This window comes from Periophthalmus magnuspinnatus, chromosome 1 (assembly GCF_009829125.3).
Source record: "Periophthalmus magnuspinnatus isolate fPerMag1 chromosome 1, fPerMag1.2.pri, whole genome shotgun sequence".
Lineage (NCBI taxonomy): Eukaryota > Metazoa > Chordata > Actinopteri > Gobiiformes > Gobiidae > Periophthalmus > Periophthalmus magnuspinnatus.
Window position 1 is genome coordinate 30,511,162 of NC_047126.1, and position 121,896 is coordinate 30,633,057.

At 40.5% G+C, this 121,896-nt stretch overlaps 6 protein-coding genes across 8 annotated transcripts; 3 read left to right on the plus strand and 3 right to left on the minus strand.

Annotated features, from left to right (window-relative positions):
* Positions 1 to 2,877: 2,877 nt before the first annotated feature.
* Positions 2,878 to 19,125, minus strand: dkk2 (dickkopf WNT signaling pathway inhibitor 2). The gene is made up of 4 exons (XM_033969720.2): positions 18,717 to 19,125; positions 4,985 to 5,135; positions 4,782 to 4,904; positions 2,878 to 3,614 (listed from the first exon to the last, which is right to left on the minus strand). Exons 1-4 carry the CDS (start codon positions 18,912 to 18,914, stop codon positions 3,364 to 3,366), a joined length of 723 nt encoding a protein of 240 aa, XP_033825611.1. The 5' UTR covers positions 18,915 to 19,125; the 3' UTR covers positions 2,878 to 3,363.
* A 23,459-nt stretch (positions 19,126 to 42,584) lies between these two features.
* On the minus strand, positions 42,585 to 56,267 carry papss1 (3'-phosphoadenosine 5'-phosphosulfate synthase 1). Its single transcript, XM_033967160.2, has 12 exons — positions 56,025 to 56,267; positions 54,891 to 55,005; positions 54,069 to 54,304; positions 53,846 to 53,984; positions 53,096 to 53,214; positions 52,811 to 52,924; positions 52,625 to 52,736; positions 51,258 to 51,463; positions 47,242 to 47,377; positions 45,999 to 46,267; positions 45,437 to 45,666; positions 42,585 to 43,482 (listed from the first exon to the last, which is right to left on the minus strand). Exons 1-12 carry the CDS (start codon positions 56,082 to 56,084, stop codon positions 43,341 to 43,343), a joined length of 1,878 nt encoding a protein of 625 aa, XP_033823051.1. The 5' UTR covers positions 56,085 to 56,267; the 3' UTR covers positions 42,585 to 43,340.
* A 697-nt stretch (positions 56,268 to 56,964) lies between these two features.
* On the plus strand, positions 56,965 to 68,906 carry sgms2a (sphingomyelin synthase 2a). The gene is made up of 6 exons (XM_033967171.2): positions 56,965 to 57,166; positions 61,985 to 62,482; positions 63,575 to 63,692; positions 64,350 to 64,503; positions 66,885 to 67,051; positions 68,207 to 68,906. Exons 2-6 carry the CDS (start codon positions 62,037 to 62,039, stop codon positions 68,390 to 68,392), a joined length of 1,071 nt encoding a protein of 356 aa, XP_033823062.1. The 5' UTR covers positions 56,965 to 57,166; positions 61,985 to 62,036; the 3' UTR covers positions 68,393 to 68,906.
* A 1,540-nt stretch (positions 68,907 to 70,446) lies between these two features.
* LOC117377785 (cytochrome P450 2U1) lies at positions 70,447 to 76,111 on the plus strand. The gene is made up of 5 exons (XM_033974284.2): positions 70,447 to 70,987; positions 74,402 to 75,052; positions 75,262 to 75,423; positions 75,503 to 75,670; positions 75,739 to 76,111. Exons 1-5 carry the CDS (start codon positions 70,567 to 70,569, stop codon positions 75,924 to 75,926), a joined length of 1,590 nt encoding a protein of 529 aa, XP_033830175.1. The 5' UTR covers positions 70,447 to 70,566; the 3' UTR covers positions 75,927 to 76,111.
* A 175-nt stretch (positions 76,112 to 76,286) lies between these two features.
* Positions 76,287 to 79,855, plus strand: hadh (hydroxyacyl-CoA dehydrogenase). The gene is made up of 8 exons (XM_033966753.2): positions 76,287 to 76,478; positions 76,868 to 76,996; positions 77,074 to 77,231; positions 77,349 to 77,475; positions 77,556 to 77,645; positions 77,722 to 77,794; positions 78,471 to 78,587; positions 78,685 to 79,855. The coding sequence occupies exons 1-8, from the start codon at positions 76,365 to 76,367 to the stop codon at positions 78,801 to 78,803; spliced, it is 927 nt and encodes a 308-aa protein (XP_033822644.1). The 5' UTR covers positions 76,287 to 76,364; the 3' UTR covers positions 78,804 to 79,855.
* On the minus strand, positions 79,589 to 121,283 carry lef1 (lymphoid enhancer-binding factor 1). 3 transcript variants are annotated; one of them, XM_033966715.2, is made up of 11 exons: positions 120,468 to 121,283; positions 118,787 to 118,853; positions 117,267 to 117,391; positions 99,213 to 99,336; positions 96,096 to 96,186; positions 94,673 to 94,792; positions 92,426 to 92,588; positions 91,623 to 91,730; positions 90,057 to 90,105; positions 89,601 to 89,642; positions 79,589 to 80,928 (listed from the first exon to the last, which is right to left on the minus strand). In XM_033966715.2, the coding sequence occupies exons 1-10, from the start codon at positions 120,660 to 120,662 to the stop codon at positions 89,608 to 89,610; spliced, it is 1,077 nt and encodes a 358-aa protein (XP_033822606.1). In that variant the 5' UTR covers positions 120,663 to 121,283; the 3' UTR covers positions 79,589 to 80,928; positions 89,601 to 89,607. The 3 variants fall into 3 exon arrangements, with proteins under 3 accessions (XP_033822606.1, XP_055080664.1, XP_033822623.1); XM_055224689.1 differs by having other exon boundaries at positions 90,057 to 90,096; positions 120,468 to 121,272; XM_033966732.2 differs by having other exon boundaries at positions 90,057 to 90,099; positions 120,468 to 121,272.
* Positions 121,284 to 121,896: the final 613 nt, after the last annotated feature.

Genomic DNA, 121,896 nt, shown 5'->3' on the forward strand with positions numbered 1-121,896 from the left:
AATACGGAAAATTCCTAGATATGTGCTAAGCTTTTAAACAGACTAGACAGTTGAAATGAAAATAAAAGAGGACTGAAGCTATTAAGTGGTGATATGTCAACACAATCATCATAAAAAAATACATTAAAAAAACCAAACAACTTAATTTTACTGCAATTGAGTGGTCCTTGATCATAAAGATATCAACATCTGCAAATATTTGACACAGTCAGGCAAATATTGTATGTTACAGGCTGGAATAAAATCCATATTTTGAAGGTCAGATTTCATAAACTCTGGGTGCTAGGAGGTGTGTTACTTCTTAAGAAAAGTTGATACACTTGATTTTGCAAGTCATGAACAGCATGATAAGCATAATCATATGTTAAAAATTTAGACATTTAAATCAGCAGTTAAACACTAGTCCAGCACCAATAAAGTGCCCAGCTCCTTAGATCTCACTGCAGAGGTTATTTGCAGTGCTCTACCCTTCACATCACACATTAGAGTCTACGGCTTCATTCCCCACCAGATTTTCCAACTCTTCAACTGTGAATGATATGAGCCATGCAAACCCGAATTACGTTGATTTACACGGTGCCAACACAGGCACCAAATCAAAGTGTTTTACGGAATACATTTGCGTATTTACTTAGCTGGCAGAGTAACAGGCAGTCAGGGCTGTCTCACTTGGGCTGGAAAGTGCCACGCCAATAACACTCTCTCATTAAGGAAGAGACTGTGTGTGGCCCGTCGCCATAGAGATGCTCTATGCAGCTTTTCTGTTCACACTGATTAAAATGACATCAACTGTTTCAACAAACAGAAAATAAACCAAAATAAAGAATGTGATGGAAATACCTTTTAATGAAGGGCACAAGGAAACACAGTAAATGACAAAATGTGTGTTCTGCTAAAACAGAGTCTCTGTACATCCATTTGGACTGTTTGTTTGGGCATTTCACCTTTGGCTTCAGTCCAAACCACAATGCTGCCCTGGTCCCTGAAGGAGCCACTTGCAATGGCAATGGACCAAGTCACATTTCCCATTTCTTTCAAAAATTGATGAATGTTGTGATTCTTTACTTGATCAGTTTCAATATTTCACTGAATGTTCTACCTCATCCTCTTCACTTACAGCAAGAGCAATCCCACATACACAGAGCTCCACTCAGAGCTTTCAAATTTAAGTACTCAAGTAAATGTGACATTCTTCCTGCTTGACTGAGAACAGTACCTTATAAAGTAGTGTCCTTTTGTAGAACTGGTGAGTTCTGGTTTTCACTGTAAAATAATGAGAGATTTTGTGCCCCTCATGGCTCCTGTAAAAACAGTTTCTTCCCGTGATGTGGATTGAAAACATGACATGAGTTGATAACAGTTACTGCAGGGTGCAACAAGATATTTCTTAAAAAATAATGACTTTTAACGTCTGGGGAACACATTTAAATAGGAAGAGATCCATTGTAAAGTTCTAATTGGAGAAAATGTTGTATCTGTACTTTAATATTACAGCGTTATAAACTATTATGATGAACAGATGTTGGATGACTAGACATTCATACTTTTGAAGGTGTATTAAAGTCGGGGATGTCTTATCTGTGCTGGTCATTTCATAAAGGGAAACAGACTGTGATAACTGCTTCTCCTGATATCATGGCGCCAAGCCATATGAGCTTTATAGATAATAAAAAGATAGTAGTATGGTATGGTGGTTTATTATGGGAAGAATAATGAATATGGAGGACTGTCCTTTGGTGCGATTGGTCTGACAGACGTAAACTGTCCAAACTCTGCCCCACAGCCAGGTGTCTATAATGATGTCCAATCAGTGCAGAAGTATGTGATGTCACAGGCGTCTTTCAGTGTCATTTTTTTCAACTTTATTGGCTCAGTTTTAGACTGTTTCAGACAATTAAGCTAGACATTTACTTTTGCACTGGAATTATAAAGTACAAAGTTTGGAAAGAATTCAAACTTCCTGAACTCAGTGCCCAGAAGTTTTTGATTGAATGTTAAGATATAGGCAAGTTCGCACAGATAAACATACAAACAAAAAAGAAATGATACAAAATACATTCTTTTATTTGTCCATCACTGTAAATACACAAAATCATATTATTCACACAATATTGAATAGTGCTATAAATCTTCACTCCATTTATGACATGGCACTGGACATACATCTATGGTCCACTGTCATGTCAACTACACCACTGTCCCCCCGCCGGCCCTCATTAAAACTCTATATCTCCAGTATGTAGGATTTATACTTTATCATATGTACATGATATACAAAGACTTTAAATACACTGTTCCATCTATTTACAATAGAAAAGCTTATTGGTATTTTATTGGTTACAAAATATATATTGGTCTAAAACACACAGTGTGTGCAGATGTGATATTGCATTGATGTTTGTCATTTATTTGTAGAATTGACAACATAAGTAACAGTAATGTCATGTCAGAGGGGGCTTTTAGAGTAAACAGGCGCATGCTTGAAACGTTGACTGAAACTAACATCTTTGAAAACTCTTTGTCATTAAAATAAATATTCTTTCGTCTCACATCTCAAACTGGCTGCAGAAATGGAAAAGTCTGCATTGGCATTTCCACTGCAACCTTGAATCCTGTTTCTGTGATTTGGAAAACAGTTTTCAGTCTGCTGATGGAGTATGCAGCAGAGCAACACCTTTCCTCAACACAATCCATCTCACAGATCAAACAAGACTTTCACACTGTACCGTATTCACGCTTTTGTGGCTAAATACAGCCAGTGCATTAAATCACAAAAAATGTTCTTTTTCTTTGGTTTCAAAGTATTCTGTTATAATTGTCTCACCAAAAGCTCTGGAATAATGAGTAAATGTATAAATGGTACCCTGATGATGTGAACTCCATGTCCTGGCTGATGTCTCATGGACACTGCATAGCACTGGTGGCTGTCTGAATGCACTTGATGAAAGACAGACTCTGTTGGATTCTTTACACAATCATACATAAATAACATGGCTTTTTGTTCACAGGATCATCTCATAATTATTATTTACATGTTTTGGCATGCTGTAAGTTTCCCCGTCTAAAGGAAAACCCTATACAGTTCCCAGCTTCTACTTTCTAAAGTTATGATTCCCTGAAAGTCCTAGAGTGTATAGAACATAACTGAAGGCATATTTGTGAGTGACACAGCCCAGCAGTGAGAAGTGTCCTGGGGTGTTCAGGAGCAGGCCGCACCCTGGCTGCCAACACAGTTCAACATCTCCCTCTTTCTCAGCACTTTGACCCACACGTGTGAGCTGTCTCTGTTAGTCAGTTTGTTTTTTGCAGCTACGATTCGTCCTTTTGTAAAGAGTTCTCTGGCACCAGAGCGGAGCCTGTGCCTCAGTTCTTCTGGCACATGTGGAGGCGGGACTTGGACGAGGAGGTGGCATCTTTCCACACCTTACAGGAGAGGCCTTTGGCGCAATCACAGCGCTGGAAGATCTCCAGACCATGAGAGCCTTTCTTCCTCTGCTTGGTGCACACCTCTCCCAGCCGCAGCACCGGTTTGCAGATCTTGGTCCAGAAGTGCCGTGCACAGCAGTATCCATCTGAACAGTCGGACGAGCGCAGGCAGGGGTCACCCTCATGACCTGTTATAAAAAGGCAAAGGCATTAACTGTAGTGAGAGCCTCTGAGTCAAAACCCACACGGAATAAACTTACATCAGGCGATGCAAAGGAAATAATCACTGCTCATTAAGCCGTTATGCTTTCCATATGCACAAGTTTATGCAGGACTTTCATCACATTTAAATCAAAGTGTTCTGTGTGGTCATGTCACATACAACAAATGTCTTACAACATCAGGCTGAGACAGGATTCTGTAGTCTACTACTTTTGATGATAGAAAAATCTAAGACAATGGTATGTATTTGTCAAACTATACTGTCTACTGGCTACTTCTGTGCAGATGTGCAGACTAAATCATTTCTGTAATAGAATCTATATACACCTAAGTAATATTAAAGCTAGCAGTCCGACTTTATTGGTCACTGTCTGCAGGGTGCACTCACAGTTTAAACTTATAGTAGTCACAGTAGGCTATTACACCGTACCATAAACTTAAACTTTGACATTAGCACTGACGAGGGGGCTCATGGGCCATATAGTAACACTAAAGCTGCATTTTGTGGTTTTACCTTATGTTTCACACAATGCCCAAGTGTTTGTCTGGCTTAACCCAGGTTCATGAACAGCAGGGACCATGTGGTTTATGCTCAGAGCTGTGCTTTATGCTCAGCTGCAGTATTTTAAGTGTAGTCAGTAGTGTTACACACACCAGTGGTATAGCCAACATCAGTGGTGTTATATACACTGTCAGTGGTGTTATAGATGCGATCAGAGGTGTTATATACACTGTCAGTGGTGTTATATACACTGTCAGTGGTGTTATAGATACTCTCAGTTGTGTTATAGATGCAGGCAGTGGTGTTATAGATATTGACAGTAGTGCTATATACGCTGTCAGTGGTGTTACAGACACTCTCAGTTGTGTTATAGATGCGGTCAGTGGTGTTATACACACTGTCAGTGGTGTTATACACGCTGTCAGTGGTGTTATAGATGCTGTCAGTGGTGTTATACACACTGTCAGTGGTGTTATACACAGTGTCAGTGGTGTTATACACACTGTCAGTGGTGTTATACACACTGTCAGTGGTGTTATAGATGCTGTCAGTGGTGTTATACACACTGTCAGTGGTGTTATACACACTGTCAGTGGCATTTCAGACATGATGTGGATTGTTGCTCACGTACCTTTGAGTTTACTGTGTGATTTGCTGTTCTTCCTCCAGTTGTGATCTTTGTTGGACACTTTGTGTTCATCGAATGGTGAGATGTGATGTGAGAGGACACTCTCAGAAATAGCCACGCAGATGTCTAAGACGCACCAGATACGTTTTTGTCATTATTCACAAATACAAACTAAACCTAAATCATCAGTTGTGTGTGTCACATACAGTTACTGCAGCGGTTGCCAGGGCAGCACATGGCGTCTCTATGGCAACGCTTCTTCCTCCTGCGGCAGGTGAGGCAGCGAGAGGGTGAATGCTGAGGGCTGTGGCAGTAGCTGCCCAGGGTGCACTCCTTGTCATTGCTGCATGGATACACCTGTTGGAACAAGACAGCTCTTTACTGACTAAGATATATGAATTAACATGTCAATTTTAGCAACCTCATTATGTTTAAATTGGGTAATGATGAAATAGAAACAAAGAACCCTACACATACTGTGATGCAGTAACCACCTGTAATTGTTATACAACATTGGATAGCCAAACAAGTAATCATTAAGAAAAGAAGTTGCCTTAAACATAAGCCTGATGATATAGTGTGTGTATCACAGAAAGAACCTTATTCAAGAATCAAGCTACTTAAGTGAATATATTTTTATCTTGACTTGAAAAATACTGCTGTAGAGTTTCCAAGCACTAAGTCTCTGCGGTAGGTAGCCCTCAAACCAAGAATGACCCTAAAGTGCACAACTAAATATCTCTAAGTAGGAAAATGAGTGCGATGTTTGTCTTGGAGGACTTTAAGACGTGGTCCCAGTGCGGCTGGTTAGAAGTGGGCCCAGTGTTGCAGCCAGAAGTTCAAGTCTAATTTTTTTTTTCATGTTTTTCAGGCTTCTACATAGTGGGAATTTCAAATGATTCTTACCAAGGAAAACAGTGCGTTTGAGTTTCAGGAGCATTCAAGGGCTTAATGAGTCTACAGGCATAATGAGAGGGCAATTACTGCTGCTAATCATACAGCTCTGGAGCCTGCCTTTATTATGTCTATGGTTTACAATGAGTGGTCCAGACATGTCGCTGTTGCGTGGCCTAGCACTCAATGTCTGAGAATGTCCTTACAGTAAGCAAATGGTCCTGTCCACTCAAAGAAATAAAACCGCGTAAACAAGCACGGGTGTGGATCTTTACTGGAAGCTTCATCTCAAATCCATTCCAATTACACATTCCTCACATAACGAATGTAATGGTTGGTCAAACTGTTTGGATGCTTAAGTGTTGTAAATGTGTCCCAAGCAATAAACTGGACCGCTAGTCAAAAATCTAAACAGCCATTCTCTCACATAGGAGTAAAAGAGGTTCTTTTTCTTCCTTCTGGATCATGGCGACTACTACTACTACCATACCCACGATATATGTATGTATAAAATGTGTATAGTTTCACTGCAATTATATGAGCAACATAAAATTACTTCTAGAAAAATTAGGGTGACCAGATTTTCAAAATTCTAAACTGGGACACACCCGGGTTGGGATGGTTGGTATAAATGAAACTGTGACATGAGTGCGTAACATTGTCCATTCTCGACTCGCACATATATATATATATATATATATATATATATATATATATATATATATATATATATATATATATATATATATATATATATATATATATATATATATATATATATATATATATATAAATGGACGTAGCTAGCCTGCTAGTCGCCATGTTCCAAATAGGAAGTGAGCATGAGCCTTGTCATTTTGCTTTTAAAATGTTCATATTAACCCGCTCTACACGATCCTGGTATTTTTATTTTGCTATTGTGTCCATAAAGGATATGAACATTAATAGCAGACGAATCAGGCGCCCTCTTCCCCCCAGAGTCTCTCCCACTAGTGTTAGCAACAGGTTTGATTGACAGCGTTGCTAAGTGTCTGCTCTGACCTAAACCTCGATGAGCTTTGATGAGCTTTGATGAGCTTTATTTGGCTGGAGCTGAACGCTATGGTGGCATCTTACTCCCTTTGTCCACTTCTTTATACACTTTAGGTTTGTGACTCATCTGAGGGACATCTGTCGGTGTATTTCTTTACTTTATGGTCATTTTCAAGCACAATTTTCTGTATTTTAGCTGAACAAATGACAATATATTCCTTGCGTTACTGTTGGCAGGTATCAAATTGATCAAAATAGGGACACCTGGAGTATTTCTTGTATAAAACTGGGACAAAACCTGGGACTGTCCCAATATAAGAAAACCTATGTGAAAAAATTTTAGAGATCTTGTGCACCCTGCAAACGGCTATTCACTAACTTAAGCCTCTGATCACTGATTTGAGGGAGGAACTAATGTATCTAAAGAGATTTCACAGGGAGGACATGACGTCTTATTACAGAAAAATAAACAAAAGGAACAAAGAGCTTTCTTTGTGGCAGTTCCTATAGAGTAGTTTGGGATCAAATGTCAACTGGCCAGATTTGAATATACACAGACATGCATTAGCAAACACAATATAAAAAGTAAACAAAAGAGCCTTGAAACATCAGAATAAGCTGCTGAGTCACTACTGGTATTTATTAGTGATATGACATGAACAAGTCGGCTCTTTTGAAAGTTTCCTTAACATAATTTGTATGCATTTTTTTACTGATTAACACAGCGCAGGCAACATAAGTAAGAGGTTTTTACTATTATTATTACCACAGTGCAACGTTTTACTTTACATTTCAGTGGCTAAACACATTCACACTGTCACTTTGAACTATTTTAAACAGATCTGTGATTAGTTTGTTGTTAAAATTTGTTCTCACCTTTGCCTCTGTCATATAAATAAAAAGAGAAAATCTTTTGAATGGCTCATGAAAGTGAACAGATCCAAAAGATTCAGATCTCATAAAAGAGCCGAAAGTCCCATGACTAGTATTCATTACTCTATAATTTCAAAATACTTTTGCATGAACACTGAGTTTAGTATTTAGCTTTTTAAAGTCTTCACTGGCACATTAGGCTAACTGTTAACTCTATTACTGCACTGAGACCACAGCATCAGGGGCTTTGGGTTCACATGTGAAGTCTATGGAGGACACGGGTCTATGTGGGACACGGGTCTATGAATGACACGGGTCTATGTGGGACACGGGTCTATGGGGGACGCGGGTCTATGTGGGACACGGATCTATGGGGGACACGGGTCTATGTGGGACACGGGTCTATGAAGGACACGGGTCTATGTGGGACACGGGTCTATGGGGGACGCGGGTCTATGTGGGACACGGATCTATGGGGGACACGGGTCTATGTGGGACACGGGTCTATGAAGGACACGGGTCTATGTGGGACACGGGTCTATGTGGGACACGGGTCTATGAAGGACGCGGGTCTATGTGGGACACGGGTCTATGAAGGACGCGGGTCTATGAAGGACGCGGGTCTATGTGGGACACGGGTCTATGGAGGACGCGGGTCTATGTGGGACACGGGTCTATGGGGGACGCGGGTCTATGGAGGACACGGGTCTATGGGGGACGCGGGTCTATGGAGGACACGGGTCTATGTGGGACGCGGGTCTATGGGGGACACGGGTCTATGTGGGATGCAGGTCTATGTGGGACACGGGTCTATGGAGGACACAGGTCTATGTGGGACACAGGTCTATGTGGGACACGGGTCTATGGAGGACACGGGTCTATGTGGGACACGGGTCTATGGGGGACACGGGTCTATGTGGGATGCAGGTCTATGTGGGACACAGGTCTATGGAGGACACGGGTCTATGTGGGACACGGGTCTATGGAGGACACGGGTCTATGTGGGACACGGGTCTATGTGGGACACGGGTCTATGGAGGACACGGGTCCATGTGGGACACGGGTCTATGGGGGACACGGGTCTATGGGGGACATGGGTCTATGGGGGACACAAGTCTATGTGGGACATGGGTCTATGGGGGACACAAGTCTATGTGGGACACGGGTCTATTGGGACACGGGTCTATGGAGGACACAGGTCTATGGGGACACAAGTCTATGTGGGACACGGGTCTATGGAGGACACGGGTCTATGTGGGACACGGATCTGTGGGGACATGAGTCTACGGGGACACAGGTCTATGGAGGACACTGGTCTATGGAGGACACAAGTCTATGTGGGACATGGGTCTATGGAGGACACAGGTCTCTGTGGGACACGGGTCTATGGGGACACAGGTCTATGGAGGACACAGGTCTATGGGGGACACAAGTCTATGTGGGACATGGGTGTATGGTGATACAAGTTTGTGAGGGACACAGGTCTATGGGGACACGGGTCTATGGGGGACATGGGTGTATGGTGATACAAGTTTGTGAGGGACATGGGTCTATGTGAGATATGTGTCTGTGGGGAACATGGGTCTATGGGGACACAGGTCTATGAGGGACATGGGTCTATGGGGGACACGGGTTTATGGGGACACAGGTCTATGAGGGACATGGGTCTATGTGGGATACGAGTCTATGGGGGACATGGGTCTATGAGGGACAGGGGTCTAGACTAGTCCAACGTTTCCGCAGCGCATTTTAAGCACTGATTTTTCTGCAAAATTCGCCACATGTCAACATGTTTCACGTATCTGTCCTCAAATGCAAAGGCGTCCAATGAGAGACATTTGGCACGATTACATATGAGGTGTGATGATATAAACCCGAGCTCTCTAATGTGGCCCATAAAAGAAAGCATCTGTATCTCACCATTCTGCTAGTGTATATAATGTAAACTCAATAAGTTTATTTGGAGTTTTACATGAACAACTAAAAGTGGGTAATCACTTAATAAACCTGGGGTACTTGATTTTCACACCGAGGAAGGAGCAGGTACGTTTTAAATCTAACATCTCTACAAGCTCTCACAAACTCTTCGGCACATTGTTAATATCCACATGCATTAATATTCAGTTGCTTAAGAACAGTGAAACAAGTGAAACTGGGTGGACCACCAAAGAAAATCGAAAAAATACTTTATTATTAGATACAGACAGCACACAGTGGTCTCATTTTGTCACAAAGTGCTGCTTTTACAATACAGTGGTCCCTCGATTATCGCGGGGGTTATGTTCTAAAAATAACCAGCAATAGGCGAAATCTGTGAAGCTTTATTTTTTATAGTTATTCTCTATGTTTTGCAGCAGTAAAACCCCTCACCACACACTTTATACACTTTTCTCACACAGGCATTAACATTTTCTCACATTTCTCTCTTGTTTAAACTCTCTCAAAGTTCAAACCTTCGTAGGCGCCTTTGTCGGTGCAGAACGTTTCATCAACATTGTGGGTTTTGTCGGGGAGAAAACTTGCAAACATACAGCACTTCAGAGTCACACTGCGATCCAACATTTATGTAAATTTGTCTGAACACATTCTGTACTGTACAGGAGACACGGCACGGAGGAGACTGATGGACAATGGTCTACAGTCCCTTAGCCAATCAGGACGCACAACACGCACAACATGCACGCTCATACTCTATAAAAAAGCGTGTAAAATTGCACAATCTATCAATCCTCAGACGTTTATCGAAACTTTCAAGAGAATCCTTTGTAAGTAGGCCCCATCTTCCTCACAACAGATGGCAACAGGAAGTCCTTAATATAAATAATAATGGACAAAGGAGCATGATATTGAAAGCGGCTGGCTACATAATGCCCATTTCAGAATGACATTGGAACAACATGTTTAGTTGGCAAACCACCACGGCACCACAGGCACACTGGGCCGGCACTGCACTGACAGATCAGTTTTAGTGTGGTGTACCGCTGACAAACACTCAACAATTAACATGAGGGCCTACATGAAAGAGGGTGAAATCATTACGGCCACAATAAACAACAAAACTGCAGTGGGGGACAGGGTCAGATGCGCGGAGGAGGCAGCGGCAGCGGCGGCATCTGGGAGAACGGCAACATTCCAACCACGGGTGCACGCCACATGTTAAATCAAGCCTAGAGAATATCAATATTTCAGCACATTACACGTTGTTGTTGGATGGGCCTGTGCCATGAAAGTGAACAAGATTACAGAGCTTGGACCAATGCCACGCTTATACTTTCTCAAGCAGGGAACACATGGATACAATGATACAGCCGTAGTGAAGGATTAGTCTGCCCGCATCTATCACTATGACAGTTTATGTGTGATATGTGATGATGAACACGGTCATGATCTGAAAAATGTATCATAACCAAGATCGGTATATGTAAGGGTCTGTAAATTATTTTTAAACAGGCATAAACCTAAACTGTAGACAAATCCAGTTGCACAAATGTATCAAAAAGTACAAAGTGTGCACTGCAGATTGTCTAGGGTTAGGTTACAACGTACTGTACATAATATAATGCACCATGAGTAGAGTGAACAGACCTTCAAAATTCAAAACTGGAGCACACCTGGGTTGCGATGGTTCGTATAAATAAAATTCAGCTAAACAAATGTAGCATATTTCCCCACTTTACTCTTGGCAGGTATCAAATTGGTCAAAAATAGATACACCTGTGATATGTCTTGTATAAAACTGGGACAGAACAATGGTTTTGGTTAAATCTACTGGGACAGGAGACACAAGGTTCAAAACTGGAACTGTCCCGGGTAAATAGGGACAGGGTCTGGTCACGGTAACCATGAATGAATAAAATGAATTCAGACAGAAATGGTCTAAATACATTACCTGCAGAGTCTGTGTAAGACTGGTGTACACCTGACTCATTCCCTAGAGTCAGGAATCACAGTATTCCTCACAGTTCGATCCAATACTCGATGTGATAATATGCATTATGGTGATACATGCAATAATCCATATACTCTACACTACACTAAATATTTTATTATATGTGACTCTTTTCAAAGGATCACATTTCTATTTCTTTGTTAAACTACTACATGCTACTACAACTACTACTACTACAAAATATATTTAATTAATAACTAATTAAAGCTCTCAATTTACTGGTCAATCTACATTCCTGCCCTCACCTATGGTCATGAGCTCTGGGTAATGACCGAAAGGACAAGATCACAGATACAAGCGGCCGAAATTGGTTTCCTCCGTAGGGTGGCCAGGCGTACCCTTAGGGATAGGGTGAGGAGCTCGGTCACACAGGAGGAGCTCAGAGTAGAGCCGCTGCTCCTACACGTGCAGCTGAGGTGGCTCGGGCATCTGTTCAGGATGCCTCCTGGATGCCTCCCTGGGGAGGTGTTTCAGGCATAATGGCTTGGGGTTCCACTGGAGGAGCTGGAGGACCTGTCTGGGGTGAGGGAAGTCTAGAAATCCCTGCTTAGACTGCTGCCCCCGCAACCCGACCCCGGATAAGTAGAAGAAAATGGATGGATAACTAATTCAATGAATATGCCAATTGCTCTCCAGAAACATGTTTGTTTTATTGAAATAAGGAACACAACTGTAGAGCTGCCTCAACTTAGTTTTGTGAAATGAACCTAAAATGCTCATGGCACTAGGTCAACACAGTATCTTCTTTCAGTATTATATCATCAAATGAAATATCATGACATATAGATTTTTGGCACAACCCTACTCAACTAACTACTAACTTTAAAACCTAATTTGGCTAATGCCTTATGGCGGTAAAGTTCCAGTGTAACACCACTTGTTTAAGACCAGTTACAGCCAAAACACTGTGGGACTAGTTCTGTTGATCTGCTGATGCGCTCATGTGAAAAATAAGAACACTTGCCTATGCTGAAGGGGCTGTTTCATAGACTAGAAACCTGAGCTGTTACCCCAGAATGAAGACTAATAGATGTGACCTCATTCTACCTGCCCTGAAACCCACTCGTGTCCAAATTGGCCTGGACTGATGACAGAAGTTGCCCATATGGAGAAAAAGCAACGGGTCTCACCTCTTCCATCAAAACCCTTATACCACATGATGGCTATAATACCTTACAAAACCCAGTTCCTGCCAATCTTCTCTGATAATCTTGTCTTAACTTGTCATGTTTTTGAACGCCTCATTGGCAAATTCTGAAGGATGGGGCATCGTTTTTGGAAGTCTCTGATTCATCTCATGTTGCTCCCTTATTTTTGCTCTTGACAGGCTTTGGGAACATTAAAGCCATGCCTGCGTTTGGTGTGCAGGAAGTGGGATGGAGACAGTGTACTTTAGCGTATGCTGGTGAGATGATACAGGCAGAGACGGTCACATAAGAGGGGCATAAGGAGGCCCGCGGAGCTGCCTCGTGCTGCTCTCGTGCTGGTAAGCCTGCTTTTCTTTGAAGATGGAGCGGAGATGGGCACTAGACAATCTACAAGGGATTTACTACAGGATATAGAGGCTTTACATTCTTCCTCCAGTCTGCCCGGGTCCCTGTTTATCCCTCTATATATCCTCCGAGTCCAAAGGGGTGATATCATCATGAATTATAAATATTTCTCTATATAGTTTGAGCTCATCATGTTTGTTTAAATTCAAGCCTCACCACAATGTTTACGCCGGAAAATAGTCTAAAGTTGTTTTTTTGGGGTTTTTTTTTCATCTGCTCTTTGCATTAGCGAGTGGACTTGCAACTCCACAAATCTGACTCTTGCTCAGTCCTTGTCTCCATGGCGATGTTGTTCCTTTCGCTATATTCCATAATATAGCACAAAATGTATCTATTTCCATGGAGAATGTTGTATTCCAGTTAATGGTTTTAACTTATATTTTTATGGAATTGTGCAGGTGACATCCCACTTCTAGATAAAATGTTTTCTTTATCTTTGTAAAAAAAAAAAGCATTACGCGTTTCTGTAATGCTGGATATTAAGTCAGTCTCAGTTTCCCATGCTCAAAACTGTCTGTACTGCATCTCACTGGTCTAAAAAGTTGTATAATACCATCTCACTGTCCTGTTCATTTCAGTGCTTAACCTCCATTGGTCAATTAAGTTTCGATTGCAATACCTGCCATTGTTCAATCTTGACAGACAGAGTTTAACTTTTCAAATTCACCAGCAGATGCAGTCCTAGCGCCCTTTGAATGTAATCTTGTGCCAACGAGGTTTGAGGTATTTCCAAGACACCTAATTATTCAACAGACAGGAGTATAAGGTGTCCTAATAATGCATAGACTGTATTATGGTCATCTTTAAATGGAAAGTAATTCTATCATAAGATGGAAAATATGCAATTTTTTAAAATAATTATAGCAGGGGCTGTTGATTTTTCAGTGGTTCTTGTTCTTTTTGTAGGGACAACTTTTAAGTTAGCAGAAAGTCAGTGCCAAAGAACAGTATAACTCACTCAAACACCCATAAAATTAAAAAATAAGTGTTATAAAATGCAGCTCCTGTTATGTTATGATGAAATAATGTCATAATGGGTTATATGTCTCTTTTAAAGCTCAAAGACTCCACTTTCACACTTATTATCCATCTAGATTGAACTTGGCCTTCAGAGATTAACTATGCAACCCAAAACCGTGAATGGTGTAAATGAGTGGCAGGGGCCCTACTAACTCAAATAAACTATGTCACTGAACAAACAAATGTCCCATTGGCCTAAAAGACATATTGAATGACATGGGCCATAGCCAGGTCCAAGGGTTGAACTATCCATAGCCTACAGCCTGTTCCTTCAACTCTTTCATCACTCAAAACATATGTGTTTAGAGCTACGTTCAAAACCCCCTAGACTCTTGTCTCAAGCTGGGCCGCCTTCCCTTAAGTTAAATACACATTCTTAGTTGATCTCATTCGTCCAACTGAAGGAAAAGGAAACTATTAGAGAGACTAAGACTGCTCGCTTCAAAGCAGGGGTGTCAAAAGTCAAGAACTGAAAAAAAGGATCAAAACTAGACACTCGGTTGAGCAAGTATCAATACTACAAGAAATCTAATTAACAGGATAAAATCTGACCTTTATGCAGCAGTTTTAGAAGTATCTCGAGCTAGTGTCAGGCGGCATGGTAACATAAATAAAACACTATTATTTTTTGTTATAAATGTGTCTATTTTATTTTATTTTTTATTATCATTGTGCCAAATTAGTCTTGCGTATTGAACCTATGATAGTCTAAATATCAAAATCAACTTTACGCTACTTACAAAGACGTTGAAAGTTTGGAACATTTTAATCTACGAAGCCCCTACCCAAAAAAAAAAAAAAAAAAAAGGTCTAATCCTGCTCTAGTTCTGCTCTCTCATTAACAGCTCCAATTACAGTAAAGAGGTCTCCGGTGCGCCCCTCATGGCTCCAGCGCCGGGCCCTTGTATAGCACCCAAGGGACCAACTGCCAACTAAAAACCCAAGGACAAGGAGAGCTGGAGACTCAACGTGGCCGGGCTGACAAGCTAACAAGCTTTCACACCTCAGACTGCCTTTTCTCCCTCTTTCTCAGCTCATTAGGGTCAGTAAACAGTCATTTCGGGGCACCGACAGGACACAGTGTCTCTGAGATCGCTTGTAAAAGTCATCTGAAATAAAAAGAAACTATAGTTAAAGTGGTGGGACCAGGGTTGGCTGCGGTATCCAGTAACAGTGCCACCTACGAGTGCTGGGCCCCAAGATGTAGACGTTTTGTGGGAAACATAAACAACACAAAAGTAGACGAAATGTTATATGATTTGCAACTGATTAATGGAGATCAGCAAAATCAAATGCTGCTGTTACAATCTGACAAGGGTTTTTTTTATTTTTTATCAACAAACTACAGCCTGTCTTTTACAGCAAACATAACTGAGAGACTGTACACTGGAGCAGACAAGTTGCAATTGTGCATTGTCTAACTTTTTAAATTGTTGCATTTAACAAATTCAGACTATAATTACATGCAAATCCCATAAATGGTCAAATGAGTTCAGGTGTGCCAGTTTCCAGCCCCAGCAGTTTATTCTTGATCTGTTTTAATGTAGTTATACCCAATTTTTGTCCATGTAGTTGAGCTAAATTTGTCATATTATTTGTAAAAGCAGCTCTTAAAGAAGAAATGAGATCTCTGTGTGCTGTCTGCATTGAATTATAAAGTATTTTATCCTTCAAAAAACAAGAAAGTACGCTGTTTTTGCATTGTTAAAAAAGTACACGCTGTCTGAAAATTGAAACTTTGTACTTCTGCAAACCATTTTAAATTTAAAGTTTTTGGTTTTTCATTTTTTAAATACAGTAAAATGTGGTTCTAGTGCCTTTAATGGTACTTCTTGGATGATTCATTGTGGTCGCCCATTGTTCAAAGTTGTCACAGCAGCAGTGGTTTAAGGATGTGTCAAAGGCAGTGAACCAGTGTCTCTGTAGGGAACAATAAGGACCAAAGTATAACTTAACTCGAACAAAACTCACTGCATGATGTGAACGTTGATGAAGTGATAACCCTAAGTCCTAAAAGCTCTTTTTAAATTCTCATAACTCATAACAAATGTACACCCTTATTCCAAACCTAAGGCACATAAAACTGTTCTTTGGCTTTACATTTTGCTCCTAAATGCTCACTATATGATAAAACTACAGAGGGAAGCATGCGCCGCTCTGCACCATCAACTCTCATGTATGCCAAGGCCAGGCTGTGGCTGCTATTTCACAACTCGGGGAAAATCTGGCAGCCAGAACATGACACATTCACACACAATAAGTGAAATTAGCCATCTTCAACTGGCCACCACGAGCATACACAGTGGCTTCTCACATTATAACCGTGCGTGGTCTATGTGCATTATGTTTCCTTCAGCCCAAAACCGCTGTAGATTATAATTGGAGTTATGTGTAGCTGCGCTGGGGTCTGGCAGTGTGTCTGAGGTTGGGCTGGCGGAGGAGAGGAAGACGCTCTCCATCATTATTGACGTTTCAGCTCCGTGTTAGAACGCAATTCACACTTCTCACAGCCTTCTGACACCATCGTGACCACATACACAGGAAACATGCGGTTGACACGAGATATATACTTTATTATAGGGAGAAGACATTGCTCGGACAACTTTTGGGCATGAGGAAAATGACGGAGTGAAATAAAAAACATAAATAAACGTTCAAATGTGTCTTTTTAAAGTATATACACAGGTTGTTCGAAAGTCTCCCTGTATTCATGGGTTTGAAATTTCGATTATAGCCACCATTTTGAGGACTTTGGACCATTTTAAGCATAGAACAGAGTATTGAGTTTTTAATTGTACATTACTTTGGCAATAGCCCATTTTTTCATCACTCTGAAACACACGGATACTGTAGTTGTGTTGTTAAGTAAGACAATTCGCTTATCCATATAACTTTTTTTTTACATTTTTATGCTGGATGCCCTTCCCGTAACTGCACAGAGTTACTAAAGTATGGACAGTAAGCGAAGTGTGTCACTCTGAATGCAACACTCTGCACTAAGATGAGGTTTAAACTGGTCAGCCTACGGTTAACTGTTCACTGTTTCTCCACGGGATCTAAAGGCACACTCGCTAACCCTGCATGTCCCGCAATATATGACATTAAACGTATATTTCCATGGAGACAAACAGTTGGCAGAGGCACCACCAAGCAAAGTGACACGTCAGATCTATGCTAAATAAATCTAATGTCATACTGGACCACTTAAACGACCCATATTTGGCTATTTTCTGATCTGTTTTATAATGTTGTCTCCTTATCAAAAAACATATCTGGAGTTGTGTTTTGTTTCATTCACACATGTTTAACACATAAACCCCGCATATTTAAGCTGAGTCCTTCTCTCAAACTGAAAACACTCTGTTCCGCATTGTGATAAAGTAAAACGAGCTGTTAACTTGAAAACTACCACTTTATGACATCACAAGGTGGAACTGAGCATTTTGAGCTTTGGAGATGTACAGACTTATAATAAAATGTTACTCAAACATGTGTGAATGGAACAAAACACAACTCCCAGTATGTTTTTGAGGAGTTAACAGCATGGAGTAAAGTTCAGAAGAGTGATTTTTTGAGTAGTGTCTCTATGGGACAAGCTGGAGAAAAGGTAGTACACCTACATACAAAACAGTATTATATGGGTAATATTAAGTGGGGAATAGAGTCAAAGCTATATTTTATTTTACCCACCTCACTCTCCAAACACTTCTAAATAATCACAACTGTCAGAGCCCATGTTTGATGTCAAAACCAGGCCGTGGTGCAAGTGTTGTAACAGCAGGGATTCATAAGCGCTTGAGTGGTATTAAGTGGTTGGTAAAAGTATCCCTCCACTGAAAGCCTCTCGTAATCCGGGCTAACGTCTGGTCCTCTTTAATGACACTAAGAACCAGACAGAAAATTACCCAGACTAGTGTTAACTTTCTCTCGCGTTGCTGCCTGGTATTAATGATTTAGTGCGGTGGAAGTGTGCTGCGCCCCGGTGTGGCGTCAGCTCTGAGAGGCAATTAGGGCTTTATGAGGGGGCACCAATCCCTGCAATTGCCAATAACCTTTCGCATGTGAAATGAGGGGCTTTTAAATGGCAAAATGGTGCTACTTGTTCACCTCAAGACACTCCTACAAAAGTGCAAATGTGGGGTTAGGCGCGATTCGCAGTTATTAACAGCTGAGTCGTTACGCACACTTTTGTCTGACTTGCTGCGAGGCCTGTGTATAATTATGATGTCTCAAAACAAGCTTGTGCTATTTTGAGTCGTTAAAACACAATTAGCACTCCAAATAAATGAGGGCACTTTACATAGCTGGGAGTATTTTCAGCTAATTCGCAGGCTGGAGAGCAGAATGTATAATTATAATCAGGATAAAAGGTGTGTTTTTGATATGATAATTTGAGCCATTTTGTGTTGTATGATTATAATATGACTTTAATTTAGACTGATTGTTTGTTGTCTGGCTAAATAGAGCGAACAGTAGTGTCATCAAGGAGCTATTACGCATCTAATCAAGTGTATCAGACACAGCCTTTTATCCTGGTTGAAGTCAGTGCGCTAATAGAATACTGAGCTGACATCTATGATCTCCCCAAAAATGACCAAATAAATGCTGTAAAGTGACCTGTGCCAGAATGTTGTGTTTCTTTGGGATGGTCCCGTGCGCAGAAGCGGAGTGGTTGGTGGCAGGAGCGGCCGTCTCCCCGAGCTGTCCCGGTTTGATGGAGTTTGCCTTGGGTCGCGCCGCTGACACCTGGTGCGTCCTCAGCGAAGCGACGAGAAAAAACATCACACAGCAACTATTCCACTGTAACGCGAGCATCCTGGAGGGGCGAATGCGGAAATAATCACCTGAGTTTATGAAGTGTCTTTGGAAATATCCTGCTAAAGTGTGGTTGGTCAGAGCGCGCTCACAGTGTCCATGTGGTGCGCGCCGGTCTGTCAGAGTGTGGTGATGGGGCGCACAGAGGCTCTGGATGGCTGCAGCGCATAGAGTGACTGAGGATGGGACTTAACTAGAGCTCTCCCTCTGTGTGTCGGGCTGTGAGTGAACGCTCAGCTCAGAAGCCCGCGGTTTTATTATCTCGGATTGAGGTTTTTTTTTTTTTTTTTCTCCAAGATCATAATGAGTGCGCTTCCTCCGCCCTTTCTTACATCTGACAAAGACTGAAACTGATCTGTCCGCAGTCCTGCTGTTGTCTCCAGCCCGGCTCCAGGAGCTCCATTGGGAAAAGCTTATAAAATTATACACTGTGTGTTTTAACTGGGCGCTTGAACCTTTTACTGGCAGCCGCTTGGATGAGTGTGGAAAAGGTCTGGGAGTGCGTAAAACTTACGCACCATTCTGCATGTCGCACCAATTTATATCATTCTCTACCTGCTAAATATTTGCACATGAATTCATGGTTTTAACCTAATTTCATCATGTTGACTGTTTATTTTTCCTTTTATTTTGATTAATTGATCTCTTCTTATGTCAAATGCTGGGTCCAAGGGTAAAATGTGGCCAGTTTCGCACTGATTTTGGTCCCAAATTTAAAACCAGCATTTAACAACTGTCTTTGCTTATTTATTTATGAAAATACTGTAGACTCTTACTTAAGTTATATGTTGGCATATAACGTTTCGATATCTGTATATAATAATGATTCATATGCTCTTTTAAATAATTGTGATATATTCACATGTTGCCATGTGTCATTTAAATAAGCAGGGTTAGTCATCCATGCAGCATTCCTGAATAAGTTATAATGCAAACTATCTGATAAGCATTGTTTCCTCTCTGTGGGAATGGCATCCCTCATGATGCAAGGAATGCCACGGGCGATAAAGTTAGTGATACCAGTATTATAGAGGCTTCTTTGTGTCTCGATGGCATATATACAGTATCTAGATAAGTTATATTCATGTTGGTTAGATAATACATGCAGTGATACAAAGAGTCTTTCACTCAGGTGAAGCCTCTCATTTGACAATATATTTAGCCAATTATTCATGGCTGTTATCAGTGTGTGTCTCAAACTGCATTGTTACTTCTCTCTACAGTCAAGTTGTGGTTAAAATTTTTCTTTTTTCTCTCAGATTAATGTAGATCATATATAATGCAACAAAAGGTGTGTTATCAGTCTAGCGGTCAGTCACTCACCATTTCCCACAAAGGCTCTATGGCTCTACACACCTCCATAGTTTTCACATAGAGGGACTGACTGGGCTGGGATGAAACCAGAACACCGGCAAAGGCTTCTGACCTCAAAGCGATCCATCACTGCCTCCAATTCAGCGTGTCAAGTTCTTTTGTCTCAAACAATAGGCAACCAACTGAACTGGGGAGTGGGAGGAAGTATTGGACTTGTTTGATGTAACTGTAGATGCTTCGAGGTGATACTATTTTAGCCTTTGTCGCTCCAGGCTATAGTCATTTACTTTGAAAGTCTGCAATCAGACAGTAGTTTCTTTCAATGTGTTTCCTCTTCACAAGTGATCCTGACACGAGGATTGTGATTCACAATGGTGCGTTCACTTCAATAGGTTCTTATGTCGTAGTTTTGACTGAATTGGTTAAACTAAAGAGCAATTATGCTTTGTGTCCATCAAATAATATGAACAATATCAACATTTTTTGTGATTTAAAGACCAAGTTTTATCAGCTTTTTTAAGTTACAAATCATAAACTTCCTATAACAATGACACCTACAGAGGCAGTGTCTGTGCAGAAGGAGACACAAAACTCTCTTTAGACAAAACAAGATGAGGCTGTGAAATGTAAGATGATGTAATTCCTATTGGATAAGTTTTTTAAACAGTGTCTTAATTGATTTAAGATCAAGATTTATTTTTTTATTGTCAACTACTTGCAGGAAACTATTTGAACTTATTAAGATTAAATAAAAAGTTCTTCATTTTCCCTTTCCCAGATTTAAGTAGCCCTAGGCTGAGTTCTCCTGTGACGCAAATATTTTAATTTTAAAAAGTTAAGGTTGGGTAAGATAACGGGAAATGAACAGCAGATAACATTCAAATGAAATGTTTTCACTCATAATAATGGACATGAAAGCTTGTGTAGAAATGACTGCACCAAAGCAAAGAGGGACAAGAAGATGATTTATTGTTTGTCAAAGTCCGGATGATGCCCAGCTGTGTTCTGTCTTGTGGCGGAGCTGCTGATTAAACTGTCCCTGAGGAGAGGGTGAAAGTGGACTGTGGAGCCTGCTCCTTCCAACTCATTTATCAGTGTAAGCCGTGCGCACAAAGGAGAGGAAGCAGCATGTGGATGAGCTGCTGTTGATAAGTGCAGAGATGTGCAGAGATGTGCATAGATGTGCAGAGATGTGCAGAGATGTGCAGAGATGTGCAGAGATGTGCAGAGATGTGCAGAGATGTGCAGAGATGTGCAGAGATGTGCAGAGATGTTGGGATTAACCACAAAGGATCAGATGTGACAGGTCTGTTTAAGTCATGATGTAGTACCTCCAGCAGGGACAGTGATGACAGTGATGACAGAGCTGCTGCATATTTAAATAGAGTCACTCAAAGATCTAAACACGGTAACACTGAAGCCGACTATCGTCACAGTAACACTGATTCAACACTGAAGCAGACTGTTGTTACAGTAACAGTGGAGCAGACTGTCATCTCCGCGTCACATCTGAGCTTATTTAGTTTGTGCATTGACTGACATTGATTTGGCATCAAACATTTGTGCCTGATGCACTTTCTGTTGCAACCTTTAACAAATCTCCAGGGTTGGCATCAACACAATCACCACATTGTCATGTGATCACATACAGCTGGAATTACTGAACTAGAAGAACACAAGTAGGATTGTACATAATAAAAGTAAATGTTCTTTATTATGTCCATCACTTTGCCTGTTGTAAAATAAGTAAAGCTAAAATACAATACTTTGTTCATTTGCCCATTTGAGTGTCACAGCACAGAAACAAGAGATAAAATACAAAAGAATGTCTCTGCCAAGAGCACTGATGACTTTCTTGACAAACTGTACTGGAAATCACACTCCAGGCTGTGAGACATCTTAGGACCTTTCTTTTAGCTGTGTTCATGTGTATTTGTGTGTATTGGTCTTTGTGTTCATTTTGATTTCATTTATTAATGAAGATGTGGGAGTTAGACTCAATCAGCACAGTGTGTCATGTGTATTATTGTGAGAACATTTTGAACTTTGTTGAGGGTTTGGTTCAACTGACATAAAAAGGTTATAAGTGAGTTCTCAAAGACAAGGTGGGTGAAGTGCATTGCTCAAGGACAGTATGACCTGATTGGTCAAATGTGTCAATACACTTGAACTTAATTCCACATTGAACTTTGGAATACAATGTAGAATTTCATTCACATATTTCACTGCCTGCTCCATGGCACATAACCATATAACGTATACTTCAGAACATCCACCCACACAGCTTCAGCTGACCTCCTGCGTGCAGTGAAGGTCTCCACTTGGACAAAGATGGCCTCTGCTTGGCCTCAGACAGCAGTGTGACAGATGTTAGCTGAACTCACAGTGACCTGTGACGAAGATCACACACACAATTATATAGCAGCAGTTTTTACTTAACATACAAAGTGTAGCTTCTTTACAGTGCAGCTACATACATAATACATGTCCACGCAATCAGGGACGCTGAAACGGCTGGGGGCACTGCAGTGGTCCACATGCATTCCTACCCAGCAGTGAATACTATAATAGTTTTCAGTTCACTTAAGAGTTTTTTTTGTTGTGCTGGACAGAGGGCTGAGAGATGTGAACAACTGCTCCCAACATGAGAATTGAACCAGAGATTTCCAGCTTGTCACAAATTTGTCGCCAATCATAGGTTCAAGGTCACTGAAGCAGCTCCAAATAGTAAATAAAGTACAGCTGCCGTCATGGTAACACATGGAGAAGCAACTAAACATAAGCTAACAGCATGAAGGTGAGCTATCGCAACAAAGCATCTTTAACCATGTAATAATCTGTGAGATCATTCAAAGCTGACTTTGATTCCTGGACCGTGTGGGTCCAATTTTCTGCACCAACCTTTCAAATAACATGCCTCGTAAGCGAATCCTCCGGCTAGGTACTACTGACTTAACTTAGCATAAGATGAATGGGCCTGAGTGAACAGACACAATCTTGTTGTGAATTAAAGTCCTTTTTACCTTAATATAAAACAGATGACTGTTTTTTATTTATTTGTGGCCTCCCAGTACCAAACTAGGCCCTACAGTGCTTAGATTCTGGATCAGACAAGATCAGACATTTTCAATGGATCAAGACCCAGAAGAAAGAAACTCACAGAAACTGTGCAGTTGTGACAGAGTTGTGTATGTATTTGAAATATACAAATAAATGTATGCTTGTGAAGAAAGGAGATGTGCGCAGTGGTTTTTGAGTGCTTTAGACGTTGGGATTTACGCCAATAGTTAATCAACTCAGCTTCCTCTGTCAAGGGCTGAAACATGAGGAATTTGCTTATGGAGCTTCATTGTAGGGGGTACCTTTATTTGAACTGTCTTAAAAACGTGACAAACAGAACTATTTCATTTTAACAGTTTGTAGTAGCCCAAACTTATTCTTCACCTTGTTGATGCATTCAGCGTGTTGAGTTTATAAGCACTTTTCACAACTTTCATGGACCTGAGCAGACCTTTGCCATCACGGTAATGCTAAAACAACTAGCATGCTTACTGCTCACCAGCTTCCTTTATAATTATAAACTGTAATCATAAAAACACTTTATAATTGATGTAGACAACCAGTTTTAGAAGGTAACAAAGTGCAAATAGTAAAGTACTTGAATGAACTGATTTTTCAGGTATCTGTATACTTTTTACTTTTACTTCATTCATTAATTTGAGAGCAGGTGTCTGTACTTTCTACTCCACTACACTTCTGAACTGGACTTCAGTAAAAAAAATACTTTTCATATGATTTATGGGTTATTTTTATCATGTTTGTGGTAACATCCAGACTTAAGTTTTGGAGCTCAGCTTTGAGCAAACAAAAATAAATACACAAAATTCATAAGAGAAATTAAGACATTGATTTGTATTGCTACTGTTGATTTGTATTGCTACTGTTCACAAAATACAATATCACTACATTTAACACAATTGAAACTAACAATAACAAATTAACAACTATTGAAATACTTTTTTTTTACTTGTGTAGATTTTTTGTGTGACACATTTACTTGTACTTTGTACCTCTGTATCTGTACTTAAGTAACTGAAGTAACAAAACTGAGTACTTCATCCACCACTGCAGACAGCACACAGTAATCTCATTTTGACTGTAAAAGTTGATTGTACAACATTTTGTACAAGGGTAAAACTCTCTTTTACTTTATTACTTAAAAAAAGGGTATGGAGGAGGTGAAACATAGACCACAGCATTTGCCTCACGCAGGACGGGTCTGTGGGCTGATGTGTTTTTGCCTGGTGTGGGTGTTGTCCATATGCATGTTCTGGAGTCACATCAAAGTGGCACAGGGACAGGCCTCCACAACAGTCTGATTTACAGACATGTTGCCGGTTCATCACTGCGTGGAGCCTTGGTGCACTTAGCATAAACAGCCCCCCCGGATCAAAGGTGCGCTCGGGTGGGCTTGGGGTGGGCTCGGGGTGGGCTTCGGGTGGGCTCGGGGTGGGCTCAGTGTGTACTCGGGATGGGCTCGGGGTGGGCTGCTTGGCGAGATGCTCTGATTCTATAGCTGCGGGTGGTCAACATGGAGGGCTCGCAACATGTCCTCCTGCTATTAATGAGAAACAGTCTGACCACGTTTCATTCTCACTGAGGCAAAATATTTTCAATCTCGGTCTTTTAGACAGCTCACGCGACGGGGAGGTTGCGCCGTGTCTTTCTGTCCCTGCAATTCATGGACTGGTTAACGTGTGGAATTCACTGGTGCGGAATTTACAACTCCATCAGTGAAACAACATGTATGGAAGTTCATTTGCAAGTTTTGTCACGTGTGTTTCATTGTTTTCAAGCGACTTCTGTGACTTTTGCAATGTCGTTAAAGAAGAAATAAGGCTTTTGTCTTGTTCTGATTTGAATTTAACAAGGGTTAGAATGAGATCCATGTTGCACGATAGACATGAGGTATAGGCTGCGGTGCACATGCCAGGCTCTGTGTCAGGCTCAGTGTCATGATTTAGATTCACTGACTGTCTCTCCCACTCTTCACCTTCATTTCATGCTTAAAACTGTTATTTTAATAAAAGCCTGCATGACAAAATAGGATTCAAGTTGCACTATGTAACATTTCTGGTAGGAGGTCGGTCATTTGCTTGTCTCCATGGAGATATTTTTGCTCTACCTGGAATAATTTCTTGTATAATCTTTTATCATTTATTCAATCACATGTTTTTATTGCTCAAAAATCCCTTGAAAAACCTGTTTCCACCTGTACAGTTGCATAGTTCACCTTCAAATTAGATCTCAAGTGAGGGAACCCTGAGTTGAATTCTCGGAGCGTGTGGAGCGTGGGTGGAGTTTGCTTGTTCTGCCTGTGTCTGACTCGGTGTCAGACACAGGCAGAACATGTACAGTAAGCTCATCTGTTATCCAGGCTTAAATCTAATTAATATAGAGATTACCGTATAGAGATTTGCCAAAAATCTTTACAAACTTGGCCATATCGAAATGTTGAGAGACACAGAGTTAGTGAAGCTGCTATGATTAATTGAAATAGGGCAAAAAAAAAAGGGGAAAATTGTTTGTAAGGAATCTGAAATAGCAACAGGAGATGCACATAGGGACTGAATGGTGTTTGAATATGTGAGTTTTACAATCTTAAAAATGTGAAAAACAGAACTAGCACATTTTAAACAGTTTGAAGAGGCCCAAATTGCATTCCAATCATCCTAATTATTCACCACGGTGAGTTTCCGAACACTTTTCACAACTTTTACAGACAAGAACGGAGTTTTGCCATCACGGTAAAGATAACAACAACTAGCATGCCAACACACACTTCTTGTTTATTGCACAATCAGATGCAGACAGCAGGCAGAGGACTCAGAGCTGTTGACACATCTGCACTGGGACAAGACATATTTTGATCAAATACATGGGGAAAATCAGACTATATTGGATTATGTGAGTCATTAGAATGATGTAAAAGGATGAAATGATCAAACTCCAGCCTTTGATGTGACTCATGGAGAACATCTCTACAGGAAACACCCACACTCAATGATAAACACATATATCTTGTCTGTACTTTTTGCTTACGTTCTTGGTTAACCCCAAGAACTATGAGCCAAATGCACAATTTCTAAAGAAGAACTTGTCATTACACTTTGGCAGGAAGTAGTGTGGACTGAACAAGCAGATTAGTGTCCTTATTTTTTATGACTAGAGATTTTCAGATGACATTGATGATGGATTATGTGGAAATCGGGGCTCATTAAAAGTCCCTAAACAACAGGATTAGTTTTTGCTCGTTATATTGGCTAACTCCTCATAAAGTCTAACCTAATTATTATGATGTCTGGACACTATCCACAGTTTCTCTTTCAGCACCTGCTCTGGCCTTTCAACCCTGTCCAAAGACATTAATAAATCAAACATTCATCACATGTGTTTGGAATAGACGCTCAAATTGAGATGTTATGATCAAGGGAATGCGGTGGGGGCATAATGGGTAGCATAGAGTTTATGTGGTCTCACCGTGTTACTTTGTGTTCACTCATAGTTTTGCCTGGGTCTTCAATAGGTCAATGTGAATTTATATGAGTAGAGCAGAGATAAATCCTTTTATCTCTGCTATAAAGTCAAGCCAGTGAATATCAGATTTTATATCACATTTGAACCACATGAAGCTAAAACTACGGCACCTGACGACTTGGACGGAGCAGATGGACAAGGTGAGCTTCTTTTACAACCACAAATCAGACACACACGCTGCTTAAAATGTTGTTTATTATAATTTAATTAATTTAAAGAAGACCCCAGGAGGACCAGCTGCAACAATAGACAACACAACAGTTACTATACTTCAAAGTCTGCGTGTCTATACTTCAAATTTGACTTGCGCTTTTACTATTTAAAGATTCGCTACAACCTCTCTGGTCGCAGTGCGTTTTGTCTGCTTTTCTTCATAGAGATTTTATTTCTTTGCCTGGAAAGTTAACCTAGCATTTATTCAGTTACAGAATTCTTATTGCTAGTGCTGTGAGCAGGGTCACCTCTCCACAGATCTTACCATAAATACACTTGTCTCAGTGGAGATGGATTATAAAACGATCTTTCCGTTAGAGGGCATAGCTTTGCCACTGTGTCCATACGGTTGCAAATACTGTCACACTTTTTGCAATGCTTCTCAAAAGTATGGTTCATTAGTAATTGTAATTGAATTCTTCCTCCCCTGACCTGCTCTTGTGTTTTACAGTGGCACTTGAGTCTTTGAATAACTGTGTTCTTCCACTCTTCTTACTGCTCTGATGTGCCTCATTAGGAAAGCTACTTTAATCAACAAGTCCATCTCTGCTTTCCTTAGATCCCCACCATGGCACATTCCAATGAGGAGAACTGGAGGAGGGACGGACTAAAAGTTGCTGGCCTGTTAATTGTTCCTATCCTCTCATTTGCCCAGAAGATGGATTAGGCCATTTCCAAAGACATGAATGCTCCCTCTCTCTGCCCTTAACTGACTCAGATTATTTAATCGATAGCAGTGACCCTCCGACCACATCAAAGCAGCCATGGTTCTGGTAATCAACAGCTCACAAGGCCAGTCCTGCATCCTGGAAATCAAAGATGGCCTCTCTGCCTTTGGGGCTGTGGTGAATGGGATGTACAGAGGCGCACTGTCACTGCTGCTTCTGGTATTTGGGGTTATGGATGTGGCTGTTTGTCAGTTAGTCCTGAGGTTTCACTACAGAGACCACTGCTTTGAAAACAAGGCATTCCAGCATTATGTCTCACACAGGAGTGGTTTGTGGGTCACAGTCTGGAGCTGGGACTGAGTGTGTAAGGTAACTCTGATAACACAGGCTGGGCTCAAGTTAAAGGTGCACCATGAAACCTTTTAGTGAAAGGTTCACCACCTGCTTCTCTCGCTGGAGATGTAATTGCTTTGTGTGGAATGTTCCACTGTACATGTTTTTTTCAATGTGTGTTTTGATATTTGTTGGAAACTATTATGTATTTTTAGTTGTGATATTTTATTGTATTTTACTAATGTTGCTGATGAGCTAAGTTAGTATTGTGTGTGTGTGTGGGGGGGGGGGTGCACGCGCGTGTGTGGGGGGGTGCGTGCATGAGTGTGTGTGTGTGTGTGTGTGTGTGTGTGTGTGTACAGGCTCTGCAAATGGAAAGTAGCAGTGGATAAGTACAGTACAGATCTTTTCTTTCATAAGATGAATCCATGAGTACATGATCCCTAAACTAAACAAAGTCTCCACAGATCTGACCTTTAACTTGGCCTGGGGGAGTCACCTGCTTGTTTCCATGGAGACAGATGCTACCACACTGTGGAGCATTCCAGGTAGAGCAATAACATCTTCATAACAAGCAGGTGGCAGATCATGTGAGACATTTGTACATTTAAAGAAGCACACATCATCCATCACTCACAGACTCTTTCAGTGAGTGATCTTTTCTGTAGACAAATAGACTTGTGTACTGTGAGTCTGTGGATGGAGTGAGGAGGGTGTGTTTCTGCACTGACTGAGAGAAGCCAAGTTCAGGCAGGACATAATATTTAGTGAAAAACATTGTATTCTGTGGTTGGGACGGAACTGAAGCAGGTATCCTGCAGAGCAGCAGATTGGGGCAGCTTGTGGCTCACTCAAATGAGATTTATGATGTGCTTGACCAATACAGCCTATAAATACCCTGTTCTCATGATATACTGTGATTTTCAAAATATTCCATTGAATCAAAATGGTCAACCAGAAAATGAGATAATACCCTGTGTGGGACTTTAATGGCATAGTTAGAGCAGGGCCGTGCATGGAGAGCACAGATAAATGTAAGCTTAATTACTGCTGCAGAGGTCCCCTGCAGGAGTGTTGATTAGTTTTGACAGTAATAGTGTTTTAATTGAAGCCAGGCCTGGCCACACTCATGTGAGTCTGCTGGTATACATAGTGTGTCTGGCTCACGCATGCACTCAGCAGTTTAGCCTAAAGTGCAGCTTTAAAATGTCCCCAGTAATTACAATGCAGTCCTCTTTTAGCCCTGTCTGTGTGCTCCACTTCACTGTCAGTTTGTGCAGAGCCTGAAGCCAGCAGCTCTCTCAGTCATGTGAGTACACTCTAAAGTGCAGTACAGACGGAAAAGTTCAAACTAATTTATATTTTTGTTATTGTACTCCTTATGTGATATAATACTACATTATGGATCCTCACCACAAACCACCGGAATATGTGCAGTTGAAATCCACAGTAGATGTTTGCATAGGGTCATTTCAGAGCAGCAGTGTCTCCTGCTTTACGTTTTACTTACCCCTCAATCACAACTGAATTTAGTGAAATCACTTTAATTTGTTGTTCCAAACCTCTGAACAAGGAAATTTCAATTTTAGGATGAACAAAATCAGTCAAAATTATTGTCAATTTCCCAGAATCAGTCTTGTAGAACTGCAAAAGCTGGTTTGGCCTTTGGGTCCGTCAAATAGTCCACAAAAGTACATATATTTGTATCAGGGGTACTATCAGTGAAGGTCAATCACAACCAATAATTAGAATAGCCAAGAAATTCTACAGTTATTTTTAATGCGTGACCCAGAAGCCGGTGAAATCACGTTTGAGCGTTCAGGCACTCTGCAGCCTGGCCTTGTGTACAGTACATGCTCAGAGACACTGAGCCCATAATGCTGTGTAATCAGTGCTCGTGTTATTCAGACCTGCACTTCCCCTCCAGCTCTAATCTGATGTAGATGTGTCCGTCCCGAGGCGCTCTTTGTAGTCACTATACGCAGCTGTAGTGACATCATCCTCCGGCTCCGTCCTATGTCCTAGCACTGTTACTGAGCGGGCTGGATAGAATGACACAAACACAATGCCTCTTTGTGCCTCAACCTGTGATGTCGCTGCACAGGAAACGCGGAGGTGAAGCCTTTGTGCATTTCAAACAGGATTCCCTCTTGTCTCTTTGAGTATTATATTTAAGGGTCTGAATTTGAGTAAATCTTTATTATGTCTGTCTACATCTCCAAAGCTCAAAATGCTCTGTTCCACGTTGTGATGTCATGAAGTAGTAGTTTTCAAGTTAGCAGCAACCTTTTACCTTTTGTTCTGTACAGATTTGACATTCTAGGGCTGAAATGATCCAAATTATTCTAGTGAAGTTGTATGGAGTTTAAAAACGCAGGGGAGCACTTCCTGTATTGCCACATGACATCACAAAGTGGAGTGTTTTCTGTTAAACTCAGCCTAAATACGCAGAGTTTGTGTATTAAACATGTGTCAATGAAACAAAACACAACTTTAAGTGTGTTTTTGATGAGGAAACAACATTATATCATAGATCAGATCAGAAATGGAATGCTATGGGCCCTTTAAGTTTGAATAAATGAAATATATGCAACACAAAAATAGACATGGACCACTCCCGGATGAACAAGGGATTACATGACTATTCTCAGTAAACTGCTGCAACTAGACACTTACGAATTACCATTTATGTATGCAGGAATTACTAGTTTAAGTACTTATTATTTATGCAGTAAGTACCTTAGAATAATCAGGAATTGCCACTGCACTTTAAACATAATAGTTAGCGGTAATTACTTAGTTAGTGACTGGGAACTACTGCTGTAAGACAAACACCAAACATTACTTTCGCAAAATGTAATAACTAACCTTTATTTACTTCTGTAAGTACGAATAATATTAATAATACACTGGCTTTATATAGCGCGTCTCAAGACAGCCAGAGTGCTTTCCAGTACATTACTCATTCACTCCAGATTCTGCGGTGGTAAGCTATTGTGTTGCTATTGTGGCCGCAGCTTCCTCGGGGCAGACTGACAGAAGCGGGACTGCCAATCTGCACCCTCCGAAGACTACGACCACCACCACCACCACGACCAGCAGCAACCACACCCTGCTTTCCACACTGGGCAAAGGTGGGTTGACGCTCAAACACGCTAACGCCCCAGCAACATGTTCCCCAGTGCAAGCAATCACTCCATAGAGTTACAATACGGCGACACTACTGACATGACACTGATTCAGTTTGAGGCTTTCAGTAAACAACACACTTATTTGAATATCTCTCCCCTCTCCTGCTGATCGACCGCAGCATCACAACCATCTGCCACCCCTCCCTCTCCTCGAAGATTCTTTGTGGTTCACTCATGGACCACTCCGATGTCCTCAGAGCTGGAATGCTTCTGATTAGGACAAGGGTGAATATGGTGTTTAGTCATTCTCCCCGAAATTATTTGTGCATGCAGTTATTTCACACAACTGGAATAATACATTTTCAAAGTGTTTTGTTTTTTTTTTGCTTTTGCTGTGCTGTCAAGGAGCAAAAATAAAACACATAAAAACACAACTCAAGATAAGTTTGAAGGATAAAACGATGCTTCCAAAAGTACAACGCTGATCAGTCCTGTCGTAATCATAATAACTTAAGGTTCGGTTTGCTGCTTCTGCATTTAATTTAGTAACGTATGTAGTCCAGATATGCTGCATTCTCTCCACTAGAGGCCTCAGACACACATGTTTGACAGTACGCTTTAAGGAGAAGTCTTTGTTTTTATGTCATTCACTTGTCTCATGCAGAATAGCGTTGTACTTGGCACGGATCGCTTCAGAAAGTGGAAACAGATAAAGAGAAGGCATTGAACATCTTAGGGGCTGTCAACAAGACTATGTTGCTTTAATAGAGAACAAAAATGCACTTCTGTTTGTGTGGGAAAAAATCCTGTAATGATTTTAAATGATTGTGATTTTCTTGGCTTTAATAACGATCCAGATCACATTCTCAAGGTTCGGGGACTCAAAGTTGGGACGCTCCTGCTGTGAGGTGTGAGTGTCCAAAGTTATTCAAGCCAATGCAACAGTAAAGAACTTTTGACTTATAAGTAAAAGTATTTAAGTCAGGTAGGCCACAATAATAAAACTGTTAATACAAAATACCAAAATGGAGTAGAATTCTTACAGCTAAGTTTAATAGCACCAGGAGATATTTTTAATTTTACTTAAGTAGTGAATCTTTTTTGAAATAACATTTTATTGAAAGCAGATATTTAGACAAGCCCACTGAGCATCTGAAGCAGCAAAGGTGAAAGTGCATGTGCCTGAGTGCGCAAAGAAACATGGCAGACCCCTTTGATGGACTATACCATTTCTGCAAACACCCACTTGTATTTATTCAATAATCCAGGTGGAATTTGTCTCCAGCCATGGGCCTCTTCCATTGTCACAACCTTTCACCTCTTTATGGCATGGCCAATATCCTGGAGTCTACACACAAATCTGCCAGGTCGACCCTCAGACGCCTGACAGGGAAGAGTCCCAGAGCTATACATTAGACTGAGTTATAGGAGCACTTTTATTACTGTCCTGGTCATGCTGCCTTTACTGGGCTCGTGTCAGAGATCCAGATGCCTCTAAGTGTTGAGTGTCCATTTAGATAAGTAGAGATGGAGTAGTCGTGGTAGTAGTAGTGGCAGTAGTAATAGAAGTTAGTAATAGTTACAAGTAGTAGTGACCTCAAATATCTTAAGTAATAGAGTAAACCTAATGAACAATTTCAAAATAGTAATTATATGAAATTGTGAACCAATAACAAACCTCTCCCACTTTCCTTCTCTCTAAAAATAACATAACTTTACTGTCTGGAGAAATACAAAATGAAGTTTTGTTTAGGTTTTTTGTGATACCATTTTTATTATTGTTTTTATTATTATTATTTTTAGGTTACAACAAAATGGTCATTGGAAAAATAAAATAAAATCTTCAGTAAAAATGCAGACATGTAAATACGCAAAAGTACATAGTAAAAAAAAAATAAACAAACATAATGATAAATAAATCAACCAACAGAATATAACAAGAAAACTACATTTTTCTGGACCTGGGGCATTGTACATAAACAACCCGCACAATTAGCACAGGCTTATCTCTGCAGCATGACCTCAGCTCACTGTAATGAGGCTTTATAAGGTGTGTAATCACTGCTTTGTGCTCAGATCAACTACCATTCTTTTCTTCCACTTTGTGTACAAGATGTTCCTGTCTACTTGTGTGCGTCATAAGTTCATTTGGTGTAACTGTATGCAGAGTACATTTAAGCAAAAGTACATTTAGGATTGTAAATGTTCTTGGAACATTTGACATCTTAGCCTTGTATTATTTTTTCCTGTAGTGTAACTCTGTATGTGTCTGTAAAATACTCCAGGCCTTTGTTTTCTATTGTGCTGCAGGAGTAAGGCTAAACTGCTCTTAAAAATCCATGTATTTGTGCACAGTTGACTGGAGCACGGGTTAAGTTCTTGCCTAAGGACACAACAACAGTTTGTATCAGAGCCGCTGCCATCACTGTGGTCCCCTCTTATTCCCAGAGATGTTTCTACTAAATACTAACCATCAGAGACTGGACATGCACAAGGTGCTATGGCCACAAATATATAGAATAAATCAATGCAAACAAGCACGATTCCTACTGTTTTTAGGTAGCATGAGAAGTGACACTATAACACAAGCTGACACAATAAACAGCTGCAGCTGCCACAATTTCACAGCAAGCGAGGCACGATTGGGTACATGTTTTTATCTTCTTTGGCTTTGGTTGAAGGCACGACGTGGCAAAACACCAATTGAGTTCCATTGTTTTATAAGTCATTTTCTTCTTCATCTGCTTCTCTTTCCATCTCTCAGCCTTTAAGTGGACTAACAAAGACCAGTTGTTTGTGGTCTAGTGAAAAGTGTGATGAAGACAGTATATTTATGAAGTCCATATAAAAGTCATCACCCTCTCCATCAAACGGCTGCATGTGTATGCAGTGTCTGCTGAGGCCCTGACATACTGTGATGTAGTGTCTGTTATGTCCGTCATGCTCTTCTGAGTTTTCAATACTGATCAGATTCTATAAGCTACTCTACAACTTTGAAACATGAAGTCATCTCTCTGGAGTCCTTTTATTTAAGTAATTGAAATGCAAAATATAAGGGAAAAAAAAGAAAAGAATGAAGACTAGCTCATAATAACTCATAAAACCTTTGAAACTATTTCTGAGGGAACTAATACAGCATCATCACCAACACATCAACACATTTAATCACAACTTGACTCAGGCACGAGAGTAGACACACACAACTAAGGAGATATTATAATATTTATTATTGCAATAATCAATACATCATACATAAACAGTTTTTTTCATATTAGGTTATACATTTGCCATGATTTATTCTTGGTTTTGAGGCGCTTGTGTTAAAAAGTCTACTGAAATGTCTCCAATACAGACAGTTCATGCCAATTTATGTCACACAGACACTTTACAGATTTCAAAAGTATTTAAACTCTTAATCTCTAATAATGTATTTTTGACACTTACGTTTCAGTTGCTAGAAGACAATGCTATTCATTATTTAACCTGCACCTGATGCTGCTGCTCGCTGTAGGTGATGCGGGTCCTCCCTGGCCTCTCTATCGTGTGGAATGCCCCAAGGGTCAGTTCTCAGGCCTCTACTTTTAGCTTTAGGTATGAGTTCATTTTTATGCAGATGACTGCCTTTTGTACTTGCCACTGAACCAGTCCAAACCTTTTGTTGAGTGTTTGGATGAGGTCAAAGGATGGATGACCTCTAATGTCCTGCACTTCAATGAGAAAACAATGAGGAAGTGTTGTTTTCTCCCAGTCACTCTGCTGCGGCTGCTCCTACAGAGTGGAACTCCTTAAAGAGTTGTTGTTTTATTCCAATGTTTATAGATGTTATTCATGCATATTTGAGGGAAGCAAGGTTGAGGGGGACTCAGAGCGTCAACAATGAAAGTAAAACTTATAAAACGTGCTAATATTTTTGGTAAATATAGCATTTTCAAAACAATTAAAGGTAACATGTTGATCTATGTTATGTGTTAGCAGTCAATACCTCATAGAAATAAAATAACAAATTTATGTGAAAATGGACTGAGTTTTTAAACTTAATGCCCAAATGAATTGTTATGAAGGCAAGGACTGACTCTTTACCATTTGTCATAGTTTGTTATGTTTGTTTTTAAAATGCTGTAGAAATAAAATTGAGTTGATGCCGAGGAATATAGGCGATACAATAAGCATATCCATAGGTTTCAGAATTGGAATTCTGAACTGTTACCATGGCAACAACACTAAATATTTTATATTTTGAATGGGAAAATATAACAGATTTTTGCTTCTATAACAGGAAGCAAAACCCCATCAATAAAGAGTCTTGTTTGTCAGATCAGACAGACGGAAAGGAACTGTAATGTTTGGGGGTTTGTGTATTACTATTTATTTAAAAAGGCACCATTTACACATTTTTTCACTTGTCCATCCATCCATCCATTTTCTTCCGCTTATCCGGGGCCGGGTCGCGGGGGCAGCAGTCTAAGCAGGGACTCCCAGACTTCCCTCACCCCGGACACGTCCTCCAGCTCCTCCGGTGGGACCCCAAGGCGTTCCCAGGCCAGCCGAGAGACATAGTCCCTCCAGCGTGTCCTGGGTCTTCCCCGGGGCCTCCTCCCGGTGGGACATGCCCAGAACACCTCCCTAGGGAGGCGTCCAGGAGGCATCCTGAGCAGATGCCCGAGCCACCTCAGCTGGTTCCTCTCAACGTGTAGGAGCAGCGGCTCTACTCCGAGCTCCTCCCGTGTGACCGAGCTCCTCACCCTATCCCTAAGGGTGCGCCCGGCCACTCTGCGGAGGAAACCCATTTCAGCCGCTTGTATCCGCGATCTTGTCCTTTCGGTCATTACCCAAAGCTCATGACCATAGGTGAGGGTAGGAACGTAGATTGACCGGTAAATCGAGAGCTTCGCCTTCCGGCTCAGCTCCTTCTTTACCACAACGGACCGATACAGCGACCGCATCACTGCAGACGCTGCACCGATCCGCCTGTCAATCTCCCGCTCCATCCTTCCCTCACTCGTGAACAAGACCCCGAGATACTTGAACTCCTCCACTTGGGGCAGAGACTCACCACCCACCCGGAGAGAGCAAACCACCTTTTTCCGGTCGAGAACCATGGCCTCGGATTTGGAGGAGCTGATTCTCATCCCAGCCGCTTCACACTCGGCTGCAAACCGCCCCAGTGCCTGCTGCAGGTCCTGGCTCGAAGAAGCCATCAGGACAACATCATCTGCAAACAGCAGATGATGTTGTAGACTTGTAGAAGCCAAAAAACTGAGATTGCAGAATAAAAAGGTTAGGCTGTACAAATATGATCTATGTGCATGTTTATTTGAACATGTCTCACTACACACAGTGTTATTCTGTGTTTATTCTATATAAATGTGTTAAACTAATGTCTGCTGTGATGTCTCCCAGGTGCCCACCCTGACAAGAGGAAAGTGAGTGATAATCCCTGATTCCACAGACCAGAGCAGAGAGCATGATGAAGAGACTGGACTAAAAATGAGCACTGTTGCCATAGCAATTAAGAATTTTAAATGAAATATTATATCTTTTGAATAGTAAAATGTCCTCGAAATCACCGGCCTCATAGCAGAAGTGCCTAACTCCTTTTTGACCAAATAGAGTTTTCTGTGTAATCCTACTCTCACGACCCTACTGCCCCTGTGGGAGTGTGTCATGATACTAACATTTCAAACTCAATTTTGATACTAAGGAATAGACTCAATACCAGTTCCCGATGCCACAATGATAATTTTATATATATATATATATATATATATATATATATATATATATATATATATATATATATATATATATATATATATATATATATATATATATATATATATATATATATATATATATATATATATATATATATATATATATATATATATATATATATATATATATATATATATATATATATATAGAGAGAGAGAGAGAGAGAGAGAGAGAGAGAGAGAGAGAGAGAGAGAGAGAGAGAGAGAGAGAGAGAGAGAGAGAGAGAGAGAGAGAGAGAGAGAATAAATCATTTTTACTTTTTACACTATCATGTGTCCTTATATCTGTGCACTCCCTCAGTGTGCAGTAGGTTCATAGTGCTCCATGGGTGTATACTAGTCTATGTGTCTTAAACTTGTGAAAGATACAGCTCAAGATCATTCTAAGGATATTCAGGAAAGATTCATTTCTATTTTGTGAGTTAGTATCAATACTTGAGTATCTAGCTTCAATACTAGTTTTATACTGATCCAACAGAGAATTTTGATACTTTTGACAACCATAATGTACAGGTGTTACTTACTCCATCCTCAGTCAATCAGAAAGGTTTTTACAGCCAAAATAACACCAAGCACAGATATTATCTTCTTAACTTAGGCAGTTTATTTTCATATTTTACCAAAAACTATGAAAAATGACTTAAGCAATGAGGCAAACAAAATGTCACCTATAACAGGAAGCAGAAACCCAAGAATACAGTAAAGGTTAAGAGTTCATGAAAGTCTACCACTACCAAAACCTCATGATTTACAGCGAACGGCCTCACAAACAGTAGTCAGACAAGCTTCATTCGAGTCAGTAAACTGTTTCAGTCATTCACCAAGAGCCTATTGTATCTCCTAATGGAGGGATGGGTCATTTGGCTCTTATACGGCTCTATAGAAATGAGTCAGAAGAACCGACTCCCATAGAAGAGAGAGCTGATCTTAAGCTTCTCCTGCTCCAACCTGCTACAAAACCATGAGCAGAAAAATGGTTTGATAGACATAGTAAATGTCATGTAAAGACAGACTAATATGATAATACAGCATGAAATATGAGCTCTGAAGTAATGTGGAAAAGGCCTGATGGACAAATGAGAAAAATATATCAAGAAGCCACACATAGACAACATTTGCTTATACAAAATATTTTAACAATTGGGTGATGATCAAAAGAACAAGAAGTGGATACAAGCTTTTCCTCCTCAGGGTGACTGCGCTCCATAAGAGGAACTCGGTGTAGAGCCTCCACTCCTCTACACAGAGTTCTCTCGTCCACATCGAGAAGAGCAGCTGGCATCTGTTTGGGCATCCGGAACCTCCAGGGAAAACCCAGGACACACTGGAGGGACTATTTGTCTCAGCTGACCTGGGAATGCCTCAGGATTCCCCCAGAACAGCTGCAGGAAGTGTGCGTGGAGAGGGAAGTCTGGGCGTCCCTGCTCAAACTGCTGCCTCCATGATCTGATCTTAGATAAGTGGACGACAATGCCACAAAGTAACATGACATCATCCTTATACATGTTTCCCCTGAGTCTTTCAATATTGTCTGTACATTTTGGTTGAATATCACCAACCAATTTGTCTGGCATCTTTCTCTCAAACACTAAAGCTTTCCAAGACTGCTTGTAAGATTTCCGTTGATCCATGTTCAGCTATTTCTAAAAGGATTCGTCGGCTGCCAATGTGATGCTTATCAAACATGTGCGCTCCACAAATGGAACTCAAAAGCTACGAAAGAAAAAACAAAAGCCACAGCACAGGGATCATTCTGTGTACAACGTAGGACATTTCTAAGAATCTTGTTTTGAAGAATAGAATCTGATCCTTCCTCCTAAAAGAACAAAACTGCTTTATGTCAGGTCACACAGTGGTTTGGGACACTTTTATTATGCATATCTTATGGTCATATTACTGAGACTGGAGTGGCCAATGGGGCTGAAGACACTGGGACGCTACAATCACAAAACAACAACTACTACAACTGTCCTGCCCATGTCTCAGGTTACAGATGGAAAAAAAAAAATGTTGAAAAAGCTCAATAGAGGCTAATTGTATCTTGTATTTTGTGTTTTAATGAGCATGACACGGATCATTTAAAGGTGCACTGTGTAAATTTCTGGTATAGGGTCTGTCACCTTATCTGTGCTTCATCTGTGTAGTCCCTCAATCCTCCAGGTATGATCCATAGTAAAAGAAAAATTCAAATACATTTCTGAAGGTTTATAAACTGAAGCTATTCCGTAGTGACTGCATATAATCAGCTGGTTAGCCTCTGTCGTGAAACTCTTAAATCGTTTCAGAGCCAGGCTTCAGCGCACTTGTGAGATCTAATTGCTCACCATAATTGACTTCTGTTTCTCAACTCTGCTTTAGGCTCTTTACTCAAGGCATTCAAATATTTATGGTTATGAAATTTAAGATCCTTTCCAAAGACCACAATTTAGAATATTCCAAGAAGCTCCAATATGACAGGAATCTTAATGAGTTTAGTCTTTATTCTTGGAACAAATTTAAACTTACATTCTGGTGTGTGTTTCTGGCCCAATGGAAATAAGTGTTTTGTGCGTACGGAGGGGGAGATAAAAATAACAGTGAACTTATGGGTTTGCCACAGAAAGTCTTCAGAATCCTTTGACAGCGGGTGTTTGTGACTTGCCAGGATCCTCGGTTTCTGAAACACTTTGGGGGTATCAGAGCTCCGCCGTGTGGTGTTTCAACTCCTCCACAGTCCTCACGTCCTCCACGCTCCTCTCCTCCATGTGGCTCATTTACCAAGGATGCACCTGTGGATCCTTGGTACCTCAGAGGGTTTGAAATGGCCCACAACGCACCGCAACTTTGATTTTTTTCTAACTTTATTTAAGCAGTAAAATGCATTTCAATTAAACACTACACTATAAAACTAAGGCAAGGCAAGTTCATTTGTATAGCACAATTTGTACACAAGGTAATTCAAAGTGTTTTACAGAATAAAAATTACATTAAAATCACAATACAACAAATCAAACCATAAATAATCATCATAATATTTACATTAAAGGAGAAAAGTGCAGATTGTTGTATATATATCTACCTCTAAGTATTTTATTTTATTTTTAAACATATCTTTTTACCTTTATGCATACCCTTATTTGTACTTTTTCAGTGTTTTTATGTTGCACTTTATCACCAAAGAGAGGTCCTAGTCTGTGAGCTGTGTTCACTGACAATGGCAATAAAAACTCTTCTGATTCTTCTGATAAAAAACCTTTCAGTCATATACTTACCTAAAAAGAACTGGATTTAAACATTGTCAAAGTAGAGGCCTGTCTCACATCTTCATGAAGACTGTTCCAGGTTTTAGCTGCATAAAAGTGAAACACTGATTCTCCATGTTTAGTCCTGACTCTGGGACCAGCAGGAGGCCGGTCCCTGAAGTCCTCAGAGTGTGAGATGGTTCATGTGGCTCTAACATGTCATAGATGTACTTTGGTGCTGGTTCATGGAGAGACTCAATTCAAATCAGGACAAATGAGCAAAATGTTTTCAGACGGAGATAAAATGATCATCCAAAGTTGTTGCGGTTGCATCTGTGCATCTATTTACCTAAAAAACCAGCCTGAATAACTCGATAACAGGTTAAATTGGACTTCATTATTCACATGTTTAACAACTGTTGACAAACCTGAACACTTTTAATTTGTAGAAGTCGCTCCCTCTGCAGCCTGATGCGCTCCAGGCGGTGTGAGCAGGATACTTGGCTGTGTCCTTCCAAGGAGCTGACTTCAGAGGTGTGCTGTGAAGTAAACAGGTAATACAATAAAAGAGCAACTTGTCACTCAATCATATCAGAAGGAGCGGTGCAAGAAACATATATCTTCACATCACTTCAGACAATCAACACCAAGCTTTTTTTTTAACTTGCAGAGGAAAGACTTAGCCAAACTTTACTTTTACTCAAGCAATAATAGTAACTTCCATAAAAAAAAATACCCAAAAGGACCCTACTTAACTTGAGTAAATGTGGTACCTGTTTTCATATTTTAACTTAAGTAGAATGACAAAGTTGCAGTAATTCCTCTCCACATACAGACTCCAGTCATCCTCTGTTAAGTGGGTGCACGCTGGTAGCCGTGTTGTGGATCAAAAACATACAATGCAGTTAAAAAAAAAAAAACTCTTTGACTCTTAAAGTGCGTGGACGTCTCTTGTTACACGCATGATTTCCACAGGGAAGGGCAAGGCAGCGAGTAATTATCACTACATCTGATCAAAGCCCGAAAAATGTCCAAAATAAATACAAAGGAAGCATTGAATAACAGTTGTGTTAATAATATGAGTGAACTTGAGAAGGCCTGAGCGAGCCGTGCCAGGAAGTAACTACCACACCAGTGTTTTTATTTGCTCTAAACGTAGCTGGAAGTCGGATGGCCTGGTGTCTGTGTGCGTCTCTTAACCTCTGAGTGAACTGGAGCACGGCATTTATGATCGACAGGTCCGATTATATTGTTTTATCACACTGGAAAGCGAACAAACTGTACTGTAGCCTTATATGAGAGTCATGAATCAATACTTGCAATATTTCTGGGCCTACTAACAGTTTTTTGTTTTTCCCCCCCCCCCACATTTCCAAGATAAAACGGCTATGCTTTATATTTGTGTGACGTGAATCATTTTATGTAAAAGTCAATCTGCTCAGACATGATATTTGATTATTCATGTTATAACTAGACAAATCAAATGACTCTGAAGATCTGAAACAAAAATGAATCATCACAAACACCTGCATGTGTGAGTTAAACAATGGATTTTTAAAGGAACTGTTGTATTTGGAAGACAAAGCACAACAAATCTTAAGATAACTCACTGATTTGTTATTTTTTCCCTCTTTTTTCTGTCTCACATTAGTTTGCCAAAACCTGCACAGGTGTGAACAATCAGAACGACATCAGATTACTTACATCAAACGCAACTAAATATTTTGATAATGTGATAACTCCAGGAATTAGATAATAATCTGATTTTTGGAGCACATGTAAACAGAGCAACAGGAGTGTAATGTTCAGTTTTTATCATGTTTTGCCTATTTTAAAATATATTGGCAACTCATCATCGGAATAATAGCAGATTTTCCTTTGCCTATTTCTGGCTCAACAAAAGTGTAACATGAATAAAACAGGTGATGTTGCAGTGATGAGTGGTGAGCTGTTCAACCCCATGCGTTCTTGTGTCTGTGGCGGGGCATCTGGAGCACAGCTGTAAGTGTCTCTGCCTGATTGGGGTCACTATGAGTTTGTCTCATTCTGTGCTCAACATCTTCACCGACTGTGGAGTCCCAAAAGACGACAGACGATATCAAAGAGATGTAGTGAACTCAAGATAATACACTGTAAATGTGATTTCATTCTGTAGATAAAGGTAGACCATGTAACTTTTCTGCTGGAGGGTCCACCGCCTCTACTTTTCTCCTTGGAAATGGTACTCATTTGCCTGGAATGTTGCACAGTATGGCATTACACATGTATTCAATCAATTACAGTTGTTTTTGTTGAATTGTAAGTGCAAGCGTTTTCTGAAATTGTCAAATACTTTAAGGGCTGTGCATTTTAGACTAATGAGCTAAACAAGTGATGTAATGAAGCTGGTTAGATTAGCGGTCATGAGTAAGCAAATATATTTAGCTAAAAACAGTTTATTGGACAAGTAATATTATAAATCTGATCCCTTGTTGTAATCATCTCAATAGACAGGCCAAGTCTTAAAAATTAATTACAATATGGAAAACATTTGCGACAAAAAACAAAACTGTAACAAAATATGAGGTCAACACTAAAACTACATGCACAAGGCCGTTAAAAAGGACTCAATAAATATCACACAACACTAAAAGCTTCATATTTTGAATAGGTCTTCTTCCGTTTCATTGGTGCTCTCGTGTAGGCAGCTTCTTCACAGTTTAGTGTGATAGGACACGAATCATGTGCTCGTCCCAAATTTAAGCAAGATATTACTTTGTGCACAGGACCAAGGCACTCACCATTTACATCAAAAGCATCAAATACGTCAACTGCAAATCTACAATTTAAAGCAACTGTCTGGACAATGGCTCAAATGGGTGCAGTAAGTTTTGACTAATAACATCACTAATACAAATATCCATTTTCTGTTTTGTACTGCTCAACAGTACTTCACATACAAATTAGCAACTGTTCACTGTGTATGCACGCCATTCATGATAAAGTTAGTCTGAAAATAAAAACATGTACTTGTGATGAAGCTTATTAGTGCCCTACAGTCTTGTACAGTAAAAAGAACTTACTGTACAGTTCAGCAGTGTAACTATGAAATGGCTCAATGCTGTTCAAGAGAGTGACACATTATGGAGGAGTGGTCCCACATTTAGGGTTTGAGCAGAATCCACACGTGTTAGACTTAGGCTTTCTTCTCCAGGGACTGATAGTACTCCTTGAGGACAGCCCAGGCCTTCGGTGCCATGAAGCCGTCTGGAGGGTTCTCCCCTGAACGGGCCATGCGACGCATGCGGGTGCCAGAGATGAAGTCATAGTCTTGAGGGCTGCAATAAAACATGATTACATAATTACAATCAACTATTTAAAAGGATGTATTTCCATTGCCTGACCAGCCACTCCTCCCTACTTTCTGTTCAAAAGCAGAAGGGTCCAGAATCAGACCACAGAGCATGACAGACAACCACCCTGACTCGGGACATGCCAATCACAGCTGATAATTTGTAGCAATAGTTTCATAAAGGCAGAAGACATGTATAACTTCTTTAAACTCAGATACACAGGGGGCTTTGCAGATTGATCCTGTAGATATCTGTGGTGTTTCTCAGTCCTCTTATTTTGAACCCATATTTTTTTACTCAACATTTTTTTTTCCTCATTTACTCAATAAACCATGTCTTTCTCTGATTGGTTAATCTCCCTGTCAATCACGCCCATCAGAAATTGGAGAGAAAGAATATAGTTCCAGTTTTGGCTGAGCTTGTAAGTATTATTCATCACAAGAGACGTTACAATTCTGAAAACATTGTGACACCCTAAAAAGATATTTTAGTAAAATATAGTATAGTAAAATCTGCTTTACTCTAGGGTAAAAGCTAGTAAAACAAAAACTGACATTGTAAAAAGGTGTTTCTTACAGACATGACAGAGCTAAAAATGTATCTCATTGCAAACACCAAGAGTCCATAAACCAACAATTTAAAACTACTTTAGTGGCTCACTTTGCACAATACCCTGACATTTGTTTTTGATAGGATTGTGCTTTGTGTTGAGTAGATCTCGAATGCCTTTCACAAGCACCAATCAATTTGAGCCCAAAATTGCGAGCGTTTTAGCAGTACTGTATTCAATTACTGTATCCGGAAATTGTCATTATGGAAAATAAGCAAATCTAGTGTGGGCAACCCTATCCAAACAAAACCTTGGTTGAAGTTGCGTAATAATACGAATGAAGGGGTTTTGTAAAATCCAGTGAGCCAGTGAGATAGTCTGATTTGAGTTAGTCGTCATTATGTGCTGTTCTCCTATACACACTCTAATTAATGACAGCTCTCTCTCATTTCTGACTGACTTCAAAGCCTTTAGAGAATTTAACTGTTGAGGATTAAGCAACGATCGCTGTTATCTTTGGCCTGGACAATTGTGCAGACAGAGAGAAGGAGCACTGAAAAGAGATGAAAGGAAATGGGATGAGCTTAATGAGAGTTTGGAGTGGTGCTTTTGTCCTGGCGCCTGGGACAAATTGACCTCACTTTGAAGAGACTGATAATGCCTCATCACTCCAACATATAAAGCTGTCAGAATTTAAACTAATGTTTTCATTGCACGTTTTCCAATGAACCTTTCTCAAGTTTGGAAGAAAATGCACATTGCAAAAGTAACCACCCAAACCTAATTCAGTAAAGAAAGCCCCCCATTGGATAATTTAATTATAACATGCTCAGAAATGTTAGGTGTCCAAAGACAATTTAATGCATTTATTCTTTTTATCTGCATAATATTCCAGTCTACTTTCCTAACCAGCCAGCTTCATTCATGTGAACTGAAAATTACGTACATTTAGATCCCTTTTGTGTATCAATGAACACATTTTTCTTACATAAAAGGTTTTTGAGACAGACTCCACATCTGTGATGCATGGAGTTCACTGGGGTCTGGCTCAATTACAGCTTGGAACACAAAAAGACAATACATTTTTGATGTCACCCCAGAACTTCTCTATGAGATTAAGGTCTGGAGATCGTGCTGCCCCCTCCGTAATGATAATCTTGTTCATGTGGAAAGAAGATGTTGCCCTTTTTCTATCCATTTTATTTGTTTCATAATACATTGTAAACAAGAGCATCATGTCCTGCTTTCATCGGTCCAAACAACTGCAGATAACTTGCACCTGTCTTCACAGGTGAATGAGATTACTGATCAGAGCTGCTTGAACAACTTGGAATGAACTAGAAGTAGCAACTGTCATTTCATAGGGTCTACTAGTACAGAATATCTTACTTTTTTGGATCATAGAAGTCCATGGCTCTTTTGATCTTGTTGTATGCTGCGACTTTGAAGGGTACAATCTCGAGGGTGATGAGGCCCGGGGCCATTGTCAGCACTTTGGCCCCGTGGGTGGGCTCGTACAGATCCTTTCCGGTGTCTGGGTGGGGCATACCAGCAGGGTCACGGCCCACAATGTAGAAGTTGGCGCCAGCAACCATTCGAGACCTGCAATGCCACTGAACCTGGAGGAAACACCATGAGGACGTTATGTCCGTTCGCCCATTCTGGTCAAATTTTTATGAACTAACACATTCAATGAAAGAGTTACTTTCAAGAAGGTCAATTTACAACATTTGGTGGTTTAGCAATTTCATTTATCCTGATATAAAAAACATACCAGTACAAAAAAAACTTCTTAATGTGTCTGATGTTGCATATACTGAGTGTAATCTCTTCACTGATGTTAAAAATTCGTACTCATAGATTACAATCTAATATCTTAATTTTGCCTCTTTCGTCAGACTGCAGACATTTTGTGACCAACTGCACAACACTCATTAAAGTAAATGTGTACCTCAGTTGGTCCGGCATACATCATGGGTGAGGGGAAGATGGCGACAATAGTGGTCTCAGGATTAAGAACCCCTTCGTCCAGCACTGCGGCGTGCTGCTTCATGCGCCAGGGCAGGGGCACGTCGTCGTCTTTGGTCCAGCCCCCCAGAGGGTGGAGCAGCAGCACTGGCCGCCTGTACCCGCGCTCGATCAGACGCTTGTGGGTGTCCTGCATCAGGAGGGCGTGGCCGTTGTGGACCGGGTTACGCAGCTGGAAGGCAAATACAGCATCTGCATGGAAAGAGTAAGAGCGGGTAAAATGAGTCAAATCACTAAACAGATCACTAAATAGAATCAGTTTTATTGCCATTGTCAGTGAACAAGATACACAAACTAGGAACATGGTTCAGTGCAACATTAAACAAAGAATAATTATATAAACTATGATAAAATAAAAATAAGGGCATGCATTAAAATAATGGAAAACTAAACTACAGAGTAAAACAACAGTGTAAAAACAGTGTGAGTAGTTTCATGACAGGTGTGTTCACAGGTCCAATAGCAGAGGGGAAGAAACTGTTCCGTAGCCTTCTGCCTGAGGACCCTAGAGGAGCAAGAGCTCCTGCTCCAAAGCAGGATGTTGCTGTGCTGAAAAAGTTCTCCATTTTACAGAAGTCTACCTTTTTTGGACAGTAAAATGGACAAAAAGGCAAATTGTATTCATGGTTTTCCTAATTAAGTCCTACATTAGACTTGGGTCAAACATTTCATCAAACTGCTACAAAACACTGGAAGACCCCAGGACAAAACCAACTGGTGCAGGTACAAGCATCAAAATGCTTCAAATTAGAAAGTTTAAATTACAAATTAAAGCATGCAGTGTTTGATTTTCCTGTCTGTTGTTTGATTTTCCTCTTTGTTTTTGTGTGTAGGCAGCACGGTGGCTGAGTGGCAATACTCATGCCTCACAGCAAGAAGTTTTGGTTCGATCCCCAGGTCGCCCAGGCCTTTCTGTGTGGAGTTTTGCAAGTTTCTCCCCGTGTCTGGATGGGTTTCCTCCGGGTACTCCGGTTTCCCCCATCAACCAAAATATGAACGCCCTTCGAGACAACTGTTGTTGTGATTTTGGGCATTACAAAAATAAAATGAATTGAATTAATTAAATCATATTTCAAAAGCATGATTAATCCGATTCCTTTGTTAATCATTTGACAGCACTAGTTATAATCCAACATTACCAAAGTCTCCTCCATTTTGTCCCATACCTGCGTTCATCTCTTTAAACTTGTGTTTGAGCTCGTTGGGAGTCAGTCTGTACTGGTCCAGTCCATCGTTCCAGCAGATTCTGTCCAGAACCTGCAGGTCTCCGCCCACCAGCCAGTCTCCACTCTCCATCACCATCTGAAAGAGCCATCACAGGTAGTACAGTCAGTACTAGAGTAACATCATCTGGGCCCGTCACTGGATAGTTACTGTGCTGGACTCAAACCTTCATGGACCTCAGCAGGACCTCAGAGATGGTCCAACTGAACGATATTGGAAAATTCACCAAACTGTGATTACCATATTATTGTGAAATTTTAATATACTTTTTGACTCAACAATTTTAGTTATATTAAAACTAAAAATACATGCCTGAAAGTAATTGTGAAACTATTAAAATGAGGACTAAATCAAGGCTAAATTTGGAATAAGGAAAATCTTTAATTAAATCAGACTAACATAAGATTTAAAAAAAAAACAACAGTGCCTTTTTTTCATATGGAAAAACCTTGGTGTTATTGTGAAACACTGAGTATGTTGCCATATCAATTATTGTGTCAGTCAATATTGCAATATCGATACTTTTACGAAATACTGTGCAGCCCCAATTTCTTCACATCAGTTAAGAGGCTGAATGTGGAAAGAAAAGTATAAAAATATAGGAAGTAGTGGTGAGTTGAGGTCTAAAAACAGAATACCTCTACCTGTCATCGACACCAAAAATCCTTCCAAAATGCAGGAACAAGTTCAACTATAAAGCCTAGTGATGAGTTTGTGGTCACTAAGAGGAAAATCTGCTCAAACAAAGACAACAGCCAGGTCCAAATCCTGTTAAAATTGTGTATTTATTTCACTCACCACTTTTTGGCAGGTGTTCAGGTGTCTGCTAGAGTTACTGAACACAATGGCCTGGGCCGTATTACAGAGATGATAAGTGACAATTCTCTACTAGGACAATGAGTTTTAAGAGAATTAAGATACCGGGATACGGCTCAAGAAGTCACTTTAGTAGAATAAAAAGATAAATTGGAGAGAAGCCCTTTAAAGGTATTACGTTTCAAACCAAATGCGAAATAAAAATGCAAATATTAGTTTTTTGTTTTCCTAAATCTTATATTGCCAAGGAAAAAAATATATATATATCTGGTGCATTTCAGGGCAGCAAAATGTGTTAAAATACAGTAAAGCAGTTTAAGATCAGACTAGAAATCCACCTCTTCTCCCTGGCATTTGGTTCTAGTGAAACAGGATATCTTGGCGTTTTATTGCTTTATTGTCTATGTGTCGTATTGAATGTATATCTGCTTTTGTTTCTTGTTATTTATGTGAAGCATTTTGGGTGGTTTAAATTGCATTTTAAATATGCTATAAAAATAAACCTGAATTGAATTGAAATGAATTAAAAGAAACGATAATGCAATGACAAGAAAAAACTAGTAGCAGTAAGTAACTACACACATTTCTTTAAAAAAAAAATCTAAATTCTTGTTCTTGGAATTCAATATGGAAAATAATCCATCAACAAGGCGTTGTTGAGCGTGTTGTGAAATGATTAACAGCCACCTGTCTGTGGAACGAAAACATTTTTGGAATGTGTTGCAATTTATTTTCCATAGTCCAATTAATCCACAGGGGTCTGCAGAAGGCCAGAGACCGGTCAGGAAAAACACTCACCACACTCATTCTTCAAAGACATCAATGAAATGTTTGCAGCTCAATAGGCCTGTCACGATAACACAATTTGAAGTACGATGTATTGCTGCAGAAAATATATAAACAATAATACTGAAGCTAATGTATGCCACTGACACAACAACACTAAAGTAGACTATATTTATAAGAGTTTTTTGCGGATATGTTCACAACCTGCAATAAATAAAAAGCAGAATGAAACACTTTAGTAGCTAGTTTGTAACTATGATGAGTCACAGAAGATATTTATTCAACCCTCCACAGCTCAGATCTCGAGCACAATAGGAAAATAACAAAAAAGCTCCAGAATAGTAAAACGAAAAAGTCCCTGTGATAAATATTGTCTCCCAAAAGTTACCGTTCCATCTAACATATTTAACGCTAAGTTGATATTGTAATTATTATGACAGGCCTACAACCAAACTGATTTTGTGACATAGGTGAAAGAAAATGTGCATGTGCGTCGAGTTATCCACCAAAAAGGAACTTGAGCAAATAAACAGCCATTCTAGACACTAAGGGCTCGTAGTGAGGGGCTCCTGTTGGACAGAAGAGTAAACAGGAAAAAGTGTGTTTACTACATTTAAGGTGTTTTTTATGAACGCGGCAAAGTTGGAAGCAATGTCTCACTGAGAGCGGTGACAGACTGGCTCTGGGAGGGCGATTTAAACACACTCTTAAGTACACAAACGCACGCTTCGTAATGACAGACACCTTAATCACACCAAGCTGAACACACAAGTGAGCTGTGAGCAAGTGGATAAAGGTAAGACAAGTTGTATTATGGACGGATCGATATGTTAAAAAGGGATTGAATTAACAACACAACAGTATAAAAAAAAAAATATATATATATATATATATATATATATATAAAAAAGGCACAACAGTATAAAAATGTTGCGAAGTGTAAACTTGCATTCATATTTTGGGCAGACAAATTTATTCATTTTATTTGAGTTGGACGAGGAGTCAACACTGCTCTGTTTTCTTTGAGTTTCTTTCCCAAAATTACCCAATTATCAGCCTGCACCTCTTGCTTCCTCTTTGAAATCAGGAGTTCTGGAGGCCAAATAAAATCAAATCAATGCTCCATCATGTTCACGGTCAATCCAATCATGGCCATTAACATCTTGAGCATCCCAGTTTCATTCACAACTGATTTTAACACTTGTCTCTCGTCTGATTCAGAGCGTTTAGTCATTCACCTGCCCCTGCTGTGCTTTAATCATTTGTGTGATTCATACATTTCACAATATAAAACAGATGACTCCAATTCAACCCATTACATATATGCAGCCACCTGACAGTCTCTCACACAGATGGCACAGGATAGTTTAGTAGAGCAGCATGTGTGGGGTGTGGTAGGATCATCGTGGCACATTATCTTATTACAAATAATAATACACAACACTACCTTCCTACTACCAGCATTAAGTAAATAGCAGACAGATGGGAACAATTTGTTGAGTTCCTTACAGCTTTAACCTTTCTGCTTAGCCTCAAATATTCTGCAAACTGGAAGATGAGGATGAACCCCAAAGATCAAGTGTTCTGCATCAAATCAGTCCTCCGCAGCTGTGAGAAAGACGGCTCTGCGTTCTGTCAGTGTAACATCCAGAGACACAGATGCACAATGTTTATCACACTTTCCCACAATATGACTACAGCCGTGTCACAAGAGTTGTACAGTGCATAAACATACAGTGAGCTTCAAAATGTAATAACTCTTAACTGATACTAAACTGATTACCTTGAGGTTAGTGGGTGCACGATCCAACCAGTGAACTATTTACCATATTAGGATGAGCTGATGTCCAGCATTTCAATATATTATGAGTCAGAGAAATCGAAAATTGATAATATTGCAATGGTCGTTTTAAACATATGCAAAATTTGAATATCTGCAGAAAGTAGAATCTTGCTTAAAATAGGAAAATGCGTCTTGTTGTACTAAAGACAAAAAAACAACTCTTTGCACTTAAAATAAGAAACAAAATCTTACGTTGTTTGAATTAAGAAAGAAAGACTTATTCTATTGAGACAATTTTACTTCAAATCTACTCAAATCAAGTTAAATGTTCTTAAATTGATTCATATGCTATTGTACATTTACCTGGACATTAATTTTTGCAGTATATATATTCTACAGTAAAAAAAACAAGCTAAAACAAGGCTGTAAAATATCTATATCTAAACTACTCATTTACGATATAACACAACAAACTTATGAAAACTATGTGTAATTTATTTTTTAAGGCCAATTGTACTATCATGTTTTATGTGATGCTTCTTGTTTGTGAGACTAGACTCATTTGACACTCACCTTGATGTAGGGGTGGTCCTTGCAGGTGGTGCCCCACTGGCGAGCGCAGCGTTCTTCTTTGCGGTGCTCGTAGAACTCGGGGTTGCGCAGGATGGCCACTCGTCTGCCCTCGTAAACCAGAGCCATGGCCGTCACTCCATCCAGGCGCTCCTTATCTGCGCTGGACACTGGCAGCACCACAGGCACTGACAGGTTGATGATCCCACCTAAAATTTAAGTATGGAAGTGTATTACTTTGAGAACTTTAAGCATTTATTAGATTTGCTGGGTAGAAGACCATAATGCTAAACTACAACGTGATCTTTTTTTAGTCAAATATCTGAGGCTGCAGCTAACGATTATTTTAGCTGTCAATTAGTCAAACGATTATTTCTACTGTACACCAAGACTTTTAAAATACTTTTTTATCCAATTAAAAGTTGAAATATGTCGACTGAAGGCTTCTAAATAGAGAATATTTACGAATAACCTGAATTATGGATAAAAATCTGAAAATCTGAAACAGTTCATTAGTGACACACCGACACTATGTCAAGGCCATTCCAGCAGTGTACAGCCTCCAGATGTATTCAATCCACACTGACACATAACTGACGTCCGCGTGTGGGACACAAACCCTAAAAAGGGATTTGTGTTGATTGATGCCAAATGTTTGATTAGTAAAATTGCCAACTAGTTTTACAGCATCACCCAGGGAAACCGGCTGTTTACTGATATCACGCTCCAATGTTAAATCCCTGGGAGGAGCTTTATGAGTAATATTAATAAAGACCAAAGCCTCTGTGCCTTTGCTTTTGCCTTCAAATAAAAATGAAATCTAATGTTCAAGGCCTGAAGTTGATTGGCAGTGACCATAAGGGACAAGATGATTATTATCCAAAATTGTGAAAGTTTATCCATAGGAAACATCAAAACGTAATTTACACCAATTTGGGCTGCACACGTTCTAATTGTGATTATTCTGACAAAGTACTGTAATTGAAATTAGATTTGCGTGATACGTTTTAAAAGTAGGATTGTGTTCAAACTAAGTGCACATCATAAAGAACTCCAGGAGCACTAACATTTGAGACTGAAAAGACAGAAATATTAACATATAAACTGTTCTAACGGGGTTCTTGTGTAAGTAAAAAAAAAAACAGGAACACTGAGATAACTCCAGCCTTTACAATTTGATAATTGCGCAAACTCAAAATGCAATTTTGATTCCATTGCCATTTATTGTGCAGTCCCATTATCATTGTCTATCATTATTTATTCAACAATTAAGGATTACATGCTTACATGCTCTGCAATTGCAAATGGACCTAAAAATTGTGAAATTATTCTTATTCTAACAAAACACTGTGTATTATAAAGAATTTTACCATCCAACAAACAGTCAAAATGAAGACACTGCAAGTATTCTCTTTCTCGCATAAACCCATTGAGAGGAGTGGCCCAGCCTTCAGCCAGGACCTGGACCCACTGCATGTCCACCTGAGACACAAACAGAGGTGAGCATGAAGCTTCTGTAAAGGAATTTTCAACAGTTACTTATATAGTGGACACACCTTTCCAATCTGCACCGCAGGCAGAGTCTCTGCATCTGCTTTAGCCAGATCCAGTTTATTCTCATGGACATACAGCTCCTTCACTTCATGGAAAGCATCAATAGGCACAATGTCCTGGAAAAAACAGAAAATTAAATTAAATGATGCATGCTAACATGAATATTGGCTGTTGACAGTGTGCAAAAAGAAACTACAGTGTGGACCAGCAACAAATCTGATACAATTGCTCCCTCTAGTGGTAAATCTCCATACTTGGCCATAAGTAAAAACCTCCACAGTACTTACCCTCTCCTGAAGCAGGTCGACCAGTTGTTGTATGCACTCGTTCACGCTGCATGAGTCTGTTTTTAGCACCAGCTCAGGAGCCTCTGGTTTCTCATACTCTGAGTCAATTCCAGTAAAGCCTATGAAGAATTAAGGAGGCTAAATCAATATTAAAGGCATTTTACAAAGTGATAACCGAAAACACCAATACAACAATCGTTATTATTGTTACCACAATATCAGAGAACAGTTCTCAGATTTTCTCTTCAATTTGACATTGAAAGTGTATTGCAATGTACTATGTTATATGCATTTGCACATGAATTATTGTAATATGCCATGTTCTGTAGGTGTTTCAAAATGTGATGGGCCATTGCTGATCTGACAGTGACCAATTGCATGTAGGGGTGTGTGTGTGTGTGTGTGTGTGTGTGTGTGTGTGTGTGTGTGTGTGTGTGGGGGGTGTGTATGTGTGTGTGTATGTATGTATGTAGTGCAGTAGTATATTTTCCACTCCTCAGTTAAACGCCACAACACGTGTGCAGTTTGTATATAGTTGCTAGGGCGCAGTAATAAAAAGGCAGAGCTTAAATCCTTGATGCCGTGTTAAAGCACTGACCAGACATAATTTGACAAATTAAGAGAAAAAATATCCCTTTAAAAATTGTCATCTTGTTTTTTTTACCATTTACAAATAGTAAAAATCAAATCAGTGTTTTCAAACTAAAATAAATAAACTATTTCTTCAAATAAAAACATTTGCATCTTCACCTCTTATTTCTCCTGCTCTGGCTCTTTTATACAGGCCTTTGACATCTCTCTGTTCACACACATCTAAAGGAGCATCTATGAAGACTTCATAGAACGGCAGCCCTGTAGCTTCATGGATCTTTCTAGCGTTGAGACGATCCTGAAAGGCAGCAAAGGAAGACATAAGAGGCAATGAAAGAACAACTGAAGTGCAATGGCTGAAATACCCTTGTGCTTTACTGACCCTGCTGTATGGGGAGATAAAACTGGTGATGCAGACGAGACCCGCATCAGCAAAAAGTCGAGCCACCTCAGCAATGCGTCTAATGTTCTCTTCACGGTCCTCTGGGCTGAAACCGAGGTTTTTATTAAGCCCCTGACGGATGTTGTCCCCATCCAGAGTGTAGCAGGGAATCCCATGGCACACCAGGTACTCCTCCAAGGCCATGCTGACGGTGGTCTTCCCTGCTCCAGACAGACCTAACACAGGAATGGACATCAGTGGTTACAAGCTGAAAGGAGGGCATTGCTACATACCCCATAAGTTTTATTTTGCTGCACATCATATTCAAATAATACATTACTTGAAGATATTTAATCACATGAGGAAGACAGTATTGCTCTCTGCATTCTGTAAATGTCATGTCATTTGTAAATAATGTGTATTGTACTTTTTTATATTGCTGTGGGTACATAGATCTGCAAATTAAATTGCAGCTGGGACAGCCACTGTTATAGATATTAGTGATTTCCCAATCCTTAAATAGAATTCATAATTTATGTCACATGATCATTCAATCAAGCTCCTTATACGACAGGTGTGTCTGTCCATGCTACACTTCATGTCAGACCAAGGGCTGCAGTATATAATCATTTTAAAAAGTAAAAACTTTTTGGAGTGCATTCTTGACATTATTTGCAGTACCACTTTTGATCTCACACAATTGCTTTAGAATTGATGTGCATGTCCCCTTCCCCACAAAATGAAGGTCACTTGCCTTAGATTGGAAGGGAGTGACTTTTCTAAGGCAAGGCACCTAGGCTTTGGGAAACAGCCATAGCCTACCTGTGAGCCACACTGTGCATCCTCTGAAGCCCCCTCGAGTGCCCACTACTTGTCCACGCTTATTTCTGCTCACATGATGGGCTTGGTAGGTGACATTTGTTGCTCTTTGGGTCCCCTACAAACAATAAATAATGATTAACATGTAGGAGTCATGAACACTTTATAACACATATCACTTTAAACTTACTTGAATCATAATTAATTAATCTACTTGCACTGAAACGTTTGCACTGTGAATCTGCCCATACTGTCCACATTGTAAAGATCTGATATTTTCATTAGTCGTTAGTTTATGTGTTTATGTGTTGTTGTTAATGTAACTGCTTTTGTATGTGACACTTGGTTGCCATGCTGACAAGTTAATGAAGTGAAGATTCATCAAGATTAGCCAGTTACTGGTCTGTTTTGGAGACTCTAGTGAGTTGATCTCATTTTATATTTACCTTGTTATTAATGTATGCCCTTATTTTTTTATTTTATCATTGCATAGTATAATAATAATAATAATAATAATAATAATAATTTGCATGTTGCACTATAAAACAAGTTCCTAGTTTTTTCAGTGACACTGGGATTCTGATTCTGACATAAAGAGAGAATAAACACTGCTGGTGGTATTGATTTCATTCAACAGCAAACACAAACAGTGGCTAGCAGCTAAATGTATCAGTTCCTAACCACAGACACCAGTTAATTGCATATAACTAAAATGCATAAAAAGTTGTTATATTTGATACAACACAACAATCTGCACATTTTATATATATATATATATATATATATATATATATATATATATATATATATATATATATATATATATATATATATATATGTTTTTAGGATGACCACATCACAGTGTATTTATGCAGCTGCACTTCTCAGGAGCCCTGGGCCAGTTTCCACACGGATGCGTTGATTAAACAAACATTGGGATTACCATTTAACATATTTGCTGCTGGTTTATTTGGACTGTGAAGATGCTACGGCCTTTGAATGGACAGCCAAAGTTAACGAGCTAAGTTTCAATTCGTTGATCGTATAATAAATCGTTATTGTTGCAGATATCATCGGTTACACAAGTAAAGGAATCAGCCAAAAGCAAAGCAGAAGCACACTTGTAAATGCACTCACCCACTCACTGTCGACGTTGCTTAGTTTCTGCTTTTTGTGCGAGTTGCCGTACGTCTCCATGTCTATCAGCAGGCGGCGGTACAGTGAACAGGTCAAGATTACGTGAATAAGAGCCTATCGTTATCTGTATTTACAACACTAAAAGGGTATTTCGGCTTCAGACAGAGGTGTGTCCAGCGAATGGAGCGGCAGCACTGGGCACTCGAGCAACCAGGAAGTGCTTCCCAGCGACACGTCACGGCCAGACGCTGACGTATTTCCGGTCCAGACATTTGTTCAATTAAATTATTTTCTCTTTTATTTATTTTTTTATATAAAAGTTACTGATACAAACTGTCCCAGAGTATTTATTGCTATATATCTATTTTATATTTATTTATTTTAATATAAATGTTTCAATGGGTTTATTTGCACACTACAGCGGTCTTTGTATTGTGTACACCACACTGTGCAGTTTCTAGAGTGTGACTATGTGGGGTGTGGATGGAGCCAGTTTTACCCATAATCGTATCATCATGTATTCAAAAGAAATCAAAGTGTAAATTCACCCTAGAACTTGCTATATTAATATTACTTAAGTTTACCTGTCCCCATAATCACATATAATGATAAATATATGTTGGCATAGCAAAGTGCTTTACAGAATAAGAAAGACATTAAAATCACAGAAAAAAACAAAACATTAAAATAGCCCTAGAATGGATGATGATGATTAGCAATTTATCAGTGATTGGCTCGTTTATTTCTTTTCTATTCATCCTCTAAATGTTTAAAAATACACATTTGCCATACAACGCATCTGGAACAGGCCTGCCTTTAAATAGACACATTTTACACAACCTCATTAAAATCTTGGCAAGTTTGTAGTTACATGTTTATCATCTAGAGGGCGATGCTCTGTTCTGATTAAAGGCTCGATGCTCTGTGAATTAAAGAGGATGCCAAACCAAACGGGATGCTGCTGGGAGGAGGATGCGAGGATATGGGGCGATGATGTGCTTTTTCGGGGGAGGAGGAGCACCGCCCGTCTCTAAATCGAGCGGCACCGTGCTGTGATGATGCAGACCCGTCCGACGTGAACAGCGAGCGGCCAGGCAACAGCGCGTGCACCGGGGGAGCAGCTACTGGAGGCCCGCGCGCAGGTAGGAGGATGAACGACGCAACACGTGCCACACAGACGCCACAGGAGCTCGTGCAGGGGCTTAGGGTTTTTACAGACAGCTGCGTGATGGAGGGTGTTGCATGGACCTATCCTAAAAGCTTCAAACTGAATGCAGCTGGGTTGTGTTTATGTCACTAGGCTAACTTTTCAGCCATTTTATTCTAAAGCAGCTCCATGGTGTTAGCGTTTCATGGCTCTGTGTGAAAAGTTCCTTGAATGACACGGTGCAAATGGGGATACAGCTCGTGCCTGTTCTTCATCTGTGTGTGTACTGGCAACATCCTCAATATCTGGTCCCATTCTGGATGCTTAGTTGTAAAGGGAGAGTGATGAAAAGAAAAATAGCTGGACAACAATCATAAACAAACTAAACTGCAGTTGTCTGGGTTTATTGGTTGTTTTAGATTCTACAGTGAGATGATGTCACACTGTTAGATGAAGGCAGTAGTAGTAGTAGTAGTAATAATAATAATAATAATAATAATAATAATAACACATCAAATCCAAAATTTGTTTATAAATCCATGAGCTTACTACCTCTCCACTTCCTCTGCTCTAGCCTAATTTTATTTGCCAGTCATCTCTTCTCAACAAGCCCACAGAATGTGATCTGAAGCCCATAGGTTAATGTATAATTAAAAATACAGATTTATTTAAGAAAATCTTGGCCTTGTGAACACATGTTGGACTAACGGAACAAGCCTACGACATTCTGTAGTGTAACAGTGTAATTAGAGGGAGCAGTGACCTGTTGCCCCACCCAGTAGTCTAATATGGAACATGGTGTTTAGCGCTGCACTTAGGACTACTACACCCCAAAACCTTACAAATGGTTCCTGTTATAAACAGCACAAATGAAGCTGCCATTATCCACCCTGTGGTCAGGGCTTCTAAAGTAGGATACCGCTGGGTTGCATATCTCTACTTGAGGACGACACTTTACCTCAGTGAGGTAATGTTTCTCGTTCCAATGTAAAACAGGTTGCAAGTTGCATTAAACGTCTTCAAGGCATTAAAAACAGGATTCTGCTCAAAGTGCAGAGTATGTACAACTCAAGGAACATTAACATTCATTACAGACATGCATGTGACCCGTAGAAGAATAAAGGTATAAAAAAAAATAATAATTAATATAGGAATCTCAGTAGTTTTACGACATGTTTATAAAGGTCTAAAGGATATGGCATTTAGTTGTTTGTTTTATTATCTAAATAACTGCGCCAACTCACACTGTGGTATTGATTTAATTACAATATATAATGGAGGTCTATTACAAAACCAAACCAGGTTCTGATTTGTAACATTTGAGAACAGTTCACTGCCAAGGCTCATCATGCAATGATAGTTATTGTTGACAGCATTATTTTCATGTTGTGTGACACTTTATGTCATTGCTGTTTATTATTTAATTTAAAAAGATAGTATAAAAACACAGACAACTGTCATGCTGCTGACACTTTTGTTATCTTTCATGTTGTTGACACAGTGGGATTGGCTTAGTTAGAGATCCAGCTTTACAGGGCTGAACCATGTGACTTATTTTTGTCTCCCTCTTTGATGAAGACAGCCCCACACGATATGTTCTGCAAAATGAGTGGATGGCTTATAGCAGCATGTTATTATGAAGGGCTCAAATTGAAGTCAAAGCTCTGTGCCTCTGGAGTAAAACACAGCCCTCACATCTGGGTGGCTTCTCCTGAAATAGCACAGGGGAGTGGAGCCGGCCAAGTTCTCCATTACGGCCTGTGACCAAACGGACTCGAGCTTTTCTTGCCATTTTCCATCACCACCCTTTTCCCAGGGTTATGTGCTGTGGCGAGTGGGAAACAGCATGTACTGTACACAAGGGGAGCACAGGGAGACCAAGGCAGTGCCCTCTCTCATAGGAAAATGCCATGATGAACTTTTCTATGCCACGTTCTCATTTAGTGTCTATAAATGCATTATATATACACGGTTTTATTTCCTGCAAACCTGTCACAGTTAGCCATTACTCTCCCTGGAGAAGGCAACTGGGGCGAAGTGATTTTAGCACCACTGTTGTACTCATTAGGAGTTAAATAAATCAAACCTGAAAAAATAAATCTCCAGAGTAAATATATTCATGTAGACCTGTGTGTCCACTGCATCTTAATGTATTTATGGTTGGATAAAATTCTCTACTCAATCATCACAAAACATAAATCAAGTATAGCCTTCTAAATATTCAGCTTTCAATGTTTTAAAAGTACACTGTAACTTTTTCATGAAGTGCCACCTGCTTATTCCTATGGAGATGTTGCCGGGGGGTGATAAGCAGTAAAACAACCAAACAACAAAATATCAGCCTGTTCTGGAGATATAAGGCCAATATCCGATACACAAAAAAATCCAAAAGTCTGCTCAATATATCGGCCAAATGATATATCGGCCTGTCTCTACAAAGACATGGAGACAAACAGGTGAAGGACCCTCCACCAGAAAAGTTGCATAATACATCTTTAGGTCGTATTATCTGTAACTGGAAGCTGTTTGGATGCATTAGAAATCCTTGCACTTTGTTGCCTGTTGCTGATCCATTAACTCCAAAACAGACTGATTCTGCTGTGGATGGCTCTGATTAAATTATGTAATAAGCTTTTCTCCTGTGCTCAATAATGTTTTCCCAACATTGATTTAGATGCAACTGATCCGTTCTGCATCATCACTCTATTTCCAGCCCACTGTTTGATGCTCCAGGTTAGTCCCAAAGTAAACATGCCATTCTCTATGTATCCCAGAAGACATTTATTGTGGTACCTTCAGGGCTGACTGGAAAATACGCACATCCAATAATGGAACGCTTTTAGGTACAAGAAACCTTTTAAAGGACTTATGGCAGAAAATGGCTGTAATTCTCTTTCAAGTCATTAACTGAAAAAAGATCCAACATACTTCTCTTGTTTTTCGTTTATTCGACGCCAGTAATGTAAAGAATTCAGTACAATGACACTTACTGTGCGTCTGTGAACATCTGAGTAATCGTTTTCTACTCAGGGAATGGAAAAAATCTCTCTGACAAGACAAATGCATGCTGTTAAATGCCCATTCCAGCCATAAAGTACAAATTAGTAGAACAGTGTAGAACTTGCTGACCGACTATACTGTAAAGAGAGTGTGCGAACAAAACGTTTTCTGCATTGAATGAATATAAAGCATAATGTTTCATAGGTTTCAAACTGAATGCACCTTTCACTCTCTGTATACATCAACTGTCACTGCGTTACTACTATTAAAGGTCCTAAATTATGCAAAATGGACTCTTGTGAGCTTAAACCCATGTTATAATGTTGTTACCTCCTCAAAAACATATCTGGATTTGTGTTTTGTTGTGTCTTTCTACATCTCCAAAGCTCAAAATGCTCTGTTCCACCTTGTGATGTCATGAAGTGGTAGTTTTCAAGTTAACAGCTCCTTTGATCTTTAGTTCAGTAGAGATTAGCAATTCCAGGGCTGAAATTACCCAAATGATTCTAGTGAAGGTGTGTGAAGTTTAAAAACACAGTGGAGCACTTCCTGTATTACCACATGACATCACAAGGTGGAATTTGAGAGAAGAACTCAGCCTAAATATGCAGGGTTTGTGTGTTAAACGTGTGTGAATGAAACAAAACACAACTGCAGGTATGTTTGTGATGAGGAAACAACATTAGAACATAAATCAGAGAATAGTGTAATCTGGGCCCTTTAATGTGTCTTTCTGCTGTAATCAGTTGTACACTTAGTTCTCACACTTGCTCATTTGACAGTTACTATCCCATAAACTTTAAGGACAAAAAATGTTACTTATTTTCTGTCTACAACCCAAAAATAATAATGTAATGAAAATAATTCATACAAGTCCATGTACCGTATTTTCCGGACTATAAGTCACACTTTTTTTCATAGTTTGTCCAGAGGTGCGACTTATACTCAGATGTGACTTATATGTGAAATTATTAAAATATATAATTTCACATCTTCGTTATTGTCACATTGATAATTGTGTGAGGTCACTCTAGGCTTGTGGACCAGTATCTACTCCTGTACCATTGAAGATTTAAAATTTCATCATTAGGGTAATTTAAAAGACATCTGAGAAAGACTGAACAAAAATGCCCCCTAAAAGAAAGTTGTATTTCACTGAGTCTGTAAAATAAATTTCCCCAGAAAATGTGACTTATAGTCCATTTTATATATGTTTTTTATTTCATTGTCTGTGTAATCCCTCAGTCGTCCAGGTCTGATCCATAGCAAAAGACAAAGTTTAAATCTGTGAACTTCTACAACAATTTGTCCAGTTGACAGATTTAAACTTTGTCTTTTTATTTCATTATTAGGCATTTTTTGGCTGTTGTGACTTATACTCCAGAGTGACATATAGTTAAAAAAACACAGTATTTATGTGCTATAAAGACAGTTCTTGTCAGTCTACTTCAAAAGTAGACTAGGAATTATTCATTCATCCGTTCATTAAAGACATGTCCTGCTGATCAATTAGTGGATTAAAAAGGGGGCGTGTCAAAAGCTCTCAAAACTATTACCATCTCCATGTATCTGAGCCAAACTGTACTCACAAGACCTCACCTGCAGGGGGAGTTCATGCAAAAACAACTAAAAAGGAAAATTCTAGGAAACAATATATTTATGTAAAAACAGATTTAACTTGTGAATCATGAGTTTAACCTGCCTTTTAACTTATAAATACCAAAACGTACTAAATCTTCAGCTAACTCATTCACACCCTAAAGTAGACCAGTATTATTTTTGCTTGATTTTGTTTGTTTATTTCTTTTCACAGTAACCACAGTTCAAACCGTAGCCCTGTCTCCGTGGATGCAGTGTGTGCAGCAATGGCCACACAGGGACATGGGAACACAAGAGCCACTGCTGCCGACAATCTCCAACCAGGAATGGAGACCGCGATCGTAGCCAGCGGCAAAACCTGTCCAGTCCACAATCCTGGTGCGGACGATCCAAAGAGGGGATTTCGGAAGGGCTTGGGACGGCACAATGACTATGTAAAGATCCCAGTGCCTGATACCAAAGTCAACCGTCAGCCCATGGAGTGGTGGAAGACATTCATTGCATTCTTTTACGCCGGATTCAACCTGGTCCTGACCACCGTTGTCATCACAGTTGTGCATGAGAGAGTTCCGCCCAAAGAAAGCAGCCCACCTCTTCCGGATAAGTTCTTTGATTACATCGACCGGGTCAACTGGGCGTTCACTGTCACTGAGATTAATGGCATGGTGCTTTTGGCCATTTGGATCATACAGCTATTCTTCTTCAGATACAGGCAAGAATCCATTATTCACTGTGAACTGTCGAGAGGTTTTATGAGGCACTTAACAGCTGATTAAAAATGTAGTATCACAATGTTCACGCACAAGCCTTCTGCCATTTCATCCCAACAATCTGAAGAACAGTAATGCAGATGTTTGTTGTTGGGGCAAAACTGGCTCTGTGTACTTTTACGTATTAGATCAGATTTGTGGTGTGTTCAGTTAATCAGCTGCTTTTTACAGTAGCTGTTGCATTTGGAGTAGGCTACAATGACTTCTAAGTTAACTCTTTCAACCTTTAACATTTTCATGTTTGTCTTTGTCACAATAGTTAGCCATTTTGTTCTTGTATAAATATATATACTTAATCGAAACCTTAAACCCACATGACATTTCAATTATCTGATAACTCCAGAAATCAGATAATGATCAGATTTTTGGTGTCCAAATTAACATAACCACACAATACAGATCTACGAGGTTTTAGGATGAAACCTAAGGGAAAAGACTTCACCTGCTAATGTCAGTAGCTATTTGTAAGTAATATTGCATTTATGCAGAGTGAAAACGGGAAGTTTAGAATTATTCAGAAACAGTCACATTATATAATGAGAATATGATGTTGTAATCTGGATTTTTCAGTAGACTTCAACAGCAGACCCAAAGGGGGACACAGGGTGACAACCTGTTCTTTTTTTGGTTTTAGATCTTATCTCACTTATTAAGATAATGCTCCACTTTTTCAGTGATGCATGATTTATATTAGAATAACATTTTCTCACAAAGAAAGTAAGACTATTTAGATATACTGGCTTTCAGGCTTGTAAAATATTGGCACATATTGCTGTTTCAATCTCTCTGCATGTTATGATTGATAAAGCTGAAGATCATATGATGTCCCTTTATGTCCCACCACATTCAATCAACAATGTGTCCCTGTTTGTTGGGATAGGAAACATTTGACAAATATACTGTAGATTTATAGCTGTACTAATAACGTTCATTACGTAATAAAAAAAATCACACAATCATATTTTATTATTAAATCAATCGGTTATCACTTTCGTTTTGAGCATTGATTGTTACTCTTCTATTTCCATTTGCAGATCCATAGCTCTACGGCGCTTCTTCTTCCTGATGGGCACTCTGTACTTGTACCGCTGTGTGACCATGTACATTACCACTCTGCCTGTGCCAGGGATCCACATGACCTGTGCTCCTAAGGTGAGCGCTCTCTCTCCTCTCTTCAGAGCGGGGCTCAGCTGGTGCTGCGCCGCCCTGTGTTTGTGCCTAGGGAGCCATTTTACATCATCACACCACAGCTATAAAAACAAGACAATAAGACAATATGACAAAGTACTGCCACAGGATACGAACATCATGTCTCCTCTCTTCTAAACAGTGAAACTTATGAAACAGAATGGAAGTGGTTCAAATATTTTTTTTTACATTTTTGTATTATCTCAATACAACAATATTCAGATAATATTTAAACAGTGCATCAGAACTGATCTAAATGTGTGTGAGAATGTCATGGTTGAGGTTCAAGAATTGCAGAAAACATGAGTAGACCATACAATTAACCACAGACGTGCAGAAAATCACTTTATATCCTTGTTTGGAAGTCTGTGTAATCCCTCAGTCATCCAAGAATGATTCATAGTAAAAGAAAAATTAAATTCTGTCAACTGGACAGAATTACACTAGTATTTGGAAGATCACACTAGATGTTTCTGATTGTTTTACTTTTAATTCAGCTTCACATTTTTAGAACCGGAGTCATTTTTAGTTTGAATGTTCTACGTTTCCATTGTTTACGTCACAGAACATGTGCTGTAACTCTCTTAATCTAACTACTGTAAATCCTCTGCTCTCTCTCAGTTGCACGGAGACTCCCATGCCAAACTTCTGCGAGTCCTGCGCCTCATTTCTGGAGGAGGATTGTCCATAACAGGCTCCCATCTCATGTGTGGAGACTTCCTGTACAGTGGGCACACCGTGATGCTAACCCTCACTTACCTATTCATCAAAGAGTGTATGTAGCATATTTAGTCTACTTTTAGGCCTCAAAGTGGGGCTGTAAGATTAATAATTGCAATCAGTGACGTAGGTATGTGGTGGCCAGGGTTAGCACAACTCAGCCTGGCACGAGCCCCTCTGTGGCCACCCTGTATACCCCCCTGCACGACCGGACTGGGTGCGACTGAATGAAACACACATAACAGCCATAACAGCACTCTATTCCACACAACACTTTCTCTCTGAAAACCTTTGCCCTGCCAGTTACTTTTAAGTCTGTTTAGCCTCATTCAACTTCTGTCGGGTGTCGTAAAAGTGAAGCAGTCCGTCTGATCACGCTACAGTGCACAGATCGCTAAAGTCTGCTTCAATCAACGGCTATTACAGGGCATAACTGGCTCAAATAATGGACCTACAACCATGAAAGTGTAAGGCACTTGGAGTCAGGATGCAGCAGATACAACAAACTGCACCAGGTCACGACACAGCTCCTATAAAAGTGTGTGGTGGCTCCACTACCACCACAGACTGGGCACACAAGAGCTATTTGAACAACATCTGTCAGCATATCCAGGTCTAACAGCACAAAACATCACACACATGCCTCACAGAGGACTTTAGAGCTTAACCGCTTACATTAAATCATAGCACTTACTGTGTTATTGTTAGTCTTATTGATCCTGTCTTGTCATGGAGTCGTACAATTGCTCTGATGCGTTTCTTCCACAAATACAGTAAGCATCAGTGTTGAGAATAACAACATTTAAGTGTAATAGCATTAGTAATGGTGTTATTTTTATCAGTAACGAGTAATCTAACTAATGACTCTTTCCTCTGCTGTAACATGGTTATAGTTACTGTCAGTGTCACTATTTTACTGTGAGTTGCTGTAGTGTTGACAGACTCCACTCTCTCATCTTGTTTAGAGGAGCTGCAAAGTTTTTCCATTGTTTTGAGAAGTAAACAAGACCGAGCCGAGGGATAAGAGACAGTGATTGGTTAAAAAAAGAGACTGACTGTAAAGACCAATCAGAAGCAGCACTAGGCATCCATAAAGACTTTTCCGACATTTCATTGGTTCAGTGCTGGCACGCGGTCGAATATTTGCTGTTTTCCACACACATGGGGCACAAGTATGATAATTCTTGTGGATTGTGTGGATATACATTGTTATTTGGCGACTCTCTGTGATGGGAGAACAAACAGACGACTACAGCGAGACACGCACCTCTGGTTTTACATGTGTATAATCATGTGTGTGGCGTGCACATGTTTGTACTGTTCTGATATCTGTGCGTTTGGTAAATGCACTGTTTGGCCTCAGTCTGCTGCGTAAAGGGGACAGTAGTTTGCTCTGTGTTGTTGTGACTGTACAGTTGTGAGTCTGGGGGATTTTGAGCTCTGTGGATGGTTTATAACGCTGGCCCTAAGTGCATTTGGTGATTTGCAGAACAATTATCAATTAGTTTTAGTACTTTGAATTGTTTTGGGAAATGCAGAGAGCACGTGTCGATGTTGACCAATCAAATGTCAGAACACACGTGCACAGCTCCTCACGTGTTCAATCACAGGGCTGTTTACAGCAGATCCTGGGTCAGTTTACTCTCTAACAGAGAAATAAAGTGCACTGTGAACACGGAGGGTCGGTCTGACTCCATTTCAGATTAACAGCGAATTGCAGCAGAACAGAAATACATCATTAAACCAAACTTTATCTGGCTGTATTTTTTTATTAAGTAGGGGTCAAAATTGTTGTCAAAAATCTTCATTAACTGATAGGCCTACTTCTGATATCATTTTGGCTCACACAATTGATGTATTTTATTTATTTACATTAATGAACAGTGAACAAAATAAGCTCACACTTTTTCACATGGGTATTTTTAATCCATGTAGCGAATAGAGTATTTACTAGTGTTTCTGCCTTTTTTCTGGTATTCTCTTACACATAAACCTTATGAGAAAATTGGTATCATTAATGTTTATCTATTTATTTATTTATTTAGATACATATATTGCGATGTGCCTTCAATTTAAGTTTTATTCACGTTTGAGTTTGAGTTTGAAACTTCACTCGCCCTTGCTGGCCCTCCCTGTAAAACAATCCTAACTACGCCCCTGATTGCAATCAAATCAAAATAGCAAAGTTGAAATTTGAAGTACCATCATTTTCTCCACAACAAATCAGACTGCATAAAACAGCCAACCCTGTACTTTTAATGTGATTCTTGTATTAGTTTGACAGTTCTCCTGGAGGCACTTGAACTCAAAACATAAATTGCAAATATAATCTCATTTGCAATGCTTGTCAGAAAAATCACACTGGATACTTTTCCCACATCATTTTAGCCCTACCTCAAAGTGAAGTTGACATTGTAAACTTTTTGCCTTGTGCAGACTCTCCGCGGTCGTTCTGGTGGTACCACGTGATGTGCTGGCTCCTCAGTGCGGTGGGGGTGGTGTGTATCCTGGTGGCTCATGAGCACTACAGTGTGGACGTGGTGGTGGCCTACTTCATCACCTCGCGCCTCTTCTGGTGGTACCACACCATGACGAGCTTACAGGTTTGACTGGGGCGTGACTCTGGGGCTCCACACATAGATGGAATATTATCAGTGTGAGGAAGAATACTTTGAAAATGTATTTAGTTACAGAATACTGAATACTTGCACTAAAGGAGCTGTATGTAGCCTGCATTCTTATAGTTTAAAAAAGGTATTACTGGCAACCCAAATGAGAGACTCATGTGGGGCTCATTCTGCTTTTTGATTGGATACATTTTCGAGACTAAAAGACCAAATTATAACTCAAACAACTTAGCCATCATGTCTACTGTTGTAATTAAGAATATATCAGCATTAAGACTGTTATCAGTAAAAGCTAAATTTGATTTGAACACGGAGACATGCTTAGGTCCTGTTTATGGAATTTAATATTCAAAATGTTGCATACAAGTTCATTAAAATGTATTTGGTAATGTAATGTTACATAGTGCAGTCAGAGTACTGTATTCTGAATACCTGGAGTACTATCACATTGAGTTGCATTATACTGGTGTAAAAAAAAAAAAAAAATCTACAGGTTTGTCTCACTGTTTCTTATATTTTATTTATCACTGATTAGAAAAGTAAAAATAGCACATGAGCTGTTCATTTTCCTTTTTTTTTTCTTTTCTAAATTGCATGATCAAATACTGCCATATACCTTTGAAATTAGGAATGTAACTGTATTCTGCTTAACATCAAGTGAAAGAGGACTAAAAAGATACTGAAAATGTGTTTCCTGAACATGTATTTTGCATATACTGAATACAATTAGATCAACTGAATGTAATGTATATAATATAATGTATTTAAGTAATTAATTTCGATTTTCAATTTGTCACACAATATGCAGTAAAGTAAAGTAAAAGTATTATTTTTGATTTTGTAAAGAAGCAGGTCAGTTGTAGAAACTTGTGCAAGTCATAGGATTAAATTGAGGAATCAAAGCTGAATGGGATTTGTCTGAAGCAAGTTTAAAAAAAATAAGAAATTGCGGCATCTGCTGGTCACATAACAGTATTACACGTTGAACTGATCCTGATATTTGTAATGACACAAAATTCATGTGCAGTTACAATTCCACATGTATGCCCCATAAGTCTATGGTATGCTCACATTTAAATCTGTAAAGATGTTAAGATATTTTTACTAAAAGTCCATGTACTGTTTTTACAGACTTTGAAATGCTTCCCAAACAACTACCTCCAAAACACTTGGTGGAACCCGATTTTCAACTTCATGGAGAGGAATGTCCAAACTGCTGTGCCGTGTTCCTACAGCTGGCCCATCACCTGGCCCCCTGCCTGCCTTAAGAGCCCTTGTAAGAAGTATTCCATGGTACAGAGCATCAGAGAAGAGTGACCACACCTCCATGGTCCACCTTCTGAGAATCAGCACATCAGCATTGCACCATTTGTATAATGTATATGATAGAGATGTTCGGAGAAGTATTTTAACAATCACTGTTGTTACCACAGAGCATCTGATTTTTTTTAAATAAATATTTGTAGCGCCTGACAAACTGCTGTATTTTAGAAAGATTCCACTGAAACAGTTTGACTTCTCATAGTAGAGTGTCGGAGAAGAGTTGCCTCCAGATAATGTACTTATGTCACAAGGTGCCTTAGTGTGTTGTCAGCATGGTAGTTACCAAAAGCCAATCATCATCTTTTTCTTCCATCTTCTTTTATTTTTTATTATTGTTTATTTTTTGTCATTTATTATATTTGAAGTGTCTTTTAGTCATTCAGATGTGCATAACCTCATAGTTGTGTTGTTCGTTCACAATGTTGACTTTGTTTTATAGAGCAATCATGTTATTTATCCAAATGCTTGTTTTATATTTAATATTTCCATTAAATAAAACAGTGAATGATATTGTTTGATTGAAGTTGGTTTTTTTTTTTTTCCAATACTGAAAAAAGTAAGCTACATTACTCCCAGTTAGTGTATCCTACTGAGTAGCCTAGACCTGGCATAAGTCAAAACATTGCGTAGGTTTAAATGTTATTTTACACACGTGGATAAAAATTGTTGGTACCCTTTGGTTAATGAAAGAAAATCTCACAATGGTCACAGAAATAACTTGAATATGACAAAGGTAATAGTAAATAAAAATAAACTCATGAAACAGGCCTGGACAAAAATGATGGTACCCCTTGAAAAGACTGAAAATAATGTGACCAAAGGGACATGTTAATCCAAGGTGTGTCAGTGGGCCTATATACAGGACTACAGGTCGTCACTGTGCTGTTTAGTGACATGGTGTGTACCAGACTCAACATGGACCAGAGAAAGCAAAGGAGAATAAGTTGTGAGTTTTTCTTTCATTAACCGACGGGTACCAACAATTTTGTTCTCGTGTGTAAGTTCGTTCTACATCAAGTCACGTCTGTCCTCCCATGTCCCACCAAATCCCATGACCTGTCCCACTTTTAAGAGTTCTGCAGCTGGTTATCCTACACAACAGTGAAGAATCCCGCTCCACAGACACATTCAGGCAGTGGTAAAGTACTCAGTTTTGTTACTTAAGTAAAAGTACAGATACAGAGGTAAAAAGTTATGCAAGTAGAAGTATCACATGAAAATTCTACATTAGTAAAAGTACCCATTCAAAAATGGAGTTTAACAATAAAAAGTAAAAGTATTTCACACAAGTGTTTGTTAAAGTGTAAATGTAGTGATATTGATTAAACACTGATACTTAGAAGGAGCCTGAGAGTGCCCTTAGCCTGCAAAGTCTAGCATATACACTTGTTTTGTTTTATAGTATTTCATTGTATAAAGTGAACATGCTCATGGTCCCATTTTACCAACAGCACCCCCAAAACTGACTTTGGACCAACAGTGTTTCTGAAGTAATACCAGCTGTGCACTAACCAAACATGACAAGACTTTTTAGGCCACTTAATTTGTGCCAGGAAATCAGGCAGTCTACATTATAGTTATATAGTTCTATTCTTAACAAAAGTCTCAGAAAGCCCTGTAATCTGACTCAAGCAAGAATTGTGGTTTTTTGGTTGTTGTTGTTTTTTTTTTGTTTTTTTGTGTGGAAAATACACATTTTCGTTCCTACAACTTAGTTTTAGAGGTTAAAATGATATGAGTGCTGTAAGGAGTAGAAAGGACAGAGGGCAGGGCCTGTTGCTGGTGGGGTCAAGGTGAGACTCTACAATTAGAAACAGATTTACACTATTTTATGTTTTATATGACCTACCATAGTGAATAGCAGGGTAAAAGTAAAAGAGTAAGTGTATTTTTGTATGTTCTAAAACCCCAAATCCTTTAAATCCGTAAAAAACACTGAAAAAACACGTGTTGACGTCAAACTGGTAATGCACCAATCAGAGCGGAGCCCAGTGACGTCCACCAATCAGGAGCCAGTACTGGGATAACGCCGGTGACAGCTATTTAATAACACGGGAAGAGCATGGCTATTTCACTTCTTTTATCATTTTAACGGACAGGTTTTACTTTTACTTTACTTTTTTAAACGTTGTATAATGGGACATATTTGTATTTTAGAATAGGCGCAGATGGATTTGCACGTGTGGCTGGACTGTGCACTGTCTCATATAAACTTTGCAGCTGTACTTGTCTTTGTAGTAGTGTATTATGTCTTGGTCACGTATCGTAAGCGTCAGAAACTATTCGCAAATATCCCTCCAGGCCCCAAACCATGGCCTGTAGTGGGGAACTTCGGACACTTTTTGATTCCCCCCTTTGTGCGGGGTCTTTTGCAGCAGCCAGTGACGAATAGACAGAACATGAACGCCATGGAGTATTTCACTGACATGTCTAAAGTGTATGGAGACGTGTTCAGTCTGTTTGCAGGTACGAGCCTCATGGTGGTGCTGAATGGATATAAAGTGCTCAAAGAGGCTCTTTCTAACCACACAGACGTGTTCTCCGACAGACCGGACATCCCAACTGTCACCATTATGACTAAACGGAAAGGTAAGAGTCCTGTGGGTCTGCAGTGGGTCAAGTTCAAGTTAAACATGCGCCTAGTGCGGTAAAAAAACAGATAATTAATCTTAACTTAGTCTATGGGAGCATGATGTATAGATGTAGGCCAGTAGGTCACTGAGTTATGTGTGACCTGCAACACAAACAAAGTTTAGCCTTGACCTAATGGCTACTTGCTGAAGGAAGTGATGGAAGGAAACAAAGTACCTTCCTACTAAATGTAGAAAAGTACAGTACTTAAGTAAAGTACAAATACCTGAAAATTCTAGTTAAGTGTATTTTAGTTTTTAATTGAGCAGCTCAATTAAGAAACTGTGATGACAGAGGGGCTCAGGTCACTGACTTCAGCTCTGTCTTAAACACGTGTATTTCTCTTTAATTATTCATTATATGATTACTGCCCAATTGTACACATTATTCATGTCATTTGGGACATTTATGAGCTCATATTCTGTACAAAGTATGAGGTATTACACAGTAATGGACTGTTACATCATGACAGAAGCTAACTTTACTAATGTGACTTCTGTACTTGAGAGTGCTCCTCTGTTGTGTCGTGATTTCATGACCAGTATATATTTTGTTTCATACAAGTACATTTTATTTTCTTGTAAAACATTTAAGTGTATTATACAGGCCAGTTGATGAGAGCGGGGCAGCAGGGTGCTGCTGGCCTGTTGAGGCATGGCTTCCTGACCAGGACAGATTTAGTTTCATAGAGATTAAAAAAGGTCATTTATTTACAACACAACACAGATAAACTATACTAAAGTCAAAGATGAACACAGACTTTTGCACAGCCAAGTTCAATGCGGTTACACCAAACCCCAGTGTGTGAACATGGCCGCCCATTGAAGTCAACGGCCGTGCTCAATGGCACATGTCAGGACTTTAGCCTTTAGCGGATAGATACACCTGGTCCTGCCCTGCCCAGGACCATGCGCAGTTGAGCTACCACCCATGAGACTGTGCACGATGAGGGTGAGCTGTGGCTGGGAAGGAGGCCTCCGGTGATGGGTTTTATCTAATAAAGACACTAAAGCCGCTCTCTCAACTTGGTCTGCAGCGTTCACAAAGACACAGGGAAAACAACCAAAGGCAATCGCAGACCATGCGTTGGAGGCGTCAGCCCTCAAATGCAAAGGCGTCCAACACATTCTTGACACCCCGGGGTGAACGCACCATGAGCGATGTGAATGAATCAAACTGTCAGAAATGAGCCACAGGTTTAGAACATGGTTCAGAAGCTTCTGGAAGCATAAACATTATAATTTATACTTTATAATTTATGTATTATTCCCTTTCCTCCTTCGCCCCCACTCCGCTCTGGTGCAAAGTCTCATGGGGCAAAGTCTCATGTCTCAACTGTGCATGGTCCGTGGGAAGGGCAGGAACGGGCATATCTCGCCGCTAAAGCCTAAACTTGCGACATGCACCATTGAGCACGACCCATTGACTGCAATACCATGTTCAGGCCCCAGGGCTTGGGAATAATAAATAAGTTATAAATTATAACATTTATGCTTCCAGGATGCTGACTTTGAACCATATTTGCATCGCTCACATGCTCGTTCATGTCCACCAAGTGACCGCTCTAAACAATCAGCGCTTGTTCGCTAGTACGGACATAGAGTGTAGCTGAAGGTAAAAATTAAAAGGCGTTTTTTTTAAAAACAACAGAGGGAGTTTGAGCTGAGAAAAAGTTATTTGAAAATAGGTAAAAATCGCCACAAAATTCAACCTTTGTGAAGGTTGTAGGTGCCCTGTCAGCTGAACACGAGCAGTTTGAGGTCTATAAGGAAAATCCTTTCTGGGCAGGAGGGATTTGTTTGTTGTAGTACCAATGAGTGGCCACTAAACCAACTCACAACAGCTCTAACCCAGCAATACCCTATCAAGTTATTTTAATAGATCCATGGGTTACACACAAACATCTGCTCCTCCGGCACAGTGCCAGATGCCCTCTGAACGCTTCCCTAGGGAGGTGTTCGGGGCACGTCTCACTGGGAGGAGGCCTTGGGGAAGATCCAGGACATGTTGGAGGGACTATGTCTCTCGCCTGGCTTGGGAACGCTTTTGGGTCCCACTGGAGGAGCTGGAGGAAGTGCCTGGGGGGATGGAAGTCTGGGAGTCCCTGCTTAGACTGCTGCCCCCGTGATCTGGCCTTGGTAAGCAGAAGAAAATGGATGGATGCTGCTCTGTTTTTCTTTTTCCTCCAAACTCCAAATCGCAAGTAAATGTGAGAAATTGTGACAGTAAAGAACATTGGAGGTTTGATTGTGAAACATAACGAACAAATATGCATTAAAGAAGTGTTTTTTCACTCTTTTGCGGGACACACGAAAGTCATGGCGTCATGGTCAGACAGACAACACACAGACACCCACAGGTAACACAGTACGTAAGTTTTAAAGCACTTTAAAGGACAATAAAGGCTCAGACTTATATTAACGGAACTGTTTGCCTTCACTTAAGACATCAAATACAGTACTTGATAATATGGGATCCCTGCTACATTTTGTGCCAGATGCACAGGCACAAACTATAGAAATTATGCATCTACTGTAACAATTACAATAATTTTCATGTGTAACATAATATACCTGATACAAATTCATACATTTAAGAATTAAACCAAAGAGCGAACCCCACACAGATTTAAAGAGAAGTTGTTTTTTCAACTATCAGCCTCTAATGTCAGTGAATCAAACACAAACATGCGCCTGTGGTTGGGCTCTGACTGCACAATCGTAGATATTTTGTCCAGAATATCCAACAGTATGCCATTAATCTGTCTCAATTATGTGTGTTAGTTGCTCAAAAATGCATTGAAAAACATGAATTCTTTCTGTGAGCTGGGCCACCTCTTTACACCTGTAAACCAGGGCGTTTGGCACCAGCACGTGTCCTTGAAAATAGATTTAATTCCCTACTGTTGAACATTCAAGGTGCCTAAAATATTGCAAAACGGTTGCAGCTAAATACTGAAGTAGTGAAGTAGCTGGCCCGTAAACAAAGCAGAGCATAACTCATTCAAATTTTTGTCTTATACTTGTATAAGACAACCTTGGGGTTCCTCCACTTTTGACTCAAGTACCACCAAAAATTTGACTTTCCAAATACCACCAGATTTAAATAAAATATATAGCAGGACTATTCCAGGTCTAGTCTAGTGCTAAACCAGGTCTAAAAGTGGACTACATCACTTCCACTATTGTTCTAAACAAGATTCCAAAGGAGGAAAAAAAGTAGATGAAATCAACTCAGGAAATTAGGCAAACCCACAAACTGAAGAGCTGTCCAAGTACCACCTGAAGGAGCCTGCATAGCACCAGTGGTACATGTATCAGAGTTTGAGGTAGACTGATATAAACTACATCACATCTTTATTTGTTTCACCAGGAATCGTCTTTGCCCCTTATGGATCTGTGTGGAAAAAGCAGCGCAAGTTTTGCCACTCCACGCTGAGAAACTTTGGACTTGGAAAGTTAAGTTTAGAACCCTGCATCTTACAAGGCCTGGATACCATCAAGACCCAGTTGCTTCATCTCCGTAAACACTGTGGATCTGCTGGGATGGATCTGGCCCCTCTTGTAAGTAACGCCGTATCCAATGTCATCTGCTCCATGGCTTTAGGTCAGCGCTTCCACCACGACGACCAGGAGTTCCGCACTTTACTCAACCTGATGGCACGTGGACTGGAGATTTGCGTCAACAGCCCTGCAGTACTCATCAACGTCTTTCCTCTACTGTATTATTTGCCATTTGGCGTCTTCTGGGAGTTACGACAGGTGGAAAGAGACATCACGGCATTTCTGAAGAGGATTATTAAAACACACAGAGAAACGCTGGATCCAGACAACCCTCGAGATCTTGTTGACATGTACCTTTTGGAGATGTTGGCCCAGCAAGCTGCCGGAGAGGAAGACAGCAGCTTCACGGAGGATTACCTCTTTTATATAATAGGGGATCTTTTCATAGCTGGCACTGATACCACCACTAATTCAGTCCTGTGGATTCTGTTCTACATGGTCTTATACCCTGACATCCAAGGTAAGACCATAGGACCTAAAGCAAATATATATGTAGTCTGATGCACTGATGACAAACTGGGAATGACACTGAATGGCACACACAGACTAGGGCAGCTTAGAAAAAATATTAGTACAAAATATCAGCAAAACTTTCAATAACGGCCCAATACTGATGTCACAGATAAAAGTTATTGGTTTCTAACAGTGCTGTTTTTTAACTGTTTGTAGAGAAAGTGCAGGAAGAGATTGACACAGTGATCGGGCAACACCAGACTCCATCTATGAACGATAAGGGCAGGCTTCCTTTCACAGAGGCGACCATCATGGAGGTGCAGAGGCTGACAGTGGTGGTTCCTCTGGCTATCCCCCACATGACTTCTAGGGACACAGGTTAGCTGAACTTTTCTTTTGCTAGTATGTTTTGTTATGTGTGATGATCTGCATTAATCTGTGGACTGTTTATTTTCAGAGTTTTGTGGCTACACAATTCCCAAGGGTACAGTGATTATACCCAACCTGTGGTCCGTACATAGGGATCCGACTGTATGGGATGAGCCTGACCTTTTTAATCCGACACGCTTCCTGGATCAAGAAGGAAAACTGCTCAGGAAACAGTACTTCATACCTTTTGGGATTGGTAAATGTCCTTGGCACGTGAAACACTTTTGTTGACAATGTTTTTGTTGAGCCCTGTGTTGCTTTTAGGTCCCAGGGTGTGCATGGGGGAACAGCTCGCTAAGATGGAGCTGTTCTTGATGGTCACCAGTTTACTCCAGGCTTTCACATTCAGCTTACCAAAGGGACAGTCTCCTTCTCCTCTGCAGGGACGCTTCGGCCTGACCTGGGCCCCCTCACCGTTCACCGTGTGTGTGAGCCCGAGGAGCTCAAGATAACATCAGCAGAGATTATACAAATGACTTACAATTTAGCCCACACATATCATTGCATAGCCACTTTTTTAACCTCTATTGAGAACAATGAAATTAATGTAAATAAATATACTATTGCTGTAAGTCTCAAATATGACTTAAACTATGGCACTTTAACCTGAATGGATAAAGTTATCCCATTGCGCGTGTCCTTGATGATCTTGTAAATTTCTGTGTACATGTTGACTTCAGTCTTTTCAAATACATGTGTTAAATCCTGTATTGGATGTTGTGTTGTGTATTACCTGATCATATAATGAAGAGCATGGTGGTATAATATTATACATGGTTCAAAGTTTCAGATGTGTGTGAAAGGTCGCGTGGTCACGTGACCAGTCTCGCTCTCGTGCCCTCTGGCTGCTCTGTCCCGGGACTGACGGTCCACAGATCGGTTCATGCGCCATGTCTTTCTTCACTCCGCTTTGCAGAAGCTTTTCCACCTCGTGTGTTAGAAATGTGGTGATAAAACATGTGACGATCATTGGAGGCGGACAGATGGGCGCGGGAATTGCACAGGTAAGAAGCATGAATTTGTTAAACTGAAGCTGAAGTGTGTCAGGTTTAACACGCTGCAGACAAGTGTGAGGACAGGAGCAGGTGGACATAAATACACTGTGGCCCGTGTGTTGTTTTTAAAATATACTTTATCGTAATCTTCTCAAATATATCTTTAGGACGATCTGTAAATGTAAAACGGGCTAAATTAGCGGAGCTCTTCCAAATGGGTCCGACATAAACACGAGCTGCCTGTGGTTCCATTTTACGCACACGTCCATTTAAATAAAACACATCCAGAGAACCACCATGAAAGGAAGATACTCTTCAATAAAGTGTCCTACAATAGTAATAAAGATATGCTAAGAAAATCACATAAAACAATGGACTAAAACAGACACATTGTACAGGTAGCTGCATCTACTGGCCACACGGTGACGCTGGTGGACACATCTGAAGACATACTCAAGAAGTCCATCAAAGGAATAGAAGGGAGCCTTAAAAGAGTGGTCAAGAAGAAGTTTGCAGACAAGCCTGAGGTCAGTCAGTCAGTCCTGGTTATTCTATACAGATAACACTTAATAAATGTCTGATGTATGATTGCATTTTCCTGCAGGCGGGTGAAGAGTTTATACAAAAAGTCTTGAAAAATGTAGCCATTTCATCGGACGCAAAAGCTGCAGTTCAGAGCACAGATCTGGTTTTGGAAGCCATTGTGGAAAATCTTAAAATCAAACAGGATCTCTTCGGCGCTCTGGATAAAGTTGCACCTGAGTAAGTTTTTTCATGTTTTCAGGTCACAAATGTTTCATAGAAATCATTTAATCTTCAGACAAACCTTTATCCACATGGTACTGACATATTACTTGATGGCTTACCTTTTTACCACAGGCACACAGTCTTTGCCAGCAACACTTCCTCCCTGCCCATCACGGACATTGCCAGCTCTACAGCCAGACTGGACCGCTTTGGTGGTCTGCACTTTTTTAACCCAGTTCCAATGATGAAACTTGTGGAGGTAGAATCGTTGGAATAAAAACTTCCTCATGATAATAAAAAAAACACGGTAGACACATTTTATTAATCCATATTTTACAGGTTATTGGAACATCATCAACAAGCCAGGAGACATTTGACTCTCTCTTGAACTTCAGCAAAGCTCTGGGGAAAACACCAGTGTCTTGCAAAGTAAGAATTGAGCATTTGTACTTTTCTTGATTTGACTTTTTACTTAAAAGTATTCTACACTTTAAACTTGCTTTAGGATACACCTGGCTTCATTGTGAACCGTCTTCTAGTTCCTTACATGATGGAGGCGATTCGGTTGCATGAAAGAGGTACAGTTGGATATTAATACTAGTACACCACTGTCATTGTATAAATTATCTATGCAGTTTCTCATAATTTGTATAAGGACTTCTAAAAATCATTGACGATAATTGTTTTAAAGGACCCATATTATGGTATTTTGACCTATGTTATAATGTTTCCTCATCACAAACAGACCTGGAGTTGTGTTGTTTCATTCACACATGTTTAACACACAAACCTGCATATTTAGGCTGAGTTCTGCTCTCAAACTGAAAAAAACCACACTGTTCCACCTTGTGATGTCATGTGGTAATACAGGAAGCGCTCCACTGTGTTTTAAAACTCCATACACCTTTACTAGAGTTATTTGGATAATTTCAAAACTGGAATGACCAATCTCTACTGAATTAAAAATAAAAGGTGCTGTTAACTTGAAAAGTACCACTGCATGACATCACAAGGTGGAACAGAGCATTTTGAGCTTTGTATTTTGAGATTTAGACAGCCAAATAATGCAGGGTTACTCAAAAATGGTGAATGAAACAAAACGCAACTCCAGGTCTGTTTTTAAGGAGGTAACAGCATTATAACATGGCCAAAAGCTCAGAAGAGTCCATTTGTGTAATATAATACCTTTAAAATATAACCTGTACATAAACTCCTTAAATTCTGCATCTTTACCTGGTTGGATGTTATTTCCAGGCCATGGATCCAAAGAGGACATTGACATCGCCATGAAACTTGGTGCTGGTTATCCGATGGGACCGTTTGAGCTTCTTGACTACGTTGGACTGGATACAGCAAAGTTCATTATGGATGGTAACTTTACTGAGAATGTTTTTAATATTTGATAAATGTAACTGATAAACACTGTTATACATAGCTTCATATTGTATGTGTCTACCTTTTTGTTTAGGCTGGAGTGCTATGGACCCTGGAAACCCACTTTTTGCACAGAGCGAGCTGCTTAACAAACTGGTCGCCGAAGGGAAATATGGCAAAAAGACAGGAGAAGGGTTTTACAAGTACAAGTAATGTAAATAAAACTCTTAGGGTGAATGAATTGACATCAGTCGTTTCTAAATGCCTGACTTAAATACTTGATAGAAAGCTATTGCAGGAAACTATGTGCCTTTTTCACAATTGAAAAACTATGTGCAGTTGTCTATGAGCCATGAGTGTTGTATGCATGATAATAATACAATTTTTCAAAGATTGGCGTTGTGGCTCTGGTATTTACCCACTCACCCTTATTTTCAATCTGTCCAACATGGCTCAGTATGTAATGTATTTCACTACATTTCAACGTTTTACATTCATAGTCAGAATTGAGTTTGATACCAATTTGTGTTTTTGGTCTATTCTATTTTTTCAATTACTAGAAGAAATACAATGTGTAAAGTTAAGTGATATTTCCCCAAGAAGACACAGGGGGGCGCTGACTTACTATAAATGTTGAATCGTGGATAAGTAGATGCAGACCGTCTATAAATAGAAGTCTTTGATGTTGGCTGTCTTATTAACAGCGTCTACTTCAAAAATAATCTGAAACTAAAGCTTTATAAAAATGTACAGCTTCAAGTAGAGACAGGATGTTCTTTTAAATCTCGCCACAAACTTAAGATTGATAATGTCCGTAACACAGAATTCTGCATTGTCGTCCTGAGGAGAATTTATGAAACTCATCAAGGTGTTTTTATGGTCATGTTGGAAAGCTGTGCCCTAAATCTGTTTTTATAAAAAAATAACCACCTGCACATGAATATTTAATTTACATGTCGCTACTATTTGACAAGTGTCTCTAACATGGACAAATGAGCCAAGTGTGCATTTTTTATTTTCTTTAAAAAACAACAAAAACATGTTGAAACAGTTCAAATATGACCATTTGGGAAGCGAATGCTATACCAAGATGACAGTGACCCAAAAAGATGACAATTAAAAAGGAATTGGTCAAGTAATAGTAAAATAGAACATTAAATCAAAATGTTACAGAGATGCTTGAATGGAATAAACAACATGGCAAAAGACCACACTATTAGCTACCAGAGAAAAAGACAAAAGGTCCATTGCAATAAAAGAAAAGACTGCCAAGTGCTGGGGTAAATATATATATCTGCTTCATTTGTCATGATTTCCAACAATAAAATATAGGCCTCTGAGCAATCACTCTCGCCTTTGTCCTAATGTTGCCTGCAAAAATACCAAGAAAAGTGACATATCCTGACAGTTTTAAAAAGTACACATACTGAGCATTATTTTACATCTGAGCAAGACTCGAGGTCACTATTTGTTACAAATAGTTATCAAAAGAAGCCTTTCAATTTTCTGCAAGATGCTTCAACAAGAAAAATGGCTTTCCTGTGTCCAAAGCTTATTTTCATATATACCACAATATATATAAAAAAACAATATTAAAAATATCACTAAAATGTACACCAAGAAACTGAAACGAGAATTCAAGGTACAAAAAAAGCATTCAAAATAAAATTCGGTCTAAAATGAAGAGCAAATCAAAATCCTTTTTGCACCAACTGGTCATGAACAAAAATGGCGCCTTTAGGACGTTTGTTGGACAAGATGAGATCCCTCCATCTTCCTTAGTGCAGTCTAAAAAGAGGTGTTTGGTCGGTTTGGGCATAAACCCCAAATGGTCTCAAAAATCCAGTGAGAGAGAGGGAAGGTGACTTCAAGGGGGCAAATGTTGGAATAATGAACTATACAAAGCAAACCAGGCGACAAATAACTTACAATAACTTAGAAACAGGAGTGAGAGGGCAAGGTTTGGTGCACACATCAAAAGTGGCAGCTGGATTTCAGTGCAGTGCCTTGGATTGCGGTAAAGCTGATTTGAAAGATGAAGTTTACTGTTTAGTGAGTGAGTAATCATGATTGTCTTATTCAGTTCAGTGTCTCTAGGAGTACAGTGAGACAGTGAGGAGTTCTCAGCGGTGGTGGTCAGCATGTGGCGGGGTGAAGCGGGGTTAAGTTCAGGGGGCAGAGGAGAGGGGAAGGGAGAAGGGGGGGGGGTCCTCTGAGAAGTGGAGGTTCAGATTGGACTGTTCAGGTCTTCATGGAATCTAGCAGGCCTCCATCTCTAGCAGAGGGCCCGGAGCTGCTGCCTTCGCTTTGCATGTGGAGAAATTGTTCCGCTTTCCTCCTGTTAAAACAAAGAGCAGACATTAGGCACGTCATTATAACAATAAGACTGTTTACACTTCACAGGTCCAGTATTCCTCGTCTATAACTCATGACAAATCTGCTTTTTAATATATTTGTTACTAAATGTTTCTGCTGTTTTACAATTTATTTTGATGAGACAAGCAAATATTTTTTACAATTAGAAGTCATGGATGAACGGCTGTTTTTGGAAGGGCATGAAGGTAAATGAGTTGGTGAGAGAAATGAATGAGAAAAGATTTCGTTTTTTGTAATTTTCTTCAAACTAAGGGTTTATTAGCAACAGCTGTTTGCAGTTTTACATGGTGCTAGCATCTTTGAGTGAGTATCACATTGTCGGGACTACAATCTATGCAATTCATGGGCACAAAAATAAGTTCCTTATGAGGTAAATCCTATTATTAGATGGACATGATTTAAAGTTCAGGTTAAGGTTAGGATTAGTCAATGTAAGATCCCCCCAACAGCAAGGAAAACAATATGTGTGTGCCTATGAGTGTGTGTTTTATTTGTTGACAAGAAGCAAAACACTCCCTAAAATGTAGAATAGGTGAGTAATTTTCTAAATGAGCAAATTACATTACACATTACTGGATCTTCTTTGCTAACTATACAGAGCTATTATTACTCCTTCTTATTGAACTGAACGACCTGTCAGTTTATGTTTGCTTTCAGAATGTTTGCTTCTTACATGTTGCCGTACAAAGACTTACAACTAAAAGACGTGACTTAGGAGTGACTCAAAGCATCTTGGTTAAGGGTGGGGATCATTATCAGCCTCTATCTCGCCTCAGCACAATCAGTCATCAGTATTTTTTGTTTGGTGTTCAGGATGATTGAATGGATGGCTTAGCGGCAGTGTTGAGCGGTACAGAAAGGTCAGAGGTCGTAGGCAGGATGTGGGCTGGTCCTGCCTTTGATCTCGTCTGACGTGGGGGTTGCCGTGACCCACCAGGCCCAGCTCACTCTCCTCCGTGCCCTCATCTGACTCCCACGCTCCCAGTTTCACTCTTTCAACACTGCGTATTCTGCTCGGCATTTAGGCCGACACGGCAGGTGGGCAATGGGAAAACAAGACCAGACAAAAAAAACACAACGATGACCCGCTAGAGTTCACGGGGCAATGCTAATTTGCTAGACAAGGGTTTAGACTTGTTTGTATTGAGGTGTGAAGGTGAAAGGATTACAACACACTTTTAAAGCACCTCTGTACTGTATACAGTTTGTATCAGAACATTTTGGCCAATGAAGACGTGATTAGGGACAAATATCAGTGTGTTCAGTTGTTCTTGACGCTAAATCAATTTAAAAAAACTAATAAAAATGAAAAAACACTGAAAACTGAACTTCACTAAACTGAAAAAAACACAGAAACATAAAGAACCATAATCAGGTATATCCACCACAGAATTGCTAAAACTGAAATTGAGATTCAAGTTGAAGTTAGAGCCTTAAGTTTTGGATGTTTTTTATTCAAAAGTGTCTTCTAAAATAAGATTTTTCGTGGATCTGTAGGTGCCCAGTGACAGCTCCCTTCACTTTATAAAACTCATAAAAGCGTCTCTTTTCCCTGACTGGGAAATTGTTTGTCAAGTTGTAAAAAGTATTCTTCTCTCTCTCGTGATCAGGGCTCAAGCTAACATAACACAGTTAACTGCCGTTATTGACAAGCCAAGGAGAGTTATTTTAGTCCCTGGCTGCATCAAATAGAATGTGTGATCAAAGTGGAGCGGCAGAGACAGAGGTGCAGAGATGCCTCCTGCGACTGAAAACTGTTTTGTGAAGACGAGAAAAGGAAAAAGGAGCCGTAGCGGTTGGCTTCTCCCTTGTGGCAGGGCCAGAAGTGTGTTTTTGTAGCAGAGAAGTCAGCTGCTGCTCCAAAGGCTTTGAGACACATGGCACAGACTGCTTTAGCACATGTGGATGAAAGGAGCGCGACCAAGGCAGCGCTGACCCCGAGTACGAACTGAAAAGAACACAGACGCTCAGAGAGAGAGAGAGGGGGAAGGAAAGCGGGAGGGAGGGAAGGAGAGAGGTAGGCAGAGAGACCCTGACGCTTTTATTCACCTCCGCCGCCCGCCCCCTTTCATCCCAGAGCTCAAAGCTGGCCCGTGTGCCTGCCGCTGCACCCTGTTTCCTGGGGAGCACATTTTTTTCCTTCCCTCCTCGGCAGACATGAAAAGCTGCGGCCTTCCTGCCCGGGGGAAGAGGCCTGAGGGAGTGGGATGGGGACTAGGTTTTTGGGTGTGCATGAACCCCGTGCTGGCAGTTGGTGGCAGGGGGCATCGGACCAGCTCTTCACAAGCTCCAGTCAACACAAACGGCAGGATTCAGGAGCACAGTGACCCCTCCTCCCCCGGTGCTGGTCTCAGGAATGCCAGTCTGAACTTTTTTTTTTCTTTTTTTTTTTTACAGGAAATGAAATGCTCCTCTGTTCTGAGCACTACCAAGCCGTACCTCCTCTACCCTCCCAAAATCCATTCCTATTGCACAAGAAAGTGGGAGGGTGAAGGAGTGGGACAAGCTTGCTGTCTTGGGTAAGTATAGGAGGTTAAGATAACTAGCACGGCCTCATGTCTGAATTGCAACTTTCACCTCCAAGGCCAAATTAAACAGGATCCCGCTCTCATTTGAACTTCCATGAGCCGACAACCAACCCCTCCATTCACCTTCTAACATTAGCTAATAGGACTGAGTACCGATACGATACACACGGCGATACATGGGCCAGGACACAATATACACAATATATCTCACAACGGTGCATTTTCACCCGATTTGATATATTTACATAGATTGGATACAGTTCAGTCAAAAATAAAGACTTTCGGCCTTGAAGAACTCAACATTTATAACTACTCTAGACTCACAATATCACTACTGACAAGGGTTTGATACTAAAAGTCTTTGTAAAACCTGTATGTATGTGAATTTGAAATACTAATTATTGTATTGTGTGTATGTGAAATGTGTTGCATAAATGAGCTTCCTTTCTCTAAAGAAGCAACACAATTATAGCACTGCCACAAAATTATTTGGTAAAATATACAAATCAAAATACTCTTGGTGATATGTCAACAGAGCAGGCCAAAAAATGTACCAACAAAATACTGCAAAATTTAGCAGGGAATTAAAGACAATTATTGAAATAATTGAAAAGGGAATCTATATCAAAGTTGAAGCTAATCTTTTCTGTACCAAAATGTAATGGCACTTTTTGAGCGACATTACATTAGAGTTTCTTGTGTATTGTAAACATCATGCAAGACATACAAAATGTAACGGTTAATACTAATTTTATTATGTGGAAAAAAAGTTTTTTTCTTAAATTATAACTGCTATTTTTTTGTCATTTTTGGTGTAAAATACCACATGAGAAATTGACAAATTCACCTACAGCCTCCCATTGAAAAGATTGCAGCCAAATCAACATTTTCAGCCCTCTAAGCTGGAAATTGAAGTTGTACTTAAAAGTTTGAACTGTTCTCTAGTAAAGACTCCCAGACCACTTTTATGTGAAACCCAATCCAACAATAAACTATTCACTGCCAACACTGTTACACTGCCCTTTTTATTTAACAGCCCGGAAATATTGATACATACAGATTATTCCGTTGAGAAGGGAGTGGCGTGCCTTCAAAGTGACCTTGGTTTGATCATATAGCTGCTTTTTGGTGACACCTTCAAACACTGCCTCATTCTCAATAAAAAGAAGGTAGTGGTGCTCTTAAAGACACAAGGGAGGAATAAAATGTGCAGAGCAATGAAACGGCACCTGAAGAGAGGGCGGTGCGTTAAACCATGTGCAGTGTCAGCATTTATCCTGTTCCTAGACTTTCAACATAAAAGAACGGCCTTGAAATATTTAACATCCAATACGATAGAAAACATTATGGGCATGGTGTGTTCTTTTTATAAAGGTGGTAGACAGTCCAGATTACTTGATCTTAACCAAAAATAATAGTAGTTCCTTTAATATTACCATATGGTCTTATGCACATTCTGATATAGAGACTCCTCTAAACTATTCAGGAAAAGGGCAAATGTCCTATTGATACTTTGACAAATTAGTATCAGTTTTGATATTAGCTTTGCCACTTTTTTTAACGCTTACTTTCATCCAACTAAGATATTTAGAAATATCTGAATGTTTTGCCCAAATTTTAGAGAAATGAAAACTAATGAAACTATCCCTATATTTTAGTTGAAACTTCCAAATCTAAACTCAAGGCAGTAACTGAACAGTCTCATTTTGCATATAAACCTTGTGTGTGAGATGGAGAGCAGAGGGGATGGGTGGGGCCCACTTGTGGTCACAAAAGGAAAGAGGAGGGGGGCTTCTTAAAACCTCAAACCTCAGGCATGACTGTGTGAGGCGTGAGGGGGGAGATTGGGGGAGACTTTGCCCACATCTAAGACTGCATCGCTGGGGGCCCGGGCAGCTGAAGTCTGGCCCCGTGCCCCCCTCGTCTGGCTCTCAGGGGGGAGGGCGGCATATTCAAAGGGCCCGCACAATGACTGCTCCCACTGTTCAAGTTCAAAGACTTTGGTGGCGCTCGTGTCCAGAAAATCATGAGATCACGGGTGGAATTTGATTTCAACAATGGCTAGAGTTCGACTTGAGTAAAATACAAATAAACGCGTCCCGGCAACCCCACTGTCCTCTTCCTGCCCCGATTCCACCTGGAGGTCTTTCATTCACAGATAAGAATCAAACATGGAAAGCCATTTACAAGGCTGCTTGTTCCTGCCCCTTCCGATGCAGGAGTGGGGTAGGTGGGGTGAGCAGAGCAAAGAAACAGAGGAAGTGAAGAAGACATCACAAAAAAGTGTGGAGATTGGACCCTCATACTGTTACTGCAGCTGGCCAAACCACAACACAATGAGCCCGTGACTCAATCAAAACAAATTCAGGGCCCAGTCTAAACAATGGGAGTGTTATTACTACTTGGTTAGACTAAAGCCCCCAGTTTAATCCATTATCTTTCTCATAAACGCTAAAGATCATCCTGTATCTGTCAACGGACATTAAAATATGAAGCAAGTACCTGCACCTAATTTCATGATCAGTGATATAGAGTTACAAAATGCAACTCCTAAGGCCACCTAATGTGCAAATAATAGAGGTCTTGTGCAGAGGTTCTTAAATTGTAATCAGGGCTAAAATGTTTGTTGCACACAAGTTTGTTGAACTGGGGAAATATTTAAAATGTAGGACTAGTGACAGGCAATGTGAACTTCACTGACATAAAAGCCTGAAGACTTAAATTTAGTACAATTTATTCAAATGACCACTTCAGTGAGTTATAGGGCAGACTGAATTAGAACACAGATTATTCATTGTTGTAGTTTTGTAGATATAAAGCACTTTTCCACCTTCAAGGTACTCAAAGAGCTTTACATCAAGAAACCACTCAAACGTTCACACACCAGCTTTATTTCAATAGCTATCACTTCTCTGATAAGAGCAGATAGGCATTTATGTGTTTTTTGTTTTGTTTTTTTTCTTTTCTGTCTCGTTTTGACTATCATCTCAATTGATGTGAATATGATCTGAAAATCATGGAAAAGAGATAAAAAAGTTGAGTTGACCAAATAAAATAAATAGCAGATTTAAATGGAAGAAATTCTCCCTAAAACAAAGGGCAGATATATTATAAAATGTTAATCTAAAAGAAAGGTTTGTTTTTGAACACGGTAAGTAAAGATTAATACTTCCCTCAAAATAAAAGCCACGTCGTTATTTCTCTTCACAGAGCAGGCTTTGTAGAATCACATAAATACTGCTTTGTGGAGGTGACCATTTCCTATTTCCTTGCCACAGAAACATTACCTGGGAGTCTCCCTGATTTATGCCCAAATATCTCCCCCACCCTTTTTTTTACAATTCTAAAAACATCCTCTCATCTCCTTCAAGCTAGAACTAGCTTTTGCGATGAGGATTCTTTTCCCCCAATTATCCCAGGTCACTAATAAGACTGGTGTGGAGGCACTGGGCTGTGCCGTACTGGCCTACAGGCTTTCAGAGCCAAATTGAAACGGCTCGGGAAGAGAGAGGAGCTGAATCTTGGCTAATTGCAAGCGGGGAGTGTCTGTGTGAAAGAAGAGACAACGTCTGGAGTGTGTCTGAGAACCAAGATGAGAGGCAACAAATAAAGAGGCAGAAACGGGGGACGCATGACTTGGATCGATTCAAGTCACAAATCTCTGGACACAAAGTTTTGGTCCTGGCCTCTTTGTGGTCCTCCCTTTCGCCTCCTCTCCACTCCGTCCTCGCTCATCAAAGTCTTCTGACAGCTGACTTGTGCACACATCAGAGAGAGCAGAACCGGGCCACAGACACAGCAGTGCGCACAGCCACCAGTGCTTCAACAAGGCTCCCTTTCATGTCTCACCACCCGCTTATGTGGATATGCACTTACAAGACTTTAATACGAGTTTTTTGGGGCCAGTGATACGAGCCATGATTCAAAATAAACGCTATTGCTTTAAGTGGCTTGTAAAGATCTACTTTGCATGTCGACAAAGGCCCTTTCATGAGATGTGACTCACATGCAGCAACTTTTATGACATTTTGCGAGTGTTTGCAACTCTCGGCACTTCGTGAACTCGATTAAAAAGCCACCTTTGTCAAGCGCCGCGCCTCCCTCTGTGAAAGAAATGTGCACTGGGAGAAGGCCTAGAGGGCATGTGTGTGTCTCGGCCAGATAACCATCTCAAAGGCGGTGAATCAGTGTGCTTAGTCAGACAAAAGACTAACAGCAAGACAGGAAAGGCAAAATGGGAACTGTACAACTACAAAAAGAGGAGTGTTAAGGAGAGATTGAACTTAAAGGGAAGAGGAGTGAAGTGACGAGGGCAAGAGACGGAAACCCTAATTTCAGTGTGTTAGAGTAATTGCTTCTACGAGTGCTGCTCCACTGTGGTGAGAGCCAGCTGTGTGGCAGGCCTAGTGTTTGACATGTTTAAGATGACTGAGAAAACCAACATGGAGTCGTAAAGTACTGCCCAGCTCCTGCCTTTTGTGCACACAGGCAAATCACTGCTGGTGCAAGAAAATAGGTCCAGGTTCATAGTAGTGGTCAATTCAAGTTTCACATGATTGACACAGTTTATTGTTAAACTATTAAAATCTATTAAAAATCCTCTGACACATCTTAGCAATAGCTCCGACCATCAAGCAATCCAGAAACTAATCACTTCTGGTGATTTCAGGTGATTTGCAATTTATTTTTGCTGGTCAAAATCAGCGTTTGAAGGTAAAGACAAGAACACACTTTCTCTGTGTTAATGAACTCATTAGTGAATTGTCTTTCAGGTTTCACAAACATGGTAGCGACAGATGGGGTATAGGGCAGTGCACATGAAAAGAAATAGACAAACGAGTTCATTTAGAGATGTTTTTGGCATCTACACCAAGCTAACCTCAATCCAGCTCTTGGGATCTGCATAAATTGAGGGCTTGGGGAGTTGTGGCAGTATCCTTGGTATTATGCATATTAGTTTAAGGCTGTCACTGAGAATCAGCAAGGGTGTCCATCCCGCTGCGGCTAGGCGCTGCTAATTATTGGATCAGAGATAAAGTGCTTTTTAGCGCCCGCCTTTTCCACGCTTTGAAAACCCACAGTGGCCACAAAAACTGGGAGAAAGGAAAAGGCAAAGCAGGGCAATTTTGGGTTCAGAGAGAGCCACTGGGTCAGGAATTGATCAAGTGGAAAACCTTTGTCTGGTTTGGGCGATTCCGACATAAGACCAGATTTGTCACATCTGCCTGACTTTCTGCTGCCGAAAGGGAGCGGAATAACAGGATGCTCACTAGCTCGCAGGGGAGCGAGAGGAAGGCTGAGATGGAAGATGGAAGTGAAGAAGGATTGAAATATAGAAAATAGAGCTGCCTTTGCCACACAGCAAGAAGCAATAATCCTTCTATGGACAAAAAATAGAGGAGCTGTCTGACGTGTCATATATGTCTCTCACATGTCATAAATACCAACTGCAAGTGCCTTTGTTATGAGGGCATTATAGACAACCCAAACCTGCAGAAAGCATGAAATCTTATTACGATATAGCATCTCATTAAGCTTCCTTCTGCACCAAACAAGCTGTTAGTTTCTGCTCCGCTTCTCAAAGATGTACAGACACAACACATGTGGTCCATATGGAGCGGAGCAGACGTCTCAGCCTACGCACAAGTCCTTAAAAAACGCTTTCAGATGTATTATTTAGTCCACGTTTACAAACCTGACAAGAAGAGCTGTCCGATTTATCGAGCAGTTTTCTCAGAACCCCTTTTGTTTGGGTGAATTTGTAACACATGAAAATAGGGAAAGAAGCCACAAATTGCTGACACACCATCTGATCCTTCATCCACCAGCACTAAGCGAGTTCTGAGAGGACCGATTTGACACACACACACACACACACACACACACACACACCACAAATCCAGGCCCATTGTGCGGAGGTCATTGAGCAGACTCAATCCCTCTTCAGGCCTTAACACCACTGACACAATGACTATGGTGAGGTTAGGGTGGACCTCTTTAGGATTAGTCTGTGAGTACAAACTCTTAAGGCAGTGTTTAGCACTTTTAACAGACTTGACAGAAAGTGAACCAGACCAGACACGAAGGGGGTAGAGTTTTGTCTTACCATATTCTCAGATGTACGCCGTTTTCATTCTCTGGCCTGTACCTGCAGAAAATTGCATCTTTTAAAAATACTTGGATAGATCTGGGCGGCAAGTTAAGTACGTATGTTTACTAGATGCTTTTGGGGTTTTTTTTGTTAATGGATTACAGTTGCAGTGCTGAGATTAGGCTCAAGAAGCACAGATAAACAAGGTCAGCAGAAAAGACATACTACAGAGCAGCAAGCAAACAAATAGAAAAAGCCCAGAATCAGTAAGTAGTCTAGTTTTTAGAATGGACAGACTAATCCCAAAGTAGGTGTAATATGAGGAGAGGGGCTGTGAGAGGAGAAAGGGAAACAGATTTTTAAAAGTGCATGATCTTATTGTAGGTTAGTAATGTGGATGACCGTCTTCATTTCGGCATGGCATCAGTATGGAACACACAGAGAGAAAAGGACAGTGAAAATAGTGCTTACCCGTGGCTGTTTCCTGCATCTTCTCCCTCTTCCGCTTCTTCTTCTTCCCCTAGAAATATAAAAAGGAACGCATAAAGTGTGGCTCCAGCACTCACGCTCACTAGACCACTCTGATAACCAGCTGCTGGCTGCCATGTTCACTCATCCCCTGCTGGGCATCTAACCAGCAACCTCCGGGCACTCCACACTCCAGCCCAGAATGCCCCGCTGAGGACCAGGCCAAGGACTGCTCTTACATAAGTGGTATAATGGTGTTGGGGTACATCTCTGCCTCTCTGTTTTAGAGAAATGGCTCAGCTGTTGTAACCGGTGTGTCAGATTTCCTCACCACCACTACCTTTGAAGTCCCCTTAATGACAAACATTGACATTGAGTGTAATTAAAAATATTCACTGTAATTAGTCTAGCCTGGCTCAATGGCAGTGAAGAGCACCACTCTTTTCCAGTGGTGGTGGGAGTGGGTAAGGATTTATAGCTTATGCTAAATCCCTCGGGGGGGGAGACTATAGGTATAGATAGCAGTGTAGAGTCGTTCTAGTCAAATATGAGCAGCACTTTGGTTTCCTGCTGCAAAGTCTGCTAATCCACTTATTCATGAGCTAATCTGCCTTCTACTGCTGCGGTAGACAGGGAAGAGGAGCGACTCGAGTGGGAGAGAGAAAGGATGAGAGAGGCACAACTATAAATGCTGTGCTCTGTGTGCCAGACTACTATTCTGGTGTTCCCAGGCATCATGCACTGCTGTAGTCACAGGGGTTTGTGGGAGGGGTCTGCGGGTCTGTTTACTACATGTTACCATTTGCCTTTATCTTTATGAGTGCCAAGTGGAGCGCCGTTTCTTCCCCATCAGATGTGTTTGTAGTACAAAGCTAAAATGTGAGGAAGTTGGGTTGACTGTCAGAGGCTGCCACAGTGTACAGTGACTTAAACAGCACATCCCTGAGAGCAGCCTGGTGCAGCTGTCTCCCTCAGCGATGTACCCGGGCCAGAGCAGAGGAGGCACAAGGAGGAGGGTGCTGCCAGTGTCCGAGGGGAGCAGATAAACACCACAAAGCACTTGGGTGGTGGAGTGAATGTGAGTGCTGGAGCCACACTTTTAACACAGGCGGGTGCGCTCTCTCTCACCATACACAACACATTCTTAACACAGGTTTAACAACAAGCAGAAAACATCATACAACAGGCTGCATCTTAAATCCAGCTAAAGCTCCCACATTTACAAACAGAATGGGCAGCTGGGAGAGTAGAGGTGGCTGCTGCTCATGCATCTACTGATATGGAACATCAAAGACTAGCATAGCATTACAGGGCAATTTTCACTCACTGCCAATAATAATGTCCACGACACTACAATCCATTTTACTCTGCATGGGAATAATAGCCCATGTTATGAATTACACATTAGCCGAAAAACAGAGGGTCTATAAAATGGGTCTTATTAGCATGTAGCTGGGTGGATACAGTGTGCTATTATTTTCTGGAATATAAAAAAGTAATTCAGGACAGACATACACAAGCATAACACACACGCGCTGCACCTCCTCAGTCTGTTCTTTTGGTACTTACATAGTTGTCTCGAGCAGACCAGCCTGGATACAGTTGCATGTGGAGCTGTCGTTCCTTGCGGGCTAACTCATAATATTTAGCTTGCTCTTCCCGAGATAAAGCATGCCACTGTATCAGTATATGGAGGGAGAAATGGCATAATGTCAATTGCAGTCATGTATACCTTAATTACAGAAGTGTGCTATGTGTTTTGGTTACGAGGGGAAAGATCTAACTTCCTAGCTTTCAGTACAAAAACGTGGGGAGTAGGATGAAAGCGAAACAAAGACGGTGGGAAACATGATGAAGAGATTAGCAAGTACAAGAGAGGGAGAGAAAGAGAGAGAGGGAGGAAAAACTTTGATTTCATATCAAAACACTGGTTCCAATTTAGCCGTTCCTTTTATTCAAACTATGTCAGCGAGCAATTACTCTATGCAGGCCACAAACTAGGCTTTGCTGTGGCTGGCTGCCTCAAACCGCCTGCTCGGTTCGTTAGGGCCTTTAAACATGGCTCTGTGGTTCCACTCTTTCCCCAATCCTCAAAAGGAACAAATTTTGTCATTTCCAACCATGCCATTATCCAGGCATGTTTTATTAAAGCCAATTTGATTAAATGTCAGTTAGCTATGCAGTTTGTATCTGTGTTGCTGCATGATAACTAATTGGCGAGAGTCATCATTAAGACCATAATTACAAGTTGTTCAGAGAAGGGAGGATGTTAATAGGGAGAGTGATACTGTGTATTTTCTTATCTAATTGGACTGGGAAAGGTGGCCTATTTGTAGCATGTGTGTTGTTTTGATGCACAGGCTGTGACCTACCCTCCGTCCCAAGATCTGATTGATGGCCGCGCTTTCTTTTAGCGTGCACTCGGCGACCACGTTGGCGCGCATTTCTTTCATGTATAGCATGAAGGCGTTTAGCGGCTTCTTGATGTGCGGTCTTTTGGGCTCCTGCTCCTTTCTCTGGTCATGCTGGGATTTCCTGCACATGAAAAGAAAGAGCAGAGCCAGAAGAGTTAACAGAAGATGAAGCAAATGAGAAAATGGGCAAAAGAGAGAGGGGAAAACTGTGGAGCCGCGATGGCGACAAACACACGGGGGTCTGGTAGCTGTTGGCCAATCGTGCAGCAGCGTGAGAGGGATTGCCACGCCATGGGCTCAGGTCCCGACTCTTTAATCATGTGCAGTTGTACAGTCATGCGGAGAGATTACTTCACCAGTAATGGCAACCAAACCTTCACCTCTGCAGCATAGTCTAGAATCTCTATTGTTTAAACCTGACCTGGAGAACAGTTCAGAACGAGGCTATGCAGATAACATCAAAACACTCTGAATTTTTAGAATGAGTGGCAACATTATATGAGCGTCAACAAAAGTAATGACATTTTCTTCTGTAAAAGCTCAAAAACAACTAAAATGTGAAAGAGTCTGATAATAAACATAAGTTCACAATTCTCCTAAATATTTAGTTTGTACATGACATTTAAAACAAGAAAATCAAGTCAACATTTGAAAAAACAGTTAAGTTAGCTAAACTACAGGGACCCTGCAGAGTACACACATTTATCACTGATACAGACTTTAGATCAGCCACAGCTGAACCGAACCTTTCTCTCCATAAACAGCATGTTTCTGAGTCTGTGTGCCGAGGAGGTTAATTGTTGTGGAGCGAGTTGAAGTGTCCCTTATTTCCCCTTATCGTTAGTGAACAAACTGGCTAAGCTCTGCACAGTCACAGCAACAACGACTTTCAGCTTCTCATTTGCTGTACAAGGCTAATTTGAGCAGCCTCTTTGAATATTTAGAAAAATGCTATATAAATAAAATATATTGTTATGAGCTAAAAAATTAAATAAAATTGACAAAGATCAGGCCAAAAAAGAAAAGACACACATTTTGTTATTTAGCTGCCCATAGTTCTGCCACTCCGTCGGAATGTTGAGGGGCATTTTTCCAATAAAATGATGTCAGTGCATAAGCTCTATAGTATGCTGGAGTGTGTTATTTTACTGTCAGATTGCAGATTTGCTGACCTGGTTTAAGGTCATATCTCTGTGCCAGTTTTTTGTTTCATGAGGTTAGGTCCAGTATTTGCAAAGTTCATCATCTTCTCAGCACAAAAGAGATTACTGTGTCACAGTTAAGACAATGGTGACATAATTCAACCCCAAATCAAACATGACAGCTGTCTGTTAAATGACGTTTCAGCTGTAAATTAAATACGGTAAGTTTGTGAAGTCAATCTCAAAACGTTATTTGTACATCATAAGTTTTCATAAGAGATTTCTTTCAAAAACAGTACATCTCCATTAGAGTCCTCCTAAAATTAAGACATCAGCAAATTCTACACAACCGACTGCTCCGAACTACACCGCCGCACTTGTAACCTACTTTTTAATAGCTTGTGTAATACGTACAGTGTTGATGTGTGGAGGGGAGATGAATTAAAATCAGAGAGAGCCAGTTTGGTTTGCTCTGTACACTTGTGCTAATCTAGAGCTAGGCCTGTCACGATAAAAAAATTTGAGGCACAACATATTGTTACAGAGATATACTGTCATTAATATTGATACTACTTTATGCCAATATAATCCCACTATACCATTTTTAAATAGACAAAATCATTAAAAGGCCTGAGCTGCAACAAATAAGTAACAGAATGAAGTCACTTATACAACCTTTTATAGTGCTAATGTTGTCATGTCACAACAAAAAATACCCCAAATCTCCCACTTTTTATAAAGAAAATGTACACACGATGAATATTGAGCCCCAAAATATATTGTTCCATTTTTCATATACTGAACGATAAGTCGATATAGTCATTATCGTGAGAGGCCTATCTAGAGCGTCTATCTAGTGCTGGCTAAGTGTGTTGTGCTCCCGGAGGCCAAATGAGACGCAGGGCCCTTATCAGTGCAGTGCGGGCCCTTGCTGCTTATCTACTGAATCAAAGAGCCGGAACAGGCCTCCAACAGAGCTATAGAGATTCTACTACCAGGGCCCAACTAGTGGTGAAAAGGCAGAACTACACCAGAGATACAGCTGTGAGGAGACAGGACTTACATGTGCATGAGGTCCGTTTCGTGGGGCGGTTCGTGTTTAATCTGTGGGTTGACAATGGCCGGGTGTGGGATCCCTGTGGCTTGAGGACCAGGGGGACCGGGAACCATGTGGTGAGAAAACCTGGAGCCAACGGCAGATGATATAAGCTTTGATTAGATACCAGCAGATCAACACTTTAAGTTGAGAAATGAACAGAAATTAGAGAAGATGTTGTCCATATATTGTCCATATTTTTTTTAAAGTTGCAAAAAAGAAAATGATACATAAGAACTGAAATTTGTGTGTAATCTACTGGAATATAAAGTGATATTTCTGAATTTTGGTGTTTAATCTGCAAAAACATGTGAATGAACAGTAAAATTAATTTCTGATTAATTGCACAAATATAATCCTATTACTGCTGTAAAGGGATGAAAACATTGCAATATAACTACAGAGACACAAAACAGCCTACATGAATGTACATAACTGTACATACAACAAAATGTTGTATATAAAATAAGATTGCTGTGAGTGATGAGACTAGTTGAATCGGGTTACTGTGGTATCCAGCTGTGTCGTTTGAATCTCATTTGATCAGCCTTGTTCCTGTAAAACCTTGTCGGAAACAAGACCACATCAAAATGACATCCTAAAACACTTTAAAAATCCAAATTAAGTATGTTTATACAGATGTGAAGCCTTCCGATGTTTTTTTTACACTACAGCTCATTATGCCATGCTCTGATCAGTGATGATGTTATGGTGGCTGTTTGTAATTGTCTATAAGGCCCTTGAATAGTGAAGATAGTATATACTATACAGGCCAAATTGAGATGTCATTATATAACCTTTAAGCGTTTTACTACTTTCTTGTCATCAGTCCATCAGTGGCTCTGCTCTCCATTCTGCTCCACTTATTATGTTTGTTTAAATAGGCACCTCATCAGGCTGTGGCTTTGGGTTTCCATACACTGGACGGTGCTATTCTCTAACTTTCTTGGATGAGTGCTTCACATGAACGGAACTGATGAAAAATCTGCACTCCAAAAACAAGATATTGTGATGTTTATGCAGAATATATGTGGCATAAATATGTAGCAGCACGTGATCGAGCTCAGTGTCTGCCTGTAGCTCTGTCTTAAAACATGACAGAGAAGAGTAGGAAAAGTAGATGGTGAGGGAATAGGAGCAATGTTGGGAGGAGGTACAAAAGACAACATTTGACTTTGGGAACAGGTCCAAAAGAAAGAAGCAACAGTAAAACATCTCTACACACAAAGCGGCTGAATGGAGAAGTACTTCCAGAAAGCTTTGATGGGGTTAAGCACCAGATGCTTATGCAGGGGCACGTATGCTGTGATGGGTTTGACATGTGCTGGGCACACAGACGCTGTGAGGGCCCCTCTGCACTCACACCAGCAGGGGGCAGTGTGGAACTCACCAGCCCAGAGGAGGCGTGATCTGACCCACTCCTCCAGGAGACAGGGAGTAGAAGTTAGGCATGTCTGGTCCTGGGTGATGCCTGGGCATTCCTGCAAACACAACAACATGGTTATAGTAACGCAGTCAGAGAACATGAAACATAAAAAAAAGACATAAAACATTAATCAGAGAGAGACTGGATTAATGTAAATATAAATTGGATTTAATGTACATTATATATTATTATATAAAATAATGACACATAAAAGTGGTTAAGAGCATTAAACTCTAATCACAAATGCACACGTTGAAAACGACTACATGCTGTGATCACAGAAACCAGTAAGCCTGTTGTTTTAGTTGAATGCTCTGTATACAGGCACACTGCATCAATTTGTAAAGGGCATTAAAAGAGCTTTTAAGTCAGTCAGTCAAGTGGATTCAAGCCTCTTGGATCTTGAGTCAAAATGAACTTTTCTACTTGTACTTTTCTTCTGAACAGAAGGCAACGGTTCCACACAGCTACAGAGTCATCCCCTCCTTTATTCAATGTATAGTATAAGATCATGTGACATTACTTTGACCTTTGACCTTCACCAGAATAGGATCATCATCTTTTTGCCACAGTAGAGTGTTCTCACACTTTTAAGTTTGTTTCTTTGTGACAGGCTCTCCCTGTAGACAAGGGATTGACTTGGGACTTGGAAGTGTTGGTGAATGCTCTACACTAAGCTCCATCTTTTGGCTTTGAAGGTCAGGAGATCAGTATTAAAATTCATCAGCGGAGGGACAGGTTCCAAAATATCATATATTTTTTGTTATTCAATAAGCAATTCTATAATGATGTAAGGTTTACCCATATCCACAAATACACCGGATTTGGGACTATCTTTTAGCGTGCGCTCTCAATCACATGCACACAAAGCAAACAGGGCAAATGCCTCCAGATTAGCCCCATGGTCTAATCCCTGTCGGAGCCAGCCTCTGTATCGCTCCTCTGCCTCTCTTCTCTCCAGGCTGCGGTCTAAAGGGCCTCCCTCCTCTGAGAGCCAGGCCGTGCAGGGGGCTTATATCTCCAAAGCCAATGTTGCAACGTAGGATTCACAGCGTAGCTCGCTACCCCCTGCCCACTAATCCAGCCCACGCACTCTTTAGGGGCCTCCTGGGGGCACAAGGGAAGGAGGTAAAGGGTGAGGTACTGTGGGAGGAGGAGAGGGCCCTGCGTGTTAACATTGTCACTCAAAACCCTGAGGTGCCCAATTATGCACTCTTTCATTTTGCATGTTCTTGTTGGCACAAAATATTTTCTCTCAAACACGCTGCATTTAAACTACTACACGAATAAAACAAAAACTACAAACAAATCATTGCACTTCACCCCAAATTAAAAAATACAATATAAAGTTCATTGTGTAAAATATGCAAGGACCCCCTGCCTGACCTTCTGCGGTGTGTTACGGCCCTGTGCATATTAGAGCTCCTAATGAGAAAATCCATGATTATTTTTCATAATTAACAAGCAGATCAAAGTCTGAGCCCGCTAAGAAAGGGAGAGCCGCCATTGGTCGATACCAGAAAGCGAGCGAGAGAGCAAGCGAGAGAAAAAGGGAGAACGAGAGAGAGGGGGAAAGAGGGAAAGAGAGAGGGAGGGAGCAAGAAAAAGAATACGTGAGATTTGGTTTTAAGCATCTTCAGCTTAACTCTTCTCGCCTGTACACATAGGAACATGCCTGGGGAAATCATTTACACTTAATTCTGCTACTGGATCGTTTGGACATGGATTTTATTGGGCTGCCGGTGCTTAGCTCTGATGTAGTTAGGCAAAAACACCTTTAGGGGCGCTCTATGGTCAGAAAACCATCTTGATCTTTAAACACTCAATCTATTTTGCATTATTCTACCATTCTAAACTAAACTGGATACAGTCACCTTGGTAATTCTTTTAGTATAACTCAAAATATTGTATGTGTTTTGGAATCACCTCAAAACTCTTAACTCTAACACCAACAGAGAGCGATATGACTGCATCTGCGGGCACATTGAAGAGTTAAGTAGTTTGTATGAAGCCAAAAACAATGCCTGTTTTTTTTACTATTCGGCTGAGGCAAGCTAAGACTTGTTTTTGATGAGAATACAACATGATAACATGGTTAAAGCTAAAACTCCTTAGCACTGTCCTCGTTTTAATAATATCATGATTAAAGACTACTAAATATCCTATGTCATTGCTATGTAGTAATTAGTGAGCTATACCTTGTCATTTGTATTACATGACAACCAAGTCCACAATTTACGTTTATCCAACATATTAACCAATCCATTCCTTGTCAACAACTTGCTTTCACTGGAGAATCCTCCATCTTGAAGTGACTTTTACATTTGATTTTACTTGACATTTGTGGAGCAGTTTCTTCACATGCCCCACTCCCTTCATCTGACAGACTCCGTATTCTGCCACTCTGTTCCACAATGTTATTTATATCTGCTCCAGCCTCGTCTTCATCATCTTCATCGACTTCAATGGTGCCTACAAACCGTCTGATGCCTCTTCTTTTTGACTTTGGAGAAGAAAGAAGAGAGATGCAGGGCAGAAGCACAGAGGGCCCGTGTCTATTTAGCGCTAGCAGGAAGCTGCCAGAAAACCTCCAGCTGTGTAGCCCATCCTCGCGCCTCTCTCACTGCAGCTGTCAGAGCAGGGCTAGATGCTGTTAGCGAGTTAGCAAGCGGCGATGAATGCACAGGGAAGAAGAGGGCAGTCGAGCTAAACACAGAATCCCAAAGGTGGCTTCAAATGAGTTCAAGCGAAGAGCAGAGAGAGGGAGGAACACACTGCCACAGACTCTTGTTTTTGAAAGCAGTAGTGCGGCAGAAGCAATGATAGTCTACACCAGGCTAATTGTACAACCAAGATAATGTAAACAATCGGCGTACGGAAATTCTGATACTTAATTTTAATTGTGTGTTTGTTAATTCTGATTTTAAAATGGCTGAGGAAAGTCGTATACCACTTAAACAAAACTGTGGGAAAAAATTTTAATAAAAAAATATGGGACGTGACAAAAATGCAATCGGTCGATCAAATTTTGTGGCCATAAATTTCTTTATTTATTTTTATTTGTTTTGTTTATAAGTTTACCTTTGTTGTTGTCTTGATGATGACCAGAATGGGGGCCTGGTGCGAAGTGCTCATCGCTGTAAGTGATCAGTGGTGTGAGTGGGTGGACTGCATGGGACGGCTGCACCACTGGGACTTTGTTGGACTGTGGAGAGAAAAAAAAAAAAAAAACATTGACATTTAGCATTAGTTTCAGCTACACTGGTCTTTATGCACCATGGCTCTATGCCCTGTCACATGCTGTGGGGACAGGTGCCACACTGTGCGGGTGGTCTCGTGTGAAATTCTTGCTTGTATAAAGCTTTACACTATGGTCATAAGATAAAGAATAAATAGGTGACTTTTATGTTTTATTAAAGCCTGAGAACTTTGTTTATTTTGGTTCAACACAAATGGAAACCTGTTCTCCAAAAGATACAAAAAATATGAAAAAGAAACACACTCTCACATAGCAACAACAGAAAGACAGAGTGGAGAGGGAGAGAGACTGGCGGGCAGAGTAGAGCAGAGGTCTTAGACGTGAGATCAAAGGCAGTCATTAGCTGGTGAATAAGGGGAGTTCATTACAGAGCAAGAGTCGGGGGAAGGAGAGATGAGGGATGGTGCAGGAGGAGGGGGGAAAGGAGAGATGAGGGATGGTGGAGGAGGAGGGGTGGCTATAGACTTAGAGTGAGACAGATGTCTGCAGTGCTACTTAATGCACAGCTCATCACGTCAACAATGACCCTCATCACAAATGACTCAGGCCTACTCCCCTAAAACTCAAATAGACAAAGACACTCAAAGGACTGACTCTACCCTAGCGAAAGCTTACATACTTCAGACGTGTGGTTTTGCTTAGCCATGCAAGATCTACCATTTACAATGTGAGCAGAAGGCTGAGCGGAGTCGAACCATCACCTGCACAGTTGAAGGACACATGTCTGACAACTGAGTATTAATGACATCTTAATCACATAAACAATTTTCCTCATCAGAAAACATACAAAAAAATATTTACGTGTTTAAGTGATTCATAACAATTTGTAGGTATGTAAAATTATGGTGGGTGCTAGGGTTAGCCCAAGAGGTGTGACAGGTGACATTCCTGTAGTGTTAATTTGTGTTGGTGCCCCTCCTGTTGAACACACGGTGACTGGAATGTCCCAGTTTCCCTGAACCTCTCACGGACTGGCACCACTTTCCCCAGCCCTCCCCCTACTTTCTTGGAACAGCCAAACTGGGAACACTCAGTCTTATGTTTGCCGTGCGAGTACCCAAAGATTTCCAACAACATGAAGCATCATTCAACCACAAAAATCCCCCCTCAGGCTTCTTCTTAAACAGAGTTGCTTCTACAGTTCATATCACCTAACCAGCACATACTTCTATTGAGCCATGTTGTTGATGGTCACATTCTTGACTTCTAACACCAGGTGAGCAGACGTGTGACCCGGGTCACGAGAGTCAGAGGTGACAGGATAATTTGAGTGGGAGTGTCACACCTCATCCCACAGGCTTAATAGTCCCACCAGCCCTTCAGGAGGCTAAACCGGGCCTTGGGACATGCCCGGACCGGGGGCCAAATGATAGGATTCTCGCCTACATTATCCTACGCCTCTCACTCCCATTAGTGATCTAGTGGGAATAAGACGATAGCTTGAAGCACCAGCATTCAGCTCCAGATTTTTAAAATGTGGTGGTGAGGATTTATATATGATAGTGATGGTGTAAAAACACTGTAGAAGAGTCTTCATCTTCATTTTTCTCACTTTGTTGTATAGCCCACAATTGCCATTTGTTGTTACACATACCTCACCCAAACAAAGCTTCAGACATACCAACATATTTTTATCCCACTTGAATATTTCTTTTTTGTGATATAAAGCATCAACACTTGCAATTACGATTTCGAAATTCAGTTTGAGGCATCCATTGTTACACTGTTACTGTTCTTTAAAGGAGAGTTGTAAACATGCCCACTTCACAGCACAGGGAGAGTTCCTGTGCTAAAAGTCTGACACCATGCTACTATTTCCTGACGGGCAGCAGAACACTGAACTGACAACAATGAGGGCACATTTAACCCTGTCAATCTAACCCTCCACCGTAGCCACAGTGTCACCATGCGGCCATATTGGAGTTCCCTTTTTATTGTACAGGAGAAATAATAGGCTTAGAATATTCCTATTCATATTGTGGGAGGACGAAAAGGGAGAGGCAGTGCGGATTGAAATGAAAACGTTCCATTTGGAATTTTATATCCAGGCTTGGCCAACCCTTTTAAAGAACCTCTCAGATGTGGTTTTAAGAGAAATTCATTGTGTGGAACTGCAGCTGGCAGGGAGCCCTTCATGGAGGAGATACTCCAGTGTGTTTGAACATAGTAACTTGGCACACCTTCAGCAATGGGGATGGAAGAAAGAAAATTATGGGACACAATATTTTTCTCACAATGTTTTTACAACATGTCACTGTCTCAGAGTTTGTATTTTGGCAGATTCTCCAAACACGCTACAGTCATCATCTATAGAATTTTATATATGCCACCATATTGAGTTTTAGTATCCTCCCCCCTTCACAGCACGCCTTTTGTACTCCACTCAATTATACCACTTCTGCCAAGTGGAAACGGAAAAAAGAGGAAAGCGGGAATTTTATAATAATCACTTCCCACTTGTGTAATTTATATGCAATGAGGACTGTGTGTGCCTGCAGCTACAATCCAGCGCACATAAACCATGTAAGGTGTTTCACAAACAGCTGGGTAGGGAGACACACACTCAAGTAGTGGCTATGGATTCCCATGCTGCTTAATTTTTCTTTTAAAGATCCCTTCTCACCTTTTGCACCGTATGGGGATTTGCAGTTTAGACAGCAGAGGTTCACAGGGACTCTATACTAAATAATAAATCTCAACACTAAGGCAGGGTACAAGAGGGTACTCATTTTAATCATCCACAAAGCATGTTGACATGATTTGTGAGGCTACATGCTATAAACACAGGTCTGGACTTTAACCGTAAAAGGTGTGGCCCATGTAGAAATGCACGAGTCCTGCTCAGACCAGGTGTTCCCTCTGAGGTGTGTTTGAGTGCAGCCTTTTCCCAACAACATGAGCAAACACACTGCCATTGTGTCTGTGCTGAGCTTTATGTAAAAGCAGGCTGCTCCCCCTCCGTTTGCACCAAAACCAGAGGAGGACAACCTGAGGAAGCTTAAATAAATAACCAATTAGCATTTTCAGAAAGGGTTGCACCCCACCAGCTTGGAGTGGCAAGCTAAAAATGGAATGTGTTATTGGCAGAATGGCCCCTTGGCCAGGGGGCTTAATGTAACGAAACCCAATTAATGGAGAAGAAAGCTGAGCCGGCAGCGAGCGAAGCAACGCCACGCGCCTGGGGTAATGAGACGAACAAGCGGAGCCAACCACAGGGACACAAGTGAAGAAGGCTATGAATAACAGGAAAGTCTGCCCTGGAGAGAAATGTACATCTGTGAAGAAGAATCTCTCTCCTTTAATTCAATCATGAACGCTGCGCTGGACTGGAGTTCACAACTTTAGGAGGTAGCAGTGGTACTGTGCAGGGCAGATAGGAAAAACATTGTTATTTTTTTCCTTAGAATTATTATTAAATATATATATTTTTTTTTTTTGTACAGCCAAAGTCTGCCTTAAATGCCATTTATTTAAAGTCATCAGGGAGAATAAATGGTTTAGTGACACACGTATTGAAAAGCATGAAACGTTACAAAATAGTCCAAACGACACAGAGAATGGATCAAGAATCACTCACTAAAGGTGTTATGCTACAAATGACTATAAAAGAAATACTAACAGCCAGGTGCCTTCTTTCCCAGAAACCTCGGCACAACAACAAGGTGGATTAGGCATCATCCTTCTATTGGCATGAAGTGTGTGTGCTCCCAGCAACTCGATCACTCGAACTCTGTCAGTGTCATTCTGAACATGAAGATAATGTGTGTGAAATGTGCCTGCCCCAGAGACAAGACTTTATCCGCTTTTAAGTTCTCAAGTCTTAATTTTGATCAGTTGCAGTATTATTAAAGCAGGGCAATGCAACAGAAACACGATATGATCCATGCTCTGTTTCTCACATTAAATTATTTCATTTCACACACTTAAATGACTTAGAATTTTAAATTAATTAGCAAAAGGAAACTTGCTACTAGGGCTGTAGGCCTTTGAAAATGAATTGTGAGTTTAATCAGACTTATAACAGACCATGGTCAGTGAGAATTTAAAGACTAACCCCTCGAGCATTATTTATGTATAACCGCACAGGTACTTCCAGCAACGATGAATCACTGCTCTATATCACTACGCTGTGAGCACAACCAAAGCAACGGATAAACAAATGAACTACTGTTAGGAGGGACTAGCTTCAACTAAAACAGAAATAACCTATTGGCTGTCCATGAATGTTCAAAGCATTAGCTGTCAGATTTAAAAGTGAACTATTTTCAGTTTGTGGGGCCATGGTATAAACAACTTGGAGGAGTGCACACACCACAGAGTAACTCAGCTGTGCATCTTGATGTTCTGGATGCTGCACCAGTGCGTTAAGACAGTGTAATGCACTGCTCCTTGTTGTTTAATCCTCACATATAACTCTGAACTTATGTGATCTCATCTCGTCAATGCACTTTGGATCAGATACCTGGTAAGATTATAGCCATATAGTTTTTTGATTAATTTGCGTAATACTTAGTCATAGGAGTTATTAATTCAACCTTTCACAGCTCAAGTATTGCCAAAAAATGATCAAACATTTCCCACTAGAGCAAAGAAAAATTGCACATGATAAATATTGACCCCCCCCCCCCCTCCCAAAAAAATATTGTTCCAGAAATAATATATTGAACAATAAGTGGATAGGCCAATTGCAATTATCAAAAGAGGCCTAACTCAGCTCTACTTCTTGCCAAACGCTAGAGCAATAGGCAGTCCTTAAGCTCTAGTGTGAATGTAATAGTTGATGTGACAGTGGCCTGAGGAGTCTGCAGACAGAAACATGTGTATTAGAGGTGTGCTGGGAGGAGGGAGGGGACGATTGGGGGGTGGGCTGTGGCTCTGGCAGGGCCCTGGGCGGTCGGCAGGCAGGATGTTCACCTTGTGGCAGGGCATGGGGCTCATTATCACAGCAGGTCTTGGTCACATCAAAGGGCTGAGGAAAGGGCAAACATTCTGCTCAAGTGCCACTGTCAGCAAGCCTACGTGCACACACACACACAAACACACACAACAGAACAGCCACGCTCTCCTAAAGACCCACCAGGCTTTCACACCCCATGGTGAGCACGCAGCAAACTCTGTTGTCACTTTCACTGAGGCAGATGAACTACGAATGCTTGAGAGGTATTGGGTGGTTTACATTAGGGCTGCACAATTAATCGCGAAGGGTGTAATTTTTTTAAGTACCACAATTACCTCCACAAACAATAAAATATCCTGTTTTATTCTACATTAAAACTGCTAATCCTGTAGTTTAGATCTGTACAAACATGTTCTGAAATATGATTCTTGTCTTGTGTTGGTTCATGTTTCAGTCTTTAGGTCAGTTCTTCTGGACGTGTTAAAAATGTGAATCTTGAACAGTCCGTAATGTTTGTTAGAAAAATTTGATATTTTTACTAAAGCCCCAGTTTACATTTGATTGCATTGAATAAACTTCCAAATGCTTACAGATGACCATCATGGTGCAAAAGGGTTATTTTTATGTCCTTGATCAAGAAAGAAATTGATCTGTATTGCTACTGTTGACCAAAATATGAATCACTTTTTTAATTGATATCACTACATTTAACACTTTAAGAGTAAAAAGTATTTCACACAGTTTGTTAAAGTACATTTTTAAATTGATACTTAAATACTTTTTTACTTAAGAAGATTTTTTCATGTGATACTTTTACTTTAGTTATTTTTTCATCTGTACTTTTACTTAAGTAACAAAATTGAGTACTTCATCCTCCAATATGTGAGATATGTGAATGCTGGGTTAAAAGAGGTCCGGATATTTGAAGTTGGTAGATCAATTTCAACGTTTGAATATCAACTAACAAAATATTATGGTAGATTATTGGAACTAGCATCTCATATGAAAATGTAGACTAGTACTGAGGCCTATTTATATTTTAGACTGATCATTTTAACAGTAGCTTGGACTCTAACAATAGGCCTTCTCCAGTCCATTTCACTCCCCTGAAATTATACTGGTCAATTCCGTCATATCAAATCATAATAAAATTTAAGAGCACCATTTCATTTTGTAAACATTAAAAACCTGATATTCTTGTCCTCTATCCTCTATCAATAGCTCTCTTCAGCACTAGTTTAGCCACCCAGCGTGTTGCTGCATCAACACTGGATCATTTATCATTAGCAGCCAGCATGGCCTGCTTAGTGGCTGCCGGCTGTATTCATGCCAGGCAACCCACCCATGCCAACATCTGCGTTTAAGAATAACCCAGGAAGAAAAATAAAATGTACACAAATAAAACTGCAACACAAGCTAACTTTGTGCTGCTAGCGTGCTAAAACCTAGCCTCCTCACAATGGTCGAATCGGAGAGAAAAGGCAGGTACAGAGCGGAGAAAACTGCTGAGGAGTTGCCTCATGCAGAACGCTGAGATTCGTCGAACAAGAGCGGATTTGCCTGCTACACCTAGATAGTGTTCCCCCTTAGCTTTCAGCCAGGTATTCTGGGCATGAATGGCTGTCAGTTTGGATTTGGGAGCTCAGCGCTGAAGGGGAAAATGGAGTCTAGTGGGGGTCTTTGTGTGTCTCTACCTGTGGAGATGGCAGCTCAAGACAGCACTACCCTCACTAAGACCTAGCTAGCATTACGTGTTTGCTGAGGTTTGTTTTTAGCATGACTTGCTAGCCAGCGAAATCTAGACGACGACGGAAGTCAGATTGATGTTATGTTTGTGGGGAAGGTTTTCAAAGGCGCGCGCATGAGGGATGAGGAAGGGGAGGTGATTTGAATGAGATGTGCTGTGCTGCCAGAGCCGAGAGTATTGACCTACTTTTCCTCCTGTATCAGACACAAGCACACCCGTCCAACGCAACAATAGAAACAATGAAAATACTGATGGTTAAATCATTCATGATTAGAAGTTCATAAAATTATTAAAGTCAGTTTTATCAATGTACACCTTTTCTTCTGTTATTGCCAAAATATGAAGCCAAACATTGTATTAGAGCCTTGTATTGGCTTCACCTGTCCGTTAAGTCTGAATTTCTGACCCTGAATTCAAATAACACATGAAACTGTGCAATTAACCAAACTTTAATCAATCTGTAATTTTTTATAATAATTTGCTTGGTTCATTTTAATCAAGAGGTCTACAGCAAATCCTCCATCTATAAAAGCATGCATTTTGGAGCAGAGTTCAGTTCAGATTTTGGAGGAAGAAATATGAGAATTTATCAAATGGCTGTGATTAAACATTTGTATTGTTTGTGTGGAAGGAAATTCTAGCTATCGAAAGCCACTTCTTTTTAATAAAACTAAGTAATTATTATTATTATTTTTTTAGATTAAGATTTTATAGAGATTTTTATTTAATTTTTTTTTATCATATCGTCCAACCCTAGATGACAACTAATATTTTAGTCAGGCCATTTTCATTACAAAAAAGCCTTAAAAGCTATGGCAAACCTGAAGGCTCATTTTAAACATGGACTGCATAACAATAGCTGCTCCTCAGTGTTTGTTGGCGATTCCTCGTTTTAAAGGATTAACTGGTAAAGACGACCAACAACTGCCTTTGAGCCAGGAATGAGTCATTAATCAGACACCACATTTTAGGTTCTCCCTCTGTCCCTACACACACGCCCTCACCAAGGTCTGAATGAGGTGAACAAAGCTATTCAAATCTGATCCCCTTCTAACAAACAGCTTTCCTCTGTCCTCATAGAAGCAGAGACCACTTGAAGAACCTCTCCAAGGATCTGGAATGGTCATGCGAAAACTCCGCCCCATCAATTAGCTTTTGTGGGCCTTAATACAAACAAAACAATGACCATGTATAACAAGACTATGGACAACGTCTGCTGATCCCTTGATACCTCTAAAGAAATGGTAATAGAGAATTTGTTAAAGCACAAAAGGGACGGATTAAGCTCTGGGCATATGGCTCCTGCGACATTATAGGGTCCACTTGTGCACCTGATGCCACTAATCGAAATGATAAACCAATAGAATGAACTACTGTGGGAGTAATCTAACTGGGAGCTGAGTGGATTCAAAGCTACCTTTTCATTAGCTTGAATATAATCCAATTTATCTTGTTATAAAATTGTAGCAGTTTCAAAAATGTAATTACGTTAAGCTTTTGGGTGGCTAACCACTGTAGCAAACAAATTGGTACAAATTTTGCTTTCGAATTGACTTTTGGTTACTTTTCAGATGCAACAATCTGAATATTTTGGCACACTGGGTTAATCGAACAGAACAGCTCAAATCTTAAAACGCGAGTGAAGAGTGGGTAAAGACATTCAACAAACTGTCGGAGCTGGGAATCGAGCTTACAAAGTGTACACCAAAGCCTTGATATGAATATTGAACAAATGTATTGGGTCTGAAAGTAAATCTCAAATACAAACCTACTTGAAAAACACCATAACCTTGTCAATGCATCCAAGAGCTCAGCAGAGGTCATGACTGTCAAACAGCTTCTTTAGAGTCCATCAGCTTTGATATGGACGACGTTATGTGAATGTAAAACGTGGACTGGAGGTGTGGGCTCTGAGTGGTGTGCACACACACTTGGGCATCTTTCATCTCTCAAAGATAGGGGTATGGTGGGGGCGCATTGATTTGATGTTTTGATGCATTGTGGGATTGTTTGATGACGGGCAGCTCAAAGTGGAGGACGTCTCTGTGATGTGTCTCCATTGGAGGACTTGAAAAGCGTCACCTGGCCTCTGAGCTGAGGGTTATGGCTGCTAGTGGATTTAAGTTCTCCCACTGAGCTGCACGGTGGCTCCATTAATGCCACATAATCCATTGAGCCTGACCTTTAGAATTTAGAATCATCTATTCCTTGTCTGCCTGTTTGTAAAGTAAAACTATCAGCTACCTCTTTATTTAAAACTGTGCCATAAATGTCATTTGTTTAATGTGAGCATGTCACAAAGAAAATAATAGGCTTGTATCACTAAGTGAGTGGTACAATGATCAAAAGAAACACAGCTCACATGGCGAGCTCATCAGATCAACAAATATTGTTGCTAGATCTCAATGTGGGTTTCATCACCCTGCATAAAGATAAAAACAAAGCCCTGTTTATTCACTCAGACAGCAGTACACCATCTCAAACTCTAGATAATCATACATTTCCAATTTACTGGCCCTGTAATGCGATTGTGCTTTTTCCTCTTTGGCCTCTACCTGACCCCGTAATGTCAGTGAATTCCCACACTACAGGCAAGAAGGCTAAAGAGGCAAATCCAATGATATACAATTTAAAAAATATAATCAATACTCCAAGTACATGAAGAATGAACATGCTCCATGGATTTGGGTGGTGTAAGAAAGCTACACGACAGCATGTGTCTGTAAACCCTAACAGAGCATTACACACTTTGACTGTGGCAGCGGCAGCAAAAGGACTGCATTCACTGCTGCTGTTTTTCCTATCTGACATTGGGCCAGTGAGTTTTTCACCAGCCATAGTAAATTGGGTGCCTGGGGCAGGCCATGGCCATGAGGGCATGAGGGATAGAGATACAGCAAAGGGGGACAGTGTGGCTGCTGGGGGGGGGGGGGGGCAAACATAACACACAGCTGACTGGTTAGCGCACTAACTAGCATGCTCTAATGCAACCAGCACTCCCCGCTCCCTCTGTTCTCTCCATCCAGTTCGTCATGAATATGGCTACATCTGCAAGTGTAATCACTCCATTGTACTCTGATTTTCTGCTCTGCTGGACAGCAGCATGGCAGCCTGCTTTTCAGCACCTCTTCCTCTGCACTCTAAGCCTCCTTCCCTCAAGTGCCCTCGTCCATTCCTGGTGACTCCTCTGCTGGTCAGGCCTGTGTGTCTCAGAGTTCCTAATCTGAACGGGCTTGAATTACACATAATTGTCTCGGCACTGTGATTGATTTCAGCCTAGGAAAGGGAAAGACATCGTACCCCTCCACCCCAAACATCTCCTCCTCCCTCCCTGCCTCTCCAGCGCTCACGAGCGGCAGCCAAGACTCTCCATCTAGTAGGAGGCAGGAGGCTTTGAAGAGATCAAAGCCAAGGCCGGGAGCAGTTGCGCGCCCTGGGAATACGGGAGAGAGGCTTTCTGCTCCTCAGCCCTATTTTCTAGCGTCATGTCGGATTGCAGCTGTATTGCATTTCGCCAGTTTTCTTAATGCTCTTGGTTTTGACTTTGACATCAGTGATCCCCCTTGGTTTCTTCAAAAACAAGGGAGGAGGAGGAGGAAAAGAAAGTGAAAGAGGAAGAAAGAGTGAGAAGGAAAGAAAAAGAAGGAGGCAACGAGCTCTACAGACCCGAGTTTTATTTTCACAACTCCATAATTGGGCAGTTCAAAGGAGAGGAGGGGAGAATGTAGCATTTGTTTTCAATTCCACAGCCGATATGAAAGGGGCGACAAACTTTTATGGGCTTCCCAAAAATTAAAGACAGGCTTTTTCACAGTCAAAGAACAGTGTGTTTTTTATGACCGAGACCACACAAAATGAACTGATAGCAAAGCCCTCCTTTTTGTCCTCCCACAGAAACTCAACAGTGCACTTCTTATGTCCATGTGCTCTGGTGTGTGTGTGTGTGTGTGTGTGTGTGTGTGTGTGTGTGTGTGTGTGTGTGTGTGTGTGTGTGTGTGTGTGTGTGTTGGATAGCCTTGTTAGAAATGGCTAGACGGAAAACACAGTGGTTTGATGTTCAGAGCAAAAACACAGAAGACCGCTGACTATATCCATCTATTCATTTAACAGCTTGGCTAATAAAGCCTAGTGGCGAGAAGGCACCCTTTGTACTGTAACTATGCAGGCCTAGATCAACCTCCTACACTGGGGACCATTAATATTTCAGCACTGTCAGATACACATTGCATGTGAGCCTCTTTAGAGCTCACACCCAGAGCAGAAAGAAATAATGAGCTTCTGAAAATATGAAACAGCAAAGAGGAGGGAGGGAGAGTGCGCGGTGCGGACTGACCAACTTCACACAACAGAGCAGCTATTGATCATTGCTCAGTTCCTTAGCAGGACAAAGTGAGAGCTGTTTGAGCTCCTCTGAAGTCTGGACACAGTGAGTAGATTTGCACCCATGTTTCACTCCTGTGGTCCTATAGTTCCTCACACAGCCATTTACAGGATGGAACACTGCTCCCCTCTATACACATCGACAAGCTGTCACAACCAACTCAATAGAACTATTCATTTTTACTCATTTTACAACTCTATTTAAGGACATAAGGGTACTAAGACCAGATGTAACAGATGTACACTTTTAAGTCAGGCTGGCTAATAAAGGATTTAAGCCACTGCATTTAACATCACCCAAAGCAATGGTATTCTACAGTCAAACTTTTTCTCACCTGGCAACAGCTTGCCATAATTTTCTGAAGACACTTCACGGCACCAGACTTTCAGATCAGCCCTGAGAGGGAACTTCCCATCCATACCAGCAACACTGTTCTAGGCTTAAGGGACAACCTTGGTGAGGCATTGTCCAGAGTCCCAGAGATCAACAGCAGGCAGTGGGTGAAGAGTGACACCCTCTGAGCAGGTGTTGTGGCTGGGGCAGATTTGGGACCACTGAGGCCTGAACTGGCTCCAGGCTGTGCAGCTAGATTGGATAAGCTGAGCGCGAGTCAATGGCATGGCACATGGCAAAGAGTGTCATACTGTAGGGTGAGGGATACTGAGGGTCAAGTAAAAGCATGTACATCAAAATATTAGACGATATGATATTATTATAGAACACAGTGATGGTTCTGGTATTGCAAAGAGGCTCAAGTTAATTTTTCTTTACTCAAAACCCGTACAAGTCACTAGCGCTGGTATTGTCCAAAGTATCAAGATTAAAGATCCAAGATTCAAGATTAACTTTATTGTCCCAAAGTGGGAAATATGTCTTGGGATATCCACTTCTGCTGCCATCAATGTTGCACAACAGAAAAAAATATAGTCCATAAATACACAATCCGTTTAAAACACAAGTTAATTACAATTCATCAGCCCATAATAAAGTGCAGTATGCAGATCAACAATTACCTTTTCAATAGCTTAACAGAACAATTCAAATTATTTCTTTAATGTTGGTTGCACAAGAAAAGAGCAAAGGATCATGGACAAAAGGGTTTACTTTGCCTTTTTGGATAATCTTGTGTTATAGTTATAACTATTTTGTAATGATATTGCTGCCTGTGTGTGGAGTGATCTGAGCTGCAGCACAGGCCTCATTTGTCATCTCAAACATTATAACAATAAAAACAATTAGATTAGTATTTTGTATTAACCAAAGACAACGAATGTGCAGTACTGTGTTGACCATTTCATTTCCACCACTGGATAAAGCTACAAGATACAAATAGCTAGAGCTGATGTCATTTTGTAACTTGACGAATTGATTGGCATTTTAACAAGTGCATGGCCTTTAGAAACTCCAACCTATAGCTCTGTTCTCATTCTTCTCACACAACAGCTTGTTTCTTGTGGTCTGGTCCAGGCTCACACTGCACAGCCTCATTGAGCGAGATGAAACGCTCTGATAAGGTGATTACAACCACATGGCGTCATTAGTGGTATGCATATGGAGTAAATGTGTCAACCGACATCACAGTGCCACAGCAGAGGACAAGAACCTTGGCGTTAACAGTGCCATTTATAAAACACGGCCGCCCAGCGGTGCTACAAAGACAGCTTCTTCTGTGGGAGGTCCCCGCTCCTGGTCGTTACATGTACAACCATATCACATGAGCTTATGAAGCTGCGTAACAGATGATAGAAACGCCAGTGAGACTATGTGATAGATAATGTCCATAAAATTATCTGAACGCTTGCTGTAGTTCTACATGTGGGTGTTGTAGTGGGCTATGCACACTAACAACAGTATCATTAGTATGAATACATTTAGAACGCTTAAAGTTAACCTACTTTTCTCCAAAGAGATGTTATTGTTTTGTCTGAAATGTTAAATATGGCATAAAGCTCCATGGAAACAAGCAGATGACTCCCACCTGTAACTGAATAAATACAAGATGGAAAGGGTTATAGCATACTGTGGAACATTACAGGAAAGCACTAGGAGACAAGTAGGTGACAGATGCAGGGGTGTCTTTATTTAAGGCATTATCGCTATGGTAACTCAATTTCAACATTACAGCCTGCTATATAAGCCTACTATATATTTAATGTCCTTATCAACGGAGTGCAGTTTTGGATAACTAGAAAGTACAGAAGTATGTGAACTGGGGTGCCTCGATACATAGGCATGGTGTAATCTTAAGACTATTACTAGCAAGCGGTGATCATGTGGAGTTTAGCTGCTTACAGGCAAAAAGCTACATTCATCTGCAGCGAACTTCACGCAGCATGTCTGTCCTGTAGTGACACTTCAAAAACTACGCGAGGTGCCATAAGCTGCGATATAGAACGTTATATGGTGGAAAAGGAAGTCTGCTGGTAAACGTAGTGTTCTCTTTAACAGGGATCTTCCACGGTAGCGCTGAGGGCATGAGCTCAGGACACACATGGCACCGAGGGACACCAGAGCGCTCCGACCAAATCCCGTTAGGTAAGCCTGGGTTAGTGATTCCACGCTGCGAGACACTGGCTAGCAGATCCGTCACGTCCCCACTACTTCAAAGGAAAAGCAGCGCAGCAACCCCCACCACACAGCCCTGCTTTTTTTTTGCCAAGAGTATCTGCAATTGAGGGTCCAAAGGGAGAAATAGTGCGCAGAAAAAGGGAAGGGAGATGAAACCGTAGATAGCAATGCCGTTCTATGTATTTTCTTAATTAGAATTAGTCTGGCAGAATCCTCGTTCAGCTAGTATAATTTTTTATGTAAAACTATGCAGGAATACATATTTAAGATGAAAGTTTTAGGTCATTTCTAAATGTGTTTCCATCAGAGTTCTTTATTTAGAAGCTGTCATTTCTAAATCCAGACTGGAGGCTAAAAGACCATTGATTCAAAAATAGTACAAAAACATCCAACTTATCTTTGTTCACATATCAAACAATAAGTAGAGACACTTCCTAAAAAATTAAATAAATTGTCAGAACAAACACATGACACAAGGATCCAATGCTATTCCCAGTCTGTAACGCTTTATTTAGCATCTTCAGCTACTTTTAGACAAATAAAAATAAGTACACAGTTTAAGAGTCTGTCTTAACAACTATTAGTGGAAGTGCGGATATTGTGCCAAGAAGACATTGTGCAGGACTTTGGCTAAGTTAAACTATATGTTCAAGCGAATCTAAGAATGAATAGACAATAAAACACAATCTTGTAATATCTTCAAAATGCAGTTTAAATGCTAGTATAACACTAAATTAAAAACTAATAAATAATGAACTTGAACTAGGGGCCACCATGGTAAAATAAGGGTGCAGAGTGAATCCATTTATGATAAGGATACTGAAGTTGGTCATATTAAGACAACAACAAATGTGTATTTAAGCATCTATAATGTAACTGTATCCACCACCTTCCAAACATCACAGCAGAAATGATGTTTCTAAAGTTGCACTCATTATACATTGTGTAGGAGCTCTATGTTATATATTCCCTTTAAAGATCACAATAATGAGGTGGTCTTAGCTACACCCCCCCCCACCATCTATACATTTCCATAAACATCAGTATATTCATAACCACACGACTCTTTGAAGTGGTTATAAATGTTTCAAATCTCTATTATGGTTTGGTACATGCAACAGAACACTATAAGGCCGCACTAAAACCTCTACTCTTCGTGGTAAGCTATGAGCACACAAAAACACCCAACCCCCCGCCCCCCCTTCCCCAAAATGTGCTGACAATCACCAACTCCCGGCCGCCCCATCATGACTGGACGGCATGTGCAGGAATGTCATGGTCAATGGAAATCAATCTAAACTACAGGGACGGAGGGGGTGGGCGGGGGCAGTGGGTAGGGGGGCAGCTCTGGTTGGTGCGGTGGGCTGGAGATGGAAGAGAATGAAAGAGAGAATGCGCCTTTGATCTGACTGAAAACCGATCGCAGGCCTGCAGATACTGTGGCTGCGGTGGCCGGGAGCAGCAGAAGCAGAGGGAGAGCTGACATCAGTGAGAAAAGCCAAAGAACTCTGATCCTTCCCCCAAACACGGGCTTTTTATTGGATCATCAAGAGAAAAGTGTATATATGAGAAAGATACCATTTTATTGAAGAAAAATACTGAAATAAGCAGCTGTGATGAATAATATGAGAGAAATGAGAAGTTGTAGCATAAAGTCAGTGTCTAAATAGCTTGTAAATGGCTTGTAGATTGTACTAAAGAGTGTGTTAGTGTTACTCTAAGATAATAGTTGTACGCAAATTGAACAAAAGGTATATATTAGAGTTAGAGATGCACCGGTGACTGATCCAGGTCAGACTGATCCATATCCATATCAGTATCTAGTTTTGATACAAGTTTTAGGATTTGTTATTATCTGCTTACCGATTTAACAGCTCTAGTAGGGACTGTCCATCAAACAAAAATAATCCAAACCGATCCAAGCAGTTAGTAGGTGATTCCAAAAGAAATAAATGTCACTATAAAAGAATATGTGGAATCTGTATTGATTTAATCCAACTATCAAAATAGAAAAAAAAGAAATAAAACCAACCCGGTTTATTTCACAGCTCATAAACAGCACAACTAAAAACAAAACTTAAATCAGGATATAGAAATACTGAAGTGTTTCTTTCTAGGGTTAAACAAATAAAGTCATTATTACTGCCCACCTCCAACTTCAAATGAGACGGGGTCATATCCTCTCATACATTCAGCTGTGCTCCATAAACACCTCAATGACTTGGCAACTGGAGACAATACAGTAATTGATCTAATTGACAAGAAAATGAGCCATAAAAGAACATTTGGAAAGCAACTCCAACCACATTTCATAACTATTTGCAAATGTGACGGTGAATCATGAGGAAAACTCAATCAAATTCCCCTCCACAATGTCACTTATTCTTTTTTTGCCCTCTACAACTTTGGCAGGAGAGGGGAAGCTGTGCAATTTTAACATCATTCCATGATAGAGTTGCGTGTGAATCAAGAGCCTTTACACTCAGCATGTGGCATCTGCCCCCGACAATCACATCTGCCTCGCAAAGCCAATTCTTATAATAACGTCCCAGCTCAGTTTGCCCTGACGAAACCCCGAGAAAAAACACAACCATGGGGGAGATTGTTTGCGCTGTGCTGTGGATACATTTCCTGATGGAATCAAGAAGTAGGTCTGTTACGATAAAAACGAAAAAAAAAAGTGATATATTGCTACACTGGCAACAAGTGTATTGCAAACATAATCCATAACACTGAAGCTACTATACCACTGACACAATACACTTTAAAGCAGGATAATGCCAGCAGGTTCTTTTATACATGAATAATATTGTTGAAAAAGCATGAGCAATAAATAAATGGCACAATGAAACACTAGTGTTTAGTGTCTAATTAGTGAAAGACGTTACTTATTAATATTCGCTCTCTGCAAACTCAAATCTTATGGTACAACAAAAAAATAATAAATGTAGACACGGTAAGTGCTGAGACCCAAAAATATTGTTCCAGCTTTCATATACTGAACAATAAGTCAATATAATAATTATTGTGGCAGGCCTGCACCAAACAGGCTGGTCGTGTGCCATCAAGACGCATGCAAGGACAAAACCGGATTATTAAGGACAGCTGTTGGTGCTCCCTTGCGTTTTATGTCCGCTCAGAGAGGAGAAATTTGCAAATGGCACAGACACAGGAAGCCGCCAAGAAAGAAAGAGGGAGACATGCAGCTGGCCTGAAATTAATATGGTTAAAGGGACAGTATCTAGCTGCTGCAGACACACACACCACCCCTGGATGGGACAAGGCCTCATACACCGTCACACTGGGCTAATTACAGATCCAACTTGGGTTGTGAAGACATGCATCGGTTATGATTTTAACAAGAGGAATGCAGGCTGCAGGATGGCGGAATGTGCTTGGTTGTCCTGGAAGCCCGCATAGGTCGTGAAGGGGGCAGATGTCAACAGCCCTGCCACATGAGGGTGCATGTACTAAACCACAGAATGACACACATTTCATAAGGAAGAAGATGCAAGTTTGGCTAAATTACAGTGTGTAGTATGAGGAGTTTAAGCATTTTTATAGGCCAACAATGATTTTTTTTTTCACTAAATGGTACACATATTGATACAGACTGAGAATAAAAGACTGTATTAAATAGAATTAAAGAAGACTGTGTAATCCCTCAGTCATTCATGATACATAGTAAAAGAAAAATTCAATTCTGTCAACTGGGCAAAAAGTTATTTGATAGATATAAGGCAGAGTCCACCAGTCATCTCACCAGAATTGAAGAAGTAGCTTGGATGAGAAGTAAAACGTTTTCACTTAAAATATTTTTTGTCCAGTTGGTTTGAATTTTTCTCTTACTATAGAATTAAACAATATAATTAGGCTAGAATCAGAACGTTTCCTCTCATGACTGCATCTGTTATTATTGATAAAACTAGATCTATATCAGAGCTAGTGTAAAACCAGATGGTAATTTTAAAGAAACTTACATTTTGTATTGAAAAAAATCTTAAATTCTAAAAAAGTATGTATGTATCAGTGTATTGACATCAGAATTGAGAAACAAGCCTTTTCCTTAGTTTCCGTACTAGATATGACCCCTTATAGAAGAACCATCAACTTAAATGCAGAACCTTTTAAATGCATTTCCTCATTTACTTTTCAACTTTTTACTACATGTTGATCTGAATTAGGCAGGTGTTTGTTGTTGCCAAAATAATTGGACTTTACAAGAGATGCTTTTTTATTTATCTAAATAGCATTCAAACTGAAAAAATGTAGCTGGTACTGACCGTTCTGGGCATGGGCGGCGAAAGGGAGCCATTGTTCATGTAATCGTTGCCCATGTTACTCATCATGATGTAACCTGGGTAACTTGGGTATGGATGGCCTTTACCATACAGATCTTGATGTTTTGCTGCAGAGGAGAAAACAATTTCACATTTCAATTTGTAAAAAAAAAAAAAACAGACAAAGAAAAACCGTAATTTGACCTCTCAAGAACATGAAAGCCCCGAATTAAATCTTAACACGAATCAGCTCACTCTCACAGTGTGTAACTGAAAAACAGCTAGGAATGCCCAACGTCTGGCTGTGCTGATGCAGTAATGATATCGCTGTCGATCGCTTTGACCCGCGCTGCGACTGGCCCTGGCCTTTTGTTTGTGTCCTTTCTTTGGCGGACTTTGAGAGGATGGCTGTATTATACGCCGGAACAATGGACGCCCCTTTGTGCCAATTAGTGCCAATTAGACCAACATACAGACTGTGTCAAAACAGAAGACGCCCCAACTGCTCCCTATACGCCTTTGACCTAAGAGGGGGCCTTTTTTGATACAAGAGGCCTCAATGTAGCACCACTCACCACTTCTGCTGTGCTGTGCCATGTCCTGGAGCAAAAAAAAAAAAAGAAAAGAAAAAGGGAGGGGGATATTTGCGCGGCATATAGGATCGGGTTATAAAGGCAAGGCCGTGTTTGGTTTGAGGGGGGGCCCTATTGTGGAGTGAAAGGGGAACAAAGAGGAGACACACTCCTGCTTTAAGGACTGATGATGACCTGCAGCAGTGGGGTCATACCACAACAGGCCAAGGGAGCAAAAGGCCCAGAGTGACATGTGACAGAGGTTTGGGCAAAGAAAAAAAAAGATAAGCATACTGGGATAATGGCTTGATAAGAAACACAAGTTATAAGATAGTGAGTTGTTCGGTTAATTTCAGCAGAATAACTTGTGCTGTGTGAACTGACAGAAAAATGTATCACTATTTAATTTCTCAATTAACAGATCAGTCTTGATTTTCCATTTGATTTAATATTGTCTTATTACAAACAAACAGATATGGTTTTCAATAGAAATTTCCAGAAAATAAATAATACAGACTTGTCATGGGCATTTAATTCATAAACTAGTCAAATTTCTACGTCCAAACTCTGATTTTTGCTCCATGTACTTTTACTGACTGGGGATTGGCTATAGAGCGCTCTATTAAAAAGACTCATGCATAAAACTGACAATTGAATCTGGATTTTGATTCAAATACGATTAACTGCCCATCCCCACTTTGAGTCATTTTATTTCTTTTATTTAGCACTCCATGCTGGCCTGGCATGTCCTAACTCGACCTGGTCAATCCTAGTGCTGATAGGAGTACGTGCAAGTGTGTGAGTGATCGCTTCTGTGTGTGTGTTTGTGTGTGTGGGGCACTGCTTTTCTAACTACATGGACATGTTTAAGCGGTTCATTTTATTGCATGTGGCCTGTCCCATAAAACATTGTGATTTAACAGGACGTTTCCTCAAGGCTGTGTCACTTACCATCATCCGGATGGTCTCTGTGTTTTTCATGATATGAATCTTGTGGTATTTGGGACTGTCTAGCTGCCTGCAAAAGAAAGACAAGTAAAATGAAATTATGGTGAATCAATTAGGAGAGCCTTCAGACATGCAGTTACACGGTCAGATGGCCACAGACACTGTAGGACCGGTCCATGTGCTCGTGTCCCCAGTGCAGAACATAAACACTCCACTGCTATCTATAAAGGCTGATGGAGCTTCAAAAGAACCACTTAATGAAGCCTCATGTCCTTGAGGAGCTTTCATATTAACTTGTTTTCAATATGCTAGGTCCAGTCTCATTTTTGACTTGAAATTTATGCCTCCATCTAAATGTAAGAGAACAGCTAGAATAGAATTTTAAATGCTTGCTGGAAATAGGACAAAAATAATCAGAACCTTCTTTTCCTTATAAACATTTTTTACAAATCTAAATTAGGAGAAGGGCCTCCTTATTCCCACATCCCTCAGGATGGCTTCAAGCTGAGCGAGGGAACTTCACTGGAATCCTAATTAACATTCAGCCTCTGTCCCGTGCGTCTCGAGGACATTTGATGGCAAAAACATGTAGAGTCCAAATCGGAAAGTGCACATTTTATTAACACTATGGCTAATGAGAAAAACACATCAAAATGTGCAATTAGCAAGCTCCAGGAGGCGAGTAAATAGGTAAAAGGAGGACAGTTAGGCTGGGATGGTTTAGGCCTTCAGTTGTGGATGAGGCTAACGACATGCAGCTGATGAAATTCATGCAGAAAATTATTATGATGTGATCACTGATTGAAAAATTATGTTTTTTTCATAAACCAAATGGCATCACAATTCTCTAATGTTATGGCTGTCAAAACAATGAACAGTATAACATCTGAATTTCACAATCCATTTCTCCAAAGTGTAAACACATTCTTTAATCTGATATAAATAATGTGTCTTTTATTCTTTATTTTGATTCATGGAGATTAAGTGAATCTTTAAAAAAAAACAAGTGTAAAGCATTACATTTTCAGTGCTGTCGATATAAAGCCATATGTCGGCCTTTTACACAGGCTTTAGTTCTGTCAAAAATATTTAGCATTGCCTCAGTTTTGCCCTTGAAGACTGCACTTTTTCTACGTATGTAGCTGGTTCAAAAGGCCTCGTTTTGAGGTTATTATTGTTTTTTGTTTTGTTTGTTTTTTTACATATCTCTTTTAAACTATCCTAGACAAATGTGAATCAACACAAAAGGTGGTATAAAACATGTAAGGCATACACCCACAGAGATGAACGCCCAGGAGCATCCTTTGGAGGCTGAGCTGTTCACAATATGGGCAGGCCTTTAAGCAACCTTTTCTATTCAGTTATGACATTCTGGCTGTAAAAACTTAGGCTTAATAGGGATAAATGAGCAGTAGATTTTTACAACATCTTTTAGATTTGAAAAACCATGATGCACAAAAAAATACATTTTTTTTTTTTTTGAACTGATGACTGATCCATAACACACACACTACTGAGACACTTCAACAGACTAACACACTTCCTAAATCACTTCAATAAAACCCAGGGACAAAAGCCAAGGTACATTACATGACGTGGCGTGTTTTACAGAACTTAGTTGCTGAGTTTCACAGTGGACAGGCAGCATCCTGGTTCCATCTCCAGTGAACACAGCATTACTCACATCGTTACTGCTGGGGCTGCTCTCTGACTCGTTCACCAGGGAGGACTTGATGTCTGCCAGGTCTCCTTCCTCCTCCGAGTGACTGAGCTCTGCGAAGATCTGCTCCTTATGCGGGTCCCCTTCATCTTTGAACGGGATCATCTCGTCCGTGGCGCACAGCTCCGGGTCTCCTCCTCCGCCTGATAACTGTGGCATTTTGAGTCTGTTTTAGTCAACGCTGCTCCCTGACAAAAAACTGAAAACGAGACAAAAGTTCCAGCAAAATCCCCCGGCCGCGAGTGGGACGTGTACCCCTGCGCGGGCCAAGTGTGCGCGGCGTCACCGGGATCACGCGGCCCCTGGACCGGACCCGTGTGTGTGTGTGTGTGTCTGCTTCACCGGAGCAACAGGAGTGCGCCTTCTCCCCGGACCCGCTCAGCACAGACGTAAAGTCACACAGAACGCCTCAGTTTGAATGAAATAAACACGCAGGACACGAGTTTACACCGCAGCTGATAAGTTCCAGGAAAAGTCTCAATGTAAAAAGTGCAAATTCAAAATAAAGATAGAAAATAGTCCCTCGGTGGTCCAAGCGGTGAGGAAACAGCAAAAACAAAACACGACCAGGATGATGATGCACGCGACAACTACGCTAACAGTTTCTGAAGTTTAAAAACAGCACCGCAGCGACGCGTCTTTCACCCTAAAAAAATACATCCACAAAGACGGACGGCTGATCAATGAGGGATAAAAGCACAAGTTATAAAACAATCAAAAATATAGCGACGGCGTGGAGCGACTTCCCACTGCTTCCACAGCGCTTCCCCGGCGTAAAGTAAGCCGTGTGTGCAGTGTGTGCTGGTGTAATGTAGCCCTCCGCCTCCTCCGCCTCACTCACCGCGAGGAAGGAGACATGAAAGGCGCCGCCGCTTTGATTGACACTCCTCCACAGAGACCCCGCGCGGCTCGGCTCACAACAAACGGCCAGACAGAGCCAAGAATGAGCCGGGTTAAAACAATATAGCAGTCTAAATAAAATAATACAGAAGAATACGCAAGAACAGAGAAGAGTGATGTTTCAAGGCTAACGAGAAATAACATTTTACGCACGTCTTGGCAGCTGTTTCAGAACTTCCAGGGCTCGCGACTGTAAAATGAGCTATAATGTGGATGTATTTTATGAAATACTATTCACAACGGAACAATATGTTTATATAAGCCCTGCTGCATCATAGGGGTGTACCTATTAGGACTTTGATGCCATGTCGAGCAACAAATAGGGCCTACTGGCTTATGCTTGTGATTTTCCACGGCTTTCTGCCCGTTCAAATCGCCTCCACCAGCCCTCACCCGTACACTCATGATGTAATGTTATAAAATAGCATGTGATAACAAACAGCTCCAGGTCCGTGTGCGTGTGTGTGTGTGTGTGTGGGGGGGGGGGGGGGGG

Excerpts from the sequence above, each read along its gene's own strand:
- dkk2 (XM_033969720.2), bottom strand. The coding sequence starts at position 18,914 with ATGCTCGCGTTACAGTGGAATAGTTGCTGTGTGATGTTTTTTCTCGTC. Across the intron at positions 4,905-4,984 it reads TGGCAACCGCTGCAGTAACT|ACATCTGCGTGGCTATTTCT; the intron begins GTATGTGACACA and ends GGTGCGTCTTAG. Across the intron at positions 3,615-4,781 it reads ATCACACAGTAAACTCAAAG|GTCATGAGGGTGACCCCTGC; the intron begins GTACGTGAGCAA and ends TTTTTATAACAG.
- papss1 (XM_033967160.2), bottom strand. The coding sequence starts at position 56,084 with ATGGAGACGTACGGCAACTCGCACAAAAAGCAGAAACTAAGCAACGTC. Across the intron at positions 52,925-53,095 it reads TCGACCTGCTTCAGGAGAGG|GACATTGTGCCTATTGATGC; the intron begins GTAAGTACTGTG and ends TGTTTTTTCCAG. Across the intron at positions 46,268-47,241 it reads GTTTAAAGAGATGAACGCAG|ATGCTGTATTTGCCTTCCAG; the intron begins GTATGGGACAAA and ends CTTTCCATGCAG.
- sgms2a (XM_033967171.2), top strand. The coding sequence starts at position 62,037 with ATGGCCACACAGGGACATGGGAACACAAGAGCCACTGCTGCCGACAAT. Across the intron at positions 62,483-63,574 it reads CTATTCTTCTTCAGATACAG|ATCCATAGCTCTACGGCGCT; the intron begins GCAAGAATCCAT and ends TTCCATTTGCAG. Across the intron at positions 64,504-66,884 it reads TTACCTATTCATCAAAGAGT|ACTCTCCGCGGTCGTTCTGG; the intron begins GTATGTAGCATA and ends TGCCTTGTGCAG.
- LOC117377785 (XM_033974284.2), top strand. The coding sequence starts at position 70,567 with ATGGATTTGCACGTGTGGCTGGACTGTGCACTGTCTCATATAAACTTT. Across the intron at positions 70,988-74,401 it reads CATTATGACTAAACGGAAAG|GAATCGTCTTTGCCCCTTAT; the intron begins GTAAGAGTCCTG and ends TTGTTTCACCAG. Across the intron at positions 75,424-75,502 it reads CATGACTTCTAGGGACACAG|AGTTTTGTGGCTACACAATT; the intron begins GTTAGCTGAACT and ends GTTTATTTTCAG.
- hadh (XM_033966753.2), top strand. The coding sequence starts at position 76,365 with ATGTCTTTCTTCACTCCGCTTTGCAGAAGCTTTTCCACCTCGTGTGTT. Across the intron at positions 77,646-77,721 it reads AAACACCAGTGTCTTGCAAA|GATACACCTGGCTTCATTGT; the intron begins GTAAGAATTGAG and ends AACTTGCTTTAG. Across the intron at positions 78,588-78,684 it reads AGCAAAGTTCATTATGGATG|GCTGGAGTGCTATGGACCCT; the intron begins GTAACTTTACTG and ends CTTTTTGTTTAG.
- lef1 (XM_033966715.2), bottom strand. The coding sequence starts at position 120,662 with ATGCCACAGTTATCAGGCGGAGGAGGAGACCCGGAGCTGTGCGCCACG. Across the intron at positions 117,392-118,786 it reads CAGAGACCATCCGGATGATG|CAAAACATCAAGATCTGTAT; the intron begins GTAAGTGACACA and ends TCTCCTCTGCAG. Across the intron at positions 91,731-92,425 it reads ATCAGATCTTGGGACGGAGG|TGGCATGCTTTATCTCGGGA; the intron begins GTAGGTCACAGC and ends ATACTGATACAG.